This window comes from Meles meles, chromosome 21 (genome assembly GCF_922984935.1).
Source record: "Meles meles chromosome 21, mMelMel3.1 paternal haplotype, whole genome shotgun sequence".
In the NCBI taxonomy this organism is placed as follows: Eukaryota; Metazoa; Chordata; class Mammalia; order Carnivora; family Mustelidae; genus Meles; species Meles meles.
Window position 1 is genome coordinate 20,820,786 of NC_060086.1, and position 136,361 is coordinate 20,957,146.

Sequence of the window (136,361 nt, forward strand, 5' to 3'; positions counted from 1 at the left end):
GGCCCCTGTATGTGGAGGGCAGGGAGCGACCAAAGAAAGAGGCGGACATCTCCACATGGGCAGCGGCAGGTTCTGTAAGCAAGGGAGCTAACAGGCGAGACTTGTCTTGGAAGGTGCCAAGGCTAGTCCATCTCTGCACCCGCCACAGGAATCATACAAGTTTATATGGAGCTCTTAATGGCGTAGGGTCACATATACAGTCCAGAAGTCTGGACTTAACACGTTACTCACAGGGCTGTGTTCTTGAACCGGCCCCCAGGGTGGGAACAGTGGTCAGAACGTACGTTGCAAGGACGGGGAGAACGTAAGGGGTCTCCTGTTACCCAGGGTCAGTTCAAGGGTCACCCGGCAGTTATGTCCTCTCGATGCCCTTCACCAGTGAACAATCACGATTTTTTTGAAAGTGAGATAATATTTAACTGTTGATAGAATGAGCAGGATTCTTTTGAAACTTCGATAATATTTAACTGTTGATAATGTTGACAGTGGAGAAAAAAGGCAAAAAAGATTACTGCAAAAGGAGTGAAAGAGAAGGAAGGCACATAATTTTAATTTCCCCTTTTTTTTTTTTTTTAAGATTTTATTTATTTATTTGACAGAGATCCAAAGTAGATAGAGAGGCAGGCAGAGAGAGAGAGAGAGAGAGAGGGAATCAGGCTCCCTGCTGAGCAGAGAGCCTGATGCTGGACTCAATCCCAGGACCCCGAGATCATGACCTGAGCCGGAGGCCCTGGCTTAACCCACTGAGCCACCCAGGCGCCCCAGACACATAATTTTAAAATGTAAGTCTGTTGTCTCGGTTACTAACCTTGATTTGAAGGCATGTTGGAGGAAGTCATATACCCCCAGTAGCATGACTGTGGGATTTCACAGACATGCTGCCCACTTCTGAGAGTTACTGGCTTCTGAAGGCCTGTGTGTGTGTGTGTGTGTGTGTGTGTACCTCAGAATGAATCTGGTGGGACTGGATGTCCAAACTGTTAGGATCCTAAGCAAGAGTGCATAGGTACTCTAGATCAGTAGTTGTTGTTAGAGGGTATGGAATGATCCTTTCCAGCGTAGTTTTAGGGCTGACTTAGGTTGGTGTCTCTTAATACCTTTTGACTCTTGGCTTCGTATTTAAAAAGAAGTGTATTTGGTGAGGCCGCATTAGTGAAGTCGCTTGCATCAGTTGGATTTATAACAGAGCATAAACATTAGTTTTCTAATTTCTAACAAGATGTGGATATACGAAGGTATAATCTTTCATAGCAGAGAGGTCAAGCCAAGTTTGTCTTCCACTAGAATTTCATAGGGTGAGAGGGACACCTGGCTGTCTCAGTGGATGGAGCATGCAACTCTTGATCTCGGGGTTATGAGTTCGAGCCCCATGTTGGGTTTAGAGATTACTTAAAAATGAAATCTTTTAAAAAGGGGGGGATTTCATAGGTTGAGAGTTCATTGTGTTTTTGAAGTGTTAATCCTGGTATCCTTAGGAATAGAAGTAAAATTTTTGGCCTGGATAGATTAAGTTCTTTTGAAAATTAAGCAGCATTGATTTTAAAATAGCATGTGTTTTGGGGTTTTTTTAAAAAAGATTTTATTTATTTATTTGTCAGAGAGAGAGAGCACAAACAGGCAAAGTGGCAGGCAGAGACAGAGAGAAGCAGGCTCCCCATTGAGCAAGGAGCCCGATGTGGGACTCAATCCCAGGACTCTGGGATCATGACCTGAGCCACCAAGGCGTCCCATAAAATAGCGTTATGTTTTTTGATCTTAGAGCTTTAGGGATATGACCAAGAGGTTTCAGTTTAATGAACATACTTTGTGTTTGCAAAGGATTTTACCTATAAAGGGAGCTTTTGTCATTAAAAAGAGAGCATTGCCATAGTATAGGGAGAAAACCCGCAAGCTGTCAAGTTCTGGCATCCTTTGGCAAGCAGGAAAGTGATCCATCTGGCAAATTTATAAATTATTACTAAAACAGTCAGATCTTTTAAGCAGTTAAAATGAAAGGTATTTATAGATATTTAAATGGCAATTGAAGAAAAATATAATTTGAGTATCTGTTAAGTTTTCTGGAAAGATTTGTTCATCAGTATCTATGAAAGTTTGAGATAATTTGTTTCTGTTGTTGGGCTTATATTTCATTACATAGTATTAAAGTGTGAAGATGGTTTCAGACACCAAGTGGCCTGAGACCGCTTTGGGATAGCCAGTGGTCTTTTTCGCTTTTGGGGGGGAATTCTGTTGTCTTGAACAGTTGTTTTTTAAATTCAGAATTTAGTTTAATTCTCATAAGTGGGGAGCATTCAGTCTGGGAACAACAAATATTTTTACGCTAATTTCAAACTGGTTAGTTGTTGGCTAGTGAGAAGATTAGATAGAGCAACTAGTATTAAAGAGCACCTGTGTCTCTTATGAATAGTTTCCTCCAGGAGGCCTGGGAGGTTAGCTGTGGGGCAACTTGGCAGGCTGTCCACAGTGACTGGGCTGGCCCCTCTACTTTATTAGACCAGGAAGATTTTCTTAATGAGTATGATGTGGTCACAGGCCTTGGTTAGTTCTCTGCCAGGTTCACATGCTTGATAGTCCTTGCTTTGGCTATGGTTACGGTTAACTTTGGTTCATTCTCATCAAATATAACTTGAACCCAGGGCTTGATGGAGAAAAAAAGAGAAGTTCATGGGAAGAAGCCTCAGAGGTAGAGTGGGACTGGTCTTTCATCTTCTCCCATGCTGGCAGGGCTCCTACCACAGAAGAGGACAAGAAGGCGGCTGAGAAGAAACGGGAGGACAAAGCCAAGAAGAAGCACGATAGGAAATCTAAGCGCCTAGATGAGGAGGAGGAAGACAATGAAGGCGGGGAGTGGGAAAGGGTCCGCGGTGGAGTGCCTCTCGTTAAGGTAAAGGCTTTAGTGCTTTGTGTTTTTTTTGTGTTTTGCCTTTTTTTTTTTTTCAAGGATTTATTTGAGAGGGCATGCGCATGTGCTTGAGTGGGGAAAGGGGCACAAGAGAGAATCTTCAAGCAGACCCCTTGCTGAGTGCAGAGCCCAGTGTGGGTTTGAGTCCATGACCCAAGCCGAAACTAAGAGCCAGACACTTAACTGCGTGAGCCACTCAGTGTAATACTAAACTGGGCTTTAGTATTAAAATGAATTGAGGGGCACCTGGGTGGCTCAGTGGGTTAAAGCCTCTGCCTTCGGCTCAGGTCATGATCCCAGGGTCCTGGGATCGAGCCCCGCATTGGGCTCTCTGCTCAGCAGGGAGCCTGCTTCCCTTCCTCTCTCTCTGCCTGCCTCTGCCTACTTGTGATCTCTCTCTGTCAAATAAATAAATAAAATCTTTTAAAAAAAAATAAATAAAATGAATTGGGAAACCATTTGCAGGAGCACACAGGGGCCCCCCTGGTTGGTTTGGGAGAAAAGTGAGGGCAAGAATGGGTTTATATCAACTTGCACATGATAGGACATGTGTTACGCAGGAGAAGCCAAAAATGTTCGCCAAGGGAACCGAGATCACCCACGCTGTTGTCATCAAGAAATTGAATGAGATCCTACAGGCACGAGGCAAGAAGGGAACGGATCGGTAAGATTCATGGGCCTGGACTGTGGGTTTACAGGGTGAATGCTCTTTTTCTCTAAAACATGGATGGAGGTTGATGGGGAAACAGCACAGTTTGGGAAGATCTGTGTGTGGCTGCCATTGAAGGAATGGTGTACTTGGAACATACCAGTCTGCTCTGTACTCTCCCTTTGATCTTAAACCAGTCACTTAAACTTTGGGGATTATTTTCCCATCTGCAGAATGGGAATACTCACTTTCTTTAATTATTTGGTAACTGGAGGGGATAGCAGATTGTTAGCATTATTGCTTCTGTTTGGAATTTATAAAGGAGAAGCAAGTAGGCAGATGGTGAGGATAGTCGGTAGTGGGAATGACCACTGTCTTGTTTGTCTAAACACGCTGTGTGACAGGATGAGGTTTTTCGATTTGTCTCTGATGCCTCACCCCTTTCTCCTCCCCTCCAGGGCAGCCCAGATTGAACTGCTGCAGCTGCTGGTACAGATTGCATCTGAAAACAACCTAGGAGAGGGTGTTATAGTCAAGATCAAGTTCAATATCATCGCCTCTCTCTATGACTACAACCCAAACCTGGCCACGTACATGAAGGTGAGGGCAATGAAGAAGAGCGTCCCAGAGCTGAGCTAGTTGGAGTGGGGGTGGGGGTGGGGGTCCTGCCTGGTGTCTTAAAACTCAAGGGCTGTGGAAGCGGTCTTGGTAGTTGAAGGCCCCGTGGATTCCTGGTGAAGAGTCTCTGCTTCTCCTACCTTCACACCTCTGACTGCCGTCTGCTCTCTTGACAGCCTGAGATGTGGCAGAAGTGCCTGGACTGCATCAATGAGCTGATGGACATCCTGTTTGCAAACCCCAACATCTTTGTTGGAGAGAACATTCTGGAGGAGAGTGAGAACCTGCACAATGTTGACCAGGTAAAGACATAAATTGGCGGGGGGTCGGGGAGTAGTACCTGGGTGGCTCAGATGGTTAAGCATCTGCTTTTAGCTCAGGTCATGATCTCCGGGTCCTGGAATTGAGCCCCACATTGGGTTCCCAGCTCAGCAGGGTCTGCTTCTCCCTCTGCGTCTGCCTCTCCCTCTGCTTATGTCCTGTCTCTCTCAAATGAATAAATAAAACCTTTAAAAAAAAAAAAAAGAAAGAAAGAAATTGGAGGCTAATTGGAGGTGTACATTGTCTGCTGATGAAGGCTCAGTGGAGACAGAGGGGTCACAGTCTGGCACTGATTCTGGGCTAATTTATTTGCTCCTCCTTGCCTTCTTGTTCAGCCACTGCGTGTCCGTGGCTGTATCCTAACCCTCGTGGAACGAATGGATGAAGAATTTACCAAAATAATGCAAAATACTGATCCTCACTCCCAGGGTAAGCTTGTGCAAGCGTGGGCAACAGTGAGAGGGAAAGTGCAGGGAATAAAACTAATGGTTTCACTGACAGTGTCTGGGGGGCCAGCCCTTCCCTTGCCCTAGTATTCACACGAAGGGCCTGGGAAGATGCTAGGCCCCATTTCCATAGCTTCTGATTCAGTAGGTCGGGGTTGGGGGTCCCCTAAATTTTGCATTTCTTACACGTTCCCTGGTGATGCTGCTGTTTGTGGACTATACTTTGAGAATTTTTGGGATCTGGCCTGAGTCCACTTTGCTTGTTTGGCTTGGATCAGAGGCATTTGGGTTGGGGGTATGAATGCCCACACATGCCCACTGCGTCAGGGGCACAGTGATGAACAAGGCAGCTGGAGGCTGGAGCTTACATTTTGGTTCGGGAGAAAGACATTTAAATAAGTAGATAAAACGAGGCAATTACAGATAATGTGAAGCGTGCATTAGGAATTTAAATAGGGACCTGTGTTAGAGATGGGATGGTCGCTGTGGATAATGCTTGAAGGAAGCATCTTAAGGTGGGGCCATTTGAAGTAAGATCTGAATGAGGAGGAGGAGTAATCAGGGCAGGAAGTAGCAGAAGAGCTCACCAGACAGGAACAGAAAGTGGGTGTCCAGGGAGGGGATGGTGTTTTTAGGGCATGGTGAGGAGACTGCTGGTGGGTACAGAAAGCACATGGAGGTAGCTGGCTTGATGGGGACGGACGATGGAGGCAGCCAGGTGCCCACTGAGCGGAGGGGGGCTCTCCCTGCTAGAGTACGTGGAGCACCTGAAGGACGAGGCGCAGGTGTGCGCCATCATCGAGCGGGTGCAGCGCTACCTGGAGGAGAAGGGCACCACCGAGGAGATCTGTCGTGTCTACTTGAGGCGCATCCTCCACACCTACTACAAGTTTGATTACAAGGCCCACCAGCGGCAGCTCACCCCCCCTGAGGGCTCCTCAAAGGTGAGTATTGCAGACCTGTCCCAGAGGAAAGGGAGGTTTCTGTGCCGACGTAACAGCGAATCTGATTCCTGGGAATTCTCAGAGGCAGAGCAGGGAGGGACACGGGGAAGGACGGGAACAGGGCTGGACAGAGCTGAAGCCTGAGCCGCAGTCTCTGCCAAGTCTCCCAACGGCACCCTGCCCCACCCCCCAGTCTGAGCAAGACCAGGCGGAGAACGAGGGTGAGGACTCGGCTGTGCTGATGGAGAGGCTGTGCAAGTACATCTACGCCAAGGACCGCACGGACCGCATCCGCACGTGCGCCATCCTCTGCCACATCTACCACCACGCCCTGCACTCGCGCTGGTACCAGGCCCGGGACCTCATGCTCATGAGCCACCTGCAGGACAACATCCAGCACGCCGACCCGCCAGTGCAGGTAGGATAGGAACGGGCCGCTCTGGCCCTGGTGGTGAAGGTTAGACCGGGCCAGGCCCCTGTTCTTGGGGCATACTGGCTCAACCAGGTTAGCTACGTATCTGGCTGATGGAGAAATGAGCGGACAACCAGATGCCCGACATCTCTGATCGTCCTGCCCGTTCGCATGGGGGGGCCTGTTCTGACGCCAGTGGAGGCCTCTGGGGTGGAGGTTAGGGTTTGGCTCACGCTTATGATCCCTGCTGTGTGTCTAGTTGAGGAACATAAGAGAGCTCTTACTTTAGAAGGTGAGAGAAACCTTAACAAGTGGTTAAACTAAGGAAAGACAGGGCCTAGGTGCAGTGCGGTATGTTGGGACAGGACTGTGGGACCGCTGACTGTGTTGTGGCTGTGCGGTGGGGACGTTGTCATGGGAGCATTGCAGCTGCACCAAAAGACAGGTCCTGTAAATGCTTTTGGAACAATGAAACAATCTTGGTGTGTAGAATAGTACATGCTAACCCGCAAATCTGAGGGGGACCCACGTGATGGCGGTTTTTAAACAGCATTCGAATTTGTCCTGTCTTAGTCCAGTGCATGGATTTATCTCAAGTTCTTGATCTCTATTCCTCTTGATAGGCTCCTGGTCTGTTTCCAGTGTGGGGCTGTCACAAACGACTGTACATTTTCTCTTGGGTGAATGGTTAAGAGTAGGATCAAAGTGTAGGTGTGTGTCCGGTTTCATAAGAAACCCAAAAATGGTTACATCACTTTACACTCCTCCCGGAATGTGTGTGTAGTATACTCCTTGTTGATACCTGGCATTGTCGATCTTTCTAATTTAAGCCATGTTGGTTGTTTAATGGTATCTCCTTGTGGTGTTGGTTTGTAGTTCCCTGATAACCCCTGAAACTGACCACTTTTTATTCTAATCTGACATTTGTCAGACAAATGTTTTTCAAATATTTTTTTTCTGTGTGTGTTCTGCCTATTTTTTTTTAAAGATTTTATGTATTTGACAGACAGAAATCACAAGTAGGCAGAGAGGCAGGCGGGGCGGGGGCGGGGGGCGGGGGGAAGCAGGCTCCCTGCCGAGCAGAGAGCCTGATGCGGGGCTCGATCCCAGTACCCTGGGATCATGACCTGAGCTGAAGGCAGAGGCTTTAACCCACTGAGCCATCTAGGCGCCCCCTGCCTATTCATTTTTAACACCATGTCTTGTGGTATAGTCTAATATAACAGTTTTTTCTTTCATGCTTATTATTTTTGGGGTCTTAGCTAAAGAAGCCGTCAACAATTCATGAAGATACTTTTTCTTTTCTTAACCTTTTCTTATTTTTTTGAAAGTTCTTAAAGGCTTTAGTTTTCATGTTTAGCTCTATGGTTTTGATACGTGGTATGAAGTCAGGGTCAAAGACATTCTTTCCCCATCTATTATTTTGGTGCCTTTGTGGAAAACCACATGAAAAAAACCATATGGCCTCATAATTCTTTTTTTTGTTCTGTTCTGTTCTGTTCCATTCATCCATCTCTGTGTCTTTGAGCCAGTCCCACACTGGCTTGATTACTCTGACTATAAGTCTTGAAGTCAGGTAGTATGAGTCCTTCCACCTTATTCTTTTCTAAGAATTCTCACATAAATTTTAGAATTTTCTTGTCATTCTCTACAAAAATGCCTGCTGGAAATCTGTGGACTCTATAAATCAATTTTGAGAGAATTAACATCTTAATAACAATCCAATCTTCCAATCTTATACCTTATTTCATTTTTAATTTCTCTCTGCAGTATTCTGTGGTTTTCATTGTTGAGGTATTACACATTTTTCAGAAATTATTCCCCAAGGGTTGCTTTGTCAGTTAAGCACCTGACTCTTGATTTTGGCTCCAGTCATGATCACAGGGTCATGAGATTGAGCCCTGCACTGGGCTTCACGCTGGGTGTGAAGTGTGCTTAAGATTCTCTCTCTCCAGAGCGCCTCGGTGGCTCAGTGGGTTAAGCCTCTGCCTTTGGCTTGGGTCATGATCTCGGGGTCCTGGGATCAAGCCCTGCATTGGCCTTTCTGCTCAGGAGGGAGCCTGCTTCCCTGCCACCCCCCCCGCCCCACCTGCTTCTCTGCCTACTTGTAATCTCTCTTCTTTTCTCTGTCAAATAAATAAATAAAATCTTTTAAAAAATAAAAATTAAAAATTAAAAATTTTTTTTTAATTCTCTCTCCCTCTTCCCCTGTCCCCCTTCCCCCACCCCCACTTTCTCTCTCTGTTTCTTAATAAATAAATAAAATTTATTTTAATATTTTATTAATAATAAATCAATTAATAATAAGTAAAAATTATTCCTGAATGAGATTCATTGCTATTGTAAGTGTTACTGTTTTTTATTTCATTTTCCAATTGTTAATTACTGATGTATAAAAATATAATTCATTTTTGTATTTTGGCCTTGAATGCATCTGTTTTGCTAAATTCACTTGTTCAGCTTAGCTTTTCTGCTGAAATTACCATGTCATTTGCATAGTTTTATTACTGCAAGTCTTTATGACTTCCCTTTTTTAAAAAAAATTTTAAAGGTTTTTATTTATTTATTTGAGAGAGAGTGTGTGCTTGCACAGGTGGGAGAGAGGGGCAGGAGAGGGAGAAGGACTCCCCACTGAGCTGGGAGCCCTGTGCAGGGCTTGATCCCGGGACCCTGAGATCATGACCTGAGCCGAAGGCAGAGGCTTAATGACTGAGCCACCCAAGCGCCCTTCCGTTTTTCTTTCTTTTTTGCCATGTTGCCGTCACTCAAATCTCCAGTATGTGGTGCTTCACAGAAGTAGCGAGAGCAAGCACCTTGCCTTGTCCCCAGTCTTAGGGAAGCAGTCAGCATTTTACCCTGAAGTATAATGTTATCTGTAGTACTTTTGTAGATGCACTTTCTCAGATTGATGAAGTTCTCTTCTGATCCTAGTTAATGGAGAATTTTTGTCCTAAAATAGATGTTGAATTTTACTAAGAGCTTTTTCTGCATCAACTGAAATGATGCAGCTTTTTCTCCTTTATTGTGTTCATACGGTGAGTAACCATGATTTTGGATTTTTGTATCTGCTTTTCATTGCAGAGATATGGCCTATTTGATCATGATCTGTTATCTCTGTTCTGTACAACTGGATTTTGTGTGCTAATGTTTTTTCAGGCTCTTTGCGTCTGGGTTCAGGACTGGTACTGACCTATATACTTTTGTTGTCATCAATAAAGACTTTATCCGCCCCCCCCCCCCCAATTTATACTACTTAAAATCTTCCCCTATCTTCATTAGTGGCAGGTCCATATTTTCAGTTGCCTAGGCCAGAAACCTCAGTCAAACTCGACTCTTCTTTTTCTCTGACATCCCTCGTCTGATTCCCACCACCATCACCACCCCCTGTCCACCACCCCCCTGCCACCTGTGCTCAGAGTCCATACCTGACCACTTACCAGTTTCGCTGTTGCCCTCTGGTCAGAGCCACTGTCATCTTCCTGGTCTCTGCTTCTCTCTTCCTCCAGGCTGTTCCTAATGCAGCAGCCAGGCTTAACCCTGTTAAGTCAGATGATACTTAATTTTCTCAAAACCTTCCCATGGCTTCCCATCCTAGAAGCATCACTGTGGCTTACGGAGCCACGTGCTTGCTTGTCCAGTTCATGCTCACATCTTTATAGTTCCAGCCAGATGGCTCTCCTGGTCCCTTGAGTACACCTGGCATGGTTTTCCACAGGAGCCTTTTTGCATTGACTTTTCCTTTTTTCTAGAATACTCTTCTTCCAAATACCTGCATGACTTGGTCCCTTTTTTTCTGTCAGGTTTTTATTTAAACTTACTGCCCTCGGAATGAGGCCTTCCCTAGTTACCCTGTATAAAATTGAGTTTCTGCCACCACCACACAGCTCCCTTCTTAACTCCCTCCTCTGTTTTCTTTTTCTCCTTGGCATGAGTTCCCTTCTGCATATTGTGGTTCTTTTGTCCTCCGTCCGCTTCTCCCTTGCACGTCAGCTCCATGGAAGGACAGGGACTTGTCGGTTTTGTTCTCTATCCCAGCCCCTAGCCTAGCGCTCAAGATCCCGGAGGTGCTAAGTGTACAGTTGCAGACCAGGTGGACGGCTTGCCTTCTGAGCCTTGCCCTTCTGAGCCTTGCCCTTTGTTCCCAGATCCTGTACAACCGCACAATGGTGCAGCTGGGCATCTGTGCTTTCCGCCAAGGCCTGACCAAGGACGCGCACAATGCCCTGCTGGACATTCAGTCAAGCGGCCGGGCCAAGGAGCTGCTGGGCCAGGGGCTGCTGCTGCGCAGCCTGCAGGAGCGCAACCAGGAGCAGGAGAAGGTGGAGCGGCGCCGGCAGGTGCCCTTCCACCTGCACATCAACCTGGAGCTGCTGGAGTGTGTCTACCTGGTGTCTGCCATGCTCCTGGAGATCCCTTACATGGCTGCGCACGAGAGTGACGCCCGCCGCCGCATGATCAGCAAGCAGTTCCATCACCAGCTGCGGGTGGGCGAGCGACAGCCCCTGCTGGGTGAGTGTGGGCCCTGCAGTGCAGCGGACTTGCTCACTCTTCCCTTAATGCCTTTTCTTAATTTCTTTTTTAAGATTTTATTTATTTATTTGAGAGGGAACATATGTGCACAAGCAGAGGGGAAAGGGGAGAGGGAGGGGGGAAAAACAGGTTCCCTGCCAAGCCTGGAGCCCGATGCGGCGCTCGATCCCAGGATCCTGGGACCATGATCTGAGCCAAAGGCAGACATTTAACCAACGGAGCCACCCAGGTGCCCAGAGGCTTTGTTTTATGCTAATTGGAAAATTGAGAAAGTCTGTATCTCCAGCATCGCTTAGGGCCCTCTGTCTCACTGCAGTCCCTGCCTCTTTATGACTGCCAGGGATCAAAAGGCAGTTGCTGGTTCGGGTCCGTGCTGCTGTTGGTTTTGTAGGGAAATAGTCTTTGAGCCTCTAACTTTCTCTTTTGAAAGTGACAGAGTAGAAGCTGATCGGAAGGGTTGTGTTCTCTTCCTTACACTTACCCTCATTCATACGTTATTCTCTGGGGCTGATCTGTTGTTACACCTTTGAGCTTGCTCCCTGTGCTAGGGCCTGCCGTCCATTCCAGTCGTAAAATTTTTTGCACTTTTGTTGTCTACTCTGAATTCCAGTTACTCTTGCTTGCCATGTTTTCTTTTCCTGAGTTGTCTTTAAAGAAAAACAGATTGAAGCTGTGATACACAGCTATAGTTAGGTCATGAAGAGGGGGGTAGAAGAAGGAATGAAGTTTGGTAGATACAGTAACAGCTGAGATACTAGAAAATTTTTTTAGGTTGGGGCGCGTGGGTGTCTCAGTTGGTTAAATGTGTCCCAACTCTTAATCTTAGCTCAGGTCTTGATCTCCAAGTCCTGACTTCAGCTCACATGTTAGGCACCATGGGTGTGGAGCCTACTTTAAAAACAAGAAGGAAAGAAAAATTTTTTAGGTCTAGGGAAATGAACCTCTGAGGATAGACACAATAATTGCTGTTGTTTTCAAGGGGCTCACCAATCCCCTGAAGCATGCCATAGACTGATTTAGTCTAAATAAGTGTATTTTGATATTAAGTGATTTATACACAATCATGTGGCTATTTAATGGAGAGCTGGGAGAGTCCCAGTCTGGTTGGTTGCTCTCCTGTCCCATGCTCCTCCTTGAGTGGTGCCTGAGGCAGGAGCCATGGTCCCACGCTTACCCTGGGCCCTGCTGTATTCCCAACCTTTCAGGTCCTCCTGAGTCAATGAGGGAACATGTGGTTGCCGCCTCCAAGGCTATGAAGATGGGTGACTGGAAGACCTGCCACAGCTTTATCATCAACGAAAAGATGAATGGCAAAGTGTGGGACCTTTTCCCCGAGGCTGACAAAGTCCGAACCATGCTGGTTAGGTGAGCAGAGAGGAGGGCCGTGGTGGGTGGGGAAGAAAAGATCTCCTGCCCTGAAGATCTCCCCACTTTACCCTCTTCTCCCCCGCAGGAAGATTCAGGAAGAGTCACTGCGGACCTACCTCTTCACCTACAGCAGCGTCTATGACTCCATCAGGTAGGATGGGCCCTGAGATGGCAGAGGGGCTCCAGGCTTGTGGTCCAGGCTCCTGATTGCTCCCTGCTCTCTGCCTTCTTTCTCCCCAGCATGGAGACTCTGTCTGACATGTTTGAACTGGACCTGCCCACTGTGCACTCCATCATCAGCAAGATGATCATTAACGAGGAGTTGATGGTAAGGGCCAGGGCGGAAGATGGACAGGTGGAGTCGTGGGGAATTGGGAGTGGCGATCTGTGTCATGGCCCTCCTCGCCTTGCTTCCACCAGGCCTCCCTGGACCAGCCGACGCAGACGGTGGTGATGCACCGCACCGAGCCCACCGCCCAGCAGAACCTGGCCCTGCAGCTGGCGGAGAAGCTGGGCAGCCTGGTGGAGAATAATGAGCGGGTGTTCGACCACAAGCAGGGCACCTACGGTGGCTACTTCCGAGGTCAGTGGTTCTGTCCCTCTGTTCTCCCAAGGTCATGGCCCCCTTCTCCCCTCTTTGCGGTCATTCACGGCCTCCTCCCCTCCCCTCTCCCCTGCAGACCAGAAGGACGGCTACCGCAAGAACGAGGGCTACATGCGCCGGGGCGGCTACCGCCAGCAGCAGTCTCAGACAGCCTACTGATGGCCTCGCTTCTGTGCCTCCGGCCTCTCGGTCGTAGTCCACGCCCCAAGTTATTAAAGTTCTGTTTAGAGTCGTTACAGTGCGTGCTCATCTGCATGTCGCCACAGAGGTGGGTGGGACCCAGGCGTTTGCTGATTCTGGTTCTGAGCTTCTACCACATGGAGGCACAGGGGTCGGGATGCGGAGATGACTTGTGCGTATCCCTGACTTCAGGGAGCCTGCTGCTCTCTGACTGTGACAGAAAACTGTGATAGCACGTGAGAAGTTCTGCCAGGGGCTTGGACGGCAGTGGGTTCGTCGAAGTGAACTGCATAGAACGTGGAGGAACGAGCAGTGGCTGTATAGACTAGGACGTGACTCTGGAGGGTAAATATCAGGAACACATAATGGCAGCGGCGGCGGCGGTGGGTGGCCCTTGCCGGGGGCTGGCTGGCGGTTCTCCAGGCCTGGGAAAGGGAGAGTCAGTGTCGGCCTGTGGGAGTGTGGTCCCTGGACCAGTGTGATCTGCTGTGAGCCTGGACCTGATGAAGACAGGCAGTGTGGTGAGGAGTCAGCGCTGAGAAACACACCGCCCCGTGACATGGAAATGTGCGAGCATATTTCTGATTCGTAACGTGTTTCCAAAAGTAGTGATTCCCGGGAAACTGGAGAATTTTTTAAATGGTCCTCCACCACCTTTGAGAAGCAGGGACGTAGGCAGAGGAAAAAGAGCAAGTGCAAAGGATGGAAAGGGTGACGGGATAGCACGCTTGCTGTGGAGTGTGTGCGGAGGGCGTGCCGGCAGTCCGATGGGCCCACCTCTCAGAGACTCCGTGCTTTGGGCTTCTGGAAACAAAATACACGAATGGATCCAGTTTTTTTTGTTGTTTTTTTAAATTTTATTTATTTATTTATTTGACAGACAGAGATCACACGTAGGCAGAAAGGCAGGCAGAGAGATAGAGGAAGGGAAGCAGGCTCTCCACTGAGCAGAGAGCCCGATGCGGGGCTCGATCCCAGGACGCTGGGATTATGACCTGAGCCGAAGGCAGAGGCTTTAACCCACTGAGCCACCCAGGTGCCCTGGGTTTAAGAAGAGTCATGGAGCAGCATTGTAGACTATGGGATCAGAGGCCAGAGAGCCGACCAGAAAGTAAAACATCTGAAGCCAAGGTGGTTAAGATCTGAGCTGAGGGAGGGGGTCAAAGAGGGATGTGCGGAAGCAGCTGCGGTGTCTGCGACCAGTTGTATGTGGGGGTGTAGAAGTCAAGAGCGAAAGGCCCTCCTGGCTGGGAATAAAGAGTTATGATAAGGCTGTTAACAAGAAGTACTTGGGATAGTCTCTGTGTTCAGGAACTTACAAATAGCAGGGTCTGTAAGGCAGACCGAGAGTGTGGTTAGATGTTAAAATGTTGAGTTTGAGCCAGTTTGGGACACGAGCGAGGCAGCTAGAGATTAAGAGTTTGGATTGCGTATAGGCTAAGTGGCTGTACACAAGGGGATTCCAGAACAATGATTCAAACAAAGCAGTTTACTTCTCATGTGACAGTACAGAGGTAGGGGAGCGGTCCAGGCTCGGGTTTAAGCCAGTTGTGTTCCACAAGGTCATCTAAGGACCCAGAGGTCCTACTCCCTTACTGGTCCACCATCCCCTGGGTGATGGTTCTCATCTACATGGTGAAAGCTGGTGCCCCAGCCACACATCCTTGTGCAAGTAGATAGGGGAAAGAGGAAGTGGGAGGCCTGGAAACTGCGCTGATCCCATTGGCTAGTACTTAAGTCTCATACTCTTCCCATCCTGTGGGGAAATCTGAAATACCTACAGCTGAACGGCTGTGTGTGTTCATTCAGACCCGGGCAGTCTCGTACTAAAGAAAGAAGGGGCGAGTGGACATTGGGAGACCATTGTTTGTCTATCATGGAAAAGAACAGGAGATTTCGAAGTGAGTGTTTTATAAATGATTGTCAGAAATAGAGCAGTGGGTACCATCTGTCAGAGCCAACACTATGATTGCTTGTGTGCTGGCGTTTTACGTGCCTCACTTCATTGCATTCTCATGAGAACATTCTGTTATTTCTGTTTTATAAATGGGGAAACTGAGGGCCAAAACAGGTGAAGTGATTTTCCAGAGGTCCCAGAACTGGGAAGTGAGGGAAATAGACGCGCAACAGGGTAGCCTGATTCTGTGAGCCTGGCTTTTAACCATTAGTGCTGATTTTGCTTCTGGAAAGAGCGGCTTAGCAGAGAGGGCTAAGGACTGAACTCTGAACACGTGAGTCAGGGGTTACAGAGAGGTAGAACCAGGGAGGAGAGGCGACAGAAAGGCTGAAGAGTCTTTGCATCTCTGTGCTGTGCTGACTTGTACTATATGTGGCCCGTTGAGCGTTCTGTAGTGGAAGGCAGGGCCCTTCGTTGCATTGCCCACTGCCCTGGCTCCTTTTCGCCTTCCGGTCTATGCGTGCTAACTGCCCGGCGGTGCTAGAGCCAGGGCTAGATAATACTTTAAGCTTTGTGGGCCACATATGACTTGTCACATACAAGTTTACTGCCTTTTCTTTTTTCTTTTTTTTTTTTTTGAGAGAGAGAAAGTAACAGGGGTGTAGGTGGAAGATAGGGGCAGAGGGGGAGAGAGAGAGAATATTATGCAGGCTCCATGCCCAGCTGAAGCCTGACACGGCTTGATCGCATGACCCTGAGATCATGACCTGAGCCAAAATCAAGAGTCAGATGCTTAACTGAGCCGCCCAGTAGCCCCAACTTTGCTTTTGAACAGCTCTTTAGAATTAAAATCTATGCTTGGTTGATTGTACAAAAACCATCCACAGACCAGATTTGCCCTAGTCCCTGCCCTAGATACAAAGTGATCGGTGCCCCCCCAGAATTGCTCAACAGGGCATTACCGACCAAGGCCTAAAGTATGTTGGGTGTTGTTTTACCTCTGCTCTGGCATTTTGTAGGGAAGAGAAAGAGATGACCTCTCCTGATGCACACCCTTCAGTTTTTGTAAAAAAAACCAAATTCACACGTTTTTCCCAAAAGAAAGTTTTCGAAGTGTTTTTTAAAAATACCTGAAACAGTAGCTTTTGTAAGCAAAACAAAAAAACTTCAGATTTACAAATAATTTTCAAAAGAAACTTAATGTGAATTTGAGTACTTTAGATGAAATGTAGCAGTTTTTATTTAAAAAAAAAGATGCACAAAATCTTAAAAGTATCTTCCCAACAAATGCTTACACAGCAAATTTAGATGAAAAAACATTTTAAAAACAGACTCTGAAGTAACTTCCCAATGTGAGTTTGAGCTTATCTGGCCAAAACCTGATAATTGTACAAATGAGCTCAGATTCAGAAGTTCCCAAAATTAACCTCTCAAGGTCAGTTAATTGTACAAATCTAGCTGAAACAGTAGTCTTCTATGAAAACAAGATTAAATTCAGGAGTTTTCAAAACTAACTTCCCAGGAGGAGTTTGAACAAATTTAAAGGATCAGAAAATTTAGATGATCAGAAGATCATCTCAGAAATACATGCAGGCAAATCTGGGTGAAATAAGAATGAAGCAGCTTTGAAATTTAAGCTCAGATTCATAAACTATCAAAACTAACTTTCTATCATGAATTTGAGAAGTAGAGCTAGAGATAGCTGTTTTCGTGAAAGTAAGCTCAAATTCAGAAAAATAAAAGACATATCAGGGAGGGGAGTTAAAACTTAAGCCCTGTATACAAGAGTGAGATTCCTTTGTTCATGGCTTTTACTTCTGAGGTCAGGCCACAGAAACCCCAGAGGGACCCATCTTAGCTGTGGTCACAGGACGAGGGTAAGGGAACCTGTGATCAGAAAACATAATCAGAAATTCCATTTCTTTTTTCTTTCCCCCCCCCCCCCTCTGGCCTTCCCACAGGGACAGGCGAAAGTTACAAGGCTGCAGTAGAGAGGCTCTGGTAAGCTAAAACTCTTGTAATCTAGAAACCAGGGAAAGGGGACAGGAGGTCTGCAGAAGGGAGTCACCATTTTCTTTTTCTCCCCCTGTTTGGGCCCAGGGATGCCCCTGTCGTAGAGCTCTCTCTCTCTCCTAGCGGCACAGGCAGTTAAAACTTCCACAGAGGGGTGCCTGAGTGTCTCAGTGGGTTAAGCCTCTGCCTTCGGTTTAGGTCATGATCTCAGGGTCCTGGGATCAAGCCCCGCATGGGGCTCTGCTCGGCAGGGAGCCTGCTTCGCCCCTTTCTCTGCCTGCCTCTCTGCCTGCTTGTGATCTCTCTCTGTGTGTCAAATAAATAAATAAAATCTTAAAAACAACAACAACAAAAAAAACTTCCAAAGAGCCCTGTTTTCCTGCCCAGAGATAAAAGTGCCTGCTGAAACAAAAATATTCAGGAGGGGACTTTAACAGAATCCAGTCTCCCAACATAATAAAAATTGTTCAGGATACAGTCTGGAACTATTCTCCACAGGACCAGTGCTCAAGGGAGATGTCCTTTGACAGATGCCAAAACCAAAACTTGTAAAGCACCTATCATAATAGTATTGTATGAAATGTAAACACTGTAAGTGAATGAAAAGATAGTTCTTCACATAGCCTCCACAAAACACAAGCCGATCAAGTCTGACAGCGTATATCCCGCACCATGGCCAAATGGATTTATTGCAGAAATGCAAGGGTGGTTCAATGTCAGGAAAATCCATGTAATATACCACATTAGTAGAACAAAGGAAAAACTCATAGGGTCAGCTCAGTTGATGCAGTAAAGGCATTTGACAAATCCAATGTCCTATTAGAAAACTAGGAACAGAAGGAAGTTCCTTAATGTGACAAAGGGCATTTGTGAAAAACTGACAGCCAACGTACTTACTGGTGAAAACTAAAACTTTTCCCCCAAGATGAGTCGGAACAAGACAAAGTTCTCTTTCAACATTGTACTAAAAGTTTGAGCCCAAGGCACATGGGTGGCTCAGTAGGTTAAGCGTCTGCCTTCAGCTCGGGTCATGATCCCACAGTCCCGGGATCCCAGCCCCGCATTGGGCTCCCTGCGCAGCCGGGAGCCTGCTTTTCCCTCTCCCTCTGCCTGCAGCTCCTCCTGCTTCTGTGTGTATGCACTCTCCCTCTACTAAATAAATAAAATTTAAAAAAATAAAAGTTTGAGCCAAAGAAATTAGACAAAAAAAGAAATGCATCCAAATTTGAAAGAAAGAAGTAAAACCTTTATTCACAGACATGATCCTGAATATAGAATATCCCAAAGGCTCCACAAGAGAGCTACTGGAACAAACAAGTTCAGCAAAGTTATAGGGTAAAAAAAAAATCAGTTGTTCATGCATCAGAGGATATCAGCAGAATAAAAAGGCAATCTACAGGTTGGGAAAAAATTCTTGTAAGTCATATCTAATAAAGAGTTAACATCTAGAATATATGAAGAACTCCTCCCATCCAAGTACTAACCAGGCCCAACCCTGCTTAGCTTCCGAGATCAGACAAGATCGGGTGCATTCAGGGTGGTATGGCCGTAGACTAAGAACTCCTACAACCCAACAACAAAACGGGATTTTAAAACGGTCAGAGGGGGGCGCCTGGGTGGCTCAGTGGGTTAAGCCTCTGCCTTCAGCTCAGGTCATGATCTCAGGGTCCTGGGATCGAGTCCCACATCGGGCTCTCTGCTTGGCAGGGAGCCTGCTTCCTCCCCTCTCTGGCTGCTGCTCTGCCTACTTGTAATCTCTCTCTCTCTCTCTCTGTAAAAGAAATAAATAAAACGGTCAGAGGACTTGAAGACATTTTTTCCAAAGATAACAAAGTGACCAGTAGGCACATGAAACATGGCTAATTAAGGAAATGCAGATCACAACGATGAGATACCACTTCACACCCATCAGGAAGGCTACTAGGAAACAGTATTGATGAGGATGTGGTGAAATTCACACCTTCATGCCTTACTGGTAGGCACGTAAAATGGTGTGGCTGCTGTGGGTAGCTTGGTGGTTCCTCCAAAAGCTAAACAGAATAAGCATGTTATCCAGCAATTCCTCTTCTAGTTCTATACCCCAAAGAACTGAGAACAGGAACTTAACACAGGGACAAAAGGTACCCCATAGAGAATGTAGTCATTGGTATCGTAATAGCGTTGTATGGGGACATGGTAGCTGCCCACGTGAGCCCAGTATGTAGGGCTGTGACATCACTGTGTAATGTAATGTGACACCGGAAACTAGTGTAACACTGGGTGTCGACTACGCTTCAGTAACAAAAGGGAAATGGACTGAAGTTGCTAGCTGTATACCAGCATTCACGGCAGCCCGTCCACAAGAGCCAAAAGTTGGAAACAAGCCAAGTATCCATCAGTAGAGAGATGGAGAGACAAAATGTGATGTACACATGGAATATTGGTCAGCCCTGAAAACGGATCAAGTTCTGATGACATGCTACATGCAACACGGATGAAAACATGCTAAAGTAAGCCAGACCAAGGGCATCTACATTGTATGATTCCATGTAGAAGTAGTATCTGGAATGGGCAAGTTCATAGAGACAGGAAATAGAATGGAGGTTACCAGAGGCTGGGCACAGGCAAATGGAAAGTGCTTGCTCATGGTTTACACGGTTTCAGTTTTAGGTGGTGAAAGGTTTTGGAAATAGATTGTGGTGATGATTATACAAGAGTGTGAGAGTATTTAAATGCCACTAAACTGTGTACTTAAAAATGGTTAAAAATTACCACTATGCACGTATTTAAATGACCAAAATCCAGAACATTGAAATACCAAGTGCTGGCTAGGGTGTGAAGCAGAAGGAAATCTTACTCATTGCTGATGTGAATGGAAAGTAGTACAACTGCTTTGAGAGACATCTGGGCAGTTTCTCACAAAACTAAACATAATCTTGCTATATCATCCAGCAATCATACTCCTTGGTATTTAGCCAAAGGAGATAAAAGTTTACATCTACACAAAAATTTGCACGTGGGTGTTTATTATAGTTTTACTTGTCATTGCCAAAACTTGAAAACAACCAAGATACCCTTTGTGAGGTGAATGGATACATAGACTGGTAAACACAGCCAGTGGAGTAGCACTCAGTGCTAGCATGATCAAGCCATGAAAAGACATGGAGAGGGGCACTGGGAGGCTCAGGCACTTAAGCCTCTGCCTTTGGCTCAGGTCATGATCCCAGGGTCCTGCGATCAAGTCCTGCGTTGGGCTCCCTGCTCAGTGAGGAGTCTGCTTCTCCCTCTCCCGCTCCCCCTGCTTGTGCGCTACCTCTCTGACAAACAAATAAATAAAATGTTAAAAAAAAAAATCTGAATGGACACAATACTAGTGAAGAGATTGAATCAGCAATCAAAATCTTTCAACACAGAAAAGTCCTTGGACCTGAGAGCTTCACTGAACATTTACAGAAAAACTCACACTAATCCTTCTCAAACTTTCCCCAAAAACTGAAGAGGAGAGAGCACCTTTAACTCATTCAATGAGGCCAGCATTGCCCTGATACCAAAGCCAGATGAAAACACTCCAAAAAAACTAAAGTCCAATGTCCTGTATGAACACTGATGCAGAAATCCTCAACAAAATACTAGCAAACCAAATTCAGCAGTGTAGTAAAAGGATTATATCCTATGACTAAGTGGAACTTGTTCCTGAAATGCCAGGGTGGTTCAACATTTAAAACTCAAATCAGTGTGATACACCACATTACCAAAACCAAGGGAAAAAAATCCACAAGATCATCTCAACTGATACAGAGAAAGTATCTGATAATATTCAACACTCATGATAAAAACATTTTCCCAAACTGGGAATAAAAGGAAACTACTTGGGGTGCCTGGGTGGCTCAGTGGGTTAAAGCCTCTGCCTTCAGCTCAGGTCATGATCCCAGGGTCCTCGGATCGAGCCCTGCATCTGGGCTCTCTGCTCAGTGGGCAGCCTGTTTCCCTTTTCTCTCTCTGCCTGCCTCTCTGCCTACTTGTGATCTCTGTCAAATAAATAAATAAAATTTTTTTTTTTAAAAAAAAAGGAAACTAGGGTGCCTGGGTGGCTCAGTGGGTTAAGCCGCTGCCTTCGGCTCAGGTCATGATCTCAGGGTCCTGGGATCGAGTCCCACATCGGGCTCTCTGCTCAGCATGGAGCCTGCTTCCCTCTCTCTCTCTCTCTCTGCCTGCCTCTCTGTCTACTTGTGATCTCTCTCTCTCTCTCTGTCAAATAAATAAATAAATAAATAATAATTAAAAAAAAAAGGAAACTACTTAAACATAATAAAAGCCATATATGAAAAAACCACAAAGAACAACATGGTCAGTATTTGAAAGATGGAAATCAATTCATCTAAGATCAGCATCAAGGCAAGGATGCCTTGTAATTAACTTGTAATTAACATAGTATTGAAAATTCTAGCCAGAGCAGTTAAGAAAAATAAAACATCTCCAAACTAGAGAAGTAAAATTATCTCTGTTTGCAGATAACGTGATCTTATATGTGGAAAACCCTAAAGATCACACACACACACACACAGAGCTAATAAACCAGTTCAGCAAAGTTGACGGATACAAACTCAACACATAAAAATCAAATTGTGTTTCTACATACTAACAGCAAATCAAAAAAGAAATTAAGAAAACAATTCCATTTGTAATAGCATCAAAAAGAGTTAAGTATTTAGGAATAAACTTAAGGAGGTGAAAAATTTGTACACTGAAATTTCAGTACAAAATATTGCTGAAGCTAGTAAGACATGGATAAATGGAAATACATCTCATTTTCATGGATTGGAAGAGGGAATATTAAGATGTCAATACTACCTAAAGGAAATGGCAGATTCAATGCAACTCCTATCAAAATTTCAACAACTTTTAATTTGCAAAAATAGAAAAATCCACATAAAACTCAGAATTACAAGGGACTCCAAATATCCAAAAAACTTTTTGAAAAAGAACAAAGTTGCATCATTGGTCTTGTGTACTCCACATACATTGTTATGCCACAAATGGACACATTTGGGCCCAATTTCTGGAGAAGGAGGAGAACAGCTCTAATGAGGCCTCCCCTTCAGGTTCTATTATCAAGGCAATGTCTCCCCGTTGAAACCCAGGATGATGTAAGCCTTTAGGTCTTTCTCTTCACTGCCCTCAACTTCCAAGAATCCTATTTCTCCCCAGGTTGTCTGCATCTGAGATGAAGGGTTCCAGACAAATGGATGGAAATATTCATAACAATAGTCCATCTTCCTCTTTCCCTTTCACACTCCTCTAGCTGTCCCTCCCACCCTCAATTCCCCACCCCCCACCATGTCCTTGCTCCCAATCCAGGTATCTACAAGGAAGAATACCACTCTTTTCTGCCACTTGGAAGGTTTCTCTGCAGCAGGGGACCTTCAGGCCTGGTGGCTGTGGGATGGGAAGGAACACCCAGGAGTGATCGGTGCTGGATTCCCCACGCAGACCTGGAAAGCACCTTTGACCTGGAGCTGCCCTATGCCTGACTCTACAGCCCTAAGATCAAGGGAATGAGTTGACTGTCACAGGGTCCACCCAGCCATGCGGCATCCCCTGCGGGGATAACTCTGGTTAAAGTTCAGAGAAAGGGCACAGCTGTGCACTGAGATTGCAGAGGAGGTCAAAGAAGATACGGAAAGGTCAGCAAAGAGTTCGTAGAAGGTACAGCGCATGGAAAAGAGGGAGACACAAGATGGTCTGGATTGGGCGTTTGCAAAATAACTTCTCTACTTGCATTTTCTCATTCTCCAGGGCCTGGAAGCATGAGCTGCGCCGTCAAGATTGTAAACTCTCAAAAAGTATCCTCTCAACTCTGATGACAGCTCTAGCTTTTATCATCACTCCATCCTTTGCTTTGTCGCCAAATGTATAGAGAATACACAACTTCTGAACACTTAGTGTGCACCAGACACTTCCCTCATAGCAGTGGTTCTCAAAATTTTTGTACTCTTCATTAAGGGACCCCAACAAGCTTTAGGTTATCTGGGTTATCTCTATGATGTTCATCCCCCTGGAGATAAAAATGAAGAATTTATTTATTTATTTATTTATTTATTTATTTATTTATTTTCTAAAGAAATCACAAGTAGGCAAAGAGACAGGCAGAGAGAGAGGAGGAAGCAGGCTCCCTGCTGAACAGAGAGCCCGACACGGGGCTCGATCCCAGGACCCTGAGATCATGACCCAAGCCAAAGGCAGAGGCTTAATCCACTGAGCCACCCGGGTGCCCCAAAATGAAGAAATTATTTAAATGTTAGTTTCTCATTTAAAAATATCAGTAACAAACTATGTTAACAGAAATAACATGGACTTAAGTGAAAAAGCAATATTAAAAAAAAAATTTACCGAGGAGAGCAACATGTTCTACATATTTATAAATCTCTTTAATGTATGATCTAATAGAAAAAATCCAGCTTCTCATATCTGCTTGCATTCCACATGGCTTGATGGGTTGTTTTGGGTGAAATATAGGGAAAAAAAAAACCCCAAACTTATACAGATATACAGTTGGAAAAAGGAAGAGTATTTTTCAGATAATTATTTATATTCTTTTTTGATACCACGCCAAAATGTGACAGAATTTTTTCAAGATTAGTTAAAAATGTGGAATGTCAAATTGTATCAATGAATGTATCATATTCTGTTATGGTCTATCTGCCACCAATATCATTGGAAGAAATCTTAGTGTATTGAGAAGCTGTCAGGATCTTGACAACAGATATGTTTTCAAAAATTATAATTTTCACTTAAAAGTTAGAATTTTATCATTGGCAAGAAACATCAGTTTTTTCCCTTGGTGTGACAAGCTTACTTAATTCATCCTTGTAAAAATGTCTGCTAGAGACAACATAACACTATATATAGAAAACATTAAAGTCTCCACTAAAAAACTACTAAAACTGATAAATGAATTCAGTAAAATTACAGGGTACAAAATCAATATATAGAAATCTGTTGCATTTCTATACACTAATAATGAAAGAGCAGAGAAATTAAGAAAACAGTCCCATTTACAATTGCACCAAAAATTATAAAATACCTAGGAATAAACTTAAAGAGGTGAAAAATTTGTACTCTGGAAACTATAAAACAGTGATGAACAAAATTGAAGATGATGCAAGGAAAGATATTATCCCATACTAATGGATTGGGATAACAAATATTGTTAAAAATATCCCTACTACCCAAATCAATCTACAGATTTAATGCAGTCCCTACCAAAACCCCAAGAGCATTTTTCACAGAACTAGAACCAGCAATTCTAAAATTTGTGTGGAATCACAAAAGATCCTGAATAACAAAAGCAATCTTGAAATGAACAAATCTGGGGGTATCACAATCCCAGATTTCAAGACATACTACAAAGCTATAGTAATCAAAACAATATGGTACTGGCACAAAAATAGACACACAGGTCAATGAAACAGAATAGCCCAGGAATAAACCCATGATTATATGATCAATTAATCTATGACAAAGGAGGCAAGAATGTGCAATGGGCCAATCTCTTCAACAATTGGCATTGGGAAAACTAGACAGCTACATGAAAAAGAAAGAAACCGGACCACTTTCGCCACACACACAAACTCAAAATGGATTAAAGACCTATATGTCAGACCATAAAAATCCTAGAAAAGAGCACAGGCAGTAACTTCTCTGACGTCGGCCATAGCAACATTTTTCTAGGTATGTCTCCTTCAGGCAAGGAAAACAAAAACAAAAATTAACTATCGAGACTACATCTGCACAGTAAAGGAGACAATCAAGAAAACAAATAGACAAGCTACTGAATGGGAGAAGATATCTGCAAATGACATCTCTGATAAGGGGTTAGCATCCAAAATATGTAAACAACAGGTAGAACTCAACACCTAAAGAACAACCCAATTTAAAAACGGGCAGAAGACATGAACAGACATTTCTCCTAGGAAGACATACAAATGGCCAACAGACACATGAAAAGATGCTCAACATCACTCATCATCATCAGGGAAATGCAAATCAAAACCACAGTGAGATACCACCTCACACCCGTCAGAATGGCTAATATAAAAAAACACAAGAAACAACAGGTGTTGGCGAATATGTGGAGAAAGGGGAACCCTCTTACACTGTTGGTGGGAATGCACCCTGGTTCGGCCACTGTGGAAAACCGTATGGAGTTTCCTCCAAAAGTTAAAAGTAGAACTACCAACAATCCAGTAATCATACCACTGGGGTATTTACCCGAAGAATACAAAAACACCAGTTCAAAAAAATATATGCACCCGTGTGTTCATTGCAGCATTGTTTACAATAGCCAAGATATGGAACTAACCCAGATATACATCAGTAGATGAATGGATAAAGAAGATGTAGGATATATTACTCAGCCATAAAAAAAGAATGAAGTCTTGTCATTTGCAAGAACACCGGTGGATCTAGAGGGTAGAATGCTAAGTGAAGTAAGTCAGCTGGAAAAAGACAAATACTATATTATTTCACTCATATGTGGAAAGAAAGAAATGAACAAAGAAAAAAAGAGACAACCCAAAAGCAGACTCTTAAATACAGAGAACAAACTGGCGGTTACCAGAGAGGAGGTGGTGAGGGTGAGTGAAATAAGTAAAGGGAATCAAGAGTACACCTATAGTGGGTGCCTGAGTGGCTCAGTCGGTTAAGCGTCTGCTTTCAGCTCAGGTCATGTTCCCAGGGTTCTGGGATCGAGTCGCACATCAGGCTCCCTGCTCAGCAGAGAACCTGCTTCTGCTTCTCCCTGTGCCTGCTGCTCTACTTGTGCTCTCTCTGTATCTCTCTGTCAAATAAATTAAAATCTTAAAAAAAAAAAAAAAAAAGTTCAACACTGAGTAATGTATAGAATTGTTGAGGGGCGCCTGAGTGGCTCAATGGGTTAAGCCTCTGCCTGCTGCTCAGGTCATGGTTTCAGGGTCCTGGTATCAAGCCCGGCATCAGGCTCTCTGCTCAGCGTGGAGCCTGCTTCCCCCTCTCTCTCTGTGCCTGCCTCTGCCTATTTGTGATCTCTCTCTGTCAAATAAATAAATAAAATCTTAAAAAAATGGTTGAATCAGGGCGCCTGGGTGGCTCGGTGGTTTGGGCCGCTGCCTTCGGCTCGGGTCATGATCTCGGGGTCCTGGGATCGAGTCCCGCATCGGGCTCTCTGCTCGGCGGGGAGCCTGCTTCCCTCACACTCTCTCTGCCTGCCTCTCTGCCTACTTGTATCTCTCTCTGTCAAATAAATAAATAAAATCTTTAAAAAAAAAAAAAAAAAAAAAATGGTTGAATCACTATGTTGCACACCTGAAACTAAGATGACACTGTATGTTAACTATACTGGGGTTAAAATAAAGTCTGCCAGATAGATACCCAATTCTAGATAAAATAATCTGTTCTTCATTCTTAGGAGTAAAAATGGTGCTCCATAAATTAGTGCAACTCACAACTCCATCTCACACGTGTCTTTCCCTGAGATAACCATTCTTCATTATGCAACATGAGAGCTTCATCTGTACTCCCCATTTTGACATGCAGAATATTGAAAAGATATGTATTCAAGGGTTGAGATTTAATAAGATGGATAATTTTGATTGTTTCAACAAGAACATCCTTAAGGGAAACTGTCCTTTTTTCTTTTTTTTTTTTACTCTAAGTCCACACTGGTGAAAAAGTAGATGACTAACAGTACAGTGTGCCAGTTACCAATGTATTGCCTGCCTCTTGGCTCCAAATCTATTCATTGCTTTGCTTGCTACTGGGGTTGGAACTGGTAAGCATTTTTTCTTGCCACTAGAGGGAGTTAGAGGGATACTGGAGTAAGTAGGGGCTTTTCTTGTTTCCTCTGTGTGTGTGGTGGGCTTGTTGTTTGTCGTCGTCGTTGTTGTTGTTGTTGTTCTGCTGGTTGTGGAAGGCAGCAGGGCATGGGACACCCAGTGACATTGAACTGCCAGCTTGCCAATCCCAGTTGGTGGTTCCCTGCCTGACAGCCTTAGCACCCAGCACTTCAGTAGGTGGGTTTCCCCGCTTACCCTACCAGCCCCCGCACCCTCCCCCCTCAACCAGCTTCTACCCCCTGACTATGGGCCGCTATGCCCTGGGGCAACCCAACAAACTTCTCTCGACCATCAACGGTGCTGGTGCTGCGGTCACATCTCTCCAATGGAGTCTGAATCCCAGCTGGGAGGAGGGCACCCACTTTTTAACTTTGTTACTCTCTTGGGTACTCTCCTCAGCCTTTTTTGAGTACTTTTTGAGTTCTCTCTCTCTCTTTTTTTGAAGATTTTATTTATTTATTTTGACAGAGAGAGAGAGAGATCACAAGTAGGCAGAGAAGCAGGCAGAGAGAAAGAGGGGAAAGCAGGCTCCCTGCGGAGCAGAGAGCCCGATGTGGGGCTCGATCCTAGGACGCTGGGATCATGACCTGAGCCGAAGGCAGAGGATTTAACCCACTGACTGAGCCACCCAGGCGCCCCTTGAGTTCTCTTTTATTCATATGTAGTAATAATCCCATGTAAATAGTTCATCAATCGTATGTCAAAACTTCCCTGTTTTTTTTTTAAATGACTCTTTCTGCCTCATGATTGAATCCTGACTGATACAGAATTAGTACCAAGAGAGGCGCAGGGAGATAGACCCACAAGTGTGGAATTTTGGGATTTGTTTGGTCATGCCATTGGGTTGGAGCTCCTTGAAAATGGGAAATGGGGGTGAGGGGTATCCCTCGGTGCTCAGTGGGTTGAGGCTCCAGCTCTTGGTCTCCAGTCAGGTCATGATCTCAGGGTCATGATACTTGAGTAGGACTCCATACTCAGTGGGGTGTCTGCTTCAGACTCTCCCTCTCCCTCCGCCCCTCTCCTGCTCCTGCTCCCTCTCTCTTTCTCTCAAATAAATAAATAAATAAAATCTTAATAATCCATGATGTACAGTGGTGTCACAGTTAATCAAAATGTCACCTATGGCTTATTTGATGGGTACGTATTAACCAAAGCATGTGTTTTTTGGGAGCCCACGGGGCTGTTCCACTTAACTATTGTATCAGTAATGACAGCTATGAGAACTGTACTGTGGGACGAGCCCTTCCAAGTGCACTGGTTGTTTACAGAGGGGAAAATGACAAACTCGGGTCCTTTAACTCCCAGGTCCTTGTCTTGGTCTCAGGACCAGAGAGCTTCCATGAAAACTCTAAAATTATCTATTATTTCCTGTAGCCACAGTGTTGATTTTGTTTAAAATCAGAAATAAAAACTGTGTGGAGGATTTCTGCTTTCAGCCAAGATGGAGTAACAAGGACCAGAATTACCATCCCCAGAAGAAATAAAATTCTTTTTTTTCCCACAGAATACACAAATCATCTATGTAAAAAGTCCAATGAAGTCTGCAAAAGTGCTAGTAAGACCAATAAGTGCATTTAGCAAGGTTATGAAACACAATATCAACATTAAAAAATCAATTGTACTTCTGTATTCTAGCAACAAATAATTAAAAATTAAAATGTTTAAAAAACATTTACAAAAAAAAAACATTTACAAAAATACCAAACAATGAAATGCTTGGCAATAAACCTAACAAAAAATATGAAAGACGTGTACTGAAAACCACAAAGAATGGAAAATGAGTAATCTCAACAAACTGAGAGCTATACTTTGCTCATTGATTAGAAGACTCAATATTGTTAAGATAGCAATTCTTTTTGGTCTATGTGATCCAAACTAAATCCCAACAGACTTTTTTGTAGAAATTTACAAGCTGTATATGGAAATGCAAAGGACCTATAATAGTCAAAACACTTTGAAAAAGAAGAACAAAGTAGAGGGCTACCACTACAGCGATCTCAAGTCTTGTTATAAAAGAGTAATTGGGGCACCTGGGTGGCTCAGTCATTAAGCTTATCTGCCTTCAGCTCAGGTCATGATCCCAGGGTCCTGAGATTGAGCCCTACATCCGGAAGCAGGGGAAGCCTGCTTCTCCCTCTCCCACTCCCCCTGCTTGTGTTCCCTCTCTCGCTGTTTCTCTGTCAAAATCTTAAAAAAAAATAAAAGAGTAATCAAAAACAATGTAATCTTAGGACACTTGGGTGGCTCAGTTGGTTAAGCATCTACCTTTGGTTCGGGTCGTGATCCTAGGGTTCTGGGATTGAGTCCCACATCGGGCTCCTTGTTCAGAAGGGGGGCCTGCTTTTCCCTCTGCCTGCACCACTCCCCCTGCTTGTGCCCTCTCTCTGATAATAAATAAAATCTTTTAAAAAACACAATAATTTAATCTTGTAAAGACAGTCAAGCTGATCAGTTAAATAGCATAGGAAACGCAGAAATAAACACACACCCACATATATGGACAACTGACTTCTTTTCTTTTTTTTTTTAAGATTTTATTTTTTTGACAGAGAGAAACACGGTGAGAGAGGGAACACAAGCAGGGGGAGTGGGAGAAGAAAAAGCAGGCTTCCCGCTGAGCAGGGAGTCCAATTCCGGCTTGATCCCAGGACCCTGGGATCATGACCTGAGTCAAAGGCAGACACCTAACGACTGAGCCACCCAGGCACCTCTGGACAACTGACTTTTGTACAAAGTCACTAAAGTAGTTCAGTGGAGCAAGGGCACCCTTTCAACAAATTATGCTGGAATAATTTATCCATATCCCCACCAAAATACTTTGATCCATATCTCATTCCATATACAAAAAATAACTCCAAATGCATCCTAGACCTTAATATAAACTCTAAAACTATAAATCTTCCAGAAGAAAACACAGGAGAAAATCTTCGTGACTTTCAGTTAGGGCAAAGACTTCTTAGATTCAACACCAAAAGGACAATCCATGAAAGAAAAAAAAAATGTTTTAAGTTAGACCTCACCAAAACAAAAAAGTATACTTTTCAAAAGGCAGTTTTTAAAAAAAGATTACTCATGTAAGAAGGAGAGACAGAGGGAGCACAAGCAGGCGAGGAGGCAGAAGGAGAGGGAGAAGCAGGCTCCCCGCTGAGCAGGGAGCCTGACACGGGGCTCAATCCCAGGACCTCGAGATCACAACCCCAGCTGCCTCCAGCTGGAGGCAGACCCTTAACCAACTGAGCCACCCAGGCGCCCCAAAATGCACTCGAGATAAGCAATCAACTGGGAGAAAATCCTTGCAAAGCCTATGTCTGATTTAGGATGAAGAACGCTGAAGACTCAACAGGAAAGGCAAACAATCCAATTAAAAGATGGGCAAAAGATTTGAACAGACTCTTCACCAAAGAAGGTATATGGATGGAAAATAAGAACATGAAAATATGGTTTAATTGCAAATAAACCACAATCAGATAGATCTCTATACCTATCAGAATAACGATAATGCAAAGACTGATCATATCAAGCATCAACAAGAATGTGGAGCAAACTGAAACTGTCAGTAGAAACAGTTCAGTAGTTTCTTTTTTTTTTTTTTTTTTTTAGTTCAGTAGTTTCTTAAAAAGTTAACATACACTTACCCTATGATCCAGCTATTCCAATTTTAGGTATTTATCCAGAGAAAAGAAATCTATGTTCACGCAAAAACTTACACATGACTGTTCATAGAAACTTTATTTATAAAGCCAAAAACTGGAAACAACCCAAAGATCCAGCAACAGGTGAATGGATATCAAATGGTGATAGTAGTGCATGAATCTTAAACTAATTGTGCTGAGTGAAAGAAGCCAGATCAAAAACAGTGAAAAGTGCATGATTCCACTTGCATAGAACTCTAAAATGACTTGTACCTACCTTGACAGGAAGAAAAAAAGACTGTAAAACAACCATTGAACTCTACCTAGTAATATACATGCAGACATATTTAGGGTGAGGTGTATCGATTTTATTCAGTTAACTTTGAAATGCATTGAAAAATTGTATTACAAAAAAACTATGATTGATTACTACATCGATAGAAGGATGGATAGATGGTCACGTATGTCTATAACACAAGTCTAGTAAAATGTTAATGATAGAATCTTGTTTGTGGGTATTCAGATGTTCATTAATTCCTTTCAGTGATTTTATATTTTCGGAATCTTTCAAGATACAGTTTTGGGGGAAAATGACTAGGACTCTGGGTTTGTATGGCTTATTTTTGAGATACGCATAGGATCCAAATAGAGATGTGAAGTAGGCACTTGAATATGTAAGCATGAAATTCAGGGCATAGGCTATGGCTTGAGATACATGTTTGTGATTCATCAGTGTGTAGATCAGAGGTTAGCAAACTACAGACTGCAGGCCAGATCTAGCTTCCCACCTGTTTTTGTATGGCTGTGAACTAAGAATGATTTGTACAATTTTAGTTGGCTGCAAAAAAGCAAAAGAAGAATGACATGTGAAAATAATATGAAATCCAAACTTCAGTGTCTATCATGTTTTATAAGAATACACACACACTGGGACACTTGGGGGGCTCAGTACGTTGAGCATCTGCCTTTGGTTCAGGTCATAATCCCAGGGTCCTGGGATCAAGTCCCAGATCGGGCTCCTTGCTCAGTGGGGAGCCTACTTCTCCCTCTGACTGCTACCCCTTCTGCTTGCACTCTCTCTCTGACAAATAAATAAACAAAATCTTTTTTTAAAAACACTTTATTTTATTTATTGTCTATTGCTGCTGTTGAGTTACAATAGTTTAATTAAGTATTTGGGAAAGAGACTATACTGTTCTGGCACTCTTGTCTCTTTCTTTCTTTCTTTTTAAAGATTCTACTTATAGGGGCGCCTGGGTGGTTCAGTGGGTTGGGCTTCTGCCTTCAGCTCAGGTCGCTCAGGTCATGATTTCAGGGTCCTGGGATTGAGCCCCCCATCAGGTCTCTGCTCAGTGGGGAGTCTGCTTCCCATTCTCTCTCTGCCTGCCTCTCTGCCTACTTGTGATCTCTCTCTGTCAAATAAATAAATAAAATCTTTTTTAAAAAAGATTCTATTTATAGGGGCAACTGGGTAGCTCAGTGGGTTAAACCTCTGCCTTTGACTCAGGTCATGATCTCTGGGTCTTGGGATGGAGCCCTGTATCAGGCTCTCACTGCTTGGCAAGGTGCCTGTTTCCCACCCCCCCCTCTGCCTGCCTGTCTGCCTATTTGTGATCTCTCTCTCCCTGTCGAATAAATACACAAAATCTTTAAAAAGAAAGATTCTATTTATTTATTCGACAGAGAGAGAGCACAAGCCAGGGGTGGGGGGCGCAGTGCAGCAGAGGGAGAGGGAGGAGAAAAGAATTCCAAGCAGACTCCCTGCTAAGTGCAGAGCCCAGTGTGGGGCTGGGTCTCAGAACCCTAAGATCACGACCCTAGCCAAAACCAAGTCAGGTGCTCAACTGACTGAGCCACCCAGACATCCCTCAAGAATTAACTTTTATGAGTAATCTGGTGGAAGAATGACAGGAAAAAATATTTTTTTAAGATTTTTTAAATTTTTTATTTGTCAGAGAGGGAGAGAGGGATCACAGGCAGACAGAGTGGCAGGCAGAGTCAGAGGGAGAAGCAGGCTCCCCGCTGAACAAGGAGCCCGATGTGGGACTCGATCCCAGGACGCTGGGATCATGACCTGAGCCGAAGGCAGCTGCTTAACCAACTGAGCCACCCAGGCGTCCCAGGAAAAAATATTTTTAAAGAAATTGAGGAAACACTAATTCATTACAAACTGAAGTGGAATCTGCTAAGATGTGTTACACTGATGTTGGTAAAAATCTAGTAGAAAAAGTCTTAGTTGGACAGATTTACAAAGCTTGTGACAAATGTAAGGTGTTTAAAGCCTGGGATTATTAATTGTATTTCATCTGCAGGTACTTTGCAGAAATGATTTGAATGTGTTATATGAACTTCATTTGCTTTTGTGGACTTTACCATTATAAACGTTTACTAGGCATAGAAGCTGAATATTCTGACTTACCCGACCACATAGCAATTTAATGTCTTAGCAATATTAACCTTCTGGTGGGATTTTTTTGAACTCAGGTTTTAGACTGAAATTTTTCTAAGTGAGAAGAACCACTCTTAGTTACTACTGTCAAGAACTGAATGGTTTTGGTAACTAGCATTTGTTGCAGACCTGACAATGTTTCTTAATGAACTCAACCTAAAATTATAAGGCAAAATATTACTTATATACATACCTTACACTGCTGTAAAGCAATTTTGACAACATTGTTGGAATTAAAACTAATGGCAAGCTGCTTTATACACAGGATGTAAAAAGTTAAAACAAAAAGATCTCCATTCCCAATAAATTTGAAATAGCTGTCTGTATTTTCCAAACTCAAACTACAATTCCAGCAGCAATTTTAGGACTTCAATAAAAGTATAAGGAAGTTTTGTATTTCAAAATCCGTTTGTGTGATTAAAGCAATTCCATTTAACCTTCAGTTGGAAGTGATCAAACTGTAATGTGGTGACATGCTAAAAAGCAACTATCGAATGAGAAATCTAATAGAATTCTAGAAGTGTTTTTCAAATGATGAATATGATTAAGTAAAATCATACACTCATGGAGTGACATCTGTATTCGGCAGTAGCTATCTGTGTGAAAGACATTTTTAAACATCATGTTACAAATCAGAATTAACAGATAAAGTTTTGTGATAAATTTTTTTATTTATTTTTGTTTATTTGTTGTTGTATATATAACAAATATATAAACTTGTTATTTATATATTTATTTATTTAAAGATTTTGTTTATTTATTTGACAAAGAGAGATCACAAGTAGGCAGAGAGGCAGGCAGAGAAAGAGGAGGAAGCAGGCTCCCCGCTGAGCAGAGAGCCTGATGTGGGCCTCGAACCCAGGACCCTGAGATCATGACCTGAGCCGAAGGCAGAGGCTTAACCCACTGAGCCACCCAGGCACCCCGGTTTGTGATAAATTTTGATGAGAGGGAGCACTAACTTTGAACATCAGGTAGACAAAATGTTATAGAAACTTCAATAGTAAACTTATATCATAAACACTGTGCTCAATTATTATTCTATTCCTAATCCCGCCAATAAGAAATTGTTTTCTCTCTTGTTATAAAAAGAACTATATAATATCTTCATTTTTGCCTATTGTCCACACCTAAAATATTTACTGCTTGGCTCTAAAATATGTGCTGGCTCCCGCTGTAGATAATGCAAATAATCCAAAGTGACAGAAAGCAGACCAGTGGTTGCTTGGGGATAAAGGAGTTTGGAGAAGGAGAGATTACAAACGGTGACAAGGAAACTTTTTGGCATGAAAAATATGCTCACTATGTCTACTGTGGTGACGGTTTCACAGGTATATGAATATGTCAAAATATATCAAATTTTGCACTTTAAGTATGTTCAACTTACTGTATTTTAATTGTACCTTAATTAAACTGATTTAAGAAATGAATTGTGTGAGGCAGTGCCTTAAAATAACAGTCTCACAAGTTTCTTATGTGCAGTTTTAGGCATTGATTGAGAAAGAATGGGAACCTGAAACTTGGAATAAGAATTCCCTATTGAGGGGCGCTTGGGTGGCTCAGTGGCTTAAAGCCTCTGCCTTCGGTTCAGGTCATGATCTCAGGGTCCTGGGATCGAGCCCCGCATCGGGCTCCCTGCTCAGCAGGGAGCCTGCTTCCTCCTCTCTCTCTGCCTGCCTCTCTGCCTACTTGTGATCTCTGTTTGTCAAATAAATAAATAAAACCTTAAAAAATAAGATTAAAAAAAAAGAATTCCCTATTGAACCATGATGAAACTGAAAATCATGAACACCTGTTTTCTGAGTGCTTGCCAGTAGAAATAACTTGCCTTCCAGTGTCTGGGGAGACGAGTGTTCCTTGCTTGAAAACTGCAATAACCTCCCCTGGGATAGATTCCTTGGGAGAGAAACAATCACAATCACAACCACTTCTTGTCACCATTAGACCCATAATAAGATCAAATCTCGCTGAACCCAAAGGATTTAGGTGCACACTATTACCCAGGAGGAAATAAGTTATGTAGCCAAAGGGCTGCAAGACTTTGCTAATGTATATCAGCAAAATGCCTGGAGAATATGTCTGGAAGGGGATCCTAAGGGTATTAGCCCAAGTGAGAAAATATAGCCTAGATTGGGTCAAATTCTTTGATGTAGGTGCCCTTACTAGATGGTCTGGGCTTATTTAATTTTTTAAAAGATTTTATTTATTTATTAGACACACAGAGAGAGATCACAAGGAGGCAGAGAGACAGGCAGACAGAGAAGCGGAAGCAGGCTCCCTGCTGAGCAGAGAGCCGGATGCAATGTGGGGCTCAATCCCAGGACCCTGAGATCACGACCTGAGCTGAATGAAGGCTGGGGCCTAACCCACGGAGCCACCGAGGCGCCCCGACAGTCTGGGTTTAATGTGTTGGCTCATGCGGTTGAACGTGGCTCTAACAGTTTACTTAGTGTGCTGACTGAAACTCAAACTCAACACTGGCCTACCATGATGAAGCTGAGATGCCCGACCTCCCTCCCTGTTGTGGAACAAAGACTCCAAGGGCTTAGACTGATAGGAATATTGGAGCAGCCTTATCACATGCGATCAACATACTTACCTCCTAACTGCATTCCACGAGAAATCCTAGAAGACATTTCCTCCACTAAGGCGTTGAGAAATACATTGGAAAGCACCAGCATCACTGGAAAGCTCTGTCATTGCTCCGATTAACCATGCCATAGGTTCATCACATGGGAGGCCTGATTGCAGTGAGGATAATGGGAACCTGAAGTAGCAGAGGCTAAATGACTGTGTATTATCACCAAAGATAGGATCGGTACCTCCGCTGGAAAGGGCAGCAGGGACATACCAGTAATGAGAATATGTCGGCCCACAGCCCACTTTCGCGGTGGCTCATTGGTCACCATGTTCCTAAGAGTAAATAGATGAGCGGCCCTACTAAAAAGTTGCTTGATCTATATAATGGGGGGGAGGGGAGTCTTGCTTTGATAGCCAAAATATCTAACTTGAGTCCCTACAGTGGAAAGCCATGGACTCTCTCCCAGTTTCTAGACCCAAGTCAGCATAGATTTAGAGCACCTTGATTAAAAGGGATATTGAGGGGGTGGGGAGCTGGGTGGTGCAGTCAGCCGGGGGGCGACTCTTGGTTTGAGCTCTGGTTGTGATCGCATTGTTGTAGGGTCCTGGGAATGAGCCCTGCCTCAGGTTCTGCGCTCCATGTGGAGTCTGCGTGGGATTCTCTCTCCCCTCTCCCACCACATTCTCTCCTTCAACCCTTTAGATAAAAGTTTTTTTTCAAAAGGGGATTGCAGGGTCACCTGGGTGGCTCAGTCGGGTAAGTGTCTGATCTGGATTTCAGCTCAGGTCATGATCTCAAGGTCCTGGGAATGAGCCCTACACTGGGCTCAGTGGGAAGTCTGCTTCTCTCCCTCTCCCTCTGCCCTTCACCCTGCTCTTGGGCACACATTCTCTAGTAAATAAATAAGTCTTTATTTTAAAAAGAAGAAGATTGAGGGGCTCCTGTGTGGCTCAGAGGGTTAAAGCCTCTGCCTCCCGCTCAGGTCATGATCCTTGGCCTCCAGGTCAAGCCCCGCATTGGGCTCTTTGCTCAGCAGGGAGCCTGCTTCCGCCTCTCTCTCTGCCTGCCTCTCTGTCTACTTGTGATCTCTGTCAAATAAATAATAAGTAAAATCTTTAAAAAGATTTTTAAGGTGGACTGCTTACTAGAATGTGCGTTGGAGAGAAGAAAATACCCAGACCTTTGAGGATTACTAGATACTGAATCGATGCCAATTCCTGGGGGAACCAGTTGCACTTATGGCCCTCGAGTCAAGATGGGGGCTTATGGTGGTCAGGTAATAGATGGATTCTTAGCTCAGGTCCAACTCACAGGGGGCTCAGCTGATCCACAGTCCCAACCTGTGGTTATTTCCAATTAGGAAATTAATAATTAGGATAGACATCTATGGCAACTGGCAGGATCTCCACACTGGCTCTTGGACCCTTAGAGTGAAGACATTATGGCAGGAAGGGCTAAGTGAAAGCCCCTGGAACCCTTACATCCTATTAAGATAGTTAACCAGGGGCGCCTGCATAGCTCAGTCATTAAGCATCTGCCTTCAGCTCAGGTCATGACCTCGGGGTCCTGGGATCGAGCCCTGCTTCGGGCTCCCTGCTCAGTGGGAAACCTGTTTCTCTCTCTGCCCCTCCCCCTGGCTTGCGCTCTCTCTCCCTCTCTCTTTCTCTCAAAATAAATAAAATCTTCAAAAAAAAAAAAAAAAGAAGATAGTTAACCAGAAGTGCAGAGATTAACACCATCCTTGAAGACCTGAATGGGCAGAAGTTTGACCTGTGCTGGTGTCAGGTGGATCTTCCGATTCTTTCATCAGTGTTTTATAGTTTTCAGAGTACAGGTCTTTCACCTCTTTGGTTGAGGTTTTTGTTTGTTTGTTTGTTTTTGTTTTTAAGATTTTATTTATTTGTTTGACAGACAGAGATCACAAGTAGGCAGAGAGGCAGGCAGAGAGGGAGAGAGGAGGAAGCAGGCTCCCCGCTGAGCAGAGAGCCTGATGCGGGGCTCCATCCCAGGACCCTGAGATCATGACCTGAGCTGAAGGCAGAGGCTTTAACCCACTTAGCCACCCAGGTGCCCTCTTTGGTTGAGTTTAATCGTAGGTATTTTATTATTTTTGTTGCAATTGTAAATGAGGCTGTTTTCTTAATTTCTCCTTCTGCCGTTTCATTAATAGTATATAGAAATGCAGCAGATTCCTCTGCATGGATTTTGTAACCTGTGGCTTTACTGAATGCATGTATCAGTTCTAGTAATTTTTTTGGTGACGTCTTCAGGGTTTCCTGCATATAGTATCATGGCATCTGCAAATAATGAACGTGTTAGGGCTCCTAGGGTGCTCAGTCAGTTAAGTGTCTGCCTTTGGCTTGGGTCATGATCCCAGGGTCCTGGGATTGGGTCCCACGGCAGGCTCTCTGCTCAGCGGCGAGCCTGCTTCTCCCTCTCCATCTGCCTGCCGCTCTGCCTACTTGTGCTCTCTCTCTGTGTCTGTCAAATAAATAAATAAAATCTTTTAAAAAAATGTTTGATAGAATTCACTTGTGAAGCCATCTATTCCTGGACTTTTGTTTGTTGGGAATGTTTTGATTGCTGATTCAATTTCATCATTGGTAATTGGTCTGTTCAAATTTTCCATTTCTTCCTGCTTCAGTTTTGGTAGTTTATATGTTTCTTTTTTTTTTTTAAGATTTCATTTATTTATTTGACACAGAGAGAGAGAGACAGCAAGACAGGGAATATGAGCAGGGGGAGAGGGAGAATCAGGCTTCCTGCTGAGCAGGGAGCCAGAGGCAGGCTCAATCCCAGGACCCTGAGATCATGACCTGAGCTGAAGGCAGACGCTTAACTGACTGAGCCACCCAGGAGCCCCAAGATTTCATTTATTTATTTGAGAGAGTGAGAGAGAGAGAGGGAGAGAACACAAGCAGGGGAAGGGAAAGAGGGAGATGGAGAAGTAGGCTCCCTGCTGGGTGGGGAGCCTGATATGTGACTTGATCCCAGGACCCTTGGTAGTTTATATGTTTCTAGGAATTTATCCATTTCTTCTAGGTTGTCCAATTTGTTGGCATATATTTTTTCATAATATTTTCTTATAATTGTTGTGTTTCTGTGGTGTGTAGGTTATTTCTCCTCTTTCACTTGTGATTTTGTTTGAGTCTTCTCTCTTTCTTTCTCTCTCTCTCTTTCTCTTTTATGAGTTTGGCTAGAGGTTTATCAATTTCGTTGATCTTTTCAAAGATCTGAACAGATCATTGATCATTCTATTGTGTTTTTTTAAATTTTTTTATATCATTTATTTCTGCTCTAATCCTTATTAGTTTCTTCCTTCTGCTGATTTTGGGTTTTGTTGTTGTTCTTCTTCTAGCTCCTTTAGGTATAAGGTCAGGTTGTTTACTGGAGATTTTTCTTGCTTCTGGAGGTAGGCCTGTATCACCATAAACTTTCCTCTTAAAATGGCTCCTACTGCAGCCCAAAGATTTGGGACCATTGTGTTTTCATTTTCATTTGTTTCCATGTAACTTTTTTTTCATCTCTTCTTTGATTTCTTGTTTGACCCATTCACTGTTTAGTAGCGTGTTATTTAACCTCCGTGTATTTGTGCTCTTTCCAGACTTTTTCTTGTGGTTGATTTCTAGTTTCACAGTGTTGTGGTCAGAAAATATGCATGGTATGACTTTGATCTTTTTGAATTTGTTGAGACTTGTTTTGCTGCCTAATAGTGCGATCTGTTCTGGAGAATGTTCCATGTCAAGATCTCTGGCCATCCTGGCAAAAGCTGATTGGAACTGAGAAGCGGGTCCCCCATTTAGACAGGCGCATGCTCTCCAGTTTGTCACAGGTGCCTCCTTGCTCCCCTCCTCTTATTACCAGGGTTTGCCATGTACACTTTTGAGCTTGGGACCCCTCCTCTGTCTATTCCAGCCTCCCCTTTTACATTGAGACTAGGGTCACAGAGGTCCAATTGTTTGCTCGAGTTGGAAGAACTAGTAAGAGAAAAAGGCAGAGCTAGAATTTTTGTCTCCTGGGACATATCTTGTGTTCTTTCTGCTACCAGATGCTGCCTCTTCTTGAAAAATGTTTTGAGGTACCTGGGTGGCTCAGATGGTTAAGCATCAATGAGGTCATGATCTCCGGGTCCTGGGATCGAGTCCTATGTCAGGTTCCCAGCTCAGTGGGGAGTCTGCTTCTCCTCCTCTCTCTGCCTCTCCCCCTGCTTGTGCTCTCTTGCTCTCTCAAATGAATAAGTAAAATTTAAAAAGGAAAAGAAAAATGTTTTGGCATTTATGAAGGAAAGTTGTCCTTGTAGGATGCATGTTGGGGAGATGTAGTCGAGTTGACCTTTATAGGGAATGTCCCATCTTGTTGTTCCAGACACTCTCTGTCATGTCTTAAGTGAGGAATATGACCTTATTGTTTTACGTGAATGGGGTCCTAGTATCGTTTGAGCCTCAAACTGGTATGACTCAGATACACTTGGATAAAATGCAGTGAACACTAGGGTGCTGCCTCAGGGAACTCTGGAGAGCTGAAAACTACTCACCTAATTTATCAATGAGTTTGTGGGTGTTCAGTATATATAATTAGGTGGTTTACTCTTACTCCTTTCCCTGACTTTAGGGGTATCCAATTTTTTTACTTATTTATATGTAAATTCCTTAGTTTGAAAATAATTTCAAACTTAAGGAACATTTAAAGACCACCACAGGGGCATCTGGGTGGCTCAGTGGGTTAAAGCCTCTGCCTTCAGCTCCTGTCATGATCCCAGGGTCCTGGGATTGAGCCCCACATCCAGCTCTCTGCTCTGCAGGGAGCCTGCTTCCTCCTCTCTGCCTACTTGTGATTGCTGTCAAATAAATAAAATCCTAAAAAAAAAAAAAGAGCAGTTTGGATTATCATATTCCTTTGCCCCATAATACTTCAGTGTATAATTACTAAGAATATACTTTTACTAAAAACTAAAAGTATTTATCACACTCAAGAAATTACCATGAATGTTTTATAGTCTATATTACAAATTCGTCAATCTCCCCCATGATGTCTTTTTTTTTTTTTTTTAAGATTTGTTTATCTATTTTAGACAGAGTGCATGCATGGGGGAAGGGGTGGGAGGAGGGGAAGCCGACTTCTCACTGAGCATAGAGCTCCACATGGACCCTGAAATCATGACCTGAGTCAAAACCTGGGAGTCGGATGCTCAGCCCACAGAGTCACCCTGGCACACCTCCCATCAATGTCTTTTATAGTAGTTCATTTCTGGATCTAGGCCAGGATCAAGTTCATTTATTGTTAGTGACTTTAGCCTTCTTCAACCTACAGCAGTTCCTCAACCTTTCATCCTTCGTGCCCCGAAGCAGTTTTGAAGAACACAGTCCTGTTATTTCTCCTGTATGTTTCTACTTTTTATGTGTGTGTGCGTGCATATTTATACCTACTAAGAGTTTGGATGCATGGATTCTTCTTTTGTTCAATGGATTATAATCTATTATTATACTTCCATATTTTTAAAAAATATTTTATTTATTTGACAGATAAATCACAACCAGGCAGAGAGGCAGGCAGAGAGAGAGGAGGAAGCAGGCCCCCTGCGGAGCAGAGAGCCCGATGCAGGGCTCGATCCTAGGACCCTGGGATCATGACCTGAGCCGAAGGCAGAGGCTTTAACCCACTGAGCCACCCAAGCGCCCCTATATTTCTATATTGTGATACACAATTATGTCAGAGTTGGCCTCTTTAAGCTAACTCCCATGTCTCTTTAATGCCCTAATACTTTATTTTAGCACTTATTTTCTGGCACAACAAAATATTCCAAACTCTCCTGGTAGCTTCCTTGCTCCCACCCAAGCTGGAATCAGGAAGCAGCCCTCGAGGGGCCCTGGACCATGGAATTTTTCTGTGGAATATTTAGAAACCAAGATCTGAGAACTGGGTATGTGTAGATCAATCAGTCTATCATCTTCCACCCCCCCCATAACTTTCCCATAACACTGATATGTCCTGTTCCAGTCCAGCCCCACAAAGTTCTTGCTCACTTCTTTCATTCCATATTTGTTCTTCCCTGCTTCCCAGCAACATCTGTATGTTTACTCGCACGTTCAATCCCCACATACTCCAAATAATTTCAGAATTGCCACACCTCTACCACTATTGCAAACTTACTAAGAACTCAAGATTTGCAATTCTTCTTTTCTTTAGAACAGAGGATACCCAAAAATGACTTGAATTGATCCTATTTTTCCCCCTTCCAGGGGGTTAGTTTATTTATCTAAAATAGAGTTGGGTTCATTTATTTATGTCTGTATTCCATTGTTTACTTCCACAAGAATGTGAACAACAAGAACAACAACTAAGGAAACTTCATTACCCCTAACCCTCATAGGTAGTCAATTTTATTAGTGTGAGTTTTCACTTCTTATGTTTTTCTTTCCTTTTTCTTTTTAAAGATTTTTATTTACTTATCTGTTTATTTATTTATTTATTTATTTGAGAGAGAGAGCAGGAGCAATGGGGATGGGAGGAAGAGGGGTAAAAGAAGAGGGAGAAGCAGGTTTCCCACCAGCAGGGAGTCTGGTGCAGGGCTCCGTCTCAGGACCCTGGGATCACAACCTGAGCCGAAGGCAAGACTCCTGGGTTCACAGTCTGAGCCAAAGGCAGAAGCTTGAACCAACTGAGCCACCCAGGCACCCATTCTTGTGTTCTTCTTCGCAAAAATTTGCAGATACGTTTGTTTTCTCATTTTCCCTTCTTCCTTGAACAAGAGGTAGCGTAGTTTAGACTATAAACTTTGCTTTCTTCACTTAATAATATATCCTGGAAATCAGTCCATATCAAATCATGGTGATATATATCATTTCTGAATTGCATATAAGACAACATTCTATTCATTTACCAAACAATTTGAGTAATGGCGTGCCAGTCACTGAGCTAGACATGAAGGACAGGAAAATGGGTAAATATAATCCCTGCCCTTTATAACCGCAGACTTCATATGAGCAAAACCATCCCAGTGTTCTGGGAGCCTAGAGGAGCGAGTCAGTAACAGGATGTTCAAAAGGACTGACCCCTGACCTTGAAGAATGAGAAGGTAAGTGAAGAAATAGCACCTGTAAAAGAAGAGTTGAAAATGAGCAAAGTGTGTCGTGGAAGTGGGAGTTTCATGAGGCTAAAACTTAGAATTTGAGGGTCGGAGCAGAATGTGAGTGGGGGAGAAAGAAGCACCCAGAATGAGGTGGCAGGGCACTCAGGTGGCGGGAGTCTCAGGAGAACGCTGAACATCCAGGAGACATGGTCTTTTTTTTTTTTTTTTTAAGATTTTTTTTTTTTTTTTAATTTGACAGAGAGAAATCACAAGAGAGGCAGGCAGAGAGGAGGGGAAGCAGGCTCTCCGCTGAGCAGAGAGCCCGATGTGGGACTCGATCCCAGGACCCTGAGATCATGACCTGACCGAAGGCAGCGGCTTAACCCACTGAGCCATCCAGGCGCCCCAGGAGACATGGTCTTTAAGACACCACTCAAATCCATTCTCTTCACAACGATTTATTTTTTATTTTTAAATTTTAGATTATTTGACACAGCGATCATAAGTAGGCAGAGAAGCAAGCGGGGGGGGGGGGGAGCAGGCTCCCCACGGAGCAGAGATCCCGTTGCGGGGCTTGATCCCAAGACCCTGACACCATGACCTGACTCTAAGGCAGAGGCCCAAACCACTGAGCCATCCAGGTGGCCGTGTCACAAGGATTTAATTGACTACCTGCATTGTGCTAGGTACTGCTGGAACAGTAACAGTGAGATCTCAACCCACAGGGAGCTGACAGGAGCAAGAAGAAAGAATTAAATGAGCTCTTAGAATGAGGTGGAGTAAATTTTCGGGCCAAGCCTAAAAGGAGCATAGAAGCCTGGAGTGAGACAGGATGGAAGGAATACTTCCTATAAAGTAATACCAACTTTTAGCTACGTATGTATGGGTTTGTGGTAGAGGTTTGGGAAGGGTTCCAATGCTAATGCCTGGAGCCAAGGGAGACTGAGATATTGGAAGCTTCACTGTGATGAAGAACACACTCATCGCTGCTCTACTCCGTTCTTCTCACTGCAAAGAGTAATCTCTAAAAATGCAAATCTGACCTCTTTGTTTTCTGTGAAAGACTCCCCAGTACAATGTCCAAGTCTCTTTAAAATCGAGTCCCAGGGGCGCCTGGGTGGCTCAGTGGGTTAAGCTGCTGCCTTCGGCTCAGGTCATGATCTCAGGGTCCTGGGATCGAGTCCCGCGTCGGGCTCTCTGCTCAGCGGAGAGCCTGCTTCCCTTCCTCTCTCTCTGCCTGCCTCTCTTGTGATTTCTCTCTGTCAAGTAAATAAATAAAATCTTTAAAAAAAAAAAATCGAGTCCCAGGTTCCTTACCTCTCCAGTCTCATTTTTTTCAACCACTTTTATATTTCTGGCACGCTGACGTTTTCCTAATTTGTCACATCCCCCGCCTAGAAATTCATCACCCAGCGCTGGATTCGGTGTCTCTCCTATCCGCTCTCATGGTGCCCTATGGTGACCTAATAGATCTCATCTAATCGTCTGAGTCTACCACTAGCTGGAACTTGGGGAGGGCAGGAAGAGGTTGAATTACGGTTGTGTCCATTGCATCTAGCTTAATGTCCTAATGCCCAACTAATTTTGAATGAATGAAAGCTGGCTTCATTGCAGAGTTGAATGAAGAATTTTCAATTAGACCTTAGGTACTTTGTCCTTCAGTCTCTTTGTTACTACAGTTTAAGGGTTCATTCTAGGGCATGGAGAAACCAATTAGGTATTAAACCACCGAAGCTTACAATGATTTCAGATTTAGCATAGATTTATCTGCAACATGCTGAGTTTCAAACCGGTAACTTTAATGTCTATCAGTCTTTTATTTGAAGCAGACAAGGTCAACATCAGCTCCTCCTGAAACCTACCACCCGACTAAGAAGGGCAATCGCGTGTTTAGACCCGGGATTTCTTTGCACTTAGACTCCGCCCACGGGTCCCTAAATGGCGGAAGAACTGCACGCTACGTCGTGACATCTCACACAACTGCGGAGGTATCCCGACGCTGCGCCACCGGTGTAGGCGGGACGGCCGGTTCTTCCTTCCTCACGGCTACTTCGGCTCCTCCCCCAGCGCTTCACACGCTCATTGTGAAGCGACAGCGGCAGCCAACGTCTAGGGCTGTTTGAGACCTAGAGACCCTAAATCTTCGGCGCGCGTGAGCGCCCGCGCTGCTCCTTCTCCCCTCCAAGGGCTAGGGGCGCGAGATTCGCCTCTTTTAATTCTCTCCTCTCTTGCCCGGAGCCAACCGCCCCGGTGCGCGCGGACATCTCGCGCCGCCGCTCCCTCCTCCCTGCCCCTCCCCCTTCAGGAGCTCCCGCCCGCGCGCTCCTCCTCCTCCCCTTTCCCCAGCGACGCGCACGCGCGCCAAGCCGGCTCGCGCCCTCTCGCTTTCCTCCGGCCCGCGAGACCCCCCTCCCCTTCCGCCTCGCGGCGCTTCCTCGCGCCGCGGTCTTCTCTATCCACCCCCGACATCGCGGGGCTTCCCCCGCCCGCCAACGGCGGGTCCCCGGCTTCCCGAGCCCCCTCGCTTCCCGCGCTCTCCAGCGGGGGCCTAGCCCCGGCCTCCTCTCTCCCTCCCTTCCCCCTAATTCCCCTTCCGGACGCTGCCATCATGTTGAAGCCTCAGCCGCCACAACAGACCTCCCAGCCCCAGCAGCCGCCCCCCACGCAACAGGCCGTGGCCCGCCGGCCTCCCGGGGGCACTAGCCCTCCCAACGGCGGCCTCCCGGGGCCCCTGGCCTCCACCTCGGCTCCCGCAGGGCCTCCCGCGGCCGCTTCTCCCTGCCTGGGGCCTGCAGTCGCCGCTGGGAGTGGGCTCCGCCGGGGAGCCGAGGGCATCTTGGCGCCGCAGCCCCCGCCGCAGCAACAGCATCAGGAGAGGCCGGGGGCAACGGCTATCGGCAGCGCCAGGTGAGGAGGGGTGGGTTTTCGGGCGCTGGAGCAGAGGCTGTGGGGCGGCTCGGCTCGGCTCCGGCCCAGCGGCCGGGACCTGAGGACACCGTGTGAGGAGGGAACCTAGCCCGGCCACCTTTGCGGCGCGCCGGGAGGAGTGGGGAACTCCCGTGAGGCTGGGGCTGGGTCCCGTCAGGTCCTAACAGGTCAGAGGGAAAGGGTTCCCGGGCTGCCACCGGGACATTTGGGGGCCATGCTCAGCTCTCAGAGCCTAGTTGGGCCTTGGGGCTCCGGCCTTAAGGGCAGGCGGGGCGCATCCCGCCAGGGCCGTCAGAACGAGGAGTTGGGGGGGCGAAGAGGATCGGGGTCCCCGGCTCCATTACCACGAAGGGTCTCGCGGTCCCCAGCTTCAGCCAATGGGGAGTCAGCTGCGGGAAGGGGTCCCCGGCCGTAGCCAATGGAGGGGGGCGCGCGGCCCACAGTTTGGCCAATGGGGAGGGAGGGACTTGGGAGCGGGTTGCTACCTCCTCCTTCCCGGTCTGGCCAGTAGGAGGGGAGCGGGGTGGGCGGGGGGGACGGAAGGAGGGACAACTGGGAGGACTGCGGGCAGGGAACCTCCGGCGCGCGCGCTCTTCCCGTACGTGCGCGCGGATGCTCTGTCTTATGACCCGGGCATTCGTGAGCCGCGGGTAACCTATAGGGCAGGGTTTGGGGATGTGCGTGGAGGGGCTCGCCTGGTGTTTGTGGATGAGTGGTGGACACCCTGCTCGGTTTCTTCTGTGTGTGGCTTAATGGAATTGAGAGTGGCGGTACACGCAGGCGCAGTGGGTTCTGGTCGCGGGAGGGGGATTTGGAGGCCCGTGGGCCTTACTGCGCAGGCGCAGACCGGGCGAGGCCTCCCGGTGGAGGGCTTTTGCGGCTGCGCTGTCCCCCAGCCCCGCCAACGGCCCCCTCATCGCCCTCCTCAACCGACGGTTACATCAGCCAGCGAGGAGCTGGGTACTGGGCGATCGGTGACCCCTCCTGGAGTGGGTAGCATTGGATGATTAAAAAAGGTCGAGAGGGTGGGCTGTAAAAGGGAGTACCCTCCTCCCAGAGTTTGGGGTGTCAGGCTGGTGAAAATGATTGTCTTTTCTGTTTGAGAGGTAAGGTGCCTGAGCTACGTGGTTTCGAATCTGCGTTCCCTGAGCTTTCGCCTTTATGTCTAGGGTGGATTGTTAGCTAACGACTACTGTAGCGTTGCTTTTTTGGAAACATGGGGCCCTGGCCCCTTGGAGAAAGTGAGAATGTTGTGTCGAATTGACAAACATTGTTGATTGAAATCTGTTTTAGTAGCGTTTGGTGGAAATGTGTTCATTGGCTTTTATGGTCTGTACCTCTCTTTTCTTCTGTAAGGTAAGAGTTTGAAAATATTGTCGATAATTGGTTTGTAGTCTAAATCAGCCATCTTCACAGGGTATGTAGTTCTAGAATACCAAGTTCTTTGAAATGAACTGTGTTTAAGAGGGATAGGATGTGTTTAACTGGGGCGCCTGGGTGGCTCAGTGAGTTAAAGCTTCTGCCTTGGGCTCAGGTCATGGCCCCAGGATCCAGTGATCGAGCCCTACATTGGGCTGTCTGCTTGGCGGCGAGCCTGCCCCCTCTAGCCTGCCTCTCTGCCTACTTGTGATCTTTATCTGTCAAATAAATAAAATCTTTTTTAAAAAATGTGTTTTAACTAGTTTCTTGTTTTCTTTCTCATAGGGGACAGAGCACAGGAAAGGGACCCCCACAGTCACCGGTGAGTGCCATTCCCCACCCTCAAAGCACAGAGGTCCATGCGGGCATTTAGGACAGATCATGTGCACAGGTAGTCAGTTGGGCTTAGAAGAGTAGGGACCCAGCACATGCAAAGTGGGTGAGTGGAGTGTGGGTATTCAGAAGGAGGGTAAGCTGTTGACTGGCTATTTAATTCTGTGTTGTTGGTAGGTGTTCGAGGGTGTCTACAACAATTCCAGAATGCTGCATTTTCTTACAGCTGTTGTGGTAAGTGGGTATCTAACCCCTAGTTTGTTTGAGGAATGTAATGTACCAGTTTGCTGGAGACTCTTTTTCCCCACTCTTTCAGGGCTCCACCTGTGATGTAAAGGTGAAGAATGGTACCACCTATGAAGGTATCTTCAAGACTCTGAGCTCAAAGGTTAGTGTACTCAAATTAGCTGATTTTTGGAATTTCATGAAAGGAGGAGGAGAATGAAATAGGCTAATTGGAGATGTGCGTTGAATGGTGTTGGACAACATTGTGTTACTCATTTCTCTAGGCCTGTCTCAGAATAGTGCTAGAAGCAATAAGAAATGTGGGTTGGAATTGGAAAGCTGAATACTTTAACATTAAAATACTTAATCCTGGGCTGATTCTGAGAAGACTGTGACAGTGTGGTGTTGGGATGAGGTTAGAAAGGGTAAAAGAAAATAGTCCTATTTTTACCATCACATTTCTTGATACTGACCTTTTACTGTTTGGAAATGGGACTTTTATAGTTTGAATTAGCAGTAGACGCTGTACACCGGAAAGCATCTGAGCCAGCAGGTGGCCCTCGTCGGGAAGACATTGTGGACACCATGGTGTTTAAGCCAAGCGATGTCATGCTTGTCCACTTCCGAAATGTTGACTTCAATTATGCTACTAAAGGTATCGTATTGGGTCTTTATGTCAGACTAGAAGGCAGAGAGCAGTTACATAATGACTTGAAATTTTTTCTTCCCCCTTTACCATCTTTTTTTTTTCTGAGGAGGAGGGCTACATTTTTCTTTTTTTTTTTTTTTCTTTTTTTTTTAATCTGAGAGAACGAGAGCATTAGATAATACAAGCAAGGGGATGGGTAGAGAGAGAACCAGACTCCCCACTGAGCAGGGAGCCCGATTTGGGACTCAGTACCAGGACCCTGATAACATGACCTGAGCTGAAGGCAGACACTTAACCGACTGAGCCACCCACGCCCCTAGGTTTTTCTTCTTGAGAATATGTCTTGATGTCTAAGATATAGTGGGATGAGTTCCGGCCTGTGTTGTGGTCCTTCATGTTTCTGTTGCTTTGCTTTCAATTCCTTGGTCCTCTTCAACTCTTTTTTTTTTTTTAAGATTTTATTTATTTACCTGAGAGAGAGCTTAAGAGGGGAGAAGGTCAGAGGGAGAGGCAGACTCCCCATGGAGCAGGGAGCCCGATATGCCTTGGGCTCCCTGCCCAAGCCTGGGACTTTGATCCCAGGACTCTGGGATCATGACCTGAGCTGAAAGCAGTCGCTTAACCAACTGAGCCACCCAGGTGCCCTGGTCCTCTTGCACTGTTAAGATGAGGCTTCTTGTGCTATACCACCCACACCCTACCTCTCCCCCAACCCTGACACACATGTTCCTTTGCTTCCCAACTACTTACTGGGGGTGGGGGTGTTGGAAGAGGCTATGGAATAATCCCCTGACTCCTGATCTTCGACTCCACCCCCACAGATAAGTTCACTGATTCAGCCATTGCCATGAATTCGAAGGTGAATGGGGAGCACAAAGAGAAGGTGCTTCAGCGCTGGGAAGGGGGCGACAGCAACAGCGATGACTATGACCTGGAGTCTGACATGGTACGGCCCCCCTTCTCTGAGAGCCGGGCATGCTGCTGCCTGAGTGCAGGTTGTTGACTGTGCTGTCACTCTTGGAACCAAGAGTTGTTTCTGGGGAGCGGGGTGAAGGATTTTTTACTATGGCCTGTTGGTGGCTGTCAGATTCCAAATGAAAAGCTATAGAAAAGAACAAAACAAAAATACCTATTCTCCCACCATCTGCAATTGACAGCTATTAACATTTGCTTCAAGATTTTTTCCCCTTCAGTTTAACAATGCATAGACAAGATTGTGGATTGTGTAGTAGACCCATGTCCTTCCAAAAACAAGGACTTTGAAACATTTAAGATTTCTCATGAGTTAATGCATTATTGTGGTATATTTAACTTGCACAAGAATTTACCTTACCTGATTCTTGTTTTCGATTTTTTTTTTTCATATTGGTATATAGATCCAGTCATTGCTTTCACCTGTTTTGTCTAGTTCTACTTATAGGTATATATATGAGTGTATAAATATATACAGTAAAATGTATTTATGTTTTTCCTTATTGATAGGTATTCGTTACCATTATTTTGCTATTAAAAATAGCACCTTACTGAACTTTAGACTATGTCCCCATGTAATATATACCAAAATTTTCTAGGACATAAACCTAGAAATGGATTCATTAGGTCTTAAGACTTCGATTTTACTCGTGGTTACCAGTCTGTACTACAGTTGGAAGTACTAGTTTATATTTCTGCCACCCTTGTTCTTATTTTTCCACTCTGGGTTTGGTCAGATTTGTGTGTTTTTCAACCTTGAGGAGGAGAACGACGGATCGTTGCTGCTTTCCTTACTGCATTTTAAAACATTCTCCTTCCTCCCTCCTTAGTCCAATGGATGGGACCCCAACGAAATGTTCAAGTTCAACGAGGAGAACTATGGTGTGAAGACCACCTATGACAGCAGTCTTTCTTCTTACACGTGAGTCTCTTGGTACTTCCCAGACGGTGTAATTTGAGGCATGGGGTCGTGGCATGTGTTCATGCTTTTCTGGGTGTGTAGGTTGCCCTCTCCCCACTTCTGATCTGCCTTTGTCATTGTCCCCTCAAAATACCAGGCCATCTCATGGGTAGAATTAGCTACTTTCTCGTCCATTCACCCATTCTTTTCCTCTAGAACTTAACATACTCACATATGAGTATAAGTGCCCTGGTTCAGAGATTGGCCTTGTTGCCCCACGTGAGACCTCATAGATTGCCCGTTAAATGCGCGCTGAATTGTTGAAGAGGCTAAACATCTGCACACCTGCGCTGCTGATGGGACTCAAAGATGTTTCTTTTTCTTCTCTTGTCCCCTGGCACTGGGGTGGTGGTCTGTGGTGGTCCTTTCAGGGTGCCCTTAGAGAAGGACAACTCAGAAGAGTTTCGTCAGCGGGAGCTGCGTGCAGCCCAGTTGGCTCGAGAGATTGAATCGAGCCCCCAGTACCGCCTGCGGATCGCCATGGAGAACGATGATGGGCGGACAGAGGAGGAGAAGCACAGTGCAGTCCAGCGGCAGGGTTCAGGACGGGAGAGCCCCAGCTTGGCATCTAGGTGATTGCTGGGGGCGGCCTGCTCTGTCTGGGGCTCTGTACAGGCCAGGGCTTGGGCAAAGAGCCTTGTACACTCCGGTACTCACTTCACGGCCATGTAAATACAGGTTGGCACAGAGTTATTCCCAATTTTCAGGTTGAAGAACTGAGGCTTAGAGCAGATAAGTAGTTTGTCCAAGGTAACAAAGCTAAAGCTTATGGTGGAAAAAAATTTTTTTGAGTTTTGATAGTCTTTTTTTCTTTTGTATATTCATCCATAAGTATGCCTTCATTTCTCCCTTTATAAAAACAAAATTTGGGGCCCCTGGGTGGCTCAGTGGGTTAAAGCCTCTGCCTTCGGCTCAGGTCATGATCCCAGGGTCCTGGAATTGAGCCCTGCATTGGGCTCTCTGCTCGGTGGGAGCCTGCTTCTCCCTCTCTCTCTGCCTGTCTCTCTGCCTACTTGTGATCTCTGTCAAATAAATAAAATCTTTAAGAAAAAAAAACCAAAAATCAAAAAGCATGCCCACTATTTAGTGACTTGTAAGAGCTATACCTTGAACTACAATGTGATACTCCTCCTCCCGTAGGTCAGGAGTGGTAGAATTGTAAAACTTTGACCAGGTTGGTCAGGTCAGGGTCGACACAAAAAGGTCATAAGCCTCTAACTACAGAACATTTAACCAGAATAGATCTTAATGTGGGGATAGTGCAGAGAGCTGGAGCGTGTGTGTGTGCCTGTGCGCGCATGTACATGCACTGTAGAAGGAAAGGCTTCATTTTTCCAAAATATGCAAGTTTTATGACTAATTGACCTTACTTGAACTCTCCCCCTAGGGAGGGAAAGTACATCCCTCTACCCCAGCGAGTTCGGGAAGGTCCCCGGGGAGGAGTTCGATGCAGTAGTTCCCGGGGTGGCCGGCCTGGCCTTAGCTCTTTGCCACCTCGTGGCCCTCACCACCTTGACAGTAGCAGCCCTGGCCCCGGTTCTGAGACACGTGGTATCAATGGAGGTGAGTTCTGATGCGGGCTTTTTTCGGGGGGTAGGGAAGAGGATAGGAAGGAAGCAGGAAGGGTAATTGAAAGGATGGGTGATCTGGAAGGGTGATGCGTTGGTGATAATGTAATAGCAGATACTCTGCCTCTTTTTTCCCCATCTTAAAAAAAAAAAAAATTAGGCCCTTCCCGCATGTCCCCTAAGGCACAGCGGCCCCTGAGAGGTGGTGCCAAGACTCTGTCTTCACCCAGCAGTAGGCCTTCTGGAGAAGCTTCTGTTGCACCTCCTCCTGCAGGTAAAATTCCAGCAGTGTTATATGAAGAAATAGAAATTCGTGGGGAACTGTAAATGTCAGTCGTTGGAATGCTGGGATGGGAGACAGTTTTAAAACGAGATGTTTTGGGGGGGAGGTTGGATTTATGCTTTTTAGGGAAGAATTTGTTTCCCTCAGTGTAGCAGTGCCAGCGCAGCTGTCCATGGGTTGTGTGTGGCTGGCACATGTCTTTTGTTTATTAGTAATCAGGGCACCTGGTGGGCTTAGTGGAGCAGGCGACTCTAGATCTTAGGGTCGTGAGTTCAAGCCCCACATTGGGCGCAGAGCTTACTTCAAAAAAAAAAAAACCACTTTTTAGTTGTCAACATTTTGAAACAGGAGGCATAGAAAATTCCCAGTTTCTTTGGAAATAGAGAAAGTTCTGCAAACACTGAATGTGTCTTGCAGCATAACACTAGTTTGCTGGACTGTGTTGTGAGTGCCTCTGTAAACATTCCAGTCTTTTATGCTGCCGGTGAATGTATCTTACCTGCTTATGTTATCTGCCTTGCTCTTTTGGGCATGTGGGTTTGTGACCTTGCATATAAGAAAGGGGATAAACTTTCCTTGGTCTTTCTAGTGGGTCCCTATGCCTCTTACTCACTGAACAGCAGTAACCATCGTACAGCTTTCCCTTTTCTTCCAGTGGGCCGGATGTACCCCCCGCGCTCTCCCAAGTCGGCTGCTCCTGCCCCAATCTCAGCTTCCTGTCCTGATGCCCCCATGGGCTCAGCAGTACCGACCTCTTCTGCTTCCATCCCTGTGACATCATCGGTTGTGGATCCTGGAGTAGGCTCCATTTCCCCTGCTTCTCCAAAGATCTCATTGGCCCCCACAGATGGTAAGAGCCAGGTAGTTGAGGGCTTGTGGACAATATGAAGTGTGGTTCTGGACAGAAGGACCTTCAGGCATGTCTCTTCTTGCTCAGTAAAAGAACTTCCAGCCAAGGAACCTGGGAGAACTCTGGAGTCCCAGGAGCTGTCCCGGATAGCTGGGAAAGGTGAGAATTGGTTGGGGTGGGGGGGCGGTATTGTTGGTTTTTTGTTGTTTTATTTAAGATTTTATTTGACAGAGTGAGTACAAACAGGGAGCAGCAGGGGAAAAGGGAGAAGTAGGTTCCCTGCTAGCTAAACAGGGAGCCCAGTGGGCACTCGATCCCAGGACCCCGAAATCATGATTTGAGCCGAAAGCAGATGGTTAACTGACTGAACCACCCAGGCACCCCCTTTCTTTTGTTTTTGTTTTTCTGAGATGTGATGTCCTTTTGATGAGGGGAGTACTTTATTTAGTAATAAGAATTGTGGGGGTTCAGAAACAGTGCCTTGTCAGTTGTGTAATTTTAGTTCTATAGGAGTCTTTTTTTTTTTTTTTTAAGATTTAATTTATTTGACAGACAGATCGCAAGTAGGCAGAGAACAGAGAAGCAGGCAGAGAGAGAGGAGGAAGCAGGCTCCCCACTGAGCAGAGATCCCGATGCGGGGCTCGATCCCAGGACCCTGGGATCATGACCTGAGTCAAAGGCAGAGGCTTTAACCCACTGAGCCACCCAGGCGCCCCAGTTCCACAGAATTCTTAAGAGCTTTTTTTTCCCCCCTTTGTCATTTGGGGTACTGACATTGTAGCCACCTTTAAGAAAAGTGTGTTTCCTCCTTTTTTCCCTGTTTCTTATAGTTCCTGGCCTTCAGAATGAACAGAAACGCTTTCAACTGGAAGAACTGAGGAAATTTGGGGCCCAGTTTAAGGTGAGTGGAGTGTGGGAGTGAGCTAGGGTGTTAGGATGAAGAGAGGTGAGCGGGCTTAGAGAAGCAGCGCAGGACTGGGACCAGGTGGGTGTGAAGAGATGAGCGAGCACGGATGCAAGAAGGAGGAGGCCAGGCCTGGGGTCCAGACTGTTTGGGGACTGTATGTGTGCCGCTCTCCTTCCAGCTGCAGTCCAGTAGCTCCCCTGAGACCAGCCTGGATCCTTTTCCTCCCCGGATCTTAAAGGAGGAGGCCAAAGGAAAAGAGAAGGAGGTTGATGGTCTGTTGACTTCAGAGCCAATGGGGTCTCCAGTCTCCTCGAAGACAGAGTCCGTATCAGATAAGGAGGAAAAGCCACCACTGCCGCCGGCGGGAGGCACAGAGGGCCCAGAGCAGCCCCCACCACCTTGCCCAAGCCAAACTGGCAGCCCCCCGGTGGGCCTCATCAAGGGAGACGACAAGGATGAGGGCCCGGTCGCCGAGTAAGTAGGACGGGGAGCTGGGTGGGTGTCAGGTGGGGAGAGTAGCAAGCCACGAGGACTGACTGACTTTCTCTCTCTTAGACAAGTGAAGAAGTCAACACTGAACCCCAATGCCAAGGAGTTCAATCCCACAAAGCCTCTGCTGTCTGTGGTGAGACGGGATGGGCAGATGAGGATTGGTTTCCCCGAGGGAGGCTTGGAAGTGGGGTGACAGAGCACAGGGGAAGCGCTCTGGCTGTTGGGCTGCTCCGGGGAGATCAGGTGTCACTTGGGGGCGAGGGGTCATGATGTGTCTGGTAAGTGTTACCTGTTTTTCCCTGAGGTTTAGCATTCAGCTTGGGGAACATATGTTGGGATAGTTGGGAGCATGGGATTCATTCAGACCCCTGATTTGGCTTGAACTCCTGTACTTAAAAAAAGCTTGCTGATAACGGTCAAGCCATTTAACTTTTCTGTCTTGGTTTCCTTACCTAAAATTTGTGAGTACCTGTCCCAGAGGCTCCAACGGAAGGCTTAACCAAGATACTGGGTAGAACGTGTCTGGCAGGCAGCACTCTGCTGTGTTGCTCTCACAGGCACGGGAGAGGCGTACAGAAACCAAACTTGCGTGCCCCCGCCTTGTCTCTTACAGAATAAATCCACCAGTACCCCCACTTCTCCGGGGCCCCGGACTCATTCAACTCCCTCCATCCCGGTGCTGACAGCAGGCCAGAGCGGGCTCTACAGCCCCCAGTACATTTCCTACATACCTCAGATCCATATGGGACCAGCTGTTCAGGTGAGAGGAGGGGCTGAGCAGCTCCAGGCTAAGAGGCTGGGCCGAGCGGCTGAGGACCAGATCAGGCCTGTTCAGGGCCTTTGTGAGCTAGCTGTTCAGCTTCATCTGTGTTCTCATCCCCAGGCACCTCAGATGTATCCGTACCCTGTATCCAATTCTGTGCCTGGACAGCAGGGCAAATACCGGGGAGCAAAAGGTGAGCAGAGTTGGCAGGGTTGGTCAGCAGAGCTGCCTGGTTGCGTCCTGCAGATGGAGCTTGAGCTCGGTCCTTTTTCCCTTTACGTGCCAGGCTCCCTGCCCCCCCAGCGCTCGGACCAACACCAGCCAGCCTCAGCTCCTCCAATGATGCCGGCCGCTGCAGCCGCCGGCCCACCTCTGGTGGCTGCCACGCCGTACTCTTCTTACATCCCTTACACCCCGCAGCAGTTCCCAGGCCAGCCCGCCATGATGCAGCCCATGGCCCACTATCCCTCGCAGGTAACTGAGGTTGAGGATGGTGCGGGGGGCGGGAGGACAGAGTGGAGGGTCACCTGTGTTCATCACCCAGACTCAGGCTTCCGTCCTGGCTCTGGTAGGACCCATAGCAAGGCACTGACCGCTATCCTCTGAAGTATAGATCACATAGAATCTCTTGGCTGGGGTCGTCGTGAACGGGAGACAGGGTGGTTATGCAAGGACAGAGTGGTGCTGTGCACAGGTTCTTAGGCAGCAGGATGTCCGACCACCTCTCTCCTTGCCCCTCCAGCCGGTGTTTGCCCCCATGCTTCAGAGCAACCCACGCATGCTGACGTCGGGGAGCCATCCCCAGGCCATCGTGTCGTCCTCTACCCCTCAGTACCCTTCTGCAGAGCAGCCCACCCCCCAAGCCCTCTATGGTGAGTTTTGTGTCCTCCTCGGACCTTGCTCCTTAGCCCCGTCTGGTGTGCTTAGCACTGATTGTCCCTCTTTCCTGCTGTAGCCACTGTTCACCAGTCCTATCCACACCATGCCACGCAGCTCCACGCCCACCAGCCGCAGCCGGCCACCACGCCTACTGGGAGCCAGCCGCAGTCCCAGCATGCGGCCCCCAGTCCCGTCCAGGTGCCTGCCATGGGAGATCTGAGTGGTTGGGACAGGAACGGGTGGCTGGAAGAGGGGGATAGAGTTGGAGGGGTCTTTCTCCAGTGGGAGATGATCAGGAGTCAGTGGGTGGTAGGCCTGGTACCTAAGGACTGGGGTGGCACTCACCCTTCCCCTCCCCCTGACAGCACCAGGCGGGGCAGGCCCCACACCTGGGCAGTGGACAGCCACAGCAGAATCTGTACCACCCAGGGGCCCTGACAGGCACGCCGCCTTCTCTGCCACCGGGACCTTCTGCCCAGTCCCCTCAGAGCAGCTTCCCCCAGCCAGCCGCTGTGTATGCCATCCATGCCCACCAGCAGCTGCCCCACGGCTTCACCAACATGGCCCATGTTACCCAGGTAAGAGCCCAAGAGACCTGCTTCCTGGGGCTGTCCTGTTTCTGAATCCTGAGTGCTCTTAACACCAAGATTCTCAGAGCCCACATCTAGCTCCTGGGGTGCTGACTGTTGTCTTTCGTTCTTTGCAGGCCCATGTCCAAACTGGAATCACAGCAGCCCCGCCCCCTCACCCTGGGGCTCCCCACCCGCCCCAGGTGATGCTGCTGCACCCACCCCAGAGCCATGGGGGCCCCCCCCAAGGCGCGGTGCCCCAGAGTGGGGTGCCTGCACTCTCAGCTTCCACACCCTCACCCTACCCCTACATCGGACACCCCCAAGGTGAGCAGCCTGGCCAGGCGCCTGGATTTCCAGGAGGAGCCGATGACAGGATTCGTGAGTTCTCGTTAGCTGGGGGAATTTGGCATGGAAGAGCTGATGGGCTGCAGGTGGGGCAGGATGCACGGGTTCTGGGAGGGGAGTGAGGGGTCTTGGAGGCAGGGCTGTCCCACAGGGCGCCCGCCGACCTGCACCTGTCTGTGAAGTATGTAGGGTGGGCAGAAGCCACAGTCGCCGCCGCCAGGGGCTTGCTCCTGGCTCTGTCCTTTGCTTCCCTCCGTCCTCGCTCAGTTGTGATCCAGCAGCCCCCCTCCCCACTGCCTCCCCAGCTCTCAGTGACCCCGACTGTCTCCTGACTTAGCCGAGGTAAGGTCAGCGCAGCAGACAGGGCCAGGCTGGGGTGTGGGGGGCTGAGCTGGGCACACGAGTAAGGGCTCTGGCTCACTGGGAAACAGCGATTGATCTGTGCTTCTGACAGCCCCATGAGACACCTTGAGGAGGCCGCTCCTACCCAAACACTCCCCCCACACCCCACACTGGAAGGCATTGGATGAAGGGACAGCTGCTTGGGTTCTAATGCTCCTGCTCTCTTCTCTTTCCCCTCCAACCAGTTCAATCTCATCCCTCCCAGCAGCTCCCCTTCCACCCCCCGGGGAACTGAAGATTGTCCTGGCCGCGACCTGAGACCTCCATGAGTGGAGGGAAGAGTGATCTATGTCTCTTCCCCCAGCAGCTCGGACCAGTCCCAGCCCCCCAATCCCCCCTTTCCCCCGGGGGAGCTGGGGAATTCCTGCCAAGCACCTTGAAGGGGAGGGGCCTCAGAGTGGGCAGGGCCAGGGTCCAGCGGGGGTGGGGGGTTCCTGCTCTGCCCCTGCCCATCCCCACCCCATCTTGCCCTCCCATCCTCTCATCTATCCCCCGCTGGAGATGGAAGATCTTTTATTTTCTATTATTTATAACCTCAGACTTGGGCCCCCTGTTTCTTTCTTCCCCATTAACTTGAGTGACCTGCGTGAGAGACAGACAGACAGATGCCCCACAAGGATGGTTGGACAAGGACTTTTACTTTTTATTACATAAAAATATTAAAAAAGTTAAAAAAAATAAAATTTTAAACTAACTTAACCTGACTCTGGCTTCCTCTGGAGAACGGAGTAAGATGGTAGCCGTCAGGTGTTGGGAGGCCTGGGGTGGCTCCAGGCAGCAGGGACGCGCGACAGTCAACCTGAGGGTGCTCGTGCCATCACTGCTGCACGCCCCCAGCTTCCTGGGAACTTTGTTCTCACCTTGCTGCTGGTCTCGTCTTTAGGTGCAATTTCAGGGTTTTATTGCTAGTATAAGTACTTCATGAATTTCTTCTACCTCCCCGCACCAAGAAACTCCTTAGTGGTTTTGGCCCCTGGAAACAAAGGCCGGCGCAGAGCACAGCTGAGGTGTTGTGTGCAGATGGGCGCTGCAGACTAAGCCACTGGCAGAGGGGAGACCTCTGGGCTGAGCCTGGTTTAGGGGAGCAAGAGCTAAACCGGGGGCTAAATGGCACAGAAGTGCCAAGTGTGGGATGTAGAAGCATTTGGTTATTTCCAAGGAAACCGGTTACAATTTTTACTGCATGTCCTAAGTGAAGGTCATTTCCCCCTAGGGCATCGAGGGGATGGGGCTGGTACTCGTGGGTAGGTGGGGATGTTTCAGCTGGGACCAAAGCCAGAGAAAATGGATGGACAGCAGGAAAAGTGAAAGTTACATGGACTTGGGAAGAGATCCAAGGGGTGAGGGTTTAAGACCTGGTAATGGGTGGGCATGCTGGGGCGGTGGAGGCGGCTAATGTACTGGTAAGCGAGAGCAGGCGTGCAGGGTTGTGGAGCTCTATCCTAGAGGATGGCAGTTGAATCCAGGAGGCAGTGATGGAGAAAGCAGCAGCAGGGAAGCCAGCTGGACTCAGGATGTGTCAGGTGCAGGTGGAGACCCATCTTCTGAGACCTGGTCCTGAGGCTCAGGGGAGGGTCTTAGGAATCTCTCAAAACCTGGCCTTGCCTCAGACACTAAGGAGAGTAAAGCAAACCTGCCCTGTTGCTGGACAGTTCTTATTCGTGAAGCTCTTTTGTCCTTTCCTTGAGCCCACTTTTCTGCCTCTGCTGTGAAGCCACAGATTCAACTGACTCAGAACAGCTCTTGGTCAGGCCTGAGAGCCTCCCTGCTCCAGGTGGCTGGTCAGTGCTGAATGTGCTCATTTATTAGGAAGCAAGGTTGAAAGGGGTGCTTGTTAATCCCTGCTGAAAGTTAACCTTTATTTGTTCGGGGTCAGCGTCCTGGCCAGTCAAGTTCAAGTTTTTAAAACACCTATTCAGCATCTTACTCCCTACAGATTTGATACAGTCCTTAACCTTAATTTTAAATCTCAGTATGTGTTCAAAATGCATACTTCAGTTTGTAACGTCTCGCTCTCGTGTTTGGAATCACCATGGAGCCCAGAGACTGACATTAAAACCAGGGTCCTGACAAAGTGTTGGCTGGTTGGTTCTAGAGGTGAGACACAGTTCCCAGTACCCTAGAGCCCAAGACAAGGGGAGGTGGGCATTAACAGGCTTCCAAACCAGAGGACAGGAGGTGGGTTTGGCATCACAGCCGAACCCATGCTTGCTCTGAGGGAGAAGTCCCCAGTTTCTGGGTGAGTGAGTCAACACTCCAACCAGTGTTTTGTGAGGGAGCCACACCGACTTCACTAGACTAGCTTTCCTCAAGTTGTCATAGCAGTTCTGACCACTTTAAGACAGGAGCTTTTCCAAACGGTATCACAGAAACAGAAGGATGGGTCCTATGCTCCATGTTTCTACCCCCATCCTCTCCAGCTTAGACAAAAGACACAAGACACAATGTCCCTCACTATTCACAGAACAGTTTATTGACCTACCTCACCCGGCAGGCCCTGGGGCCCTTCCTGACCAGGGAAAGGGTCAGTCTAGCACTGGCTGGACTGCAGCCCATGCCCTGGGGAGGGGGCGGCAGCAGCAGCAGCAGGCAACAATGCCGGCCAGTGCAGCCTTAAACAGCAGAATCTGAGCAGAGTTCAGACTCAACTCCACTTCAGGTTCTTGTCTTCCTCAGTCATAGCCGGCGTCTCAGTGACAAGGCCAGTGCCAATGGTCCGGTTGCCATCTCGCAGGGTGAAACGCTGGCCTTTTTCTAAGATCATGGGCTGCCGCAAGATAAGGCTGACCTTCAGGTCCTCCCCGGGCATGGCAAGCTCCTGATGGAGGCAAAGAGAGGGTTCATGCACAGCCCTCAGGGCACCTTCTTTCCAAGTGTTTGCTGCCTACCAAGGTTCAAAGTTACGGAATGAATGTTAACTAAATTGAATTTCAATTAAAAAAAAAATTTTTTTTAAGTTATGGGAAATGCAACAGGGAGATGCTTTCTGGAGATCCCAGCTGCCAGGCAGATGCAAACAGTCTATGTGAAGACAGGAAAGAACTGGTGACCAGCATTCCTAACACTCACTCTTGAAAATAAAGTCAAGGAAACTATGGGTCATGCCATTTCCTTAAGTCACAAAACTTCCCTGAGCCATTGTGTTCGGTGGAACTCTGAACTGGGAGAATCCTTTTCTGGGAGATCTTTCTGTGGGTAAACGCTAACATGGGTTAAGTTTTTTACCTACTTCAGCCCTGGGAATACTAGGGGGAGACTCACTCCCCCAAGCCCACCCAGCCAGACCTTTCCGTCACTAGCTTCATCTACACCAGTCACTGAAAAGTCACCCGCGTTGTCACATCTTTGTAATTAGGAGTGAGGGACAGCTGATACAAAGAGGGTCTCTTCCACTCCTTCACGTTCCCTGTACCCACCATACCTTCCCTGGTGGCAAGATGACACGACAGGCCATGTCCCAAGTCAGGGAGAACATGACAGGCATGAAGTGGGACACAAAAGGCTTGTGGCGGCCACCCTCCTCCTTGCTGAGGATATAAACCTGGAAGAGAGCAACAAGGGTGAAGCTGTGCATGGCTGGGAACACTGCCTCTGCACGCAACAGTCTGGCTCAGCGCCGCCCATCACCTGCAGCCCTCACCTGTGCCTCCACCTTCTGGTGCGGCTGGATGGACCCCGGCTTGGCCATGACCAGGCCACGCCTTAGGTCCTCTCGCTTCAAGCCTCGGACCAGGGCTCCAAGGTTGTCACCCGCCTCTGCCCTCTCCAGACTCTTGTGGAACATCTCAATGCCTAGGAGGAAAGAGGGGAGACGAGGGAGGAGGGTGTAGGGCAGAGGGAAGGCGCAAAGGATCTGCGAAGGGAAATCCTGAAGCCAGCCCCTGGGTCCCAAAGCGTCTTTTCTATACCTGTTACCACAGACCGAATGTTCTTGCTATGTCCCAGGAACTCACACTCGTCTCCCTTCTTCAAAATGCCACGCTCTAGTGTACCTGTCACCACCGTGCCCCGACCTGGAAAAAAAGGACAGGAAGGACATGAGGGACACTAGGTCAGGCTATATAGCTAGAGAGGGTGCAAGTGAACACGGTCCTCACCAGGAATTGAGTAAATGGACTCTACAGGCAGCAGAAAAGGCTTCTCCAGGTCTCGGGTGGGTACTGGGATATAAGTGTCCACGGCATCCAGCAGCTTCTGCACAGACTTCACGCCTAGCTCAGGGTCACGTTGCTATGGGGGGAGGTGACAGGACTCTGAAATTTTCGTTCTGCTCCTCTTACTAAGAGACACTCCCCAGGTTAGGAGCAAAACTCTGGATGCCCATCCAGCCCCATCCTCTGCCAGTAACAGCCCCTGCGTGAACCCGCCTTCACCTCAAGGGCACAGAGGGCCGAGCCTACGATGACCGGGGTCTCCTCCCCTTTGTAGCCAAACTCAGTGAGCAGTTCCCGGATTTCCAGCTCAACCAGCTCCACCATCTCAGAGTCCTGGACAGCATCTGCCTTGTTCACGTACACCACGACATGCTCTACTCCAATCTGTGGACAGCAAGGAGGAAGAAGTGGTGTCCTCAGTGGACCCACTCCCCACTCTTCCTCTTTCCACCCCTCCCTGGGCTCTGAGTACCTGTTTGGCCAGTAACAGATGCTCTCGGGTCTGGGGCATAGGGCCGTCATTGGCCGCCACCACCAGGATACAGCCATCGAGGGGGGCGGTGCCTGTGATCATATTCTGGGGAGAAAGACAGAAAAGAGCCTAGTTTAAGGACCCCCTCAGCTCCACATCCATCTAGCTAACTACAGCAGCTGAGGCCCGTCTCTCTCGGCCATCTTACCACCCACTTGGAGTGGTCAAGCCCAGAAATCCATGACCTCAACGCATGCACCTTGAATATCCTAACTTCTCCACAAGTCCAACATTTCCCTGGCCCTGTACGCAGCAATTCTCTCACCTTAACGTAATCTGCGTGACCGGGGCAGTCTGTGTGGGCATAGTGGCGGGCTGCAGTGCTATACTCTACGTGAGCTGCATTAATCGTGATTCCACGGGCTCGCTCTTCAGGGGCGTTGTCAATCTCTTCATATTTCTTAAATTTGGCTCCACCTCCCTCTGCTAAAACTAAGAGGAAGGAGAATAAACCCTTCACGTACAGTTCCGGAGGTAGGCAGGCCACACCCCGGCCCCTCCCACCTACTACGCAAACAACGGTTTGAGAGAACACTGCATCCATAATCCCCTCCCTCGGTTCCTGCAGCGGGTCTAAGTCGGGTCAGGAGGAAATATTAAAGGGCCTCAAGGTCCAGCCCTGCGACTTCTCTAGGATAAAGCCTCTGCTTACAGGACACTGGCCAAGACTAGAAAGAGGCCATTCGGGCTCCCCTGCTCATGCATCACAAAGTTTTTCACGACCGGGGGAATGTGTTTCCTGCATCTTCCAACCCACCGCCGGGGGCCACAACACCTCCAGCAGCACGTCCCGGGCTCCAGGTCCCGCCAACAGAGCGGGCGCTTCCGGACGCCCCCGACCCATCCCCGCTTACTCTTCGTGATGGCCGCGGTCAGTGTGGTCTTGCCGTGGTCCACATGACCGATGGTGCCCACGTTCACATGCGGCTTGTCGCGCACATAGGTCTTCTTGGCCTCCACGGCCAGCCCACGGCACAAGCTGGGCAGCGCCGGGGCCCTCAGCGGCCGCAAGAGGCCCTGCAGCAGTGGGGTCGGGCCGGTCCCGAGACCTGCCGGGGCAGAGGCCTGCAATCAGGGCGCCGGTCCGAACCCGGCCGCTCGTGACGACCCCCACGTGGCCCCACGCCGCCACTGCCTTCCCCACCCTCTCACCGCTCAAGAGGGGCGTCGCGCGCAGCAGGGTGGTGGCCGCCATGGTGGTCGTACTCGCGCCCCGAGTACCCGGTCCCCGGCGCCCGCGCGTGCGAAAAGGAAAGGGCACGGGCGACTGGAGGTCATTTCCGGCGGAAGTGACGGTTCGGAGGGCAAGTTTGGGTCCCTCTAGCCTCCACTTTTTATGGCCATCTTACGACTTCCGGGCGTGGAGTCGAAGACTACTACGGAAGGGGCTGGTATCTCGCGGGGCGGGGAGGGAGGGATACGGTTTCCACCGCGCGCTCGGGCTTCGCAGACTGTCGGGGGCAAAGCAGCTGTCTCCGGCGGCGCGGGGGAACGACGTGGAGCGTCCCGTCGCGCAGCAGCGCCCCGCAGGCTCATGGGCGTTGTAGTTTCCAGGGCGGCGAGTGGTGGTTGAGCTTGGCATGGGAGGCCAGTAGGGCTAAGCCGGGTCCCGAGTGAGGGTGCCGGTCTCCGGGAGGCCGAGGCTGCGGCCCCGGCGCGGCCTGCGGGGGAGCTTCCGTGGAGTCCGACCCTCTGCGCGGGTCTGTCGAGAGATCTGGCGGCCGTTGAGACGCCGCTGGAGGTATGACGAGATCCTACGGCCAGGTTGAGAGAGACAGGCTTGGGAGCCCCTCGCGAGTGGGGCGCCAGTGTGACCCATCTCTCCGCGGAGCCTTTGTTTCCTTATCTGTAAAATGGGAACAGTAGTATATACCTTATGGGGGAGATTCTGACGTCTGGCTCTGGGAGGATATGAGCTGGGTAGGAGGCAGGAATAGAGGCCAGGAACCTCCAGGTCCCACATTTCGTGACCCCAAAATACCCACCCTCCTGGCTCACAGCCTACGGGGACAGACAGCTTTGCCGTCCACCCCCTGGAGCCCCTCTTCCAGGGGACTAAGCACTAATTCCCTTGCTCAGCACCCCACCGGCCCACCCAGTTATACAGATGATACATAGGGTCCGAGGGTGAGGGACCGGCTTCAGGTGCCTGCACGGGGGCCGCCGGAGTCTTTCTTGTCCCTGCGGTGGCCCCAGCACCGAACACAGGTGAGAGCACCCAGTGAGTGCTCAGGGAATTTGTGTTGACTGAATGAGTGAGTGCAAGGCTAGCAATTGACCTTTAACTCTGACATCCATCATCTCATCACCCAGGGATGAGAACAGCAGCTGCTTAACTCTGATTGATCTTTCCCAAACTCATCAGATCCTAAGATTCCGTGGACAGTATTTGGTTTCAGATAGATTACCTAATTCCTCCCTTGAAGATTATGATTCAGGAGGGTCTGGGCACAGACAGGGGAAATTGTATTTATTTATAACACACAGGGTTTCCCAAGCTCGGAGGAGTTTGGAAAACAGAGCTAGAGCTTTGCATGGATTGGGCTTTGTGCAAATGCTTCGTATTGGTTCACATTCAATGCCCCCAGTGTTTCCCTGCGTGATTGGAGCTGTGATTTCCCCCATTTCACAGGTGAGAAAAAGCATCAGGGTGATTTAGGAACCCAGTACAACTGAACTCAGAAAAAGGTGCACTTAACCACCATCTGGTAGTGTCATTCAGCTGCCAATTTACTGCTCAGAGAAAATGAAGAACTTGCTAAGACTTGTGTCCTCCTGGCCTTCCAGCCCATCATCTCTGCTTAGGAAGGGCTGCGCCATAACTAAACGTTTTCTTTGTCTTGATCCTGTACCTCAGGCACTCTGCTCCTGGGAATTTCTTCTGAGACACTATTGGCCACTATGAGAATGTAAGATTTTTGGGGGGGTGGTACTTGAACGAATGCTTTCTATTTTAGCGGTGCTGTATTTATTGGAATGTGTATTCGTTTGAAACAGAAAACTGGGGTGGCAAATACTGAGATTAAACAATGAGTCAATTTAGGGGCACCTGGGTGGCTCAGTTGGGTAAGCAGCAGCCTTCTGCTCAGGTCATGATCTCAGGGTCCTGAGATGGAACCCCACATCAGGCTTCGTGCTCAGTGGGGAGTCTGCTTCTCCCTCTCCCTCTGCTGCTCCTCTTGCCTCTGCTATCTCGCTCGTGCGCGCTCTCTCTCAAGTAAATAAATAAAATTTTTTTTTATTTGACAGACAGAGATCACAAGTAGGCAGAGAGGCAGGCAGAGAGAGGGGGAGGCAGGCTCCCTGCCGAGCAGAGAGCCCGACATAGGACTTGATCCCAGGACCCTGAGACCATGACCCAAGCCAAAGGCAGAGGCCCAACCCACTGAGCCACCCAGGCGCCCCTAAATAAAATCTTCTTAAGAATATAAATAAATAGGGGCACGTGGGTGGCTCAGGGGGTTAAAGCCTCTGGGATCCTGCCCGTCCTGGGATTGAGCACCACATCGGGCTCTCTGCTCGGCAGGGAGTCTGCTTCCTTCTCTCTCTCTGCCTACTCGTGATCACCATCTGTGAAATAAAGTCTTTAAAAATATATATTAAATAAAAAATAAGTCCATTTAAGAAAGAGTATGTGGTAGATAATATGGGAAGTATAAACATATGGCAGATTTTGGGGCAGGTGGTACACGAATGACTGAAGTTTGAGAAACAGCACTCAGAAGAGTGTGAAGGGAGAAGATTTTTTGTAGAGCTGTTGACTGTTTCTTGTAGAGCTTTTGCTGTTGACTGTAGTATCGTCTGTAATTGAAATCTTTTTTTTAAGATTTTATTTATTTATTTGACAGAGAGATCACAAGTGTGCAGAGAAGCAGGTGGATGTGTGTGGGGGGAAGCAGGCTCCCTGCTGAGCAGAGAGCCCGATGTGGGGCTCAATCTCAGGACCCTGAGATCATGACCTGAGCTGAAGGGAGAGGCTTAGCCCACTGAGCCACCCAGGCACCCCAATATTTGGAAGTCTTGATTTACAGACAACAGAATTTACATTGGCTGGTTTACGCAGAAGAAGGACTTGTTTAAGGGTTTGAGTTAGCTTACAGAACTGTGGGACGGGCCAGAGAAACAGCTCCCAAGCCATGGAACTGATCTGATGTGGGAAGAAAAGTGGGGTTCCCGCCACCGCCACCACCACCAAACACTAAGGGCCAGGCCTTAGACTCATCCGTGACACCTACTGCTCATGGCACTGAAGCCGCTTCTGCCTCCAGAAGGTGGCGTTCCCTCCCTACCAATCCTCTGGCCCCCAAAGCCAGGCAGATTCAAAGCCTCCCTTGAATGCCTCTGATTGGAGAATCCTAGATTGTCCTGTGTCCATATCGGTATCAGAGGAGCCTAAGAGAGGCCGCGTAACTTTAACTTTGGAGAACAGACCTGCTAGCGGGGATTCTCCCTGGAGGTCCAGCCACAGGGAATACAGACGTCTGGCATGTGGCTGTGGGAACATCAGTTTGGCACGGCCACTAGTGTGGTAGTAAAAGGGTGGGCTCAGAGTTGCCGAGACTTGTGGGCAGTGCCAGATGAAAAAGGAAGGCTGGCTGCCAGAGAAACATAGCAGGTGGGGTGGCAGGGCTGGCAGGCGGACAACGAAGGAAGTGGAAAACAATCAGGACTTTAGGAAGCTGTGAATTTGCATGGAGAAAGGTTTTTCTCTTTCAGACATGCATTTTGAGTGACTGTAGTTAAAGACATGTTCTTGGTGCAGAATCTGGAACTCTTTAAAAAGATGCTCTTGAAATCAAATGGGTCCCCCCTAGCAGTCTGTGAGCTCCTGCTTAACACCCATGTTTCTATCTTCCTACAGACAGGGCTCTGATTTTGTTCAAGGTGGTCCTTTCCCCAGTTCCGGAAATAAATCCTGACAGGCCTCGTCTACTTCTGGTGGGCCTATTCTCCTTGCCAGGGGCTTTGTTTAGGGTTGAGTGTGTGACTTCTTTGGGGCCTGTGATGGGTCAGTGGTGATCTACTTTGGGAGGCTTCCAGGTGTCTCTCGCCCTCCAGGAGACGCCAAAGAGATGGACCGCCTTCTGACTCTGGGTGTGGTTGGGTCTGGATGCAAAGCCTGGAGCTTCTGCCTGTCATACCTGATCAGTGATGAAGCCAAAATCCAGAAGAGGGCAAAACAGAGGAGTTTGGAAGACCGGACTCCTTACGCCAGACTGTCACAGTTGTCTGTTTGCATCCAGATACCTCCTAAAAGAGAACCTGTCTCATAGCACTTAATACCCTAAGACATATTTCTTGGTTTCACTTGTCTGAGACCGAGTGGCCTGAGTGGGACCAGGACTGGACTTTCTTTATGTCTGTATCCTCTGCCCGGGCCACCGTCCAACTCTGTATGATTGCGCCTGAACTACTAATGAGCCTTCCAGATCAAAGGGTGCCACGTAGTGGTGTTACAGACCTAACATGTCCAAAACAGGACCCTCATTCTCTTCCAGGCCCTGCTTCCACCTCTGGATGAGCAATGCTGCCTTTCTCCCTTCCCCTCAACCCTGGTGTCTAATCCACTTACCCAGTCCTGCTGGTTTTCTGTCCAAAATAGGTCTTGGATGTCATCAGTTGTCTGTCTCCACTGCTGACCCTGTGGTTCAGTCTGGGATCTCCTGTCACCTAGGCTAGCTCACAACCTCTACAATGGCTCTCCCAGCTCCTGTGCTTCTCAATACCTGGCAAACTCATGCCCACACAGTAGTCAAGATCAGCCCTAAAAATGTGGATCAGAGGGGCACCTGGCCGGCTCAATCCATATAGCATGCAACTCTTTTTTTTTTTTTTTAAGATTTTTAATTTTTTTTATTTGAGAGCGAGAGAGCATGAGCCAGGGGATTGGAGGAAGGAAGGAGCAGAAGGAGAGGGAGAAGCAGGCTCCTCACTTGATCCCGGGACTCTGGGATCATGACTTGAGCCAAAAGCAGACACTTAACCAACAGAGCCACCCAAGCACCCCAAGCATGTGACTCTTGATCTTAGAGTTGTGAAATTGAGGTTCTCATTGGGTGTCAAGATTAATGAAATAAATAGATAAATAAAAATAAAGATTCCTTTTCAATTTTTAATTAATCAATTAGTTAAGCTTGGATCAGAAATTAACATACACACCCCTCCCATGACTCCTTACTACACTTAGAATAGAATCCCAACTCCTACTTTAAATGGGCAAACTGTATGGCAGGGGAATTATACCTTGTAAACCTTGTAAAGTTATATAAAAATCCAGGCTCCTCCCTGTGGCCCACCTCTTTGACCCCATCTAGTATGATTCTCTTACTCGCTGCCAACCACGTCGGCCATTGTGGTCTGCAAACATCTCTCAGTTGTTTCTACCTCAGGATCTTTGTAGATGCTCTTCCCTCTCCCTGGCATGTTCTTGTAGCTTTTCCCAGGGCTGTTTGTCCCATCATTCAGCCCCACCTCCGGTATCGATGTCACCTCTTCTGTCTAAAGTAGCCCCCCGTCACCCTCTCCTCACTCGTCCTCTTTGGTTTTCTTCATAGCACCTAAGAAAAAATTTTTAAAGATTTTATTTATTTTTTTGACAGAGAGAGGCAGGCAGAGAGAGAGGAGGAAGCAGGCTCCCTGCTGAGCAGAGAGCTTGACGTGGGGCTCTATCCTGAGACCCTGAGATCATGACCTGAACCGAAGGTAGAGGCTTAACCCACTGAGCCACCCAGGTGCCCTGGTAGCACCTAAATTTCTAAAATTATCTTATTTGTTTGCTTGTTGGCTGGTTTGTGGGGTTGTTGCTGTTCCCTGTCTCACCAGGTCATGACAGTAAGAGCTTATTTTTGTAACTCTGAACAGTGCCTAACCAACACTCAGATGAAGAAGTATTTGTTGAAGGAATTATGTGTTGAATTATCTCAGTTGAGCATATACATCGGGCTTGTTAAGTATCCTGATGTTTTCAGTGGAAAGCAAATTTTGTATTCACAATCACGTTGAAAATAAAGGTGAACCACCGTAACTTTTGAAGTCTCTGCTTTATTATCTATAAAATGGGGTTGGAGTGAGGAAATTAAACTTTATGATTTCTAAGATTTCTTGCTGCTCTTTAGAGGACGGGGTCTGGTGTCATTGAAATGAGTACTAGGCTGGTCAGCAACTTAGTAGATGGGGTGCTAGGGCTCAGAACTTTGTCCTCAGTGCCCCTCAACAGAGGGACTGGAAGCTCAAGGGCATTCTTCACTCTTCCCCCACAAGCCAGCCCTGGCAGTGTCTCCTCAGAAATCTCACCCGCTATTGTCCTTGCTACTAACCCCACCGTATTGCCCGGGCCAGGTCAGCATCAGCCCCTCCTGGACCACAACCCCAGTCTCCGCTCTGCTTCCCGTCCCCACCCGCCTCCATACCAGCCCTGGATTTGGGGCAGGGGATCCTGACCAAAGCACCAAAGCTGGATTTGACATCCCAGAAGACAAAAGAGGAGAAATCCCCATCTCTTGGGGATGGAGTAGGGTGAGCCTCCAGTAGAAGCCCACAAGCAACCACTTCCCCTTCTGTCAGAGACCCTGGTTTTCCTCCAAAGAGCTGCCTCTGCTGTGCTCCGCCCATCCTGGTCTCTGAGCCAGTGTTTACCAGTCAACAAAATCTATCCCTTGTGATCACACATGTCAAGTACTAGTTAGTGTACTCAAGTTCAGTTCTGGCACTAAATGCCCGAAGTTAACTCAGACCCCACAGATTAAGGGCTCAGTCCTCCCCAGACTGCCTGCATTTCGGATGAGAGATGCAAGGTCCCCCAGTCATCTTCACTTCTGACCAACCTGCTCCAGATCAGGGAGTTTCCCATGACCCCCCCCCACCCCCCTCAGGTGTGATAATTTGCTAGAACAACTCACAGAATGCAGGATAACACTATACTCATGATTACAGGTAGAGTAGAGAATACAAGTCAGGAACAGCTAAGCGAAGAGAGACACAGAGTGAGGTTCGGGAGACCTGGTTTCATATTTTAGGTGTGATTAAATCATTGCCATGTGACTGAACTCAATCTCTAGATCCCCCTCCTCTCCCTGGACATCCAGCTGCCTCAAAATCCCAACCCTCGGGGGTGCCTGGCTGGCTCAGTCAGAAGAACATGTGACTTTTGGCTCAGTCAGAAGAACATGTGACTTTTGGTCTCAGGGGTTGTGAGTTCAAGCCCCGTGATAGGTGTAGAGATTAACATACATACATACATAAATCTTTTTTTAAATCCCAACCCTCTGTATTATGCTGAGCATAATAAGTCAATCAGAGAAAGACAATTATCATATGATCTCCCTGATATGAAGAATTTGAGAGGCAACGTGGGGGGTCTTGGGGGTAGGGAAGGAAAAAATGAAACAAGATGGGATCAGGTGGGAGACAAACCATGAGAGACTCTTAATCTCACAAAACAAACTGAGGGTTGCTCAGTGGGGGAGGGATAGGGTGGCTGGGTGATGGACATTGGGGAGGGTATGTGCTATGGTGAGTGCTGTGAAATGTATAGCCTTGGGCCAATAATACATTGTATGTCAATAAATAAATTAATTAAATAAAAATCCCAACCCTCTAGTCACCAGGATAGTCTTTCTGGGGACCAGCCCTTATCCTGAAGCTATCTACGGGCTTGCCGTTAGTAACCTCATTAGCTAAAACTTGGGTGTGATCTAAAGGGCACTTCTATTACTTGGTAAATTCCAAGTACTTTTTCATAAACTTTTTAAAGATTTTTTTTTTATTAATTTTGACAGAGAGAGATCACAAGTAGGCAGAGAGGCAGGCAGAGAGAGCGAGAGGGAAGCAGGCTCCCTTCAGTGCAGAGAGCCCGACGTGGGACTCGATCCCAGGACCCTGAGATCATGACCTGAGCCGAAGGCAGTGGCTTAAACCACTGAGCCACCCAGGCGCCCCTCCAAGTACTTTTAAAGTTCTGTACCAGAAAGCTGGGACAAAAACCAAATTTTTCATTATACCTGGTGACCCAGGCAGAGCTGATGAGACTCAGTCCTGTTGTGTTTGCCAGAGCCATTGGGAAAGCTTTGATCTTTTTCCACTACAACTGTGAAGCAAGTAGGATGTATGCTTGGGGCTGCTGGTAGCCATCTTGCCACCTGTGAGGGGACAATCTGGAAAGCAGAGGAAAGCAGAGCTGAGAGACTGAGACCAAGTTCAAATGCCCGAAGTCATTCTACCTCTGATTTTTCAATTCTGTGAGCCAGAAAGCGCCCCCTCTTTTCATGTTGAAGCTCCCTTACATTGGGAGTGGTTGGCGGGTTTCATTTTTGATAGCTAAAAGCATCCTGACTGTCACATACCCTGTTCCTGAGAAGCAAGTATTTCTCCCTTTTATGTTAATACCTTGGCTTAATGTGGGCCCTGGATCCTACCATTCCCACCTTCCCCAAACCTCACTCCTTCAAATACTATCCTCTCTACTGACTCCTTTCCCTTTAGACTTTCCTCATGGTCAGGTCTCCTGCAGGCCAGCTCTCCATGCTCCTCCTCCCATTTCTTCACCTTCCATTCATTCCTCAGCCCACTACCATTTGGCTTCTGCTTCTACCACTTCCTTCTTTTTTTTAAAAAAAAAAAAGATCTTATTTATTTATTTGACAGACAGAGATCACAAGTAGGCAGAGAGGCAGGCAGAAAGAGAGGAAGGGCTCAGCAGGGAGCCTGATGTGGGGCTTGATCTCAGGACCCTGGGACCATGACCTGAACTGAAGGCAGAAGCTTTAACCCACTGAGTCACCCAGGCGCCCCTTCTACTACTTCCTTAAAATCACTCTCACCATGGGGCACCTGGGTGGCTCAGTTGGTTAAGCATCTGCTTTTGGCTCAGATCATGGTCCCAGGGTCCTGGGATCAAGCCCCTCATCAGGCTTCCTGCTCAGCAGGGAGCCTGCTTCTCCCTCTCCCACTCCCCTTGCTTGTGTTCCCTCTCTCGCTGTGTCTCTGTCAAATAAACAAAATCTTTAAACAGCTACTCTCACTGAAGTCCCTAAACAGTATTAGTTGATAGCGATAGAAGCAGAAAAATATTCACCTTTAGCCCAGAAAGCTGACCTAAAGCCTGCATAGCTCTGATAAAGATCAAATACGTGCCGGCTGCTACACGGTAAAGGGTCTCATGACTGTCTGTATGTGTCCCTGATAGTTAACATCCAACTGATTGATAAGCTCCAGAGAAATCTTGCAAAAGTAGTTTTACAGGCAGAAATTCGAAGAAAACATTTATGATCTAATATTCTCCGCACGTCCCCCCCACCCTTGAACACGATGCATATAACCACCAGCTTCATACAGCAAAGGTAAGGCTCTTTCTGCCCATGAGTTTTGTCGCCATGCAACAATAAATGCACTTCTTGGCACCAAAAACATCTCAAGAATTTTTTTTTGAACGTCCACTCACGGCCCCACAGCATCAGTCACCGATGTTTTAAACAGGAGGCAACGGCAATGCCATGGATCCCCCCCCCTTTTTTTTAAGATTTTATTTATTTATTTGACAGACAGAGATCACAAGTAGGCACAGAGGCAGGCAGAAAGGGAGAGGGGAAAGCAGGCTCCCTGCTGAGCAGAGTGTGGGTCTTGATCCCAGGACCCTGGGATCATGACCTGAGCCGAAGGCAGAGGCTTAACCCACTAAGCCACCCAGGTGCCCCCCATGTATCCCTTTTTAATCATTGGCTTGTGAGGTGTCTGACCAAGTGCCCCCACACGCATGCTCTATACTCCCATACACCCCTGGTCTTTGTTGTGTGGTTCCTCTTCCAACGCAGTATCCAGATTTTTTTTTTTTTTTCCTGGTTTGGAGGAGTGCCCTCAGGCTACAGGAGGCTTTGCCTTGATGAACTGACATCTCCAGGCGTGTCGCTTGGTGAACAGCTAAGGCTTGTAGGTAGGGAATGCCCCCTCCCTTGTTTCTGGGCAAATCTGACACGTATCTTTCATCCAGAGCTCCCCTGTAGGATCAAGTCGAACTTCTTTCTCTCTGCCTGAGATCACTTGTTTGGTTTTCTCTCCTTCCCTCTCCTGCTTCTTCCACTCTCTTACCGATTTCTTCTGGCAGCACTGTTTGACGAAGTCACTTGCACACACATCATCTCAAGGTCGGATTCTGGGAAACCTGACCCAAGACATCATCTCAGCACTTTCTGCCTCTCTTTTGCTGCCTACCTGATAAGCGTGGATTGTTTTCCAGAATTAGGTCCTGGGTCCTATTCCCTCTACAGATAATTGCCTGGACAATCTCGTTCATGTCCATGGTCTCAACCAGTAGCTTCAATGCTCACTTCTGATCATCCCCAAACTGTTTCATGCAGCTCAGACTGCAGCTCTCTCTGCTGGACAGCTCCAGCTAGCTGTCCACAGACAACCCCTGCCCTAACGCAGTAGTCACTAGCCACATGTGGCTATTTTAATTAATGACAATTTAAATCCCTAGTCCCATCCGCACATTTCAAGTGCCCAGGAGCTACCTATGGCTAGTGACTACCACCCTGGATAGTGTCAATATAGAACATCTGTCATGGCAGAAAGTTTTATTGGACAGCTTAGACACATTTCCAAACCTAACTCATCATCCCCAGACCCCTTGCCTTTCTATAGTCCTCACTGTGTCTCTCTCTTAGAAACAGTGGGCAGAAATTACAGAAACTAGAAACTACAGAGAAAGGGTGTGTAAGGGCTTCAGGGAGGAGGGTGGGGACCACAGAACTAGAGTCTTTTCCATGTATATCTTCCCCCGAACTGGGAAGATGGATGGACAAAGACGTTGACGAAGACCTTAACAAAGGCCATCTGTGAGCAATCTTAGATTGGTTAGAACAGGGGGAGAGCTGGGGAGCAGGGCTGGGTAGGCCAGAACTTGTCCTCCTCAATGAAGTTTTCAAACTCCCGGCAGCCTCAGCCTTGAATAAACGTTCTTGTGTGAGTCAGGGGATTTATCCATCTCCAGTCTATAGTGTTCCAGGATGAGCATTTGATCGAAGCCAACCAGCCGGGGTCGGTTCTGGAAATTTTACTGCAAATCTCAGAAAAGAAGCAGGTTCCTTCTCTAATTCGAAGCTGTTAGGACTTCAGTTTGGCGCCATGGAAAGCCATTTTGGCACTGGGACGGGCCTACCTGCAAGTGAAGCCAAATGCATGGGGAAAGAGGCTAGAGAAGGTGAACCAGAGGTTCCTCACGGCTTTTGGCTTTTTATTCAGCTGTTCCTGAAAAAGCTCGGTCCGTTTTTTCCAACTGCTTCAGCCAAGATTCCCCTGTTCCTTAGGGCGGTTGGAGCTGGGTCACTGACAGACATTCCTGATCTCATCGTGCTAATGATTTCAACGACTCTCTATACCTTAACGATTCCCAATGTCTGTATCTGGCCTTGATGCCTTTACTGAGCTCCACCCGTGTGTCCACCTGCCCCCTGACGTCCTACAGGCACGTCCAAAGTGATCTCCTTATTTCTGCCCTCTTGTCTTTATTCCCCGTCTCAGATGAAACCTCCTGGACCTCCAGTCCCTTTGCTCAGAGACGCCAAGGTCGTAAGTTCAGGCTCCGCCTCTTCGCGGGGCCTCAACCAAGGTCATCCGCGTCTTCCCCCGCGCGGCTCGTTGGGGGCGGTGTCCCGCGAACCCCTCGGCCGCAGGGCCAGGCGCTCTAGGCGGCGGCGGGCCCCGCAAAGGGCCTCCTCATCTCGCTGGTTTCCGGTACCCGGTGGCTACTCTAGCCTACAACGGGGGGGGGGGGGGGGGGTCGGGACTCTATCCCCTAAGCGGGCTTCTCTTCGCCAGGTTTTCTCTGGGAGGGCACCTGGGGGAACCCCTTGCCACGGTGGCTTCTGCGGTCCCTTTTAGGTGCAACCGGAGAAACCCCTGAACCCCCGAGACTCCCGCCTCTGGGCGCTCCAAGGGTTTGCGCGGACTAGGAGGATGGCGGAAGTGAGTGTGTAGACGCCCTTCCCTCTCGCCGCTCTTCTCTATGGTCGCTTCCTTCGGTGACGGGAAAAGGGGTCCCGGCGCCTGCGCTGAGACGGCCTGGGAGCTAGTAGCGGAGTGCGGGGGGAGGGGCAGGGAGCGGGAGCTGCCGCCGCCGCCGGAGCAAACCGCGGGGACCGAGATGCAGGTGGGACCGGAACCGGAACCCCCCTCTTCAAGTACCTCTTCCCTCTTCGCGACCCGGCCCCGGCGCTTGAGAGGAGCCCTGGGTGGGGGCGGGCGTAGGGAGGGCAGAGGCAGGAGGGGTGCTCGGCCCGGCAGAGTGCAGCCGACGGGGCTGGTCCCGAGGCGGTTGCGGCCCCGGGGAATGGGCGGGTCGAGGGTGTCCAGGGAGTAGGGTCGGGTCGGAGTGCATTGACCACCGGGCCCAGAGGGTCCGAGCCGGGAGCGGAGCCTGCACCCTCCACCACCCGCCCTTCGGGAAATTTCAGAACTGAGCCAAGAGGCAGGTGCACCGGGAAAATGTGTCTGAGTCCTGCTTGGCAGAAGAGAAACTGAGTCACCAGCTCAGGAACCGCAGGGTCAGCGGGCCAGAAGGGGGCTGGGTCTGCCTGTGGTGCAGAGGGTTGGGTGGGCCTGTGTGAGCCGAGGTGGCCTCTGCCTGGAGATTGGTCTCTCTGCTGTGTCTGCACCTCTTGGCTCGGTTCCCCTGTGTTCCATGACTCTTGCATCTCTTGGCTTCTTCTCGTTGGTTTGGAATTGTCCCTGCGGTGGGAGCCATCTGAATGTGTAGGGTCTAGGCCAGGGAGGAAGGGGAGGGGTCGCTGATTGTCGGTCTGAGCAGGAGTCTGAGGTTTGGGGAGACTTCCCTGAGCTGCCCTCTCCCCCGTCACCCCCCCCTCCAGTCCTGGTGCCAGTCATCTTCCAGTATACTATGGGGGAGGAACACTGACAAAAGAGCCATGGGTTGTAAATGTCATGCCCAGCTCTGCCACTTGCTAGTTGTAAGATCTTGGGAGGCCTCCTCTTTTTTTATCGCTCTCTCAGAAGAATCAGAACCCATAAAGATAGTATTAATGGCGGTGGTTTATTGTGTGCTTACTTTGTGTCGAGCTCTGACATGTTCCATTTAATTCCCCCAATGATTCTATGGGTTAGGGATCATTAGCTCCGCTTTATAGCTACAAATCTGCACTTCAGAGAGGACGTATAGTCTGTTCCAGATCACCCAGCTAATAGGTGGCAGAGCAGGGATTTCATCCCAAGTCCGACTCCAGAGCCCACAGCCTTAACCATCAGGCTAACCAGCCTTTAGGGCACACTCCCCAGTGAAAGAAGAGGAAGTGAAAAAGCTTCCTGTTATGTTTTATTTATTTTGTGGCCAACAGAGACTTGCTCTAACCCAGCCCATAGCCTTTCCCCGCCTGGTGCTGCTGCCTCTGGGCCCCAGGCTGAAGGGTCCCCCCAAAATCGGACTGTGGCCATTCCGAGCCTCCGTCACACCGTGTAGGGGTGCTGGGCCCAGGGGTCTGCCTTCAGGACAAGTGTGGTTTCAATCCATCACCCATCCATCCTCCTTCCTGAGCAGCCTCCCTCCTCAGAGCTGGACCTCAGGACCCATGAGGCGGGGTCTGTAGGCCCTACAGGCCTAGCTCCCTGAGAGCTGGGGTAGTGAGGGGCTGTGCCTGAGGCCGGGGCAGCCAAGCCCTGGGGACGAGCGCTATGCAGTGGGCAAAACCGTAGGCTTGGAGTTCGGAAACTGTTCTGGGCTTCGGTTTCCTCATCTATTGTCAAGGTTATTAAAGCCTGTTGCAGGGAAAGGTAAGAACAGCACATGGGCAGCACATGATAGATCTTGAAGGACCTGTTTTAGAGAAGGGAGGTGGCGTGAGTGATAAAGGTTCCTTTTTAGAGGAAAGTGCTCCACGGCTGGCGGTCTGTCACTCCTGGAACCAGAGCCAGGGGCTGTGGGGTTGGGAAGGCAGCAGGGTAGGTGCTGAGCGGGGCGTGTGGGGTGTGAGGATCTGGGAAAGGGAAGGGTGGGGCGATGTGGTGTTCCCCATGGCTCTCCAAGGAGTCCTGACTAGAGTGGGGAGTCCGGCTGGGGTTGGGGCTCGGCCCCCGGTCCCACCTCAACAGTGACTCGGTATATGTGCCTCTCTTCCTTCTGCAGCTGCTGCCGTTCACCCCGTGTCTTCTGGTCGCTTCCCTCTTTGCTGCCCCTCCCCACAGGCTCCCCCTCTCCACCTCCTGGGGACCATCATGAATGGTTCCCCTTCCCCGGAGGATGGGGCCTCCCCCTCTCCTCCTCCTTTGCCACCACCCCCTCCTCCTAGTTGGCGGGAGTTCTGCGAGTCCCATGCCCGGGCTGCCGCCCTGGATTTTGCCCGCCGTTTTCGCCTCTACCTGGCCTCCCACCCCCAGTATGCAGGGCCGGGAGCCGAGGCTGCCTTCTCCCGCCGTTTTGCTGAGCTCTTCCTGCAGCACTTTGAAGCTGAGGTGGCCCGGGCCTCCGGCTCCCTCTCGCCACCCATCCTGGCTCCCCTGAGTCCTGGTGTGGAGATCCCGCCACATGACCTGTCCCTTGAGAGCTGCAGGGTGGGTGGGCCCCTGGCTGTGTTGGGCCCTTCTCGATCATCTGAGGACCTGGCCGGCCCCCTCCCTTCCTCAGTCTCTTCCTCTTCTACGACCTCCTCGAAGCCGAAGCTCAAGAAACGCTTCTCCCTCCGCTCAGTGGGTCGCTCCGTCCGCGGTTCAGTCCGTGGCATCCTGCAGTGGCGGGGGACCGTTGACCCTCCCTCCCCAGCGGGGCCCCTTGAGACCTCATCAGGCCCCCCAGTCCTGGGTGGAAACAGCAACTCCAACTCCTCTGGGGGGGCCGGGACCATTGGCAGGGGACTGGTTAGTGACGGAACATCCCCTGGGGACAGATGGACTCACCGATTTGAGCGGCTGAGACTCAGTCGGGGCGGGGGGGGCCTTGAAGGACGGAGCAGGGATGGTGCAGAGGGAAGAGCTGCTGAGTTTCATGGGGGCTGAGGAGGCAGCCCCTGACCCAGCTGGAGTGGGCCGGGGAGGAGGGGCAGCTGGGCCGACCTCAGGGGGAGGAGGGCAGCCTCAGTGGCAGAAGTGTCGCTTACTGCTCCGAAGTGAAGGAGAAGGAGGAGGAGGAAGTCGTCTGGAGTTCTTTGTGCCACCCAAGGTGAGGCCCCAAGGAGGGTGGGCGACTGGGAGCGGGCGACCAAGCCACCAGAGTGGAACAGCTCCCGGGCTTAGCTTTGCTCGCTCTGGTGTGGTTGGGTTTAGTTCTGTGTGTCAGTGCTCACTTTGGTTTTTAGAGCTAGCTCCTGACTCCCGGGTGGGATTGAAAAAGTAGTGTTGTGACCCTTGGTCTGACTTCCTCAGGGCATAGAAGGAAAGATGCTGCGTCTCCGGAGGGAAGTGACAGGTGGTCCCTGCACACCAGCTGTTTGGATCTTGTTCTCTTTCCCTACCCAGGCGTCTCGGCCTCGACTCAGCATTCCCTGCTCTACCATCACGGACGTGCGGACAACCACGGCCCTGGAGATGCCTGACCGGGAGAACACGTTTGTGGTTAAGGTAGGGCCTCTGGGCTCCTGCCCCCCTGGGAGCGCTCATGCTGGGGAGGAAGCTCCTGGAGCACGTGGAAGCCAGGGACCTCACAGAAGGAGGTGCCTGTGCGTCCACTGCCTTGAGAGTGTGTCCCTGGGGCTGTAGCTTCCCTGGGAGGAGGGAAGAGGGGGAGGATGTTCTTGTTCTCATCAGGGGTGGCTTCCGGCCTCTGGACCTGGACGTGGCCTGCGGGCTTCCTCTTGGCCTCCTAGGTGGAAGGCCCCTCGGAATACATCCTGGAGACAGCTGATGCTTTACACGTGAAGGCCTGGGTGTCTGACATCCAGGAATGCCTGAGTCCAGGGTGAGGAGCCTGCCTGCTGTCACCGAGGGGACCAGGTGGGGCTGGGGATCAGCCCTGGGCTGTTCGCCTGCTGAATTTCCTCACAGCACCCTTCCCCTGCCGGTCCACAGACCCTGCCCTGCCCCCAGTCCCCGCCCCATGACCCTCCCCCTGGCCCCTGGGACCTCATTCCTTACAAGGGAGAACACAGACAGCCTGGAGCTGCCCTGCCTGAATCACTCAGAGAGTCTGCCCAGCCAGGATCTGCTGCTGGGAGCCAGCGAGAGCAATGACCGCCTATCACAGGGTAAGGGTGGAACTTTGGAGGGTTGTGGACCTCAGAGCCCCCCACGCCAGGCTCAGGCCCTCTCTCCCGACTTGACCGTGCACCCCATTCCTGCCTTTCAGCTGCCCACCCCTTCCCACCGAATGTCTCACTTTGGTCCCAGAACGTGCCACGCCGCAGTTGGCCACTCAGAACCATCCCCGTCCCCACCTTGCATGAGCCCCACGCCAATGCCGGCCCAGCCTTCCATGCCCGGCCTTTCCTCCTTTTCCGTAAGCCTCACGCAGACCTCCATTCTGGCTGAAGAGAATGGCTCTCTTCCCCAAGCTTCTGGAACACTTCATTCACATCTTTGCTTCGCTTTTATTCTGCATCTCTGTGCGTATGTCGATGCTGTTAGATGTTTTTGACTCTTTACTTCTTGGCCTGACTAACATAGACGGGCCCAGTCACAGCACGCCCAGAGACATGCGTCCACCTGGCCCAGCTCACCTTCCTAGACGCCAGTATCCCGTTTGTCCTGCTCCTCTGTTCTAGTTTCGGTTTCCTGGTGCTTGGCACCCTGGCTGTACTCACTGAGTAAACAGATGGACTGAAGGATCTTGGAGCTATGGTGGACCTCACAGGTCATGGGCTCCAGTCCCCTCGTTTCCAGGCCCCTCAGGCAGCTAAGACCAGGGAGGGGCAATGGCTTTTCAGCGGTCCCTGACAAAGACCGGGACTGTGCCACTTGCTCCCTACCCTGCCTTTGCTCTCTGTACCCTACGTGTAGCTATGCCATCCTTGTGGGCTCAGGCCTGCCACGCAGCAGACATTCGGGAATGCCCAAGTGCATTCCCGACCCTGTGCTAGGTTCTGGGGCAGGATGGAGGAACCCAGAGCCACCCAAGACGCACTTCTTGCCCTCTCTGAGGGCTCCCAGTCTAGCTGAGTTGACAAGCTCTCACTCCCTCTGAAAAGCAGGACTCCGCAGTGGAGAGCCTGTGCCTGGGGTCCTCTGAGCAGCACAAGCAGGAAGCGCCTTGGGAGCTCAGAGGGGAAGGAGAATTGGGGAAGGTGGGATAGACAGGCTCCAGCCAGGGGAGGTGAGAGAAAAGAACAGGGCTTGGAGGAAGCAGATGGTGAGGTGGGGAGAGCACCCGAGCTTTGGGAGAGCAGGATGGGATGATCAGGCCAGCGCGGAGGCTCTGGGAATACAGACTAATCGAGGTGGTCGGGTTGGTTGGATTGGGCCAATTAATACGAGGAGGGTCTTTGAAGCCATTGAGCATTGGGGGCTTTGTCCTGCAGGCCAAAAAAGAATGCTTTTTAATGTAAGAATCCTTGAGGGATTGTCCACACCCCCTGCAACAGTTGCGATCATTTCAGCTGATTCAGAAAGAATAGGGGCACCTTCGGAGCCCAGGATGTCCTTGCAGTCACTCCACAGCCCCTCAGTGCCTGGAGCCTGTCAGGGGTCGTGGGTCGGACCGACGGGCCCTGGGCCAAGGAAGGGGGCAGGCGCCTCAGCTCGCTGACTGCCAGCGCACACAGGTAGTCTCTCCAGTTCTCAACTCTGCCCTCCTCCCTCTTTTTTTCAGGGGCCTATGGGGGCCTTTCAGACCGCCCCTCAGCGTCCATCTCCCCCAGTTCCGCCTCCATTGCTGCCTCCCATTTTGACTCAATGGAACTGCTTCCCCCAGAGTTGCCCCCCCGCATCCCCATTGAAGAGGGGCCCCCAGCGGGCACCGTTCATCCCCTTTCAGCCCCCTACCCACCCCTGGACACTCCGGAAACGGCCACAGGTACCAGAGGTGAGAGCACGTGTCTGCCTCCAGGCCCAGTTGCCCGCCTTCCCGAAACTCTGGTCTCAGGATCCTGAGGGATCCAACCCAGGGGAGAGGAAGTGACAGGTGGAGGGAAAGCAAGGCTTCTTCTCTCCCAGGACGGGGGAGGCTTCCCTGACACCCCGGTTTCCCTCCCTCTCTCCTTCCTGAAGGATCATTCCTGTTCCAGGGGGAGTCAGAGGGAGGTGAAGGGGACCAGCCCCTCTCAGGGTACCCTTGGTTCCACGGGATGCTCTCTCGACTCAAGGCCGCGCAGCTAGTGCTGGCGGGAGGTGCTGGCTCCCATGGTGTTTTCCTGGTACGGCAGAGTGAAACGAGGAGGGGCGAGTACGTCCTCACTTTCAACTTCCAGGGCAAGGCCAAGGTGAGTGAGGGAAAGGCTGTGTTCCATGCCCGGAGCTTGCGAGTGGGGCGGGGGGAACGGGGCCGTCCAGGGGAGGAGGCTTCTGGAAGGGACAGGGGCGCGGGCTCCTGCTTCACCTTGCTCGCCCTGCCCTCAGCACCTGCGCCTGTCGCTGAACGAGGAGGGTCAGTGCCGGGTCCAGCACTTGTGGTTCCAGTCCATTTTCGATATGCTCGAGCATTTCCGGGTGCACCCCATCCCTCTGGAGTCTGGAGGCTCCAGTGACGTTGTTCTTGTCAGCTATGTCGTGTCCTCCCAGCGACAGCAGGGTGAGCAGAGCAGGTCTGCAGGGGAGGAGGTGCCCGTGCACCCAAGAAGTGAGGAGGTGTGTGTGCCAGAAAGACGGGGCGGGGGGCTGTGAGGAGGAGAAGCCTCGGAAGGGAGAGTAGGGTAGTGAAGGCTCCTGGGGGTGGGGCTTTCAAAGGGGAAGCAGAACACTGAGCACGTAGGGAGGCAGAGGGCTCCGTGCTGGAGCCAGGAGGAAGTGGCAGTTGGGTTGGTGCATTGCCATTCCATCGGACCCCTGTGTTCCATCACTTGTGTGTCTCCTGGATTCATGTTCCTTAGCCTTGTCTTTGCCCTTTGTCGCAGTCTTGCCTTGGGCCTGTCCTTCTTGGGGATGCTTGGTTTGATCCCCCACCCCCCTCCTCCCTTGATGTCTGATGTCCCTGTCTGATCTCTCCCTTTTCCCCACCCCAACGTCCCATCTGTCCCCACGTTGCCCCTCCCCCCCTCCCCCCAGGCCGGGAGCAGGCCGGGAGCCATGCAGGGGTGTGCGAGGGAGATCGATGCTACCCCGATGCCTCCTCCACCCTCATGCCCTTCGGAGCGAGTGACTGTGTGTAAGTGTGGTCCTCCTCTCACCGCCGCCCATGATCCATCTTCCATGGACTGGGGAGGTTGCTCAGGAGACGGGATTTGGGGGAGATAGCACATGGCTCCTGGGGGGACAAGTGCAGGGGAGGCCATCGCAAGAGCTGGCCTCCCTCCACAGTCTGTCTTCTTGCCATTCCTATCTCCAGAACCGAACACCTCCCATGACCCACCCCAGCCCCCTGAACCCCCTTCATGGACAGATCCCCCACATCCTGGGGCAGAAGAGGCGTCGGGGGCGCCAGAAGTGGCGGCAGCAGCAGCCGCAGCAGCCAAAGAGAGGCAAGAGAAAGAGAAAGCGGGCAGTGGAGGGGTCCAGGAAGAGCTGGTCCCCGTGGTTGAGCTGGTCCCCGTGGTTGAATTGGAAGAGGCCATAGCACCAGGCACGGAGGCCCAGGGAGGCGCTGGATCTGGTGGGGACCCCGGGGCCACCCCGATGGTGCAACTCCAACAGTTACCACTAGGGGGCGACGGAGAAGAAGGGGGCCATCCCAGAGCCATTAATAACCAGTACTCCTTCGTGTGAGACACCCTACCCCGCTCTTTCTCCACTCTTCTTGCTCCCCAGCCCTTAGTTGGTGAGATCGGCACTGGGTGGGGACGTAGAGGAGCGGTAGGAATCCCCTCCCCACGTGCTTCCTGACCCTTGACGGCCAAGGGTGTCTGTGTTGGTACAAGAAGAGGTTCGAGAGCCCTGTTAACTCCCCAGTTCATACACTACAGGTGCCCCATCCCCTGGGCAGGGGATTTGGGCTCCATTACCTCCCTGAGGGGGCTCTTATGGTCAGCCCCACCCCTGGGGGCTATTTCCCCACTAAACACCCCCCAGCCCAAAGAAGGGTGAGGGGGAAGGGCTGTCAGTTACTTAAGGTGGTTGTTGTTGTTGTTTTAAACAAAATGGAGAAGCATAAATAAATAAAAGGGTTTATCTCAGTTCCATCGTGATGGCTGTGGCCAGTGTCTGCAGTGGGGGCTGGGGCAGGCGGGTCAGGAAGGCAGCCCACTCAGTGTTGCCTGCTCCAGAGCGGAGTGGCTGTAAGGCTGTGTCAGGTCAAGTCCCTGTCGCCCTCCAGCGCTGTGCTCTCAGCTCACGGCTCTCTTGTGGGCTGTGCTCTTGGTTGAGCGGTAAGTGCAGAGCCGAAGGAACAGTGCTTCCCAGGGTCTCCAGCCAAGTTCTCTTAATGGGACAGAGCAATGAGCAGCAGGATGGACCACCTCTAAGGCCCCTTCCTGCTCGGAATTCTTCAGTGAAGGCTTCCTGCTCTAGGCAGAAAGCAGGCAGAGAGAGACTGTGGGGCCAGGGCTGGGGTGCAGTGGCTGTGTTGGGAGAGATTGAATGCGGCAGCCACAGAGCCTGACTGCAGAGGGGCCCTAGGGCAGTCTGGCTGCCCCCCTTCTTGGGGCCAAGCTGGGAAGCTGGAGGGTAGATAACGGAGGATGCTGGCTTTCATGCCTGGCTTTTCCTCTGCTTTGCTGTTTGGCCTCAGCAAGGTGTTAACCTCTCTAGGCCTCAGTTGTCCTCATCTGTCAAGTGGGAAGTTTTATCTGGGTTGGCACTGCATACATGATTTGCTTGGCCTGTATAGTGTTTCCATTGGAATTTCACATAGAAGTTCAGATGACCGGCTCCTCCTGAAAATCCAAAGATCCAGCCTCACATGCTCCGCCTTCCACATTCCACATCTGCCCCATTCCCACTGGCCCACTGCACTCACATGACCTTCCCAGCCCCCGTGGGAATGAGTTTGCAACATCTCTCCCTCCTTGCAGCACCCCCGTTCAGCCCCGCCTCTGCTCTCTGAACTGACCTGCAGCCATACCCTCTTCCAGCAGAGGGCACCCTTGGGTTTCCCAGCTCTACAGGTGGTGGGTGCCCACAAGGAGGGGCCCGGTTCTGAAGGATCCCTTTTCCCTTGACCCTCCCCCTTTCTAACCCACTGCTGCCTCTCAGCTTCCTTCCTGTGCAGCATGGAGCCTATATTCTCGAGCCCCTCAGCCACTGTCCCCACCTCCAAGAGGCCCTAGCCACGCTTATGACCTTGCTATTCTGGGCCTTGCGTCCTGTTGGGAGATGGACAGGAGACAGCTGGGCTCACAGGCCACCCAGGCTGGGGGCTAGCTGGGGGAAGCCTGCTGGCTCTCCCAGTTTTATTTAATCTCGGGCTCCCCCAAACCATGATCTCAGGAGACTGGGGATAGAATTAGCCTTGCAAAGGAGGGGATGGTTTGGGGAGCTGGGTGCTGTGTTCTGGAAAAGGAGGTGGTGAGTGAAGGCTTTGGTGCCCCAGGGTAAGCAGGACCTGATCCCCTCCTAATCTAGCAGCAACTGGTGCTGTGAGGCTCCCCTTCCCCCTAAACCCTGCCAGCTTCAGGGACTTGCCTTCTGAAGGTGGGGGGGAGGGGACCAAGGAACACCCCCCACCCCAAGATTTGCATGTCTTGGCCAGAGAAGCTTAAGAGACTGTTTTGTTCTAAGCCTCTCTTTAAGGATGGTTGAGCTGAAGTTTGGGACCCGTCAGGGTCCAGCCAGGCTCTGTGTCCCTGTCCTTCAGAACCAGGCTTCTATTCCTAGCTTCAGCCCTCCTAGGAGGGGAGGAACACCTTCCAACTGTGGGCCTGGAGACCCCCGGGGAGGGATCCAAGAGAACCAGTGCCCTCCTCCATCCCAGTCCACACCCTCAGCCTCCCTGGTGGCCAGGCTTCTGCAGCTCCTGTGGGGTGGCTGTCCCTCTCTGGCTTCAGCTTCCCCTCTGGGAAGTTGGGAGGGGTCACCTTAAAGGGCCCCACTGGCAGCAGCTTCCTGTAAAGACTGCCTCCTGTCCTCAGCCTCCTGCTCTCAGCTCCCCTGGAGCCTGGATCCCTCCACTCTTCTCCCCCTTCTCCATGTTTGGGCATTCCTGCTCCTTTCAGTGCCCCTGTCAATCCTCCAGGTGGTGGCAGGGAGAAGGCAGAGAGCACCAAAAGGCTTGGCAGATGCTGAGTCTGACTCTGGCCTAAGAAGGTGGGTGCTGGGCCACATGGAGGTGCCTGTGGACGTGACCCCCATTATCTGAGCCCCCCTCCTCAGGTCACAGCTCAAGGGAGGGATTCCTGGGAACCATGAAAAGGAGGAGGGACGGAGCACCATGTCCTCAACTCACCCCAGAAGCTCCCCTCCCCCCCAAGTCTAGGCAGAGGAGGGGATAATTATGGGGGGGCTAAATCCTTAAGTGCCATCCACCCCTGCTGGCCTGGCCTGCCTGCTAGCCAAAAGTGAGGCTTCCCCTTCCTTCTCTCGCTGTCTCCCCGGCCATCATCTGCTTAGGAACCTGAGCACCAGTGGGGGAAGCAGCCCGGAGAACCCTTTCGGTGGCCCATACTCCTCTGATTGTCCATCTCAGGAAGCTGGAGGCCTAGAGGCAGGAAGGACTTGAGGCTCCCTCTTCCCCTCCCTGACCTTCCACTATTAACTCTCACTGAAACTCTCTCCTCTCTCTACCCTCCTTCCCTCCCCTGCCCCACAGCCCAGGCCACCCTCTGTCTGCTCCTCCAGCAGCTGCCCTGGTAGCAACCAAAAGACGCCCCCATCTAGGAGCAGGGATGGGGGTGGGGGGCTCAGAGCAGCTGCTTCGACAAGGAAGCTGACACCAGGGCCAGCCGCTCAGCAACAACTCATGGCTTTGCACCCAGCCCTGGGCCCCCACCCACCTGGCTGGGCAGGCCGGCTCCCTGCTGTCCCTTTCCCCACTGCTCCTCAGACTTCCCTCTGACCCTGGCGGCCCCGTCTCCGTCTCCCCAGCTCTGCTCTGTCCTTATTTCCCCCTAGACATGTCCCCATCAATCTGCCCCCTCCCCATTCCTTTGGTCTGGAGCCTCTGCTCGATCCAGCTTCCCAGCCCCCTTTCCTCGACACCCCTTCTTCCTCATGCTTCTTCCTGTGGGATATGCCCAGCACCTGAGCATGCAGCCTCTGAGCCTCCCTCCCCTGGAGGAGAAGAGTTCAGGGCCAGGGCAGAGTGTGGACTACATACCTTCTAGGATCTGCCATGTGAACCCCTTGAGTTAAAGAACACAGTGTGGAATGGGGAGACCCTCATTCCAGGACTTGGGGTGACTCCCGCCCCCATCCTGAAACATTGATCCCTCCCCCTCCATCATCAGCACATTCTGTAGCCTCTTGGATTACCTGGCTGCCTGGGTATCCTATTTTCTTGGGGAGGGGATTCCCTGCCAGGGATGAGTGGACCCCCCAAAGGCTACGTTTCCAGAGGCTGAGTTAAAGCGATGGAGAGGGGGGAGTTTGGGGGAGAGACAGGCAGTCCTGGCTTTGCTCACCAGGGCTTGGACACTAAATCCCTTGTTGATGGCTGCAGCAACCCCTCCCGAGGGTAGGGTTACCGTTTTCTGCCCTGTCCCCTTGACCCTCTCCCCTCCCTATTTCCCCTTGTCCCTCTAGAGCCATTTCCTTTGGCCCCCAAAGGATGTTGTCCTCCTCTCCCATCCCCTGAAGGTTGGAGTATCTGTTGCCCTTTCAGCAAACTGGGTGAGGAAGGAGACCGTGGCAATAGAAAGAGGTTGGGTGGGAGAGGAGGGAGTCAGGGAAGGAGAAAGGTGGAGGCCCGGGAGTACGAGGGGAAGAACTGCAGGGAGGACTTTGGAACAGGAAATTCGGTACAACTGAGGAAGTCCAGGCAACTGAGGGAGGGGTCAGCAAAACAGTCAGTGAAGTCTCTCCCTGCCCCCCCTTCCCTGGGGCTGGGGCCACCTTAGCTTCCCTCATGAGTGACATCTCAGGCTGCAGCCCCACTGTTCCCCCTCTGTCAGCAGAAATATCTTTCTTCTGACCCCTCCTGCCAGAGTCTTAGCCAGCCAATCCCTGATCTGGGCGGGGGGAGCCCGGCCCCCCCTACTCCCTCATAAGGACCAGCTGGGGGGTGGGGGGGTGGCCGGCTGCTGCAAGTGGGACGGGGGTCAGAGCTTCGTGGAAGGAAGAAAAACGTGGGGGGGGGGCAGGAGAGAAAAGGCAAACAGGCAGGTGGACACTGAGGAAGGCCCCCGAAGCGTGAGAACCACCCCCCAGAAGGAGCACACCGCCCCCTGGCCCCCAGGAAGGGAGCACAATGGAGGCTGCACACTCCAAGACCACCGAAGAATGTTTGGCCTATTTTGGGGTGAGCGAGACTACAGGCCTTAGCCCGGACCAAGTGAAGCGGCATCTGGAGAAATACGGCCCCAATGGTAAGTGTCCCTTGGAGGAGAGGCTGGTAACGCCCTCTTGCCCCCCACCCCACACACACTCACACACTTACACACACTGGAGTCTCTCCCTCCAGAGTACCTTAGGGAAGAGCTGGGCCATGGTCCAGTGACTTCAGGGGGTAAGAGGAGACTAACAAGACAGGGTCCCTGAGACTAGAGTTTTGGGAAGATTTATGGGATGACCTTGCTGAACCTCCGATGCCCTTTTGGTGGCCCGGTTCTCTTACCTTAGCTAGAATCCTGGATGTGGGGGACATCAGACTGAACCCCAAATGAATATGTCCTTTTCTTCTTTTTTCCCCTGGATAGAGCTCCCTGCTGAAGAAGGTAAGCTACTGGAATCCCTGAGCTCTGTTAATGACCGTCCCCCACCCCACAACCGTGCCCCACTCCCTTCTCCCCACCTTCTCCCTACTGACTCCTGGAGCAAATACCCTCCCCAGAGGTTAGAATCTGGTTAGGGACAGGAGTTTCCACGCACTTTCTCTATGAGGCCTCCAGCCCTTGAGCAACTAACTGCCCACCACCACTTTGAGGAGCCTGTGTCTGGACTCCTGGTGAGCTCCCTCAGTCCCCTCTCAGTACCAAGCAGCCTGCTCATCACCCCAGAACCTTCCTGCTCAGGCTGGAAGGCCACTCTCAGTCCCTGGATCCCAGCCTGCACTTTGAGTCCCAGCCAGTCATCCACCAGACCTTGACCCCGGGGGGCCGCCCTCCTCTGCCTCTTCCCCCAGGGAAGTCCCTGTGGGAGTTGGTGATAGAGCAGTTTGAAGACCTCCTGGTGCGGATCCTTCTTCTGGCCGCCTGCATTTCCTTCGTAAGTGTGGGCAGGCATCTGGGGGCCGGCCGGGGTGTGGGTCGGGGGTGTGAAGCATCCATGGGCGCGGGGGCTCCGGTTCCTCGGCTCCTCTGGTCCAAGCCCTCAGCATCCTCTTCCCCAGACCAGAACTGAGGGGGGTGGGGGAGGGGGTCGCTGATGCGCGTATGCCTTGGTCCTCCTCCACACCCCACAGGCAGGTTTTATTTTAAGCTTTAAGGGTGTTCTCAGCCAAAACACTGAAGCTAAGCCACCCCCGCAGCTTCAAGGGCTTCAAGGGCTCGGGTTACCCCCCAAGCGCCGGTCTCCCCAGCTCAGCTCAGGCTCGGACTCGGCTGAGCTCGGGCCACCACTACTCCCGGTATGCCCCGGGGCGCGCAGCCGCTCCACCAATCCCCGAGCCTCCTGGAGCCCCCGCCCCGCCCTCCTGACGCTGATTGGTCGCGGCAAAGACTCCCTCCCAGAGGCGGGAAAGAGCTGCTGGTGTGAGGGTTCCTCCAAGTGCGCCCGAAGCGCAGCCAGACCCCTCACCTGTCCCCGGGCTTCGCTGCCCACCGCCCATCAGGCCTAGAACTCCTGGGGGCCCCCTCCTCACCCATCCGGCCTGACCTTGCCCGCCCTCCCCCGGGGCCCCTCGCAGTCGCAGGGCTGCCACCTCTCTGGCCCCGGAGCTCCCACCCCTCCCCAGCACACACCACCCAGCAGCCTGCTTGCCTCCTGGAGTTTTTCCTTAACATCTTAGCCCCGACGGAAGACAAGACTGGGGGCAAAGAATTCCCCCTGTCCCCTGGTCTCCTTCATAGAGGCCCTGTGGGTCCCTGAGTACTAGCTGGCAGGGCCTCCCTTCTCCCTTCTCAGATTTGCTCCTTGACATTTGCCTGTGGCTGTTGCCTGGCAGTGGCAACAGCTGGGGTGGGGTGTGTACTGGAGGCCCCGTAACACTATCCCCCCTCCTGCTCCCTCATGAAATTGGAGCTTCCCTGCCTTGGGCTGTTGGGGAGGGCTGTAGGCCCCCCTCCCCCCTAGTGTCTGCAAGGACCGCAGGGTTTTCCCTGTGGAGTTCTGGCTCCCATGGGATGGATGTGGCTGTTGGGGGTCGTTGGTCTGTGTGTCCGGTGAGCTTTGCTTAGAGGCCAACAGCCTGGCCAGGGAAATCCAAAAACATTCCCAGTTAAACCCCGAGCTGTGCATGTCTACACCCTCCAGTTCCCGCTGCACGAGGGCAGTGGCAGCGCTCGTGTGAGTCTGCGCTTTGGAGCCTGTAGGAAGGACTTCAGACCAATGAGGGGCTGCAGTATCTCCGCGATGCCCAGCGCTGTCTGCTCCTGCGCACGTTCCTGTCCTCATTGCCCGTCTTTATGTGTTGGAGGGGCTTTATCACTATTAGTCTCCCTTCCCCTTCTCCGCAGGTGCTGGCCTGGTTCGAGGAAGGCGAAGAGACCATCACCGCCTTTGTGGAACCCTTTGTCATCCTCTTGATCCTCATTGCTAATGCCATCGTGGGGGTTTGGCAGGTTAGCCATGACCCCGCCTCACTCCTTCCCATCCTGACCCTAAACGGGTCAGCCTCCCTCCCAGTCTCCTCCTCCTCCGTCACTTCCTTTGGGAAGTGTTCTCTGTTCCTAATGCCCAGTTTGGAAAGAAGATGGAGTTCGGGGAAGAAACAGGAGACTGGTGTTCCCACTGTCACTAGCTGGCTCTGTAATCCAGGAAATTTCCTATCCCCTCTCAGCCTCAGTGTCCTCCCTCATAAAATGGGGCTAACCATCCTGCCCCTGGGTTGTGCTGAGATGGAAAAAGATGATGTTTGTGGAGTTACCAGCCCTGTATGCCTGGCACATAGTAGCAGGTCAATCAATGCCAGCCTGATTTTCCTTCTCATCCTTTATCACCCTCTACTCTTCCTGTTCCTTGATTTCTGATTTTCTTTGATTCTCTTTTTTTGTCTCCCCTGAACCGCCTTGCCTGTCTTAGGCCATAAATGACAGTTTCCTCAGCACGCATACCTACCCTCCTGCAGGGTTTGTCTACTCCCCGATGCCAGGAGCCAGGACTGTGTGACGGGCCCTTTCCTCTATCCTGTCCCTGTTTCCCCCAGGACTCTGGCCCCTGGCCGTCCTGATCCTCCCTGGCCAGTCCCCTCCCATTCCACAACCTTCCTCCCTTTGCTGACCCCCCTCTCCTCCACCCTGTCCTTCCAGGAGCGTAATGCAGAGAACGCCATCGAGGCCCTGAAGGAATATGAACCCGAGATGGGGAAAGTCTACCGGGCTGACCGCAAGTCAGTGCAAAGGATCAAGGCTCGGGACATTGTCCCCGGGGACATCGTGGAGGTGGCTGGTAAGTGATGGGAGTGAGTGGTCCAGGTAGGGAGGCCTTGACCTCGAGGCCAAGAGGATGTGTACAGGGAGGGTGGGGGCCCCGATTCTGCTGTCTGGGAGGTAGCCGGGATGGCGGAGCCTTTGCTTTTCCTTCTCAGACTCCTCAGGAGGTCACCCCAGGGCACCGTGGCCAGAGAAGCCCTCCCTGTCAGAGTCTCAGCAGGAACAGCCAGTCCTGTCCCTGACACTCCAGGCGGACCCCCTGCTCCCCCTCCTCTCACCCAGCACTTGCAAGCAACAGGTGGAGCCTAGTCCCTGCCAATGGCCCCGTCTCCACCCCCCTCCCGACGCCTGGCTTCTCTCTCCTTCCACCCACCCCCAAGCTTGGTCAGCTTTAAATCTTGACCTCTTGGTGCCCTTGAGGCCTCTTGAAGGGGAAGGAGTGAGGGTAGAAGGGAGGAGGGGGGCCGAAGTCTCAAGCCCCCAACCATGTAAGGGAAACTCAGGCCCTAGCAGGGAGCACGGGACCTGGGAGGAGGGGAGCTCAAGGAGGGGCCCCGCCTCTCCGGTGAGGGACACTTAATGCCTGACCGGGGAGGGGTGGGGGCCGGGTGGCTAAGATTACTGGGATTCTGCCCCCTTCAGCGGTTTTCATATTTGCCCTGTGCAGGCCTTCCCTCGTCTCCAGGCCCCTGGCAGAGGGAAAAGTATCTAGGCCCACTTGCCTCCACTAGACGCCCCAGTTGCCACCACGGGAGGCCTAGGGAGAGGGAGGGAGGGCGGGCTGAAGACCCCAGGGCACCATCACAGGCCCGTCCGGCCACAGTGACAGTTCAGAGTCAGCGCCATGAATGTCTATAAATATCGCCTGGGCTTGGGTGACAGGGTGTCCCGCCCAACTCCGTCTCCGACCTCCTCCCTCCTCCCTCCTCCGTCAGCTTCCTCTGGCACAGGAGGAGGAACCTTAGAAACAGGGCAAGGAAAGCGGCCCAATGAACCCCAGCCCCAGGTACCATCCATGGGATCGGGAGAGATGAGCAGAGGCCCTGGGAGGCCATTAGCCTCTACAAAGGCCCTGAAGTCTGGTGGGGGAGGCGGACGTCATCAGCCTTGTCAGCCTACCTGCAAGGTGGTTTCCTGGACTGACCCCTCCTGGGCATCTCCTGTGGCCTGCTCGGCTGTTCCTTCCCTCCTGCCAGTCTCCCCAGCTCACTCACCTCATCCACCATGGCTTCATGCCTTCCCTTGGGTGCGCAATCCAGGGCCTGGTGCGTTTCTGCTGGGCGGTCTCTGCCAGGCCCTGCGGGACCTCTCCCCACTGCCCCTGCAGCTTCTCCCTCTCCTCCTGCCCATCTCATCCTTCCTCTACCTCAAGAGGCTCTACCTCTTGTCCTGCTCCGCACAGATTTTTCTCCATTCTTGTACTTTCTCCTGTTTCTTCCTGTTCCCCTACCCCTGTCCCCGCCGTGACTCTGCGGCCTCCTCTCCCCTCTCAAATTGAGGTGTGTCTCTCAAATTCACCTGGTTTCTTTTAGTTTTTTTCTTGCCCTCCTCTCCCCGCCTTTCTCCCTCTTGCTTCCCTCTCTATTTTGCTGTCTCATTACACAACTGGATGGTTCCGAATCTTCCCTTTGGCGGCTCAGCGTAGCTGTTTATTGAGCATGTGCTATGTGCCATGCACTAGGCCCTCTCACGGGCTCACAGCTGAGGGAGGAGAGAAAAGAAACAGGGGCAGTTGGAATGAGTGTTGATGGGGGATGCTTGTTGGGGCTATGGGAGCCTATGCCAAAGGCCTGACTCAAGCCCGGGGAGGGTACCCGGCCCCAGTGACCTGAGGAACCAGGTGAGGTAGTCAGACAAAGATCGGGCTTTCCTTGGAAAGGAAGAAAACTCCTCTCTTGACTGACTTCACTCTCTTCTACTCTCTCCACAGTGGGGGACAAAGTCCCCGCGGATATCCGCATCCTGGCCATCAAATCTACTACGCTCCGGGTTGACCAGTCCATCCTGACAGGTCCGGTGGGCTGGGTGGGAGGATGCTTCAAGAGGGCGTGGGGAGACGATGGGGAGCTCAGGGGACACACAGGGATGAAGCTCCAGGTAGATGAAAGAGAACAGCCAGCCCCCTCCTGGCTCCCTGGCGCCCGTGACGTCAGCATGGCCCAACTTGGTTCACCATCATAAGCCTGAAACACAAGGGGTCATGGGAGAGGGCGGGACATTTGGGCTGCTCTCCAGATGGCCATTGACCCCGTCTTTCCACATGGACATTCAGATACCCAGAGAGCTGTCTTGTTGCCTCAAAACCACACCACCCCCCTCCTGCCCTGAGTGAGGAACCATAGATTCTAGAATAAGCTGGAGGGTCTGGATGCACTTAAAACCATAGCTGCTTCGGTTTCTTCACTGCGAGAGAGAAGGTGAAGAACCAGCGAGCCTTCCCTGTGGTCCAAGGAGGCAAGGCTGGGGAGTTCCCCTGGCCCCCTGCCCAGTGGCGACAGGAAGGCGTCTCCTTCCCTGGAAGGTGCTCTGTCGTTGACTGTGCCCCTTCCCATGAAAGAGCTTCTTTCACTTTCGCCAAGACCTGGTTCTGAAGTCTATGTATTATCGTCCCCATTTTAGAGAGAACAGAGGTTAAGTGATCCCAAATTATGCAGCTTATAAGTGGTCGAGCTGGGTCAAGTTCTTCTTACTCCAAGTGCGTTGGATTTTCCCTCCTGCCTCCACTGGCTTTGGCCAGAGTTCAGCTTCCTCCAGAACGGTTGCTTGGTCCTTACCAGGCCCTGTCCTACCAAGCAGGGCCAGAGTTAGGCACAGGAAGGATGGGAGGAGGGAGGCCATGATGTCATCTGAAAACCTCTTGGCTCCTTCTCGGCAGGCGAGTCCGTATCTGTCATCAAGCACACAGACCCTGTTCCTGACCCCCGAGCTGTCAACCAGGATAAGAAGAACATGCTTTTCTCGGTGAGCCATGCCAAGCCAACTGTCATGCGCTTGAGCCAGAGGCCCCTGTGCGGGAGAGACATGGCTGTGCGAGGCGAGATGAGGACCGCTGCTGGGAGGGTGCAGGGGGAGGGTCGCCTCTCGCCTGACTGCTCGCCTCTCGGCCGCCCTCCCAGGGTACCAACATTGCCGCTGGCAAGGCCTTAGGCATCGTGGCCGCCACGGGTGTAAGCACCGAGATTGGGAAGATCCGTGACCAAATGGCCGCCACGGAGCAGGACAAGACCCCCCTGCAGCAGAAGCTGGATGAGTTTGGGGAGCAGCTCTCCAAGGTCATCTCCCTCATCTGTGTGGCCGTCTGGCTCATCAACATTGGCCATTTCAACGATCCTGTCCACGGGGGCTCCTGGTTCCGGGGAGCCATCTACTACTTTAAGATCGCCGTGGCCCTGGCTGTGGCTGCGATCCCAGAAGGTGTGGCAGGCTCTCTTTCTCCTCCCGTGGGCTGATCGAATCTGCAGAGGCCCCCTTTCCAAGTAGGGTAACATTCGCTGGCTCCAGGCCTCACGTCCTCCCCTTCCTCCCCACAGGCCTTCCTGCAGTCATCACCACCTGCCTGGCCCTGGGCACCCGGCGGATGGCAAAGAAGAACGCCATTGTGAGGAGCCTGCCCTCTGTAGAGACTCTGGGCTGCACCTCCGTCATCTGTTCTGACAAGACGGGCACCCTCACCACCAACCAGATGTCTGTGTGCAAGGTCAGGGAAGGGTGGGGGTCTCCCACTCCCAAGATGGCCTTTGGGGTGACAGAAGCCCTCCAACGATGGGGTCAGCCCTTCATCCCTGGCAGCTTCTCCCCCGGCCAGGGAAGGAAATGCGCAGAGGGACAGTGTAGATCGCCACCCTTCTGGCCATGAAAAGGACGAGCGAGGGCCCTTCTGGCTTCCCCTGCCCCCGGACTAGTCTTCCGTGGCAGGGCCTGGGTGGCCCCGGGCACACTGATCTTGAATAGCATTTCCTAAACCGGGGCACTTAACCCCTTTGGCAGTCTGGATCTCCTCTCAGGATGGTGGTTTAAATGTATAAAATAAAACACACAGGGCTCTTGTTTAAAAAACACACTGGACTCTGGAGGAAACCCGCGACTGAAACACGGTCACCCAAATGCCTTACAAGCACACTGGCGACGCGTTTGCGCTTCTGCTTTGGGACAGATGCGTGCGAGGCAGACCCAGCAGTGGGTGCCCAAGCAGTCATGAGCCTGCCGGCTATTTTGAGGGCTCTGAGTGCGATCTGATGGGGGAAGGAGCTGTGGGCCTGTTGCTGGCAGTCGAAGGCGTTGCTAATATCGATGTGGTCTGCTGCCTGCGTTCGTGACTGAGAGGAAATGCTCAATGTCAGAGAGAAAATAAGAGTTGTCATTTTTCCCCCCAAGTTTCCAGACGTTTTGGCAGGGGGATTGAGGTTGGGGGGGATCATTCAGGGACCCCAGGCAAAGAACCCCTGCTGTAAACTGAGTTCAGTGAAACAGTGCGACCAGCATCAGTTGCCGTTCTGAGACTCAAGGGCTGGCGGTCAGAGAGGGCGAGAAGGGCTGTACTGTGTGCTCCCTGGGGAGACCCCCGTGCTTGCTTGCACTTGAAAGCCTCAGAGCAGGCTGACCATCGGCGGGGGGGTGCCCCTTCATTTAAGCCAGGGTTTTGTACACTTACTTGACCACAGAACTTTTGTCTGTCGGAGCCCTTCTGAAGCCCCATCCCTCCCCTGCTGGGTGTAGTTCCGGGTGGGCGGCTCCTCTCCGGGACCTTCCAAAGCCCAGGCTTCCAAGCCAGACCACAGGCTCCTGCCCTGTTCCCTAAACATGAGTTGATGGCCCTCATTTGAAAGTCAAGAGATTGCACAGGAAAATAACCTGGATTTCTGGCTCTTTCTGCAAAACGGGAAAATGTGACCATGAGCGGCTGGAGCGACAGCTGGGCCGCAGGCTCTCCTGCACCTCGCCACGCATGCCTCCTTTCACTGACTCGTCCAAGGGGGCCTCCAGGGTGGCCTGCAGAAACTAGGGACTTTTATTCGGGGGCCACAAGCACCGAACATGGAGGATGATGGCAAGGGATTGGCAGGAGGCTCTCTTCGTTTCTGGGGGCGGCTGGGAGAGAGATGGGGCACCTGCCTCCCCTTGATGTCGACTGCCTTTGGGGATGCTGAGAGCAGGACATCTGTGCCCATGGCCCCTCTCCCCGCAGATGTTTATCATCGACAAGGTGGACGGAAACATCTGTGTCCTGAACGAGTTCTCCATCACTGGTTCCACTTATGCTCCAGAAGGAGAGGTGTAAGTTCCCTGAAGTCCTCCCCTTGGCTCCTCGTGCCCCCCGCAGACACCTCCCCACCCCCCACTTCTCTCCCGCGGGCCTCCCTCTAGTTTTATCTTCCTTTCTCTCTCCTCTTCCTTCCCTGACCTTGTTCTCTCTCCCGCCTGATTGAGCTCCACATCGGTGGCCATGTCCCCAACTGTCCCTCGCCACTTTCCCCATGTTCTCTCTGCATCTCGGTCCCTATTCTCCTCTACCTGTCTCTTTTCCTTCCTTCCTCCCCGCCCTGCTGCCAGCTTGAAGAATGATAAGCCCGTCCGCTCAGGGCAGTATGATGGGCTGGTGGAGCTGGCCACCATCTGTGCCCTCTGCAATGACTCCGCCTTGGACTTCAATGAGGTAACCCCTCCTTTCCTGACACAGCCCCCTTCCAACCGGCCGAGGCGGGGCCTCCTCGCCAGACAGCGTGGGAAGGGGACGCTTTGTACCGAGGCCTCTCCTGGGTGGGAAGGGGGGGGAGTGGCCGGCCCCCTTCCCGTTCTAGGAGGAAGATGGGAGCAAGGGGCTGGCTGTGCCCATCACTTACTTCTTCTTCCTCCTCTGTCCTCTCAGACCAAAGGTGTTTACGAGAAGGTGGGCGAGGCCACCGAGACGGCGCTCACCACCCTGGTGGAGAAGATGAATGTATTCAACACTGATGTGAGAAGCCTCTCAAAGGTGGAGAGGGCCAATGCCTGCAACTCGGTGAGCCTGGGTGCTCCCTCCCATGGGGTCCTTCTTCGTCCCGGGTCACACAGGCTAGGACCCGGGGAACCTTGGGGGGCAGAGGCCGCCAGTCTGGCTGGGCAGGGCTCTGTGCCCCATGCCAGGACCCTAGTCAGTATGGGCAGCTGGCCTCAGCTGTTCTTGGCCAGGCCGACTTTGGGTAGGCCTTCCTGCCCCTGGACCGATGCACCCTCGCCGCCATCTCGCGACAGTCCCCCTTGATGATATTGCCTCCTGATGTGTCCCTGGCTGGAGGGAAGGCATTGGGCACAGGCCATGGCCACCCATCGTGGTGCTTCCCTTGTCTGGATGAACAAACCCCACTCTCTTCCTCTCTAAGACTTTGCTATTAATGTTTCTTCAACGTGTATGTTGTGCTCCTCTTGCACATTGTGTTCTCCACATTGCTCATTCTTTTGTTTTCTCTTTTTTGTATATACAAGATGCTCGTTGCTGCTTTTTTTTTTTTAAGGTTTTATTTATTTATTTGACATACAGAGATCACAAGTAGGCAGAGAGGCAGAGAGAGAGGAGGAAGCAGGCTCCCCGCTGAGCAGAGAGCCCAAGGCAGGGCTCGATCCCAGGGTCCCGGGATCATGACCTGAGCCAAAGGCAGAGGCTTTAACCCACTGAGCTACCCAGGCGCCCCAAGTTGCTGCTTTACTTAATAGGATAAGAATAATGAAAACAAATAAATATCTCTCAGTAGAGAGGGTGTGAGAAATTTACAAATGCTAATATAAACATCACCTTATCTCTTATTGTTACTTTTACACTTGTTTTCTTTTTTTTTTTTTTTAAGATTTTTTAATTTATTTATTTGACAGAGAGAGAGATCACAAGTAGGCAGATAGGCAGGCAGAGAGAGAGGAGGAAGCAGGCTCCCCGCGGAGCAGAGAGCCCGACGCAGGGCTCGATCCCAGGACCCTGAGATCATGACCTGAGCCGAAGGCAGCGGCTTAATCCACTGAGCCACCCAGGCGCCCCACACTTGTTTTCTCTTGAAGTCTCTATGATGCATTGGGTGGAAAAGGGCTCGTGTTCAATTTTGTGGCACGTTTGTTACTACATGCCAGGCACTGGGTCTATATTGTCCAGTAGCACGTCCCTAGGAGCCCACATGTAGTTGTTGCAATTTAAATTAATTAAGATGAGATAAAAGTAAAAACTCACCTCTTCGGCTGCACCAGACACATTTTTCCATGCTGAATAACCGTGCTCAGTGGCATCATATTGGATGGTTCTGATTACAGAACATTCCCATCACAACTGAAAGTTCTAGATGGTGCCATACTGTGCCATCCTGTTTCAGTTGTGCTTTGAACTGGACACTGTAAGAAAGCCACAGCACCGGTCTTGAAGTTCTCTCCGTTTGTGCTATAGGTACCAGACTGAGCTCCATTCTAAGACTCGGCTTATGGTCTGCTCTGACCTCCAGATCCTTTTTGACTATGTTTTACAGCATCTGGGACTCTGCCCTTCTGTGATGCAGCATCATCATTCTTATCCCACCAGTCTCATGTCTGGCCTCTCCCTCTCTGTCTCCTCTTTCCCAGGTGATCCGCCAGCTAATGAAGAAGGAATTCACCTTGGAGTTCTCTCGGGACAGGAAGTCCATGTCTGTCTACTGCTCCCCGGCCAAATCCCGGGCTGCCGTGGGCAACAAGATGTTTGTTAAGGTCAGAAATCAGAAATCTTCTTCCCAGTCCTGGAGCCCTCTCCTATCCCTGCCCTCCATCACTGTGCCCTGGAAGAAAGGGGTCCCTGAAACCTCGCCTGGTCTCCTAGGGTGCCCCTGAGGGGGTCATTGACCGCTGTAACTACGTGCGAGTTGGCACCACCCGGGTGCCCATGACGGGGCCGGTGAAGGACAAGATCTTGTCAGTGATCAAGGAGTGGGGCACTGGCCGGGACACGCTGCGCTGCCTGGCCCTGGCTACCCGAGACAGCCCCCCCAAGCGAGAAGAGATGATCCTGGATGACTCTGCCAGGTTCATGGAATATGAGGTGAGTGGACGGAAGCCCCCCTCGCCCCAGAGTCGTCTGCCTCCCCTGGTTCTGCCCACATGGTGTCCTGCTGCCTCACGGGCCCTAGAGTCACAGGGAAGAACCTAGAATCTGGAAGGACCGTAGGAACCATCTAGTGAGTCCAGGGCTGCTCTGCTGGTGGCCGTGAACCTGTCCCAGATGAGGCGAGGCCCTTGCCTCCAGACCAGAGACCCATGTGGTCCCTGGGCATCCTCAGTTCTGCCCCATGTTTCCCTGATACGATATTCCCAATCCAAGAGCGGGGCTGGACCTGCACTCTGGTACATGGGCGTTACCTTGCTGCAGACCGGCTCTCCGAAGGGCACCCAAGTCCATTCCTTCGTTTTCTTGTTGGGACCCAGTGGCCCTGCAGGTAGCCTGGATTTGCTTAGGCCTTTAGACCCAGTGAGGGGCCCCTCCAAAAGCAGAAACCACTGCCCTAACTCCCGGTTCTAGCTCTTTTCTTGAACTATCCACGGGCGGCCACCTCTGCTGGGCCGGGCAGTGCCACATCCCCAGGCACACATGTGAGCAAGGGACATCTCTCACCCCTGGGCTTACGAGGCCCCACTGAGATTTGCACGCCCGGCCCCATCTCCACCATCCCTCCGGCCCCCCGGCTTCCTCCCTGGCTCATTTCCCGAGTTGCGCTGACCCTATTGCTCTCTGGCGTCTCCCCAGACGGACCTGACGTTCGTCGGCGTGGTGGGCATGCTGGACCCACCCCGCAAGGAGGTCACAGGCTCTATTCAGCTGTGCCGGGACGCCGGAATCCGAGTCATCATGATCACCGGGGACAACAAGGGCACAGCCATTGCCATCTGCCGCCGAATCGGCATCTTCGGGGAGAACGAAGAGGTGGCTGACCGAGCCTACACTGGCCGGGAGTTCGACGACCTGCCCCTGGCCGAGCAGCGGGAGGCCTGCCGCCGTGCCTGCTGCTTCGCCCGCGTGGAGCCGTCCCACAAGTCGAAGATCGTGGAGTTTTTGCAGTCCTACGATGAGATCACAGCCATGGTGAGGGGACGGTGGGGCTGTACTGCTGGGGGGCACGTTGGGGGGCACCCTGGGGACCTGAGCAGCACGAGGGAGGTTCAGCCCACCTGGAAGGGCTATGTGCAAGGGTTTGCGTCCCACCTTCTCGTTCTGCCCTCAGACAGGTGATGGGGTCAACGACGCACCTGCCCTGAAGAAGGCCGAGATCGGCATCGCCATGGGATCTGGCACTGCCGTGGCCAAGACGGCGTCCGAGATGGTGCTGGCCGACGACAACTTCTCCACCATCGTGGCCGCGGTGGAGGAGGGCCGTGCCATCTACAACAACATGAAGCAGTTTATTCGCTATCTCATTTCCTCCAACGTGGGCGAGGTGGTCTGGTGAGTGGCCAGGGCGGGAGGCTGGCCCTGGGGGCCGGTGGGGGGGGGTGCTGCCCATGGGTCAGGAGGCAGGACAGACACGTGACCGCCTCCTTCTGGCAGCATCTTCCTGACGGCCGCCTTGGGGCTGCCGGAGGCCCTGATCCCCGTGCAGCTGCTGTGGGTGAACTTGGTGACCGACGGGCTCCCGGCCACAGCCCTGGGCTTCAACCCACCAGACCTGGACATCATGGACCGGCCCCCCCGGAGCCCCAAGGAGCCCCTCATCAGTGGCTGGCTCTTCTTCCGCTACATGGCGATAGGGGGTGAGCAGGATGGATCGAGGACCCCCTAGTCCTTCCCAACCCTTGGGACTAACCCCCAGGGTGGCACACCCAGTCCCCTAGCATGGCCACCAGTGGGCCCTCTTCCCTCTTGACACCTCCCGTCTCCCCAGCCGTGACCCCAACTCCCATCTTCTGTCTACCGCAGGCTACGTGGGTGCAGCCACCGTGGGAGCGGCCGCCTGGTGGTTCCTGTATGCAGATGACGGGCCTCACGTCACCTACAGCCAGCTGGTAGGGAGGACAGAGGAGGGAGGACGGTGGGGAGCAGGAGGGAGGCGTGGAGGCGCCTGTGGGATCCCAGCTCCTCACCCCTCCCCCTGCAGACTCACTTCATGCAATGCAACGAGGAAAACCCTGACTTTGAGGGCCTGGACTGTGAGGTCTTTGAGGCCCCCGAGCCCATGACCATGGCCCTGTCCGTGCTGGTTACCATCGAGATGTGCAACGCTCTCAACAGGTGAGGGCAGCACGCCTGCCCCTGCCACTTTCTGGAGGCCGCTGTGTCCTCCCCCTTCCTCTCTGTGCTCACTACTGCTTTCTACTGTCCCTCACCCCGGGCTCCACTCGGCCTCCCCTTCGCAGCCTGTCTGAGAACCAGTCCCTCCTGCGGATGCCCCCCTGGGTGAACATCTGGCTGGTGGGCTCCATCTGCCTCTCCATGTCCCTCCACTTCCTCATCCTCTACGTAGACCCTCTGCCGGTGAGCCCTCTGGGGCCGGGACCCACCATTCTGTGCCCCTCCGGGAGCCTCCGCGGGCTGGGGCGCAGAGGAAGGAGGGAGCCAGGCTGGGGTGGTCTGGGGCTCCTGCCCGGCCCCTCCTGAGAGGGACACCGGTCCTCACCACTTCCACCCGTCCTCCCAGATGATCTTCAAGCTCCGGGCCCTGGACCTCACCCAGTGGCTCATGGTCCTGAAGATCTCATTTCCAGTCATTGTGCTCGATGAGCTCCTCAAGTTCATTGCTCGGAACTACCTGGAGGGTAAGCCCCAGCCCTCCTCCAAGCCCTGTTTGCCCCCATCCCCCCATAAGCCCTCCCTCCCTCTGTGCTGCGAAGGCGCCTGCCCCCTCCTTCCTTTTCAGCGGGGTGCCCTGGCCCCCCGAGAGGACCGGCGTCCCTTCCCTGAGCCCCCATGCCTCTGTGCCTGGGCAGGCGCCCGCAGCCTCCTCAGCCCTCTTGGCCCTCCACGGCTGCCTCCACCCTTCGTAACTCTGTGTCTCTGTCCTCTCTGGCCATAGGATAACCCGTTTCCCCTTCCTCCATCTCTTTGAACCGTGTCACAGGTATCGCCCTCTTCTCGCCCTCGCCCCAGCTGCTGTGCCCGCCCCCATGCACTCCCCTCTCCCCCTCGGTGGCACCCGAGGTCACTAGCGCTCGCTGTTCTGTTCCCCCGCTGCCACGGCCCAAGCTTCCTGGCGGGGCGGGCCGCTGTCCTGACTCTGGGTCCGCTCAGCGGCCGCGGGGCTGCGCTGCGCTGGGCGCCGGGCTGTCCGCTGCAGGGGCTGCAGGGCTGGGGAGGGGCGGGGCCGGGACGCAGGTGAGTCTGGGAGTGGGGGGGCCTGCACTGACCCTCCAGGTGAGTGTGCGGGCGTGGAGGGGCCGGAGAGCCCAGGAGGGACTCTTCCTCTCCCCTCCTGCCCTCCTGGCCTCATTCTTCCCTTTCTCCTTCCAGATCCCGAAGATGAAAGAAGGAAGTAACCAGTCCTTCTGCCCCTTCTTCCCCGCCCCGATAGTGACACATCTTCAGCCAGAGCTGTGGCACAGACTCCCACGTCCCCTCCACCCCCCGACATTTTTCTGTTTATAAACACGAGGGTCCCTCTCCCTCCTCCACCCTCTTCCACAGCCCATCTTCCCTTCTGCTCTTGAAAAACCTCCCCTCCCCGACCCCATGGGGCTTGCAGGGACAAGGCGACGGATTGAGCTGAGCTGCTTATTTATTGAAAATAAATGACAGAAAAGTCTGGTCTTGCCTCCGTGCACATCTTGGGGCCTGGGTCAGGCCCCCGGGGACAAGCGTCTTAGTGTCATGCAGTCCCGAAAGCAGCAGCCTGTCCCAGGGTGCACATGTGGAGGGACTGGCTGCTACGGGCTGGGGGTTCCCAGCCACCACCCGTAGCTCGGCTGTGCCTCGGGGAAGGGACAGCGCCGTAAGAGGCACAGCCATTAGTCTGGCTCGGGGGACAGCGGCAGGAGGGTCGGGACCCAAGAGGCAGCATGGCAGCCAGAAAGCCGCAGGGCAAAGTCTACACCTTTGGTTCCTGGAGGGGGCTGGGACTCCCAGTCAGGTGTCGTCCTTGGGAGCAGAAGGCCAGCCACCCTGGGAGGAGGAGCTGGAGAGACAGGACCGTGGTGGCCCCATCCTCTTAACCCCAGGCTTGGAGGAGACAAAGACTCTATCCTGAGACACCCCTCCCCCTCAAAGCCCAGGCTTCTTGTTTCAGGGGCGAGGAAAGGCAGTCTCCACCAGGGTGGGCGGCTTCCAGCCCCTCAGGTGTCCTTGACGTCCCTGATGTCCCTGAGGGGCGCCTCACCCAGGATACTACGCACTTGCTCCAGACTTTCTGCCTGGCGGATCTGCTCCAGGCGCACCTGTGGGGTCCGGTGAGGGAGGAAGAGGGCCCTTGGTGGCAGTCCCCATCCCCACCTGCCAGCCCTGCCAAGGGCAAGGGCCTGGGACCAATTTACCCAGACCTTCCCCAGCTCACAGTGAAACCAGGATTCAAGGGAAGAAACGGGTCCTAAGAGAGCAGCCTGACCAGTGTGGGCAGGGGCAGGCAGGGGCTGGACCCAACCAGCCGAAGGTCAGGCTCGGGGCCGAGTGCTCCACACCTCCCACAGAGATGGGCGCGTGAGGTCCCTAAATGCTTCTGAGCAGCAGCCCAGGGGAAGGACGCCAGTCTCGGGAGGTGGACGAGGACCCCCTGATTGGGGGCTGTCCTTGTAGGGCCTAGGCTGAGCCCCCTGGATCACGGCTGCCGGAGGGGAAGGGGACACACCGTACCTGCAGGGCCTGGGACAGTCGTACAAAATCCCTCTGGACCTGTTCACTGGTTTCCAGCTCTGCCTGCAGCCGCAGGACCTTTGCCCTCTGTTCTGAGAGCAGGTCTGTGAGCTGGGCCTGGGGGGACAGGACGCCGGGCTGGGGCCTCGCACCGCGCGGGAGGGTGTGCGGCTGGGCACACGCCACGTCTGCACGGGGGAGCTCCTTCCACACCACCCCGACTCAGACCTCCTGTGAGGCTGGGCTTCCTGCCACCAGGGGTCATGGGGACAGCAAGGGCAGGAGGGGGCTGCCGCCCCTCCTGCCGTCCGGACCTCTGGCCCGGGAGTCCAGCCTCACCTTGCTCTGCTCCTGCTGGATCCGCTCCATCTCCGTCCTCAGGCTGCACAGGGAGGCTGGGAAGTCAGGGGCCAGCTGTCAGGCCCACAGCCTCCCTCCTTCCCGACCCCCCACGGCCGGGCTCCAGCCCTGTACTCACCCTCTAACACCTCTGCATGGAAAGGAAAAAAAAGAGAGGTCAGGGCTCCTCCTTCCTATACCAGCTCCCCGCTCCCTGCTCCTGGCGCCGCAGCGGTTCTCCCCCCGGGGGGAGGTCAGCCTCCCCAGGAGCAAGGCCAGGGGTGGCTCCGCTCCCCGTCCCTCACCTGTCTCCTCCCGCTGCACCCTCAGCTGCCCCTCCAGGCTGGCCCTGGCCGCCGTCTCCTCCTCCAGCGCCTCCCGCAGCGTCACGATCTCGATCCGGAGGCGCTCGGCCTCGTGCTCCCGGGCCTGCTGCTGGGCCCGCGCCTCCTGCCGCGTGTGACGTACCAGCTGCTGCAGCTCCTGGAGGGGAGGCCAGTCACTGCCAGGGGGCAGGCAGAAGGCCACAGGGGCCACCGTCCCAGGGTGGGGGTGGGAGGTTGGGAGGACACGTAAAAGGGAAACCACCTAAGTGCCTAGCATGAGGATTGGGGGGACGCACAGAGACAGCAGTGAAGCGTTTCCCGGCAGCCACGCCACCGGGCCTGGAGGACCCCTGGGCACAGCGCCGAGGGAAGGTCCCCCACAGCATGCCCAGAGCAGGACACCCCTTTATAAAGCTCAAAAAACCCAAGTTAGCTCTCCGCAGTCAAGGCAGGCTGTCTGTGCAATAAAAAAGACACCAAAATCGAGCAAGGGAACGACAAAGGTCAGGACAGCAGCCCGTCAGGGAGCATGGGGAGCATGCGTCAGCGGGCAGCCGTCATGGCTCTTGGGGGGCAGGCAAAGGGCCTGAGGTTGGGTCTTCGTGCTTCTAATGAACTCAGTCAACAAACGCCACACCCAGATCCCTGCCGAAAGCCCCTTATAAACCAAGACGACGATCAGTTCAATTTTGTGGATCGCTTAAAGTCACCGCTTCCTTCGTGTCGCGCATCCTGCTAACTCCTGTTCTCTGCACGCCCAGGCCGGGAGGGCAGTGTGCTCCCATTTTTTGAGACGAGGAGTCGAGGGAGCTGGCCAAGGGGACGCAGCAAATACGCAGCAGCCCGGGTCTGTCGCAAGGTCCCCTGGCCTTGCTGCGTGTGGAGGGAAAGGGCCAGCGGGGTGGCCACTACGCTCTTAGCACCCACACGCCCCTTACCGGCACCAAGCTGGGCAGTGACTCCTCGGGGCCCTCCTCCTGCTCCAGACCCCGGGGGGCTGAAGACGGCAGCTGCTCGGCCCGGAGCCCCTGGTTTTCCTCAGTCAGCCGCTTCACCTCGTGGCTCAGGCACTTGTGTGACGTGGCCAGCTCTGCCTGGGGACGGACAGTCAGCAGGAAGGGATGAGGGGGACAGGGCGTCGCCAGTGCCCTGTGAGGCCAAACCCTGAACCCTCCTCCCGACAGCGCTGACGGCCAGAAAGCCCCCACCCTCCTCTGCTGAGAAAGAAAGAAGCACCTTATGAAAGTGCCTTTGACCCCCAGGCTCTTTTTCCTCTTTTTTTAAGAAGGCTCCGTGCCCAGTGTGGGGCTCGAACTTGACACCGAGACCAAGAGTCACACGCTCCACCAGCTAACCAGCCAGACGTCCCTGACCCCCAAGCTCTTTATACACTCTGCTCAATGGCTCAGAGGTCACCAGGGGCAGGCCACCTCGAGCGTTCTATTGGGTCCATACGGTTTTAGTCGCCAACCTTAAAAGTTTGGCGACACGCAGAAGCACCCGGGTTCCTGGCTCTCTTGACAAATCAGAAAACGTGGCAACGGCAAGCTCGCACTCCCGCGGGGGCTCTCATCACAGAGCCGAAGGGCAGCAGAGCCCTGGGCGGGCCTCCAGGCTTGCCACGCTGCTCCCTCCCGTCTACACCCAGCCCAGTGAATCATTTCCACTTCCCGTCCTGGCTTGGGGAGCACCTGAATTTGCAAGCCTCGCTTTTAAGCCTCACTCGTGACACTGTGAGCGAGGTCCCACCACCCGGATTTCAAAGAGGCCAGGCAAGGGCTCTGAACTTGTGGGCCCTGGAAACCTTTTGTGCACCCGGCCTGACTCCAGGGCGCAGCTGGAGTGGCTGGGCTAGGGTGGGGCAGGACAGGTGCCTTGACCTCTCTGCGGGCCCCTCTCAGCCAGTTCCCATCACATGCCTGTTCCTGACGCCCCGACCCCGAGCCCTCACCATCTGCAGCTGAACCCGCTCCTGGGCCTGGCTCACAGTCCCCTGCAGGGTCCGCAGCAGCTGCTCGGAGTTCTGGACCTGGGCCAGGAGCACTTGCATCTGTGGGTGGAAGGAGGTGAGGCTGAGGTCGGGGCCAGGAGGCAGGTGGCCAGGGGGGGCCCCGCCGGGGACAGGGAAGGGGAGGGGGGTGGCGGGGGTGGCAGAGCGGGCCCCACCTGCTTGGCACAGTCCTCGTTGCTCCGTCTCAGACCCTCCTGCAGCTCGTCCCGCTCCCGGCTGACGCTCTCCAGGTCCTTCTGCAGCTGCCGCCCCTGCCACAGATGCTGGCCTCAGTCTTGGCCTCCAAGTGGAGGCCTGGCTTCTGCACCTGGGCGGGGGGGCAGCTCCCAGCTGGCCACCCTGCTTCTGTTGCCTGATCCCCGGTTCTAGCTCTAGGCGTGCACACAGTAGCAGCTCAGTGAGCATTTCGGGGGAGGAAGAGAAGGATGCGAGTGCCCCCGGCAGGCTGCTCCCCCACCTCTGCTCACCTCCATTTGGAGCTGTTCCCACTGGGTGTCCGGGACAAGCTGGTAACCGGGAGGTGGCAGGTAGATGCCCTCGGGGACCAGGGTGCCCGTGGACACCAGAGAAGCTGTCTCTTCCTGCTCGGGGCTCAGGGCCTGGCGGCTGCGGGGCAGAGAGGCGCTGCCGGCCCCGCCGCCAAGGGAGAAGGAAGAGATGGAGGCACCGTCATCACAGTTGTGGGCGAAGGCTTCGGCCGCTGCACCCCCGTCTGCACTCAGGTCCTCGAGAGGCTCCAGTGGGGGCGACGGGTCCCGGGACCGGGGCAGCAACTCCGTGGAGCCGTGCAGGGAAGGGGGATGCCGGGGACGTCCCTAGGGGAAGGGGCAGGGAAGAAGCTGGGGGGCCAGGGTCCTGCGGCGCCCCCTCTCCCCGCAGCCACCCCCTGGCCACCCCCTCACCTGGATCTCTTGAATCAGCTCCTCTGCTCTGAGCAGTTTCGCCTTCAGCTCCTCTATCTCCTGCTCCATGGGCAGCACGATCTCCCGAAGCTTCTCCGAGTCCTCGTGGGCCTGCAGGAAGGGGGTCAGGCAGTAGCAAACCCCCTCCCAACAGCTGGACCCCTCAGGTCTGTTCCAAGCCTCCTCTCTAAGCACATCAGCCCTTGTAATCTTCCCAAGAAGGTACTATCCATCCCCATTTTATTTATTTTTTTTTAAAGGTTTTATTTATTTATTTGACAGACAGAGATCACAAGTAGGCAGAGAGGCAGGCAGAGAGAGAGGAGAAAACAGGCTCCCTGCTGAGCAGAGAGTCCGATGCGGGGCTCGATCCCAGGACCCTGAGATCATGACCTGAGCCAAAGGCAGAGGCTTAACCCACTGAGCCACCCAGGCGCCCCTCCATCCCCATTTTAAAGATAAGAACACAGAGGCTCTGAGCCTTGCCCAGGTCCCCCAGGAGGCAAAGGGGCCAGGGTCACAACGATCTCCCTGGTGCCCACTCACTCCTCATCCTTTTCTTCCCCAACATCCACTTTCACTTGTTTCTTTTATCACAGACACTCACATTTGTAGTCGGATACATGCCCTAAATTCTACAACACCGTCTACATTTCTCAGCTCCCCTATAAGCATGGCCGTGTGACTAAGTTCCAGCTAATGAGATGTTAATGCAAATTTCCAGGACAACTCCTTAAAGGGAGAGGGTGTGCTTTACTCCTCTTCCTTTTTTGACTGTTAGACTGTGGACATGATGGCTGGCACACTGGCAGCCATTTTGGACCATAAGGCAATATGCTAGCTATGGCAAAACAGTGCCATAAGAGGAACCTGGGTTCCTAAGGACTTGTTGAGCTGATATCAGTCCCAGAATGTCTATCTGCGGACTTTAAAAAAAAATAAACTTCTATCTTATTTAAGCTACTGTTGATTTGGGTTTTTAAATCTCATCCTAATATGTCTTTTACTTCCTGCCCCCCCACACTGCTGGCCATTTCTTTTTGGTCTGTTTTCTGGTCTGGGACTCTGCTGAACCCGCAGAGCCAATGGACCTCTGGCCATCTCCACCTGGTTTTCACACAGGCCCCTCTATCCCAAGTATGGCCAAATCTGAACCATTCATAGCACCATTCCCCTCCGGTGGGTGTTAGGTCACCCACCCCGCTATCCAAGGCCACAACCTGCCAGTCTCCCATCTTCTTCTGATCCATCCTGTTTCTACCTCTTGAATCACTCAAAAACCTGTCTCAGGCAGTCTCAGTTTCTAGCCCTCCAGATCCCTATGTGAACAGTTGCAACAGGCCCAAACAAAACAAACATCTCTGGTCCCATCTGAAGCCCTGAAAGACACACCATGCAGGGGCCCATGCGTTGGGTGGCCAATGGCCGAACACAGGAGGCGGGCCAGCACCGAACTGCCTGACTCCAGGCCTGCTGTCCTTCTGCTCGCTGCACCGCGCTACTGCTCAGCAGGCCCTTCTCCCTCACCCCTCTGTGGCCCTGCTCCCTAGGATCGCTGGAAATGCAAGCAGCTGCCTCTGCTGGGAATGTGGGCTGCCAGCCTCCTTTCTTGGGCTATTCTGATCTTTGTCTTTCTACCCAAGGTCTTTTTCCAGAGCCTGTTTCCTCCTGCATGGATGCGGTAAGCACCTACCCTACCTCACAGGGCTGCCATAAGGATCAAACGAGGTAATGACGTGAACTTGCTTTGAAAGACGGAGTTCAGCAAATCGGCTCCCTCTCATGGTCAAGGACACCAGTAATGAAGGGGTGATAAGCCACAGACATTAAGAACAAGAATTTTAGAACCAGGCTGCCTCGATATTTAAATCCCTCCTCTGCTTTCTTCTGTGAGTAACTTGGGGCGATTTCCTGAACTTCTCTGAACCTCACCTTCCTCATCTGTAAAATGGGTCTAATGGGGAAAGACGGGAGAGACAGACTCTGTCAAGCAGTGCTCTCAGTGCCTAGAGCATCAGTGCTGTCCTCAAGTGTCAGCTCCCTTCCCCCTGCATCATCTCCTTCACTTTGGAGGTGAACAAACCCAGCCATCCTGCCAGCGAGTGGGAGAGCCAGGATTCTGCCAAGTACAGAGCTACTATGAGCTACACCTACAATCTTTACTGGGTTCCCAGTATTTTTACCAGTGCCCTGTGGTCACCCTGGCTGCCTCAACGTCTTTCCAAACCCCAACCTTTTCCATCTGCTTCTCCAAGGAGTCCAGGGGGTGAGCCCGGGACAGCAGCTGCTTCAGGCGCCCCAGCTCCCGCTCCTTCTCCTCACAGTCCTGCTGCTGCTGCTGCCGCTCCTGCTTCAGGGAAGTGATCTGGGCTTCGTAGCTGCTGATGGAGTCTGGAGAGGCGGGAAAGGGAGAGGAGAGGGAGGGTCAGGCCTCTGGCTCTACCCACGGGTGACGAGTGGGGCTCACTATCATCGAGAAATGAATCAAACACGAATGCTGACATCAGAAGTCCCCATTCTGATGGGGAAGGCAGCGGTGGAAACAGTTACAGTGCAGCGGGCCCCAAGAGGACCATTCCTGGGGTTTCTGGGTCCCAGAAGAAGGAAATCTTCGCTCTGCCTGCCTGGCCATGAGGACGCCGCTAGGGGGTGGAGGAGACAAAGGACAGACAGAGTCACGGAACCAGCAGAGGAAAAGGCTCAGAGCTGGGAAAGGGGACGGTGGGTAGACAGCAGGCTGGGCACGCAGCAAGGCTGGAGTGAAGGTGCCCGAGGAGAGATGCCAGAAAGGGGGACACGGTGGCAGTGGATGCCTCCCGAGGCCATGATGCCACACCAAGGAGTTTGGAATTTATCCTACAGGTCAGTGGGAGGTGAAGGTGATGCTGGGTGGAACAAGGCCACTTTTTTCTTAAAAAAAAAATTTTTTTTTTCAAGAGGGAGAGTGCATATGTGAGTCGGGGTGGGGGTGGAGGGGAGGAGAGAGAGAGAATCTTTTTTTTTTTTTTAAAGATTTTGTTTATTTGACAGACAGAGATTACAAGTAGGCAGAGAGGCAGGCAGAGAGAGAGAGAGAGAGAGAGAGAGGAGGAAGCAGGCCCTCTGCTGAGCAGAGAGCCCGATGCAGGGCTCGATCCCAGGACCCTGGGATCATGACCTGAGCCGAAGGCAGAGGCTTAACCCAGTGAGCCACCCAGGCGCCCCGAAGAGAGAGAATCTTAAGCAGGCTCCACGCCTAGCACCAAGCATACTGCGGAGCCCAATGAAGGGTTCGATCTCATGACCCTGAGATCATGACCTCGCTGAAATCAAGAGTCAGACGCTTAACTGACTGAGCACCCCAGGCACCCCTTAAAGATATATTTTTTTTAATTTTAAGGAGTCTCTACACCCAACGTGGGGCTCAAACCCAACCTCGAGATCAAGAGTCACACGGTCCACCAACTGAGCCAGCCAGGAGCCCCAACAGTGTTTATCTGCACAGTTATTTATTTTAACATGTACCAACATTAGAACTAAAGGTCTCTTTCCAGACTGCCTGGAAAGACGCTTGTTTTCTAGCTCGGTGACCTTAGGCAAGTTATTTAACCTCTCTGGTCCTCAGAGCCTCCCTGGCAAAATGGAAACAGATCCTGATTCCAACCTCATCGAGACTGTTATGAAGATTAAATACTCATAAATTGGGGCGCCTGACTGGTTCAGTCGGAAGAGCACACAACTCTTGATCTTGGGATTGTGAGTTCAAGTCCTATGTTGAGTATAGAGATGACTTAAATACTCATAAAGTATTTAACTCAGAGCCTGGCACATAGTAAGTGCTCAATAAATGTTAACTATTGGGGCACCTGGGTGGCAGAGTTGGTTGAGCTTTTGGCTTCAGCTTAGGTCATGATCTCAAGGTCATGAGAACAATCCCTGCGTGGGGCTCTGTGCTCAACTCAGTCTGTTTGCGATTCTCCCTCTGTCCTCTGCCCCCCTCCCTCTCTCTCTCTCAAACAAATAACTAAAAATAAACATTAGGGGTGCCTGGGTGGCTCAGTGGGTTAAAGCCTCTGCCTTCGGCTCAGGGTATGATCTCAGGGTCCTGGGATCGAGCCCTGCATCGGGCTCTGTGCTCAGCAGGGGGCCTGCTTCCACCTTTCTATCTCTGCCTGCCTCTCTGCCTACTTGTGATCTCTGCCTATCGAATCAATAAATAAAATCTTTAAAAAAAAACCATTAGGGGCGCCTGGGTGGCTCAGTGGGTTAAAGCCTCTGCCTTCGGCTCAGGTCATGATCTCAGGGTCCTGGGATCGAGCCCTGCATCGGGCTCTCTGCTCCGCAGGAAGCCTGCTTCCTCCTCTCTCTCTGCCTGCCTCTCTGCCTAGTTGTGATTTCTCTCTGTCAAATAAATAAAATATTAAAAAAAAAACCATTAAAGTTTATTTACTGGGTGGCTCAGTCAGTTAAGCATCTGCCTTCAGCTCAGGTCATGGTTCCAGGGTCTGGGATCAAGCCCCACATTGGGCTCCTTGCTCAGCAGGGAGCCTGCTCCTCCCTCTGTTTGTCCTCTCTCTCTCTCTCTCTCTCTCTGACATAAATAAAATGGTTTAAAAAAAAAAAAACAAATAAAATAAATGTATATGAGGTTTTTTTTTTTAAAAAAAAAAAGGCTATTTATTTTTTAAGGGAGGGGCAGCGGGAGAGAGGCAGAGAGAAGCTTAAGTAGGTTCCACACCCAGTGTGGTGCCCAATGTGGGGTTTCATCTTATGACCCTGAGATCAGGACCTGAGCTGAAATCAAGAGTCGGACACTTAACTGACTGAGCCACTCGGGTGCTCCCCGCCCTCCAAATTGGATCTATTTAAAGAACAAATACTGAGGGGCGTCTGGATGGCTCAGTCATTAGGTGTCTGCCTTCGGCTCAGGTCATGATCCCAGGCTCTTGGGATCAAGCCTGCATCGGGCTCCCTGCTCAGTGGAAGCTTGTTTCTCCCCCTCCCGCTCACCCTGCCTGTGTTCCCTCTCTCACTGTGTCTCTCTCTGTCAAAAAAATAAATCTTTAAAAAAAAAAAAAAAAAGAACAAATACTGGGTAGATAACAGATAATTTGAACAAAGAGACAACCATGGCTCACAGGTGGTATATGAATGCCTGAAATGTGGGAAATACGGCCCCAGAGAAGCCTGGAGCCAACAGTGGTTGTTAGAAAAGGAAATAAGATGGTGAGATGGAAGTTTTAGGAAGTTCACTCTGGAAGCCAATGTCAAGGCCAGACTACAGAGTCGGACCTGTGAGAAGGTTGGGGCACAGTCCAGCAGAGCTGTCACTCCCACAGGGGACACAGAAGCAGAGGGGTAGGACAGGGCTGGAAGCTATTTCAGAGACTCTGGCCTCTGACTGGAGAAAGGGGAAATAAGAGCAGACCCTGGGGGATCCGGGGCGTGGGGAGCGGGTGCATCTCAAGGACAGAGAGTGGAAGGGAAGTCTGAACTTCCCTTCCACTCTGTGTGGGGCAGTGCCAATGTACGGGTGCTTGGGGAAGGCAGGAAACCAGAGGGTCAGACTCACGGAGATGGAGGCTTACATGAGGCTGGTTCCAGGAACTGAAAAGCTGTTCATCTTTCAGGCTTGATCCGTCATCAGTGAGGGACAAAAAATGACACATGGCGGGGTGCCTGGGTGGCTCAGTGGGTTAAAGCCTCTGCCTTCGGCTCAGGTCATGATCCCAGGGTCCTGGGATCGAGCCCAGCATTGGGCACTCTGCTCGGCGGGGAGCCTGCTTCCCCCTCTCTCTCTCTGCCTGCCTCTCTGCCTACTTGTGATCTCTGTCTGCCAAATAAATAAATAAAATCTTTAAAAAAAAAAATGACACGTGGCAAGGGAACAGGTAGAAGCTGGGAGCTAAACTTAGCTGGAACTCACAGAGCTGCTTCTAACACATGCAGCACCTCTATGCAAATCAGAAAAGGGCACCCCTTTCTCTGGGCCCTGAGGCCTGCCCTGTGCTGGGCAGCCCGGCTAACCTACCCTACAGCTTATCATTGGCCCCTGACCCCTTCCTTATCATGCATTTCGCTCTTACGGGGCTGCGGGGGGAGTCTGGGAAGACTCTCTCTGCCTCACCTTTCAGGATGGCCTGCAGCGAAGCCACCTCCTCTTGGCACTGCCGCTTCACTGCAGCCACGGCCTCGGCTTTCGTGCTCTCGCTCACCTCCGCCACAGCCTTCATGGTCTCCATTTCCGCCAGGGCGCCCGCCAGCTCAGCCCGCAGCCGGCCCAGCTCCTCTGACTCGACCTCAACCTTCTCCCCTTCCTGCGGCTGGGGGTCCAGGGCTGTGGGGAACGGGGATCAACCTCTTTTCCCATCACTCCCGGGTCCCCTGTATCCGAAACCATCAAATCTAAGAGTCCACAAGCTAGTACTGCAGCGGCGATCCTCACACCTTCACCTGGCCCCGCCCCGCTCACCTGACCCCGCCTCCTTCTCTCCTCGCGCGGCCATGTGCTGCCTGGAGCCCCGCCTTCCCCCCCTCCGCCTCTTTTCCCAGACTAGGCCCCGCCTTTCCAATGGTCCCGCCCCTTCTCTCACTGGACCACCTCTCACCTGCCACTGGCCCTGCCCCTCGACCCCGGACCACGCCCCCCCCGCCTCCGGGGGCCGCTGGCCCCGCCCCCTCTCTCCAGAAGGCATGCCCCGCCCCTTTCTCCAGTGTCCCCTCACCATCTCCCTGTCTGCCGTCTCCGAGCTCGGCCCCGCCTCCGGCTCGGCCGCCCCTTGCGTGCATGGACCCGCCTTCACTTACCGGCCCCCGGCCGCCGTCGCCGGCCATCCTCGCCCGCGGCCGCCGGCACAGCTGCCGCCATCGCCTCCGCGCAAACGGCGGGTTCCAGCACTCCCTGGTGACGGTGCTCACCCCTTCCGGGTCCCCTCGGCTGTTTCCGGATCCGCTCGGCTGTTTCCGGATCGGCCCCTGGCTCGAGGCCCAGGCCGGAGTTGGGGACTGATTGCCGAGCCCGGACCGAAGATTTCCGAATCCGAGCCGGTCCGCGGGCGCACGCCCCGCCCCTCCCCGCCTTCTTTCCTGGGCAGCGCGGTTGTTTGAAGGACGCCTGTCCTTCAAACCTTGAAGAAGTTCTTTCATCAAAGGCCTTCTGGCGGTTCCGCGTGACCTTAGAAGGTCTGCTCAAGTTGCACCTCCTCCGAGATGCCTGCCGGCCTCAGCCTAAAGAAGGGCGAAGCTCTCGCGGTCTCTTCCGAGCACCGCAGCCAGCTCCTCCGCAGTCCCCTGACCCCCTTCTGCCGGAGCCTGGCTCACATTACAGAGAGCTGTGGCCCGGCCTGCCAGCACCTCCGCCCTGGTGGAGCGTCCCTCGGGGCAGGGCTGCGTCGGCTTCACTTTTCAGGGCGCAGGAGTCCCGCGTAGTCCGTCGGAGAAATCAGAAACTTCGGCGTCCCCACCCCCACCTTGATACTCAACCAGTCAGAGTTTGCTGCTAATCCCCCCCCCCGCCCCCTCCCTGTGCCTCTCAAATCCCTCCTCTCCTCCCTGGGCCATCGCCCTAAATCGAGGTCTCATTATCTGTGAGCCTTCCGACAGGCGACCCGACATTTTCCTTTGGAGGGTGACGGGCAGCCCAAACTCAAGTCCAGAATCTTGATTCCCATTCTCCCAAACCCGTTTCTCCCACTGTGAAGTACATTCCAGGAGCCTTTAAGTCCTGTAAGCTCTACCTCCAAAGAACTGAATATTCCAGAAGGTGTCCGTCTTTCTTTTTCTCCTGCAGTAACACAATCTCTCTCTCCTGAGCTTCCACAACACCTCCTTAGTGCTCCCCTGTGGCGCCTTTTGGCTCCTTTAGTTAATTCTCAAAGCAACTAGAGTGATCTTTGCAAAAACATGTGTCAGCTTAAACTCTCCCAGTTCAATCCAGTTTTGAAAATGGGCAAAGGACAGGAATAGACAATTCACTGATGTCACAGACAGCAAATATGCCCACGAAAAGATGTTCACCATCATCAGCCATTAGGGAAATGCAAATTAAAACCACAAGGAGATACCATCACAGACCTACCCCGATGGCTAAAATTTAAAAAGAATGATGATACCAAATGCTGGTTGGTATGTGGAAAAACTGGACTTCTATTATATTCCTGATGGTAAATGTAAATGTTATAGTCACTCTGGAACGGAATATGATAGTTTCTGGGGTTCCTGGTGGCTCATTTGGAAGAGCATGTAATTCTTGGTCCCAAATTTGGGCCCCACATCGGGTGCAGTGATTATTTACTTAAATAAATAAACTTTAAAAAAAAAGTGTGACAGTTCCTAACAAAACTAAGCATGACCTTATTTGAACACACTAAGCTTTTCCCCACCTCCTCACTGAGGCCTTCCCTGACCATCCTGTTTCAAGTAGCTAGCTACCTCTATCACCTGTCCACTATTAGATGACTCCTTGCCATCTGAAATTATTTCTTGATTAACTTGTTTATTATCTGTCACTCTTTACCCTTCCAAGTTCCCAAAACTTGAGTCAAAGCTCCATGAGGTGCCCTATCCCCTGCTGTTTCCCCAGCACTAAGCACAGTGCCTGATTAAAAAAAAAAAAAAAAAAAAAAGTAAATAAACATTTGGTGAATAAAAGAATGAACGAAGGAAGGAACACTTTCCTTACTCATTTCTCTTGGCTCCCTCTAATCTCCCCTCCACACTGCATCCATCAGGAGTTTTAGAAAATGCAAACCTGGCCAGATTAGGGCCCCTGGTTGGCTCAGTCCGAGGAGCAAGTGACTCTTGATCTCTGGGTCCTGGTCGTGAGTTCAAATCCCAGGATGGGTGTAGCGATTACTAAAACAAATAAATAAACTTCAAAAAATCTGGCCAGCTTAACTCTTGCTTATAAATCCCAAGCAGCTTACTGTCCTCAGTTGCTGACTGCCGTAAGACTAAGATTCTCTGTGTGTGAGGCAGAGTTTCCTGAGAAGAAGATGAAATGATGGAGCGCCTGGGTGGCTCAGCGGGTTAAAGCCTTTGCCTTCGGCTAAGATCTTGATCTCAGGGTCCTGGGATCGAGCCCCGCATCAGGTCTCTGCTCAGCGGGGAGCCTGCTTCTTCCTCTCTCTCTGCCTGCCTCTCTGCCTACTTGTGATCTGTCTGTCAAGTAAATAAATACAATCTTTAAAAAATATATTTAAAAAAAAAAGATGAAATGATGACTATAAGGCTCCAGTCAGCTATCAGGCTTGGAGTTTATCCTGAGAGTCTGGGAGCCTTTGAAGGCTGTTGAGCAGGAGACGCACATGACTAATACCAAAGGAAGTTCTTTCTCTGTAGAGTGTAGGTAGAAAGCAAAAGGGACAGAAGACAGCCCACAAAAGAGGCTGTTGAAGGTTGGGAAGGGAAGAATCCAAAAAGAGGAGGAAGTGGATTCTAGAAATATTGAGAATGAAAATTAGACTAGCCTTGGTGACTGAATGCATGAGAGGGAAGTGTAAAGAACGTTTTCTTTTGCTCTTCCTAATTTCCTTCCTTTTGTGGACCTTAAAAATAAAAGGTACTTTCCTGGCAATAACTGGGTTGATTTCAGAATAGCAATCCAGGATAAGCAAGCTACAGCAAAACTATAGGCTGGCCCAACCAACAAGGGAGAGGAATGTTATTTTAGGGAAAAGGAGGAAGTTGGGAGGAGTTGTTTGGAAGAAAGTCCATTGGAGAAAAGCAGTTCAGGGTGATGATGGTTTCTCATTGGCTGAGTTGCAGGGGTGATCAATTTCTTATAGGACATGCAACCACAGATGTACATCTTTTCCTGTTGGGGCCTGTAATTGACAACTCTTTCCTATGAGGGGTTTTCTGTTGGGTCTGTAACTGACGTAGCTTCCTATATTTGGGGAAGTGGTTCAGCATGAGGGCTCCCCCTCCTGGCCTAGTTTCCCTTTATGAACTTTTCCACTTGATCCAACAAATACTTACTGAGCACCTACTAGATGCCAGAGAACAAGACAATTGAAAGATCCCTGTTGTGGAAGAGCCAGCGAACATTCTGGGGCAGAAGCAGATGAGAGATCAACAAAGAAGCAAGCATGTTTGGGAACTGGGCAAATTCTGGAAAGGAAATAGAACTGGGGTGTGAAATCAAAAGTACCAAGGGGGTCAGGAAAGTCCTCTCTGAGGAAGTAACATTTGAATGGAGGCCTGAGGGGTGAAAAGGAGCCAGGGGAGCAAAGAGCCAAGGAGGGATCCAGGAGGAAGAGAAGCAAGCACGAAGGTTTTGTGTAGAGTGAGGGGCAGAGCAGTGGAGGGCTGAGGTGGGAACTGTAGTTCACGGCAGCCTCACTCAGGCTTTTGGAGGCCATGGTTTGGAGTGTTTATCTGAGGTACAGAAAAAGCCACCAGAGCGTTCAGAGTCGGGGATTGATCTGCTCCAGTCAGGAAACTGGCCCCAAGGCTGCCTAAAAGTTAAGGGGACTGGAGAGATTTTGTTGAAAGGCAAACGGGGTCCTGCTGCCTTACCCTCTGCATTCCTCAATGCCTCACTCTCCCCCTCTGAGACACCCCAACCCAACCAAAGGGAAGTGGGGGCCCTGCCAGCAGGAGGGTCCCCTGGGGTTTGCCTAGAGCAAACAGGAAGCTGCAGCCTAGTGAGCCGGGCCTGGGAACGGGCAACCAAGTGAGCAGGTCTCCTGGGTCTCTGGACCCCTTTCCCTGAGTGACAGCAGAGGGAAAGATGGACATAACATCCATACAGGGAGAGGGAGCTAGAGGAAGAAGGAGGAGAGAGACTGGGGCGGGGAGGGGTGGAAGCACAGATTTCAGAGTCGAGACCCCTGAGTTCTAGTGCTTATTAGACCACCAGCTCGTTGTCTGAGCTCAGGCAACACCCTGCCCTTTGGGGGGCCTCGACTTCCCCGTTTCCAAATGGGTTCCTTCCATAACTGAAGCAGAGGCTTCCCGGAGAAGTGGGGGCATTAAAGGGCACTGATCATCTCAGGGCGGCTGAGCACGCAACCTGGCTTGTGCTCTCAGCCGCTGGCTGGGACCGTCTCCCATTAACTGAAGGCCTACTGTGTGCAGCCACTCAATTCAACAAATATTTATTGGGTGCCTGCGATGCCCCAAGAACTGTCCCAGAGCCATGATGTGTACAGCATTGAGCACGACCAAGGCTCTGCCCTGAAGGGCTTACATTCTAGTGGGAGGAACAGAAAGTGAACCAGCAGACACACAGCCAAGGCCATTTTCACACGGTAAGCGTCCGGATGAAAATAAAAGTGTGGCAGGGAGGAGACAAGTTTTGTGGGTCTGGAGGCGTGCGTGGAGAAGGGGACTGAAGGTGTGACCACCCCTTCCTCCCTCGGGGGACTGCCTGCCCGCCCGCCCGCCCCCACAGACACTCATGGTTCAGTGCCCCCCCAGGCCCCTGCCTGCCCCAGCATCCCCCGCGCGGCCAAGCTGGGCGCCCCGGGGAGTCTGGCCGCCATGCCACCTCCTCTCCTTCTCTTCTTCCTCCTCTTCCTTACCCCCGAGGGAGTCAGGCCCCAGAAAAAGGTGCTGGTGAAGGCTAAAGGTATGTCCAGAAGGTACAGATGGAAAAGATTTGGGGCTGGAAACTCGGGTCTGCCTGGGTGCCCTTGGCCAAGTCACTTACCCTCTCTGGGCCTTCATTTTGTTATTTGTAAAATTCAGGGAGGGGTTGGGAGGACTCTGAGAGCTCTTCCACTCCCAGCTGGTGGAGTCGTTGGGTAATAACCTGGTGTGAGGAAGCAAGAGGGTGAAGATTTCCTCTCTTCCCTCCCTCTCTCTCTCCTCAGAGGGAGGCAAAGCTGAGCTACCATGTCTCAACGGTCCCTCAGATGGTCCCCCTGAGCAGCAGGCCTGGTTTCAGGGGTTTCAGTCAGATCTGGGCCACGGGCCCCAGGACGTGGTCATCCAGAAGGGGTCCCTAGGCGTCCAGCTGCTTGTCTTCAACGTCTCTGACCAGATGGGGGGCTTCTACCTGTGCCAGCTGGGGCCCCCTTCCGAGCAGGCCTGGCAGTCTGGCTGGACAGTCAGCGTGGCAGGCAGTGGTGAGGTCTGGGCTGGGGCAGGGAGGGGTGGATGAGAAGAGGGAGGCCCACGGTAGATGGAGGCGGGCCGGCTAAAACGGATTTGTAGGGAGGGTGGGGAAGGGCCGAGGGACAGGCACGCAGTTGTTCTAGGTGGCTCCTCAGAGCTCCTGTGGCTTCATGACTTCAACACTGAGCTCCTCTGTGTTTCACTCTCGTCTCTCTCTGGGTCTTCGTCTCTGTTTCTGTTTTTCTGGGTCTCTGTATGTCTTTGCCTCTCCTGGATGTGTCCGTATCTGGTTCTGGGTCTTTTCCTAGGGGAGGTGTTCCGGTGGAATGCTTCGGCCCTAAATGACTCAGGCTGCGGCCTGGGGAACAGGTCCTCAGAGGGCCGCAAGCCCTCTTCTGGCTATCCCACAAGCTCCCAGCTGTACGTGTGGGCCCAAGACCACCCTGAGATCTGGGAGACCGACCCTGAATGTACCCTGCCCGGGGACAGTCTGAATCAGAGCCTCAAGCAAGGTAGGGTGCCGGAAGGATGCCAGGAAGTGGGGATTCCAGGGATGGGGACGGTGACTGGGAACTGGAGGGTTTGTGGGGAGGAGACCCCAAGGCTGACACTTTCCTAGCCTTGGCTCTCCCTGCCTCAGACCTCACCGTGGCCCCTGGCTCCACATTCTGGCTGCCCTGTGAGGTGCCCCCTGCCTCCGTGGCCAGAGGCCCCATCTCCTGGACCCACGTGCGCCCCAAGAAGCATAACATCTCCTTGCTGAGCTTAAACCTGAGGGAGGACGTCCCAGGCAGAGAGATGTGGGTCCTGGGCACCCTCAGGGGAGGGGCTGTTCTGTTGCTGCCCCAGGCCACTGTTCAAGATGCTGGCATCTATCGTTGTTACCACGGCAACATGACCATGGAGATGCAGCTGAAGGTCATTGCCCAGTCAGGTAGAGTTTCTCTCAATTGTGGGGCACCTGGGTGGGGGCTACTGGGAAGAACTGGGAGTTGGTGAACCTTGGCACCCCCAAGCTGAGAGCTAGTACCAGACCCACCCCGAATCCCGGCTTCGACACTGACCACTGACTCCACCTCTGTTCTCCCTTGTTTCCAAATCACTACTTTTCTGGGTCTTTTCCTACCACTGGTTGCTCCTTCCCATTCACTAGGGTCTTCCTCCCTCCCCCACTTTTCACTGTTGGAACTCTGAGGCCCTGTCTTATCCCATCATCACTTTCTCTTGTCTTTGTCTACACTCTCTTTCTGTCTGACCTCCTTGACTCCCGTGGCTCCTTAGGCCACCATGCCTTAGTGATTCGATTCCAGGCTCCATGCACCTACCGTCAGCCATTTCCTGTCATCTAATGACAGGAAATGTCCCCACTCAACATATACAAAACCAAAGACATCATCTTCCCCAAGCGTAGTCTTTTGGGTGTCTCTGGGTATATGAAAGCCATTACCACCTGCCCACAGGCCAAAGTCAGGAACCTGGGTATCCTTCCTTTTCCTCACCCATCCATCCATCAAACTGGTCACAGTGTGCTGCTCCTTCTGTCTCCCTTAACTCAATCCTCCCATGCTACCCTAACGACAGTTTTCAAACTCAACCTCGACTTTCACTCCGCACTTCCCTCCAGGACATTGCTGCTTCCCACCTTTAATCTTGTGAACTTGACTCTGACCTTCACTTTGCACACGACTGTCCTCAATTGCAGCAGGAAGCTTATCATCACGCTCCCCTGAATCCTAACATAGAGTCTGACTATATGGTCGTGGTTTGTTGCACAGATACTGCCCCAGGCCCCAGCTCAGGCTCTGGGGCACAGTCCCTGACCTCAGAGGGAGGGAGGCCATTCCCCCTAGTAGCTTGTCATTTTGAGGATCTGTGTCTTGTCCACGTCTCCCAGACTTCTGGCCCTTTGAGGTCTTGAGGCTGGGAACCAACACACTAGCCTGGGGTCCCCGTCTCATAGCTGCTTCTCCCCAGCAGTACGGTACTGGCTGCTGGAGACTGGTGGCTGGAAGGTCCCTGTTGTGCCATTACTTTACCTGATCTTCTGCCTGGGTTCCCTGGTGAGCTTTCTTCGACTTCGAAGAGGTCAGTCATGTCCCCCAGCCCCTCTGCCCAACTTACCCATCTTCCCCAGCACAGCTCATACCCGCTACTCCAGCAACCAACTTTCTCTCCTCCCATACCTCTAACCGCCCTCCAAACTTACCGGGCCCCTTGGACTTTGAAGTCCCTTCCCCTCCATTGACCCAAGGGACCTCCCCAGCGCCCCGCCAATCTTCACCCTGCCTCCTCTGATCACGCCCCTTAACTCTCACCAGCTCTAATACTCAGGAGGAAAAGAAAGCGAATGACCGATCCCACCAGAAGGTAATGACGCCAGCGACCCCGCAGTCTCCCATCCCTGCACTTCTGCTCAATGCTTTGCACTTACTGTTTATCCTTTCCTTTACCGTTGAAATACCGCCCAAGCTTCAAAGCCCAGCTCTAAAGCTACCTTCCCTTGTGAAGACCTTCTGGGAGTGATCCCAGACCCCTCTGCAGGCTGCGACAGAACAGAGGAGCTAAATACACATGACTATGTTCTAATCGAGGGCCAGGCCTCACAGTGCAACTCCCTTCTCTCCGCCAGGTTCTTCAAAGTGACGCCTCCCCCGGGAAGCGGGGCCCACAATCAGTACGGGAACGTGCTCTCGCTTCCCACGCCCACCTCTGGCACAGGTAGGAGGCACCGTGGGGGTCTCTCTCTGAGCTAGAGCCCCACCCCTTTTCTCGTCACTCCAATCCCGGGAGCGCTCGGCCTCCCCGAGCTCGGAGCTCCGCCTTCAGAAAAAAAGAGCCCGCCCCTGGGGCGCGGAGTCCCGCCCAGATTCGAGCCTCGCCCCTAGCATCTCAGCCCGGCGGCAGAGCTCAGTCCCCCGCCCCCAGGGCACGGGACCTGAAGTCAGGTTCCGAGGGCCGCACCTCCCAGCCCCGGGACTGAGGCCACGCCCCCAGGTGTAGATCCCGCCCTCTCCGCTCAGGGCGAGGGTCCGGGGCCCAGACTCGAAGGGCCTGTTGGAGCCGGTAGTTTCCCGTCCCCTGCCCAGCCTCGCAGGCCCTTAGTCGTGACCGCCCCCATCTCTTCTCTCCCGCTACAACGCTCCTCCCGCCAGGACGTGCCCTGAGGTGGGCTGCAGGCCTGGGAGCCGCCGTCCAGTCTTACGGAAGCCCGCGCAGCGACGTCCCGGAGGCTGGAGCCGCGGGGTCCCGGAGCCCACCCCCGGCAGGTGATTGATTGGGGGCTGTGGGGGGGGGGGGCGGCGTCCTCTCGTGAGGGATGTTGGAGCGGTCTGCGGCAGGAATGCTGGGCTGGGGCCTGAAGGAAGGGGGCGGTGACTCGGTTCCCACTCACATCCCGGAACCGCAGGCCCAGAAGAAGAGGAAGGGGAAGCCTACGAGGAGCCAGACAGTGAGGAGGGCTCCGAGTTCTACGAGAATGACTCCAACCGCGGGCAGGACCAACTCTCCCAGGGTAAGACTGCGTCTCCCCGCGGCTTCCCCACCTTCTCCCCAGTGGACTGTGGGCCCTCGCTGGACACCCCCCTCTCTTTCTCCATCAGATGGCAGCGGCTATGAGAATCCTGAGGAGGGAGCCTTGGGTCCTGAGGATGAAGACTCCTTCTCCAGCGGTAATTTAGGGTTCTTGGGGGGCCTCGGAGGCTTGGGAGGACCCAGACGGCTGTGGAGCCCCTAAGGCGCAAGAATGGTCCCCGGAGTTCCCTTTTTTCCTGCAGCAGCCGAGTCTTACGAGAATGAGGATGAAGAGCTGGCCCAGCCAGTCACCAGGACGGCAGGTATGTGTGAAGACACCCCAAGACAGTGTGTATTGTGGACCTGGAGACCTGGAGAATAACTTACCTCTCTTCTCTAGATTTCCTGAGCCCGCATGGGTCAGCCTGGGACCCCAGCAGGGAAGCAACCTCTCTTGGTGAGAAATGCTAGGAACCATCCTGTCTTGGCAGATTGGGTTGACCTGGCGCTCAGCTCCGCCTCCAGGTTCAACCTCAACCTCAACCTTGACCTTGACTCTGACTCTTGGTGTAATTCTGGCCTTGAATCGATTCCTAACACTAACCTCAACCCCAATCCTGATCCCAGTATTTACTCCACCCCTAACTATGAACATCAGCTCTGATCCCAACTTGAATTGGAATCTGCAATTCCAACTTGAATTTTGACCTCCACCTCACCCCAGCCCCACACAAACCACCTTGACCCCAGTGGTCTCTACAACCTCCTTACGACTCTGACTTTGACCTCTGCAGGTTTTCTTCTTGACTGTGATCATAATCTAACCCACAGCTTCCCAGACCCTTAACAAGGGTTCTGAATCTGATGCCGACCCTACTCTCTCCTTCCTAGTACGGCCTGAGTCAACCCCTCCGCCTTCCTCTGTCCCTCAGATTCCCTCTGTGTCTTAGGCTGCATCTCCCTTCTCCAAGCCCAGCATGGCTCTAGGCCTCCAACTCTCCTGCCCAAGCAGGCTCCCAGTCCTACGAGGATATGAGAGGAATCCTGTATGCAGCCCCCCAAGTCCGCTCCATTCGGGCCCAGCCTTGTCCCAATCATGAGGAAGGTGGGTGTTTCTGCTTCTGTCCCCTTTGTCCCCTGGGTCTCACCCCCCTCTCAGCCTCCTGCTGGCTCTAGCTGTATCTTACTGTTCCTGGTCCTAATCAGATGCAGACTCCTATGAGAACATGGACATAGATAATCCCAGTGAGCCAGAACCAGCCTGGAGAGGAGGAGGTCATATGGGTACTTGGAGCACTAGATGAGTCCCTCCAGGTGAGCTGGGAACTGCCCTTTAAGGAAAGGGGAGAAAGAGGGAGATGAATAGGGGTGGGATTGGTTCTTGGGCAGGGAGGGGGAAAGGGTTCCCAAGGCCTGGTGCTTAGGGTACAGGCTTCTGGAACGTCCCCATCACCATTTCTTCTCCATAGCCTGGGCCTCCTTAGGCCCTGGAGATCCATACCTGATTCTGAAATCTGGGACCCTGAGCAAGTCATCTGCTGGAGCAGCGATGCCTCAGATGTGTGTATCTGTGTGTGTGTGTGTGTGTGTGTGTGTGTGTGTACCAGTGAAACTTTGGCTCCCCTTGCACTCCCCCAATAAACTCAATGACTTCTTCGGATCCTTTGATGTAATGCCCTTGTATGGGAGTGGGAGGGAAGGGGGGATGCCTGTACTTGCTTCTGGAATCCAGCAGAGGAGGGAGAGCTGCATCATAGGTACTGGAGGGAGGCCTTCTCCCTCCAGTGGCTTGATCTGTGCCCGTTTCCCTCACTTGTATATTAACTTATTTTATCTTCATAAACAACCCTAGTTCAGAGCTGAGAGTCAGAGGCTGAGAAGCTATGGAACGTGCCCACGGCTTGCCTCACTGGGGTCCGCGCTCGAACTCTTGACAGTCTAATCCCAGAGCCTATACTCAGTCTTGACACCCTCCCTTGTTGCAGTTTTGTAGATGGGAAAATGAATGTCCGGCCGAGTGTCATGTCTGAGGCCACATGACTGGTGCTTCGCAGCTCTAGTTGTGAATCCAGAAATCTTGGCTGTATTTCTAGTCATCGTGCCTACTCTCAGATAAACTACTTTTTTAAAAAAAGATTTTATTTATTTAACAGACAGAAATCATAAGTAGGCAGAGAGGCAGGCATAGAGAGAGAGAGGGAAGCAGGCTCCCTACTGAGCAAAGAGCATTATGTGGGGCTCGATCCTATGACCTGAGATCATGACCTGAGCCAAAGGCAGAGGCTCAACCCACTGAGCCACCCAGGCGCCCCTCTTTTTTTTTTTTTTTTTAAGATTTTATTTATTTGAGGGGGAGAGAGAGCACGAGCAGGGGTGGAGATTTGGGGGCAAATGGACAGGCAGACTCCCCACGGAGCACAGAGTCTGATGTGGGGCTCAATCTCACGACCCTGAGAGCAGGACCTGAGCTGAAACCAGGAGTCGACACTTAGCCGACTTAGCCACCCAGGCGCCCCTCCAGAATTCCTTTTCTTAATGTACCAGTTCTTTCTTCATAATGTCCCATTTTTTTAAGAGCCGCTCTTCCTTCTTTATCTCTGAACCTTTAAAACCTAACTTTCTCTGTGTTAACACTATTATTACGTACCAGGCATTGTTCTAATAAGTGCTTTACAGGTCGTGTCTCATTTTATCTTTGCAACTCCTATGAGGGAGGGATGCTAAAATTATTCTCATTCTCCAGCTGAGAAGATGGAGTCACAGAGAAGTGAAACACTTCGATTGCTAACTGACCTTAGGCAACTTGCTTAACCCCCAGTTATAAAACAGCATGAGGGAGGGAGCATGGTGTGGTTACTATTATCTGTACAATGGGTTGGATTTTCCCCTGGTGAGTTTCATTTCACCACCAGAAGTTTTCTTGACCTCTTTGTATTTCTCCCGCCTCCAGGAGTCCCCTGACTCCCCTGGGCTCCTCTGCCATCCCTGGGGGCCAGCTTGCTTTGGTTTCTGCCATCATCTTACAGGCAACACCGGTTTCTGACCATTTTATTCACGAATCTCTCAGAGTAGGCGTTCATTCCAGAGGTTTGGTTGGAATCCAAGTCCATGCTTTGGTGAACCTCGGGGTTCTGATCTCCTGCCGTGGCTTTTCGCATCCGCTCCCTGTTGGGTGACTTGCTTCCGTACTGTATCCCAAGGTCTGTGGATGGATTTTTTTTTTTTTTCTTGTCTTCTGCGCCCAGGACAGACGGCCCATTCTCAGCTCCTAGCTTTGTGCGAGGCGTACAGTTTCCATTCTGTGCTGTTCCTGGGGCCTCCGCTTAATCTCTGTCCCCATGTGGGGCTTAACACCCCAATCCTGGGATGCCTGGGTGGCTCAGTTGTTTAAGCATCTGCCTTCAGCTCAGGTCATGATTCCGGGGTCCTGGTATCGAGTCCCACATCAGGCTCTGCACTGAGCTCCTTGCTTGGCAGGGAGCCTGCTTCTTCCTCTGCCTGCCCCTCCCCCTGCTTGTACTCTTGTGCTCTCTTGCTTTCTCTCTCTAGCAAATAAATAAAATCTTAAAAACAACAACAACACCCCAATCCTTGGGATCCCAGCATCCCTGATGGATTCTCGCCTTGAGCTTTCTTCTGCCTCTGCCTGCCACTCCCCCTGCTTGTACTCTGTCAAATAAATAAGATCTTTTTTTTTTTTTTTTTTTTAAGGGAGAAGCAGACTCCCTGCCAAGCAGAGAGCCCAATGCAGAGCTCGATGCAAACCTCGATCCCAGGACCCTGAGATCATGACCTGAGCTGAAGGCAGATGCTTTTTTTTTTAAAAGATTTTGTTTATTTTTAAAATTTTTTAAGGATTTTATTTATTTATTTGACAGACAGAGATCACAAGTAGGCAGAGAGGCAGGCAGGGGTGGGGGGGGAAGGAGGCTCCCCGCTGAGCAGAGAGCCTGATGCGGGGCTCCATCCCAGGACCCTGAGATCATGACCTGAGCTGAAGGCAGTGGCTTAGCCACTGAGCCACCCAGGTGCCCCTATTTTTTTTTAATTTTTAAAATAAGATTTTATTTATTTGACAGAGACACAGCAAGAGAGGGAACACAAGCAGGGGAAGCGGGAGAGGGAGAATCAGACTTCCCACAGAGCAGGGAGCTGGGGCTCCATCCCAGGATCCTGGGATCATGACCTGAGCCCAAGGCAGGTGCTTAAAGACAGAGCCACCCAGGCATCCCTAAGCTCTCCTTATTGCCACAGTCCCTGCCATTCCCTACTACCCTTCATCCACCTCCTTTTTTCCATTTAGCTTTCCTGCCTGGGCCTGAAGCATCTGAGCATGTGACTTGGGGTGAAAACATCCTGCCTTCTTGTAGGTGAATCCATGTCCAGGTCTTCTCTGTGCCCCTGGTACCCAGCCAGGGAGCTCCAGAAATGAGTGCGGAAGGAGGAGAGAGGGCCCTGCCTTGGAAAGCCCCTAGAGGATGGCGCCCCTCCTGGGCCACCCAGGGAGGTCTGGCGGAAGGGGATGGGGGCAGAGCTGAGCTTCAGAGGTATTCCAGCTCTAGTCCCGTCCTCTGGGATCAGACTATCTGGGTTCGAATCCCAGCTCAGCCCTCTCCAGCTGTGCCTCAAGTTCTCTGTGCTGCAGACAGATGTCTGTAAAATAGGGATAATAATTATACCTACCTTAATGAGTCTTAAGTGAGATGGAAAGCTCTTGACACTGCTGTAGTAAGCACTCAGCCAGTAGCCAGGATTATGATGTGCCAGGAACCAGAGGACACCAAGATCATTTGGACTGGGGCTCCTTCCAGGGCAGAGACTTGTCCAGGACGAAGTCACACTACAGAGCTTCTCCGTGTCCACATGACCTGCTTTTTGTCAGGGGCCTGACCACTTCTAGCTCTTGAACAAAGTTGGAGAAGGAGGCTTGAGGGTCATTCCAAGGTCCTTGGGGCCACCCCCCGCTGCCTTTATGGTTGACACTGGCCTTTGGGTGGGGCCCAAGGCTGGCAGAAGGGTTTTGGGTGCAATCTTTCTGTTCTCAGCCTGGCGACCAAGAGCGGCCGAAGGCTTGCTTCCTGGGACCGGGAGTTCCTTAGGGTCCCCTCTACCGGAGCCTGGGGGGCCTCTGTCCCCTGGTACACAGCGCCATCTGCTGGGGCTACACCCCTACAATAGGGCTGGGCCCGGTCTACACGGAGTGGGGCACCTGTGTTGGCGATGTTAGGTGATGGGGAAGAGGGAGGGACTGGGCTGTGCGTGGTGGCCAGGATGCTGCCCTGGATGGATGGACGGATGAAGTACAAGTGATGTGAACATCGTGTTGAGAGGCGCTGGTACTGGGCGTATGCCGTGTGCGTACAGTGTGCGAAGTGTGGGGCGAGGTGTCATCAGTTGGTCATCAGTTGGAGGTGATGTAGGAAGTGTGAAGCGTTGAAGGGGCATGTCTGTGCTATGAGCAGGAGTTGCAATAAAGCAGATGTGCGGAGGCTATGTAGCTTCTGAGACGCACGGTGTGGTTGGTGGGTGTGTTGGGAAATGGAAAGAAAAAACAAAATCTTCTTTCAACGTGGAAAACCTCCGCCAAGGTGGAGAGACACAGAAACAGGGTTTGTTTGTTTTTTTAATATTTTTAAAAATATTTTTTAAATTTTTTATTTATTTCTTATTTTTTTATAAACATATAATGTATTTTTATCCCCAGGGGTACAGGTCTGTGAATCGCCAGGTTTACACACTTCACAGCACTCTCCATAGCACATACCCTCCCCAATGTCCATAACCCCATCCACCTCTCCCAACCCCCCCTCCCCCCTGCAACCCTCAGTTTGTTTTGTGAGATTAAGAGTCACTTATGGTTTGTCTCCCTCCCAATCCCATCTTGTTTCATTTCTTCTCCTATCCCCCTAACCCCCCATGTTGCATCTCCTCGTCCTCATATCAGGGAGATCATATGATAGTTGTCTTTCTCCGATTGACTTATCAGAAACAGGTTTTTTAATAAAGATTTTCTTTATTTGCCAGAGAGAGAGCAGCAAACAGAGGGAGAAGCAGGCTTCCGGTTGAGCACGGAGCCTGATGCAGGGCTCGATCCCAGGACCCTGGGATCACGACCTGAGCCGAAGGCAGACGCTTAATCGACTGAGCCACCCAGGTGTCCCACAAAAGCAGTTTTTATTACTGAAAACATTAAATCAGAATGTGATGCACATTACAGGCATTCACCTGAAGAATAAAACTGTTGTGGGGTGCCTGGGTGGCTCAGTGGGTTCCGCACCCGATTCTTGATTACTCCTTGGGTGGTGATTTCGGGGTCCTGGGACTGAGCCCTCTGTGGGTTCCCAGTGGGGCTCTGTGCTCAGTGAGGAGGCAGCTTGAGATTCTCTCCCTCTTCCTCTGTACCCCCACTCCACGCGTTCTTCTTTCCTCTCTCTAAAATAACTAAATAAAATCTTTAAAAAAATAAATTTGAAGATGGCATTTATGATTTCATATTCCCTGTATGTCCCTTCTCCCTTGAGCACTAAGCATAAGCCACCAGCTTCCTACAGCAATAAGTGCTGCTCTTTCTGCCCACCGGTCTTGTCCCCAAGTTATAATAAAAATCACCTTTTTGCACTGAAAAAATCTTAATTCTTCCTTGACCACCCACTCGTGGCTCCACGTCAAGCTCTACTACCAATGCGGGGCTTGAACTCAGGACACTGAAATCAAGAGTCACATGCTCTACCCACTGGGCCACCCAGGTGTCCCCCAACTTCATTGTGAATACGACTTTTTTTCCTTTCCTTGGTTTCACACAAGGAATTCTACAGGTAGCCAAAGCAGGTACAACCCCTTAACCTGTTTTCAACATAAAATTTCAAAAACTCTATCTTCTTTCTAAGATAAACAATAACTAGGCCTCCAGTAAGGGGATTTGGCAACACACTTTGTCCCTGTCCGGTAGAGTTCACGCTAACTTTATCGTGGCCGGGGGCTTCTCTCCAGGGGAAAAACAAGCTTCTCATTTATTTATGACCAGAGGTAGTTCGGCATCTAGCAGCAAGACCCCCACCAAAGTTAGGCTGTTATTCTCCCCAGGATGGGGCGAGGGTGGGGGTGGCGGGGAGTGGAGGGCGGAGATCCGGAGCTACCTCTCTAGAGGTTTGCATTTCAAAAAGATGACTACCAGCTCCGGGAGTCCCTGAGTTATGAGAATTCCTAGAGGCTGACTTAACCCCGGTAGAGATTTACATACATTTGGAAAGGACCAAGAAAAATTCTGAAACAAAAGCAGGGAGAGGGGGGAAGTCACACCCCTTCTTTTCAACTGGGAGTACTAAGCCTCTTAGGTTTCTTCTGGATTTGCCCGTCCAGGTGTTGTTTGCGAGGCGTGTTGTGCTCCGGTGTCCGCGGTGGGCGGGTGTCGCGTGGGCGCGGGTTGTGTTGACAGTGCGCGTGAGGCTGATCAGTACGCGTTGGGGGCTAGGGAGGCTATGTGTGACGTGGAAGGCTTTTCAGAGTTGAGTGGGGTTGAAGTGCTGGGCCGGGGTGTGTTCCGTGTGGGATTCTGCACCTGCGGTTGGGGATGGCGATTAGTGGAATTAGCCCACAACCTAGGGGCGGCGAACAGTTCACGAGGATATACCAGAGGGCTAAAGCCTAATTCCACCGTGGGTTTTTCGTCTTTGTTTTGTTCGCTTGTTTGTTTTTTAGTAGCCTCCACTGTGGAGCCTACCGCCCCGGAACCCACCACCCCGAGATCAAGACCCCAAGATCAAGACCTGAGCTGAGGTCAAGAGTCAGAGGCTTAACGCACTGAGCCACCCAGGTGCTCCTATTGCCGGTTTCTAAAAGTATTTCAGTCTGTAGAGCCGGTTCTCAGACTCTTGTTCTCAGGGTTGTGGGTTTGAGCCCCAATTTGGGTGTAAAAATTACTTTTAAAAAAATGACAGAAGATAAATATATAAAAGAAAGGCAATTCGGGAGGCCGGTTTCCAACACCTTGTGTTCTGAGGGCCTAAGGACTACAATTCCCAGGATGCCCCGCTCCCCCACCAACCGGGTACCCAGATCTCTAATGGGACTGGAGTGGGCTGTTCAAGAGGGAGGCAGCCGGCCAATGGGTGAGCTGGAACGAATCGAAACCCAGGCTGATTGCGCCGAAGCTGGTTGGAATCTTTGGCGCCTTGGTTTTAGTGGTGGATACTTGATGGGCGGGAGCGACAACCAATGAAAAAGCGGGGAGGGGAAGCCAGGGGGTGTGGGCGGGGAGAGGCGTTGACTAGCAGACTGTTCACCCAATGACGGGCGGAAGTCGCTGGAGGGGGCCGGACGAGGTGTCTAGAGGCGAGGGACTGTTGTCGGCGGGTGTGTGCCATGGCGGAGCCGGTGAGGAAATGGGGCCGCCGGCCTCGGGGCGGCGGCGCCGGGCGAGGGGCTCGCGGGTCCCGGGGCGGTCGGGGTCGTCGTCCTCGCATCCCGCGACCTCCAGCCCAGCTCACCCTGGACTCGGAGTTTGTGAACTTAGTCAGCGACAGCGATGAGGATATCCTGGAGATCGCAACGGCGCGCGGCGCTGCGGACTCGGTCGAGGTCCCTCTCCCGGAGCCCTCAGGGCCGGCCGCCCCCCGGGACGACAGCGACAGCGACAGCGAAGGGGCGGACGCACCACCCGCCGGAGCCCCGCGGGCCCCGGTCAGGCGGCGGCGGCGGCTCCTGCTGGATCCGGGGGAGGCACCGGTTGTTCCGGTGTACTCCGGGAAGGTGCAGCCGGGACCCCGGGAGGGCTAGGGCGGAGGGCTCGGTTTGGGGACGGCTGAGGTTAGGCTTCTGGGGTTGGTCTTGGGGGACTAAATGGAAGCATGGGGTGGGGCAGAGAGATGCAGGGTTTGTGAAAAGGTTTGGAGTGTGTTGGGAATTTGGGATTCCGGGAGCTGGAGTGTTGGGAGAAGGGAGAAAGGCTTAGGGGCCGGGATCCCTGATGCTTCAGAGAGGGGCTGGCAGAACCTGGGACGGGGATTTGGGGCCTGTTGGGTTTTGAGGTTGGGGCCCATTGCTAAGGATCCGGGAAGCTGGGGTCATGGAAGTTCAGAGAAGGCTGGGGACTCCAGGTGGTAGGGTGAGCTAGGGATCTGGGATTTCCCAGGATTCCAAGATAGTGGGATGGCTAGCAACCTACTAAGAAAGTACAAGAAGAACTAAACTTGCATCCTCAGAATGTCTTGGGGAAAGGGGGTGTAGTCGTAAGGGTACTCAGTTTTGGATCTTGGGGAAGCTGAGCTCCTAACTCCCCCAGAGAGGACTTGGACTTGGGAGCTGGAAGAAGGAAAGAATCATCTTGCTTTCCCTTTCAGTGGAGGGAGGACTTGGGACTGATTCACTTTTGTCTTTACAGGTGAAAAGCAGCCTTCATCTCATCCCAGATCACCAGTCTCTTCTGAAACTCTGTCCCCCAGAGGCTGAGGAAGGTAGGGGCGGGCTTCCAGGGAGAGGAGCCTAGGGCTGGCTTCTCTGAGGAAGATTCCTGGAGTTTACAACCCTGTGGTCCATTTTCCCTTGAGGCTCAGAGGAAGGGGATGGGAGGGTTGACTCCTGCATCCTAGCCAGAAAAAAGCTCCAGTCCTGAGTTGAGATGGAGTGTTAACCAGGAGACATAGGAAACGCTGCCAAACCGCCCTAACCCTACCCGGTAGGCACAAGAGCGTGCTAATCTATAGATTTCTAAGCCATCTCCAAAGATTCTGATTCTGCAATCCTGGGGGCCAGGGAGGAGGAGCTATTGAGAATCTGTAACATCTTGGTACATCGGCAACAAGTTCCTTGGGAACGTTCTGGAGCCATCGTGGTGTTCTTTGAATCTTATCAGGGCTGCCAGCCTTGGGCCTCCCCCAGTGATGTGGCTTTTGCAAACCACCCAAAGGCAGTGACTAGGAATCAAGTTTGATAAGGAAGTGATCCAGTGGGCAAATGCAGACCTTGGACCAAGACTTCTACTCCATGAGCAAGAAGAGACATGGGATGATCAGGGGCTGATTTTGGGACCAGCTGGCCTGGGTTTGCATCTCAGCTCTACCCTCTGGTAGCTAGCTGTGTGACCTTGGGCAGGCTCCTCTCTCAGTGCTTCAGTTTTGTCATTGGGAAAATGGGGATAACAGTGGACCTGTGTCAAAGGATTTTGGTGAGAGTTAATTAAAGAGAATGCATAGAGAGCCCTCTCTTGGGCTACATTTATGCTTTAGGACAGTACCTGGAGTGTACAAGTCCAAGGGTCCCTCTGCCCTTGCTCCACACGTAGGCCTAGTAGTGCTGGCATCTCCCGGGAGCTTGTCAGAAAGGCGGAATCTCTGGTCTCTAGCAGCTGCCGCATTTATCGAGGACAGGGTGTCTCAGCCTCTTTTGGACGGAGTAGTTCTTTGTGTGGAGCTGTCCTGGGCACTGTGGGATGTTCGGCAGCATCCTGACCTTTACCCACCAGAGGCCGGTATCACACGCTCCAACCCCCTCTCCCCCTCACTGTGACAACAGAAATTGTCTTGAGACATTGCCACATGTCCCCTGGGAGGAGAAATTGCCTCTGGTCGAGAACCACTGATCTACGACTTATTATCATTGCTTTGTTTTTGCAGTATTTATATATATTTTTGTGGTTAATGATGATCCTTTGTGGGTGGCTAACAAAATGGGAAAGAGCCTCTATGTTCTAGAATAAATCTCTAGTTTCCTCTTATAAGAAATCCTAGTTACAGTGAGAGATTTAAAGAAAGGTCTTCAACATTACAGAGGTATGGATGGCATGATGTGATAGTGATGTCCACATGGAGGAAATTTGAGAAATACGGGCTCAGAGGACCTGTACTTACCTCTACTTCCTTCCCTCCCTGTGCCCCGCCACCTCCTACCCCATAGTCTTGCTCTGCCCATCCAATCGGGTACAAGAAGGACATAAGAGGAACTTTTGTTTGTTTGTTTTAAGATTTATTTATTTGAGAGAGAGGGCACACAGAGGGAGAGGGAGAAGCAGACTCCTTGCTGACCAGGGAGCCCAATGTGGAACTCAATCCCAGGACCCCTGGGATCATGACCTGAGCCGAAGGCAGACGCTTAACTAACTGAGCCACCCAGGTCCTCCAAGAGGACCATTTTTTTTTTTTTTTTTTTAAATGCCAGCATCTGGTTTGAAGTATGTTTTATCACATGCATAAAAAGTACATACACATGTAATAAGGAGTACATGTGTATTAGGTAAATACGTGTTTTCCTAGGTTGTGTTTATTTTGTATTTGTGGGGTGCAGCTGATCAAAAAAGTGAGAAGAGGGGCGCCTGCGTGGCTCAGTGGGTTAAGCCTCTGCCTTCGGCTTAGGTCATGATCTCAGGGTCCTGGGATCGAGCCCCACATCGGGCTCTCTGCTCAGCAGGAGCCTGCTTCCCCTTCTCTCTCTACTTGCCTGTCTATCTACTTGTGATCTCTCTATATATATCAAATAAATAAAAATATTTAAAAAAAAAAGTGAGAAGAGATTAAGAGAATCGTGGCTTAGCTGGAGCGGGTCACATTGTGACTTTCCACCCTCACCATGCGGGCTCATGCCTTAGCGCGAGACTCAGACACTCCCGCTCTGCCAGACTCCGGCTCATCCTTTTCTCTGCAGTAGGCATTTCCCTGTGACTCACGCCCCTCCAGCACTTCCTCAGCGTTACTGCATGGTTGTGTGTGTGTGTGTGAGTGTGTGCATATTGGGGTTCCTCGGTCTCCTCCTTTCCTGGGACCTCGTGAAGCCCCTGGCATGCCTCTGCTTGGCCTCGTGCTGCCCTCCCTTCAGTGACCTCGTCCGCTTTTCCTTCTCTGTCCCCAGAGACGGATATGGCGGATTCCAGCAGTCTCCATGCTGAGGATGCCCTATTTCCAGAGTCTCCCTGGAAGAAGAAGCTCAGGAGTAATGATGCAGAAGAGAAGACAAAGGAGGTGTTTCTGTGAGTGACACCGGGGCGCTGCCCCCGGCCCGAACAGAAAGGGGTGGCTCCTGAAAGGGTAAGGAGAAGGGATGGAGGGAGTGGAGGGAGCCTCCAGGCTCAGGTGAGGAACGAGGGTCTTGGGAGGAGCGCTGGGCCCTTCAGGACCACCCATGGGAGTGGAATGTTCCATCTTTGCTTTTGACAGGTGTGGCCGTGGAGATGGCCTTTGTGCTTCAAGCCGGCTACCTGTCTCTTTAACTAGCTCTGCGGTTCACTTCTCTTTTCTAGAAAAGGGGGATAATGATGGCATCTGTGTCAAAATTTTTGAGTAGATTAACACTTGGCATGTAGTAAGGACATCCAACTTGGTGCCCGTTGGTTGTTACCAGATACGCACCTGGGAAGTGACTTACCTTAAATGTTAGGCATTTAAAATACATAAATGAATGAACGAAGGAATGAATGAGTGTTAGGCATTTTCCATGCCAATATTTGGGTCATGTAAGTATAAAACCGAGGGCTCAGATTTTCCCTGACCTTACCTCCCGCTGTCCACAAGATGACGTCGCTAGAAGACGCTCCCTTCTGGTTCGAGCTCCCCCCATCTTGCTCCACAGTGGCCCATAGCTCATGAAGGGAGATAATGGGTTGGGGTCCTCTCCTCTTCCTCCAGCCCAGCTCTCTCTTCTCTTTGCAGGTTTCAAGACACCTCTCCTTTGCCTTCACCTCTGCCAAGGACCAAAAGCAGAAAGCATACGCGGGCACTCCAGAAGTTAAGGTGCCAAGGGCAGGGGACTCGCTGGGGTAGAGAAGGGCAGTTTGGCGGGTGCCGCCCCCTGCCTGACCCAGAGTCCTTTCTGCACCCCAGGGAGGTGAGCAAGCGCCTCCAAGATCTCCGTTCCTGCCTGAGTCCCAAGCAGCGCCAGGGCCAGGATCACCAGAACCAAGAGGACGAGGTGGTCCTGGTGGAGGGTCCCGCCCTTCCGGAGAGCCCCCGACTCTTCCCGCTGAAAATCCGGTGCCGGGCTGATGTGGTCAGACTGCCCGTCAGAATGGCAAGTGCCTGGAGGGCCTGTGGGAGAAGGTTCCCCTGAACCTTCTAGGTGGAGCGAGCGCAGTGGGTGGGCACAGGGGGATGGTGTCCCGCTTCGCCCATCCTACCAGTGCCCCTCCAGGCCCCTCTACCCCGTGTCTTAGGGTCGCTCTTCCCTTTATCCCGATGGTCTTTTCCTCACCCTCCCTTCTCCGGCAGACCACCCACCCACCCTTCAGTGCTCCACGTAAGCATCCCGAGAGGCTTGGCTTGGTAGCCCCCTCCCTCTTTCCTTCCCTCGGACCCTGTGCTTCCCACGAGCGCTTGCTTTGATGGCAGGCTTCCACGCACGGGTGTCACTCATTCATTTGGAGGCCCCCCCGCCCGCCCCGTGAAAGGACCATGTTTGTAGGGATGAGCCTGATGCCGGAACAAGAGCAGTAACAGAAGGGATCATTGGTTGAGCCGTAACCACGCTTTGGAAGCAGCTAAACCAGACTGTGCAAACACGCAGCCCATGGCTTTAGCAAGCACATCTTTGTTCGTCCGCCCTGCAGATGTAGAATGCCTTTATTTATTTGTTAAGAAAGATTTTATTTACTTGGGAGGGAGAGAGAGTGCGTGTGCTGCTATATGAGCCAGGGGAGGGGCAGGAGGAGAAGCAGATCCTCAGTGAGCAGGGAACCCAATCTCAGAACCCCGGGATCATGACCCGAGCTGAAGGCAGACCCCTTCACTGACGGAGCCACCCAGGCGCCCCTGTAGAATGCTTTCAAAACATAGGAGCTCATTGCCACCCTTGCACCATGAATGATTTCCTGGCTTCTCTTACCTAGGCAGACGTAGCTGCACCCGTCTTCAAGAGTTGGGGACCTGTTGAGAGTGGCCTGTCACAGGGGGTGCACCAGGTCCACTTTGCTGTGGTCCCCGCCATTGTCCTTTTTCCTTCCCCGACCCCATATGGACATGGCTTTATTCTGTACTTCTCCAGGGATATCTATGGAGCTCACAGCTGAGGAGCTCAGCCAGTAGCAAAGGCCAGCGACATGTTGGAGGTGGTGGGTGGGGCGGGGCACGTCAGGAGGTGGCTTCCTTTGCTTCTTGTCCCCTCCCCAGTCGGAGCCCCTACAACGTGTGGTGGACCACATGGCCACCCATCTTGGGGTGTC

General features: G+C 51.6%; 8 protein-coding genes across 32 annotated transcripts in view; 6 read left to right on the top strand and 2 right to left on the bottom strand.

Moving 5' to 3' along the window:
- Positions 1-13,030, top strand: part of LOC123933964 (eukaryotic translation initiation factor 3 subunit C) — a 21,029-nt gene extending 7,999 nt beyond the window's left edge. For both annotated transcript variants that reach the window (XM_045993769.1, XM_045993768.1), the window contains exons 9-21: positions 2,725-2,884; positions 3,463-3,566; positions 4,010-4,151; positions 4,346-4,471; positions 4,826-4,919; positions 5,690-5,880; positions 6,074-6,298; positions 10,438-10,801; positions 12,028-12,187; positions 12,276-12,341; positions 12,431-12,518; positions 12,611-12,773; positions 12,871-13,030. In XM_045993769.1, coding sequence (XP_045849725.1) covers positions 2,725-2,884; positions 3,463-3,566; positions 4,010-4,151; positions 4,346-4,471; positions 4,826-4,919; positions 5,690-5,880; positions 6,074-6,298; positions 10,438-10,801; positions 12,028-12,187; positions 12,276-12,341; positions 12,431-12,518; positions 12,611-12,773; positions 12,871-12,953 — 1,966 coding nt within the window. In that variant the 3' untranslated portion in view covers positions 12,954-13,030. The remainder of the gene's footprint in view (positions 1-2,724; positions 2,885-3,462; positions 3,567-4,009; positions 4,152-4,345; positions 4,472-4,825; positions 4,920-5,689; positions 5,881-6,073; positions 6,299-10,437; positions 10,802-12,027; positions 12,188-12,275; positions 12,342-12,430; positions 12,519-12,610; positions 12,774-12,870) is intronic.
- Positions 13,031-44,374: 31,344 nt separating this feature from the next.
- Positions 44,375-57,713, top strand: ATXN2L (ataxin 2 like). Of its 16 annotated transcripts, none has more exons than XR_006816679.1 (23): positions 44,546-45,373; positions 47,099-47,135; positions 47,324-47,380; positions 47,463-47,534; positions 47,876-48,026; positions 48,842-48,966; positions 49,823-49,914; positions 50,325-50,525; positions 51,341-51,516; positions 51,682-51,795; positions 52,442-52,654; positions 52,742-52,813; positions 53,485-53,555; positions 53,740-54,035; positions 54,117-54,186; positions 54,667-54,813; positions 54,937-55,009; positions 55,103-55,290; positions 55,559-55,688; positions 55,772-55,893; positions 56,061-56,273; positions 56,402-56,954; positions 57,200-57,713. XR_006816679.1 is itself a non-coding variant. In XM_045993448.1 (23 exons), the coding sequence occupies exons 1-23, from the start codon at positions 45,075-45,077 to the stop codon at positions 56,947-56,949; spliced, it is 3,318 nt and encodes a 1,105-aa protein (XP_045849404.1). In that variant the 5' UTR covers positions 44,546-45,074; the 3' UTR covers positions 56,950-57,713. The 16 variants fall into 16 exon arrangements, 15 of the variants coding, with proteins under 15 accessions (XP_045849406.1, XP_045849404.1, XP_045849392.1 ...); XM_045993448.1 differs by having other exon boundaries at positions 56,402-56,645; positions 56,795-57,713; XM_045993438.1 differs by having other exon boundaries at positions 44,547-45,373; positions 56,402-56,645.
- A 1,752-nt stretch (positions 57,714-59,465) lies between these two features.
- TUFM (Tu translation elongation factor, mitochondrial) lies at positions 59,466-62,988 on the bottom strand. The gene is made up of 10 exons (XM_045994316.1): positions 62,853-62,988; positions 62,555-62,749; positions 61,966-62,132; positions 61,641-61,745; positions 61,388-61,552; positions 61,112-61,244; positions 60,923-61,027; positions 60,655-60,806; positions 60,436-60,555; positions 59,466-59,832 (listed from the first exon to the last, which is right to left on the bottom strand). The coding sequence occupies exons 1-10, from the start codon at positions 62,893-62,895 to the stop codon at positions 59,659-59,661; spliced, it is 1,359 nt and encodes a 452-aa protein (XP_045850272.1). The 5' UTR covers positions 62,896-62,988; the 3' UTR covers positions 59,466-59,658.
- An 11,773-nt stretch (positions 62,989-74,761) lies between these two features.
- Positions 74,762-82,906, top strand: SH2B1 (SH2B adaptor protein 1). The gene is given in 11 exon segments (XM_045994353.1): positions 74,762-74,844; positions 76,570-76,646; positions 76,831-77,627; positions 77,629-77,859; positions 78,156-78,257; positions 78,503-78,594; positions 78,705-78,880; positions 80,440-80,652; positions 80,838-81,049; positions 81,186-81,357; positions 82,111-82,906. Coding segments are annotated over 9 exon segments (2,283 nt in total). The 5' UTR covers positions 74,762-74,844; positions 76,570-76,646; positions 76,831-76,919; the 3' UTR covers positions 82,488-82,906.
- Positions 82,907-83,029: 123 nt separating this feature from the next.
- Positions 83,030-101,899, top strand: ATP2A1 (ATPase sarcoplasmic/endoplasmic reticulum Ca2+ transporting 1). 3 transcript variants are annotated; one of them, XM_045994352.1, is made up of 23 exons: positions 83,030-87,178; positions 87,509-87,526; positions 87,934-88,016; positions 89,426-89,530; positions 90,218-90,356; positions 92,271-92,351; positions 93,216-93,301; positions 93,457-93,754; positions 93,871-94,037; positions 95,526-95,614; positions 95,891-95,993; positions 96,207-96,338; positions 97,916-98,038; positions 98,148-98,366; positions 99,069-99,404; positions 99,544-99,764; positions 99,867-100,069; positions 100,236-100,321; positions 100,414-100,547; positions 100,673-100,790; positions 100,954-101,071; positions 101,329-101,373; positions 101,763-101,899. In XM_045994352.1, exons 1-22 carry the CDS (start codon positions 87,061-87,063, stop codon positions 101,331-101,333), a joined length of 2,982 nt encoding a protein of 993 aa, XP_045850308.1. In that variant the 5' UTR covers positions 83,030-87,060; the 3' UTR covers positions 101,334-101,373; positions 101,763-101,899. The 3 variants fall into 3 exon arrangements, 2 of the variants coding, with proteins under 2 accessions (XP_045850308.1, XP_045850307.1); XM_045994351.1 differs by lacking the exon at positions 101,329-101,373 and having other exon boundaries at positions 101,763-101,896; XR_006816759.1 differs by lacking the exons at positions 100,673-100,790; positions 101,329-101,373 and having other exon boundaries at positions 101,763-101,785.
- Positions 101,900-102,037: 138 nt separating this feature from the next.
- Positions 102,038-114,009, bottom strand: RABEP2 (rabaptin, RAB GTPase binding effector protein 2). Its single transcript, XM_045994355.1, has 13 exons — positions 113,459-114,009; positions 112,779-112,988; positions 108,906-109,063; positions 106,673-106,783; positions 106,238-106,585; positions 105,926-106,021; positions 105,711-105,809; positions 104,698-104,853; positions 103,739-103,916; positions 103,573-103,584; positions 103,434-103,489; positions 103,095-103,211; positions 102,038-102,682 (listed from the first exon to the last, which is right to left on the bottom strand). Exons 1-13 carry the CDS (start codon positions 113,517-113,519, stop codon positions 102,581-102,583), a joined length of 1,704 nt encoding a protein of 567 aa, XP_045850311.1. The 5' UTR covers positions 113,520-114,009; the 3' UTR covers positions 102,038-102,580.
- A 4,115-nt stretch (positions 114,010-118,124) lies between these two features.
- Positions 118,125-123,881, top strand: CD19 (CD19 molecule). Of its 7 annotated transcripts, none has more exons than XM_045992501.1 (15): positions 118,125-118,223; positions 118,468-118,722; positions 119,020-119,223; positions 119,331-119,645; positions 120,686-120,796; positions 121,030-121,078; positions 121,341-121,429; positions 121,864-121,977; positions 122,118-122,222; positions 122,311-122,379; positions 122,485-122,544; positions 122,622-122,678; positions 123,234-123,326; positions 123,428-123,535; positions 123,691-123,881. In XM_045992501.1, exons 1-14 carry the CDS (start codon positions 118,136-118,138, stop codon positions 123,523-123,525), a joined length of 1,707 nt encoding a protein of 568 aa, XP_045848457.1. In that variant the 5' UTR covers positions 118,125-118,135; the 3' UTR covers positions 123,526-123,535; positions 123,691-123,881. The 7 variants fall into 7 exon arrangements, 6 of the variants coding, with proteins under 6 accessions (XP_045848457.1, XP_045848459.1, XP_045848458.1 ...); XM_045992503.1 differs by having other exon boundaries at positions 122,488-122,544; XM_045992502.1 differs by having other exon boundaries at positions 120,689-120,796.
- Positions 123,882-130,566: 6,685 nt separating this feature from the next.
- LOC123934212 (nuclear factor of activated T cells 2 interacting protein) overlaps positions 130,567-136,361 on the top strand; it is a 9,793-nt gene continuing 3,998 nt past the window's right edge. Inside the window, exons 1-6 of the mRNA XM_045994247.1 lie at positions 130,567-130,969; positions 131,601-131,673; positions 134,060-134,177; positions 134,857-134,937; positions 135,028-135,214; positions 136,309-136,361. The exon at positions 136,309-136,361 is cut by the window's right edge and continues 92 nt beyond it. Of these exons, the coding sequence (XP_045850203.1) occupies positions 130,583-130,969; positions 131,601-131,673; positions 134,060-134,177; positions 134,857-134,937; positions 135,028-135,214; positions 136,309-136,361 (899 nt within the window). The 5' untranslated portion in view covers positions 130,567-130,582. The remainder of the gene's footprint in view (positions 130,970-131,600; positions 131,674-134,059; positions 134,178-134,856; positions 134,938-135,027; positions 135,215-136,308) is intronic.

What these genes read in the sequence shown, in the direction of transcription:
- ATXN2L (XM_045993448.1), top strand. Translation starts at nt 45,075, where the DNA reads ATGTTGAAGCCTCAGCCGCCACAACAGACCTCCCAGCCCCAGCAGCCG. An exon ending in TGTTGCACCTCCTCCTGCAG is followed by an intron (nt 51,796 to 52,441) that starts GTAAAATTCCAG and finishes ACCATCGTACAG; the next exon opens with CTTTCCCTTTTCTTCCAGTG. An exon ending in GATGAGGGCCCGGTCGCCGA is followed by an intron (nt 54,036 to 54,116) that starts GTAAGTAGGACG and finishes TCTCTCTCTTAG; the next exon opens with ACAAGTGAAGAAGTCAACAC.
- TUFM (XM_045994316.1), bottom strand. Translation starts at nt 62,895, where the DNA reads ATGGCGGCCACCACCCTGCTGCGCGCGACGCCCCTCTTGAGCG. An exon ending in CGCGACGCCCCTCTTGAGCG is followed by an intron (nt 62,750 to 62,852) that starts GTGAGAGGGTGG and finishes CTGCCCCGGCAG; the next exon opens with GTCTCGGGACCGGCCCGACC. An exon ending in GACCGCGGCCATCACGAAGA is followed by an intron (nt 62,133 to 62,554) that starts GTAAGCGGGGAT and finishes CCTTCCTCTTAG; the next exon opens with TTTTAGCAGAGGGAGGTGGA.
- ATP2A1 (XM_045994351.1), top strand. Translation starts at nt 87,061, where the DNA reads ATGGAGGCTGCACACTCCAAGACCACCGAAGAATGTTTGGCCTATTTT. An exon ending in TATGCTCCAGAAGGAGAGGT is followed by an intron (nt 95,615 to 95,890) that starts GTAAGTTCCCTG and finishes CCCTGCTGCCAG; the next exon opens with CTTGAAGAATGATAAGCCCG. An exon ending in CCGCCTTGGACTTCAATGAG is followed by an intron (nt 95,994 to 96,206) that starts GTAACCCCTCCT and finishes CTGTCCTCTCAG; the next exon opens with ACCAAAGGTGTTTACGAGAA.
- RABEP2 (XM_045994355.1), bottom strand. Translation starts at nt 113,519, where the DNA reads ATGGCGGCAGCTGTGCCGGCGGCCGCGGGCGAGGATGGCCGGCGACGG. An exon ending in GCGACGGCGGCCGGGGGCCG is followed by an intron (nt 112,989 to 113,458) that starts GTAAGTGAAGGC and finishes CGTTCCCCACAG; the next exon opens with CCCTGGACCCCCAGCCGCAG. An exon ending in CACTGCCCAGCTTGGTGCCG is followed by an intron (nt 103,917 to 104,697) that starts GTAAGGGGCGTG and finishes CCTCCCCTCCAG; the next exon opens with GAGCTGCAGCAGCTGGTACG.
- CD19 (XM_045992501.1), top strand. Translation starts at nt 118,136, where the DNA reads ATGCCACCTCCTCTCCTTCTCTTCTTCCTCCTCTTCCTTACCCCCGAG. An exon ending in GGTGCTGGTGAAGGCTAAAG is followed by an intron (nt 118,224 to 118,467) that starts GTATGTCCAGAA and finishes CTCTCTCCTCAG; the next exon opens with AGGGAGGCAAAGCTGAGCTA. An exon ending in CTTTCTTCGACTTCGAAGAG is followed by an intron (nt 120,797 to 121,029) that starts GTCAGTCATGTC and finishes AACTCTCACCAG; the next exon opens with CTCTAATACTCAGGAGGAAA.